Here is a 144,179-nt window from a genome sequence, read left to right as displayed (position 1 = left end):
CACTTCAAATAATGGAACTATAATATCTCCTGAGCCAACCACCAAACTACTCGGTGTACTAATAGATAATAACTTGTCTTATGAGCCTCACATTAATAACACCATAAAACAGTAAATAAGAAACTGGGTTCCCTCTACAGAATCAAACCCTTTCTAACTCATCTAGCCAGGGTCACCATTGCTCGCACCCACCTTATCTCTACCCTGCTCTACGCCTCCCCTATCTATACCAAAATATGCAGAAGTAATCTGAGCAAACTGTCATCCTCCTACAACAATATTTCCAGATTTGCAGCTGGTTCCTCCTATAGAACTCATTATTGTATCAATCTGAATCAACTTAGATGGTTAGAATTGCCAAATCTAATACTTTTCAATCAACTAATAGTAGCCCATAAGATCCTGTATCAACCTCAAAATACACCCATACTTATGTCCCTAGTCACCCCTATAACAATCTCAAAACCCTACACTGTCATCTAACAAACTACTTGTACAAATATCTAAATCCAATAATTTAGCTGGTGACACCCTGTTTTCTAATACAGTAGGTAAAACCTGGAACAGCCTCCCAAGTCAACTAACTTCACTATCCTCAGTTAACCTATTTAAAAGCAAGCTCAAACCCTACCTCAAATCACACTGGCTATGCCCCCATGATAACCCAGACTAACCACCATACCCTTTTCTAGACTCCCTTGATTCCTAGCCTCTTATGAGCATTATCCTGTGTTTACTCGCCAATAATAGTGTGCTTGACCATTCTGAGGATTATTCCTCATGTAAATATGTATATACAATTGAATGACTAACCATTTTCATATAAGAACAGAACTCTTGTGAGACTGAACATTATAATTGCATCCTTGTACTTTGCTTATGAATACTCTAACCACTTAACACTAGCGTTTGTAGTGGGGGGTTGCTGCACTCCTGAGTGTGCTGTCCATCAGATGAGATGTTAAACTCAGGTCCAATTTGCTTTAGTTGGTGGCAGCTCAGGTGGATATAAAATACCCCACATCACCTATTGAAAAAAGAGCAGGAGAAGTGCCCTGGCCAAATCTCCCTTAGTACTGTAATAGCCACCTCAGAACTCCCCTGAAAAGAGGTTAATAGCCTAGTGGGACTAACACAGTCAACAAAGGATACATAAATAAAATAGCAGAATCCAAGTGTCAAAATGCATGCTAACAATGTAAAACACAGCGGTTTACACAATATGCATGTACAATGTATTAAATTAATGGTAAGGGAGTGACCCCCATCGGGATATTAGCTTCTACAAATTCAAATTTGAAAAGAGGTGTAGCAGTGGGAATTCCTATAGCTTGCAGAAGTAGCAGTACACACTAAATGTTGACAAATACATATTTAGCTAGTATATTATTTAGATGTTGAACTTTTTAAATATACTTTGGTGTGAGCTAAACAAACATTTCCAGGTCTATGGCTTAGAATTACAAATGCTTATACTCTTCTCCATAAGCAGAATAATATGAATAGCTGCAAAATTTCATTGTGCACAACATGTAAACAAATGGCAAAAGTCAGAAATGTTGAACTTTTGTTTTGCCTGTATCCTGCATTTCTTATTTCATACATTTGCATTTCATATAGTGAGATTGTTCATCTTTTATCATTGGTGTAATCTATTTGGCTGAGTCTGACAATGTCCATATTAATCACTGCTCTACTTCAGTTAATAAAGATTAAAAAAAAAATAAAATATAAAGTTAAGTTACTTAAACTACATACTTTATATAATAACAATACATTGACTGTTATATCAATAAGATGGATATTTTATAAGAAACCTTAAGCTGCGCCAGGTCTGTATTAAATTATCAAAAGTTGAATTCACCGAATGGTATTTCCATTGAAAATTCAGAGAATTCTGAATATTGCGATCGCAGTACAGTGAAGATCAGAAAATGTGCCCTTTCCTCACTGTAGTGCGATCTCAGAGTTGATATATATAATTAGCAGGGGATGTGCACGCTCTCCACAAGAGCAAATTTGCTGAACGGTATTTTCGATGGAAATACTGTTCAGTGAATTCAACTTTAGATAATTCGATATAGACCTGCTGCTTCAATACCTTGTTGATTAGATTCTTTTGTGTGGGGTGTGAAGGAAAGATTAGCATCAAGTGTGATTCCTAAATATTTGTAGCATTACATAAGTTGTGGCCATATTAATTATATGTTTATACAGTGTAAGACAATTCCATACTTCCTGGAAGCCTGCCTACAGTGCCTTGGAGATGTACTGCAATATTTTTCCAGATTTAGTAATAACAATGTCATCTGTATAAAGAAGACAGTTTCTATTATGGATCTCTCAACGTAAGTGAAAAAAAGTAAGTATGAAAGTGGCCATAACAATGAACCCAGGGATAATTATTCCTTGTAGCCTGGTATGGTCCACTGTCCAAAAAGGCACATTTCTTATATGGACAAATAGCACTTATAAGCCCTTTGTTCATTGTATTGTAAATCTGGATGGTGAGCGAGTATATCTATTGTTAACAATTCTGTAACTCCAGTGAAGGTTATGTTGTTTATCTGTCAAGAAGGGACACTTGACACTACAATCTAAGATTAGACTCTAAATCATTATTTCCAAAATGTATCCAGTGGGCAAAGGCTTGTAGATGGGTTAAAAGTCAGCTGCAATGGAAGTGGGGAGATACTTGTTTGGACTAGTCAGTACATGCTTAAGGCTATGAGGGCTAGAGCAAGTCATGAATGAAAGCAAGCTGTATGGTAAAAATATAACAACCAGATTGTAGAAGTTTTGGGTAAAGAGTATACAATTCAAGCTTCTAGATGCAGTTAATTTTCTAAAAATGACATTGGAGTTGTGCAGGGATTTTTTTGAAGTAAAATACACACAGTATTCTATTTCCCTTTTCCAAACTTCTTCATACTTCTACAAGAGAGGGGAAGGACTCCCAGGCATTACTGATACATACAAAGAGCAGAAAGAAGCGGGTGGAGTCCCAAGCATTGCTAATACTTACAGAGAGGAAGGAGTCCCAGGCATTACTGATACATACAAAGAGCAGAAAGAAGCGGGTGGAGTCCCAAGCATTACTAATACTTACAGAGAGGAAGGAGTCCCAGGCATTACTGATACATACAAAGAGCAGAAAGAAGCGGGTAGAGTCCCAAGCATTACTAATACTTACAGAGAGCAGAGAGAAGGGGAAGGACTCCCAGGCATTACTGATACTTACAGAGAGCAGAGAGAAGGGGATGGAGTCCCAGGCATTACTAATACTTACAGAGAGCAGAGAGAAGGGGAAGGACTCCCAGGCATTACTAATACTTACAGAGAGGAAGGACTCCCAGGCATTACTGATACATACAAAGAGCAGAAAGAAGCGGGTAGAGTCCCAAGCATTACTAATACTTACAGAGAGCAGAGAGAAGGGGAAGGACTCCCAGGCATTACTGATACTTACAGAGAGCAGAGAGAAGGGGATGGAATCCCAGGCATTACTAATACTTACAGAGAGCAGAGAGAAGGGGAAGGACTCCCAGGCATTACTAATACTTACAGAGAGGAAGGACTCCCAGGCATTACTGATACTTACAGAGAGGAGAGAGAAGGGGATGGAGTCCCAAGCATTACTAATACTTACAGAGAGCAGAGAGAAGGGGAAGGACTCCCAGGCATTACTGATACATACAAAGAGCAGAAAGAAGCGGGTAGAGTCCCAAGCATTACTAAGAGAGAAGGGGAAGGACTCCCAGGCATTACTGATACTTACAGAGAGCAGAGAGAAGGGGATGGAATCCCAGGCATTACTAATACTTACAGAGAGCAGAGAGAAGGGGAAGGACTCCCAGGCATTACTGATACTTACAGAGAGCAGAGAGAAGGGGGTGGAGTCCCAGACATTACTAATACTTATGGAGGGTAGGGGAAGGACTCACAGGCATTATTGTTACTTACAGAGAGCAGAGAGAAGGGGATGGAGTCCCAGGCATTACTGATACTTATGGAGGGTAGGGGAAGGACTCACAGGCATTATTGTTACTTATAGAGGGGAGTGGAAGGACTCCCAAGCATTACTGATACTTAGAGATGGGGAAGGGCACTCCCAGGCATTACTGATACGTCTAGGGAGTGGAAAAGGGGTCGCAGGCCTTAGTGATACTTAGAGGGGAGGGGAGGGGAAGGGCTCCCAGGCATTACTGATACTTATAGAGAGGAAGGACTCCCAGACATTACTGATACTTACAGAAAGCAGAGAGCAGGGGATGGAGTCCCAGGCATTACTAATACTTCTGGAGGGTAGGGGAAGGACTCACAGGCATTATTGTTACTTATAGAGGGGAGTGGAAGGACTACCAAGCATTACTGATACTTACAGATGGGGGATGGCACTCCCAGGCATTACTGATACATCTAGGGAGTGGAAAAGGGGTCACAGGCATTAGTGATACTTATAGAGAGGAAGGACTCCCAGGCATTACTGATACTTATAGAGAGGAAGGACTCCCAGGCATTACTGATACTTATAGATAGCAGAGAGAAGGGGATGGAGTCCCAGGCATTACTAATATTTATGGAGGGTAGGGGAAGGACTCACAGACATTATTGTTACTTATAGAGGAGAGTGGAAGGACTCCCAAGCATTACTGATACTTACAGACCGGGGGGGGACTCCCAAACATTACTGATACGTCTAGAGAGTGGAGAAGGGGTCACAGGCATTAGTGATACTTATAGAGGGAAGAGGAAGGGCTCCCAGGCATTACTGATACTTATAGAGAGGAAGGACTCCCAGGCATTACTGGTACTTATAGAGAGGAAGGACTCCCAGGCATTAGTGATACTTTTACTGGGGAGTAGAAGGACTCTCAGGCATTACTGATACTTATAGAGAGGAGTGAAAGTACTCCCAGTTATTACTGATACTTTTGGGGGAAGGGGAAGAAGTTGCAGGCATTACTCATACTTATAGAGGGGAGGGGAAGGACTCCAGGCATTGCTGATACTTATGTTGAGGAGTCGAAGGACTCCCAGGCATTACTGATACTTATGGGGGGGGAGAAGGAGTGACAGGCATTATTCATACTTATAGAGAGGAGGGGAAGGACTCCTAGCCATTACTGATATTTATAGAGGTGAGAAAAAGGTATCCTAGACCTTACTAATGCTTAAAGAGGGGATGACAAGTACTCCCAGGCTTTACTGATACTTACAGAGAGGAGGGGAAGAAGTCACAGGCATTACTGTTACTTATAGAGGGCAGGGGAAGGACTCCCAGGTATTACTGATACTTACAGAGTAGAGTGGAATTAGTCCCAGAAAGTACTGACTCTTATAGAGGCCAGTGGAAGGAGCCTTAGGCAGTACTGATTCTTATAGTGAGCAGGTGAAGGAACCCCAGGCAGTACTGATTCTTATAGAGGGAAGTAGTAGAAGCCCTGGGTAGTATTATTACTTATAGAGGACAGTGGAAGGAGCCCCAGGCAGTATTGTTACTTACAGAGTGCAGTGGAAGGAGTCCCAGTATGTGTGCTGTTGAACTGCTGCAACGGTAGCTGTGGATGCTGCATTATCTTTAATGCTGTTTATTGGCTTGTTCTTAACCAAAGTAAACGCTGCATATCATTTTGGAAACAGCTTGGTAGTGGCTATGATTTTCAGTTTGACAGACTTTCTTTGAGGCGACTACAATTCATTACCTGCGTATCCTTAACACACAAATTGCTTTGAGTGTATTGATTTATCTCTTCATCTTCTTTATCATATTCACCATCAGTTCCCTTTTCCAAACTTCTTTGTTAGATGTGTCATGTCATCTATTGATACATTTCTCATATAAATGCTGTTCTCCTATCTGTCGCAGGTCATCTCTCACAAATCCATCCTGGCCTATATATTTTCATATCCTCTTCTCTTCTCATTATTTATCTCAAATTTTCTTTACCAGTTCTTTTTCTTCTTTCCTGCACATGTGAGCAAACCACCATAATATATTCTCCTTCACTTTTGTAGCAATTAGGTCTAGTTTGAATTCTGCTCAGATGCCTCATATCTGTCCCGCAATGTGCATCCTGCTGTCAATCTCAAGCACTTCATCTGCATCTCCTCCAGATTTCTTGGCTTAATGTTAAATGGGGCAGAGTTATTCCTGTTAATAAAATTTCTGGAGGCAGTTTCTTCACTTTAAGTGACGAGAACAGAATAATAGGATAATGACCTCTTAGACTGGAGTGTTAGAGTAACTACATAATGTGCAGACTGTCTGATACATTTGTTTGATATCTAATAGGAGTCATTTTTGGATAGTTTGTTGGGTCTAGTCTCTTTGATGACAAAATGAGTAAGATGATAAGTCAAGTTAAGCCTAGAGAGGTGTTCTTTGTTCTGTCCCTGTCAATTGATGATAATAGCACCTGGGATAACAATCTTGTGTTTCTCATATTTGGGAAGGTGTTCAAGAATGGCATTAAAGGTGTTGAGGAAGCAGGTGGTATATTTATTTATTTATTTGTATTTGTTTATCGGGATGGTCATCTGGGCTGAAATAAGCCCATTTTCAGTGGAGGCCCGAGGGGAAAAGCTCCACAATAATGAACAAAAACACCAAATCAAATACATAGATACACATATGATTGCAGTACACTTATAAATCAGTAGAAATATGAAATACATAAATCATGTGACTACAGATGTAGAAACATCAATTTAAACTATGTACAAGAAGTAGTTTTCCTAAGGAGTATGGGAGTATAAGAGTTGTAATCAGGGACATTGTGAGGTTACTATGTAGCAGTTGAATGAGCTGGGTTATAATCGGGGCAGTGTGAGTTTACTATGTAGAGCAAGGATGTTAGTAGGAGTTGATACAGATTGGTATGTGGCACTGCTTGGTATAGTTGGGTATATCTTTGATGACTGACTCTCAGAGCATGTTGCACATTTTTGCCTAGGAGAAATTATAAGCTTGCATGAAGCAGAGCTGAAAAGAAAATCAGTTGAACTTATAGGCTAAAGCTAGGAAAGGCAAAATGATAGGGGACTTGAGAGAGATTATACAGAGAATTATTTCATGAGGCTGTCAGGTATTGTCACGTGTTGGGAAGTGTAGGTTTGGCACAAGTGCAGGGCCATAGAGAGCGGGTATTGTTTTAGGGATTGTTTAAAGAGGGCTGGGTTATGGGTAGTCCTAACTGCATGTAAATATTTTGGTAAGATCCTAGGACTACTTATAGCAACTACTTGTTAGGTTCTTTGCCAGACGCAGTGCTGGACATGGCAATGAGGTATGTACTTAGGTCTGCTTCTTTGTCAAGAAAGACAGCTAGTCATTTTAATAGCCTTTAAATCATCCCCCTCATCATCAACCCCCATTTCTTATTTTCTACATGAGGTTGAGGTGTCTCGGCAACTGATGCTATCTCTCTCGATTCAGTGCTACTCTCCTACATTCTTTGACAGTCATGCCTGACTGTCACAGGTCTTTTCTCACAGACTAATACCACCAAAGGATGAGCAAGCCTGGAACACAGTGTCACAAGAACTCCACCAGGATAATTGAAAACCTTTTTTTGAGCTCTTTCATCAGGTTGTAACCAAAGACTTCATCAGAATATAACAAAACGTAATACACTCTCGTTAAGTATACTAAAACCTGTGAGAACACATGACATAATAAGCCAATGAAACTTCTTGCTACATTAATTATGAACAGACTTTCTCTATCTAACACATCACACTTAAATTCATGGACAAATTTTAAAATAAAACAGCAAAAAACACTATTACCTAAAAAGTAACAGAAATATTATAATAACATTTCAACAAACAAGCCATAATATACAGCTCAAACATATAAAAACTAATAGAAACTATATAAAATAAGAATGCAGCTTTAATAGGCTGCCTATACCAATGTTGTCATTAAGACCTGGGGGTCACAGGCATTCAACTTAATTCGTCAACATAATTCCCTGAATTCTAAATAATCTTCCCAGGGACCACCTTTAGGATCTATTTTGACCCCTTCAACAACAGCAAATAAAAAAACGTGTTAAGTATTTTTCTATATGCTTATACAAGGTATCGTTTTTGTTACCATTTTTATGTCCCTATAATGCTCATAAATTCTGTCCCTTAACTTTCTTTTAGTTTTCCCAATATAGAACATATTACCGTGCTGACACAGTGCAGCATAAACAACCCCTTTGGAGTTGCAGGAAAATTTGCCATTAGGTTTTATGGTTGTGTGGTTCAACTTAATCTGGTCACAATTCATGACCAAATAACAATGAGAACAACAGCCACACTTTTTAGTCCCAATAATAGTGCTGCTACTTTCAAAAACATTTACCCTCTCAAGTAACTGTTTGATGCTTGAACCTTTCCTAAACACTATTTGTGGCATTTCTCCCACCTGGTCTAAATCACCAGGATGATTCCAGAATAACTGCCAGTTTTTCTTTAAAATAGTAGTAATACTTCGATGGTCAGTGGAAAACTTAATAAAAACGGGACAGAAATATTTGGTGGAATCAGCAGTATTAATAGTCCTGAGAGTACCTGTAACATTACCCATCATGTTAACCCCCAAAATAGGTAGAATGTTGTGATTATTTCTTCTACTTCTGTACTGTGGAGATCAAACTAGTGGGGTACCCTCTCACCAAAAACAACTTAGTCAGTATTTCACACTGCAAAAGCAAATCCTGGTCAGTACTGACCATTAGGGCAATCCTCGCAAATTGTCCCTTTACTATACCGTGCTTCAGAAATTCAGGATGGTTAATCTCAAAATGTAATAACCAAACAGAAGGAGATACCAGTGCCAAAACAGTTAGACGCCTGGTGACTGTTTCGCCTCCTTCAGTGCTGTTGTTACAGTATCAAAATGTAATAAACTATTACAATAGGTAGGTTTCCTATACAGGTTGCTTACAAAGCATTTCCTGTCACAATCTTTTCTAATGTCTACATCTAAGTAGTTGATACCATCTTTTTTGCGTGTATAAGTGAAATTTAAAAAATCAGTGGTGTTGTTTAAATAATCAATGAAGGTAGTGATGACTTCCCCTGTATCGTTCCACAAGAAAAACAAATCATCAGTGTAATGTAAATAAACTGTCCATTTGTTGGCAAACTCTGAACTAAGCAAGTATTTCCTGTACCACATAAGCGTAATGATGTTTGTAAACACTGGGGCACAAATGGCCCCCATGGCAATGCCTGCTTTCTTTAGGAAATACTGCCCTTCAAAGTAAACAAAATTGTTTTTCAATAATAATTCCATAAGGGTCACTAAAGTTGCCACTTCACTATTAGTTTTAGCATACTTAACAAGAGTGCATTAAGTTTTGTTGTATTCTGATGAAATCTTTGGTTACAATCTGATGAAAGCACTCAATAAAAGGTTTTTGATTATCCTGGTGGAGTTCTTGTGACACTTTGTTCCAGGCTTGCTCATCCTTTGATGGTATTTGTCTTTTTCATTCTGGTTCCTGGTCTTTTCTCAAAGAATCCATTCATCTCTTTGCTAGATGCCCTCATTTCATCATACCTGTGATGAAATTAGACACTGTTATTTGTGCTAACATGTCTGGCTGAGTTTTGTACATAGTTTCAGATTGTCCTGTGTATAATATGCCAGCATGAAAACTATGATGCTGTAAATAACTTCTTACATGTTGATTTATGATCTGTTTAACATAATGTTTTAAAGATTTGAACAGTGTTCTTTTGCATTTCTAACTGTGCATGTTTCTGAAGAGAAATTCTAAAGGCAAACTGTCTCATATTCAACTGATCAGCAGATTATGTCATCGAAATGTTGACAGTTGCTGTGTGGGACTGTCAGAAGATGAAAGACAGGAAGGAACTTTTAAAAAACAGCTGTTGGTTGATTTTCAAAATATGAAATAAAAATTAGAACTGGAATAATTGACGGTTAGGCTAGTCTATAAAAGAGCCTGCTGAAGACAGTTATAGTCAGTTGGCAGAAGTCAGTTACAGTAGTGAAAGTTACAAAAGTACTATGCAGTGGATACCCAAAAAAACTCTCCAAGAACAGTAAGCCTGCCTTTGCTCCGTTGTAGTAATTTAGTTTAGATCAAGGATAGTGTTCTTTAGTCAGGTAGGAAAAATATAACTAATCAGTTAGATTTTCTGTCCTACAGCACTGATTTCATTTTCCTGGTGATTGAACTCTGTTTATTGGAAATTACTGTTTTATATTTTTAATCATTTTGTTCAATATTAAATATTTTTGTTAAGGTACATTGTGACTGGTCAATCGTTTTTCTTTAGTGATATGAGAGTGCTAATACTTGCATTGATAATTCTCAGGGCCACTCTGAAGGTCTGGCTGTTTAGGTCATTTGCTACTATTTGCTTTAATATTTGATTTTCATAACTGGACACCCCTTTAGAAGGGCATGAAGACACTCTGTTTGGTGGCAGCATTACTGTATTAGTTTGGTGAAGGGACACAGCTGGAAATCTGTGTCAGGCTTTCCCAGAAGTGTTTGGATGTGTGAGATTTAATTTATTTAAGTGTGAGTATATCAGAAGTCTTAAACTGGGACACATTGCTCTGAAGTGTGTATTAAGGAGTTACATTAGGGGTGGACAAAAGTATACAGTCTCAGGCTATAGACTATGTTCCCATTGTGCTCTTAAGGGAAAATTGTGAAATATTACTCCTGTTTAATTGACAGTCTCACATTAGACTCAGTAGTGAGGATTGAAGCTCCTTACCTACTGACCCAGGATAGTGGGAGATGTCACATTATTTGGTGGCAGTTCAGTGGGGTATTCTTTGAACATCACATTAATTGGTGGTAGAGGTGTGAGATTTTTAATTGGACTTTGGTAACCTGTGTGTAGTTGTCATTAGGGTGTGCAGTCTCGGCAGCCACAAAGTAAACATACAGAATCTCAGTTCACCACAATTTTATTTATTTTTAGTTAGTCAAGGACAGCAGGCAAAGATGTCAGCAGAAAACTATAGAGCTGACAAAGAACCAACTGGCTAAGGAGTCTAAAGCCAGAGGACAGGTGCATGCTAACCTGCCTAAGGAAGCAATGATTTCAGCATTAGTTGCAGCTTCAGCTCATACCAGCCATTCAGCAGATACCCAGTTTGGTATTGGGGATATGCAGCCTGCCAAGACAGGACAGTCCACATTTTCTTCAGAGGACCTTACAATTCATCTGGAGTTAGAGATACTGCACCTGAAGACCAAATGACTGGATGTCGAGGAGAGAATGCATCGTCTGGAGGCTGAGTAGAAGCAAAGTCAATATGAACAGCGTTAATATGAAATGGAAGCTAAATGACTGGAGACTGAAAAGAAAATGCACCTAGAAGCCCAACAATGGGAAGCCAATCATCTTGAACTGGAATCAACAGAGAGACTGTACCTGGAAGCCCAAAGACTGGAGGCTGAAGAGAGAATGCAATGTTTAGAAGCCGAGGAAAACAAGAGACATTGTTGGCATGAAGTGGAGCTTCTTACGCTTCGACAGGGTCATGGAAGTAATGGGGAAGAGAATAGCTAGACCCTCAAAGCTGTAAAGGTCAGTAACCTTTTTCCTCAGTACAGGGGTGGGGATGACTTTGATAGTTTTATTCATATATATGAGAGAGTATGTAGACAGTGTGATGTTGACTGTGAGCTCTGGGTTCAGTTCCTGACTCCCTTACTCCATGGTAAAGGTGTTTAGGGCTTGTCAAAATTGTCTGATGTCGATTGTTTGAATTATGTTGAAGTTAATAACTGTCTTTTAGATTGTTTTAAACTAACACCTGACACTTATAGAAAAAAGTTTCATGAACACAGACGCAAGGCAGATGGAATTGTATGGGATTATATTGCTGATTTAAGTACTTAATTTAACAGATGGAGAGTGGGTGTCAGGTCACCACTTTTGAGGGACTAGCAGACATTTTGGTGAGGGAACAAGCCCTCAGTACTTTGCTTGATGACAGGAGAATCTGGTTAGCAGACAGAGAGTGTAACTCTGCGGAGGAGTTGGGGAGCAAAGGGGATCTCTATTTAGCAAGCAGAGCACCAATGCATAAGAAAGGGATAGCCAGTGCTGTACATGTACATAAGGGAACCCATGAGGGCAGTATAAACCACTCCAACAGAGTACACCAGTAACAGGGAAACTACTAGTCCAAGTACACTGTTAGGGATTAGATGTTTCAAGTGTAACCAGAAGGGCCACACAGTAGTCAAATGTCCATTGAGGTAAGTTGAGAAACAGAAGGTGAAGGAGCCAGCGAGTGGTGATGATAAACTGCCTGTGGTAAGTTGTTTGGAAACAACAGGGGTGCTAATCTATCACCAAATTTTATATCCTATCTTTGTAGATGGTAAACAGGTTACTGCTAAAAGAGACACAGCTTCTGGTATAACCATTGTGAGGTTTGCAGTGGTTATGGAACAGCAGTACTTGCTTGGGCAGCAGTCAGAGCTTTGGGAGGAACCCCATTCCAAATACCTTTGGCTACAGTTCACCTTGACTGGGAGGGTGAAAGAGGAAGCAAGCAAGTAGGTGTGTTTGAGGATATTCCTGCAGATGTCCTGACAGGGAATGACTTTGATGATGCAGTACCTTGTGAAAATGCAATGACATGCAGTCAAACTTGGAGACAGGCATGTAGGTCCGATAGCCTGGTGGAGACCCAGACAGAACTTATAACTGAAGCCAGGACTGGTGTGGTGGCTGTTTCAGAGAAGGAGCTATCCTGTAGCAGTACATCTGAAAGTGAGCCATAGCTGCTGGTGGGTACTGATGTACCCTTGGACATGGTGACTGCAAGTACAGAGGTGAGTGATAGTACCCAGACTGACAGTGAGGCACCACTGTCAGAAGTTATTAGGCTTCCTGTGGAAGGGGAGCATGTGTTTGATAATATTCTTGCAGATGTCCTGAATGGGAATGACTGTGATGATGCAGTGCCTTGTGTGCATGCAGTGACAAGTAGTCAAGCTTGGTGACAGGCATGTAGGTCCGGAGCCTGGGGGAGACCCAACAGATATCATACCTGAAACAGGGACTTGTGTGATTGATGTTTCACAGAAAGAGCTATCATGTAGCAGTAAGTCTGAAGGTGAGCCACAGCTGCTAGTAGAAACTGATGTTCCCTTGGACACGGTGATCGCAAGGATGGAGGTGAGTGATAGTACTCAGAGTGACAGTGAGGTGCAGCTGCTGGAAGTTACTAAACTTCCTGTGGAAGGGGAGCTTAGGAGGGTCACAAATGTACAGTTGAGCAGGCTCAACTTACAGATCCTACATTACAAAGCTTGAGGGAAATGGCTAAGGAAGCACCTGAGGCTCAAGGAAGAGGGGATTCTATATAAGGGAACAAGATTTGCTGTATAAAGGGTGGACTCCTAAGGGAAGGCTGGAAGATGAGGTAGTACTGCAGTTGGTAGAGCCTAGATCCAACTGTCTGCCACTTCTAGGTATAGTCCATAATATTCTTTTTGCAGGTGATATGGATGTAGCGAAGATAGCAAATGTTTTCTAGAAATTTTCAGCAGGGCATGTTTTCCAAGGGAGATACTGACTGACCAAGGTACCAACTTCATGTCAGAAGTGCTGGCTTGTTTATAGAAGCATTGTGGGCTGAAATATTTAGAGACTACTTAATATCCCCAGATTAATGGTCTTGTGGACAGGTTAAAATCTACATTAAAAACTTTGCTAAGGGCATTTGCAGACCAGTTTAAAAGGGAGGGACTAACCATTAAATCCAGTAAAAGTCAGATGAGTATGGCAGAGGTCACTTACTTAGGACACAGAGTGGGGAGAGGTAATATTAAACACAGGATAGACCAGCACTCAAAGTGAGATAACCAATGTTTATTAATGCAGCAGCCCAATAAACATAAAAATAGTGCAGTAATCACACTGAAAGGTATCCACTGTGGCCTTCATCAGTGTAATAAATCCAAAGCACAACATCATAATATATATACTGATGGTAATTTGGTCCACCCATACCTATTCTAATTAGCCAATTAAGAAATTAATAGTGATCATTCAGACCCAGGGGAAATACCCCCCCCCCCAGTCTGGTGATCCAAGTTTTTTCTTTTTTATTCAATATATCATGCCAAACAGCTTTACATGTCCTGTTACCTACAATTTGATCAATAATCAAAAACCTGAATATAGCTGTCGAATGTTTAATAGTATGCTTGTAAAGTGCACTAGAAATACGTTCATTTCTAATATCACTTAAGTGCTCTGAAATTCACAATGTCAGTGCGTGTGATTTTTGTTCCATATAAAAGGCAGAGCATGTACGTGTAACTAAATGGATAACCCAGTCCATTCAGCAATTCCCAAAAATGTCAATATCAAAAACTTTAGAAGTGTTTTTGCTGGTAAATGCTTTGCTCTTCAAAACATATGTACAAAAAGTGCAATGGCCACAAGGAACACAACCCACTAACCTACCCCCATCCACTGTTGTCTGATTTATATATCTACTTCAGTTTTTGTTCTTATAATGATTAAAAAAGCCTCCCAATGTGCTGCCCCTCCTGAAGGAAAAAAGACATCTAGATGTTAAAATATCTTTCAATTTATCATCTGCTAATAAGATATCTCAATGTTTTTGTATTAAATCCATGAAGCCTGAAGTATTATGTCCATAACTGGTGGTTAACCTAATGAAATATTCATCATTATGATCCCTGCTTTGATATTTTAATAGTTGTGACTGATCACAGGTTTGGACGAACTTACTAGCTTGAATAATATGTCATCTCTGATATCCTCTATCACAAAATCTATTGATTAACTCATTATGTTGTAATAAGAAAGTTTTATTGGAAGAACAAATTCTATGAATTCATAAAAAGTGAGATTTAGGAATATTGAATGTGTTTATGGTGAAATCTGGAGGCATGCAACAGTGTATTGAAATGTGGGTGTTTCCGAAAAACAATACTTTCTAAGGTACCATCTTCCTTATGACCCACATTGACATCCAAAAAAGAAATCCATTTAGTATCATAGTGTACAGTAAATTGGATGCCCCACTTATTATCATTAAGATATTGAAAGAATTCCATAAGATAGTCAGCATCCGCCCTCCAAACCATCCAGCAATCATCAAGGAACCTACGCCAAATATCAATCTCATCCAAAATTAGATTATGATTCCTGTCATATATATAATCTATTGTTCAAGATAGCCCACGACTAAATTTGCATATATAGGTGCAAAAGAAGCACCCATAGCTGTCCTTTTTAATTGAAGATAACACTCACCCTTAAAAATAAAATATGTTCTTATTAAGAACATGTTCAGTTAAATATATAAGAACTGGATTAAAACCAGGACTGCATAATGGAATATGGTCAAGCCAATACTGTAGAGCCATCAGGCCTGCCCAATGTCGTATGTTTGTATAAAGTGCTGTTATATCTAAAGTACACATACTCCAGCCTGGATCTAATTGCATATCAGAAATAATATTCAAGAACTTAGTGGTATCTTGAACTCTGGCTCTAACTCCCTGCAGCAGTAGTTTAAGATATATGGTGAGAAAAGCTGATAGCGGTTCAGTCAGGGAACCATTACCTGAAACAACCAGCCTGCCCTATGGTTGATAAAGATCTTTATGTATTTTGGGAAATAGGTATAGTTGTTGTGGTAAGGGGTCCTGTACAGTTAGATGAGTCACAACTTCTTTGGTAACAGTGCCCTCGCTTAGGGCAAGTTGTAAAAAATTATCAATATCCATTTTAAATTTCTTAGTGGGGTCAATAGCCATCTTCGCATAAAAACTACCATCAGACAATTGTCTCTGAGCTTCTGCCAGGTACATAGAGTGGTAAGATTAGGCCAGAACTTGTCAAAGTGGAAGCTATTCAAGCGTGGCCAGCTCCTGTTGCTAAAAAGCAAGTGAGAGCATTTCTAGGCATGGCAGGTTACCATGGAAAACTTAAGCCCAGCTGTGGTGCAGTGACTGCACCCCTTATTGACCTAACTAGGAAAAATAAACTGGATGAGGTAGTGTGGGTCACAGATTGTGAACAGGCATGTCAAAAACTTAGGGAGATTTTGGAAAGACCCCCAGTGTTGGCCAACCTAGATTATAATGAAGCATTTGCTGTGCAAGTATATGCATCAAATTGTGGGGTGGAGCTGTGCTCAGCCAAATTTCCTCAGAATGAGAAGAACAATGCAGTGGAGGTTAATAATGCCAATGCAACTGGATTGCCCAGGAGAGGAATGGGTTGATATTCCCACACAGACACATTTTTTCTCAAGCATTGTTTTTCAAGGGGCAAGGAATGTGAAGAAATGAATGCTATTTGTGCTAGCATTTCTGGTGAGTTTTGTATATAATTTCAGATTGTCCTGTGTATTATATGCCAGCATGACTAGCTATGATATTGTAAATAAGTTCTTACATGTTGATTTATGATCTGTTTGAACAGAATGTTTTAAAGACTTGAAAAGTATTTGTTTGCATTTCTAGCTGTGCATGTTTGTTCATAGGTTCATAGGTTCATAGATTAGTACTAGGCTAACTGCCCTTGTGGGCCATTTTAAGCCTAACCAATTACCCCATGTGAGTGAAGAGAGATTCCAAAGGAAACTGTATCAGATTCAGCTGATCAGCGTATAATGTCATCAGAATGTTGACAGTTGTTATGTATTACTGTCAGAAGCTGAAAGACAGGAAGGAACTTTTAGAAAACAGCTGTTGGTTAATTTTTAAAATATGAAATGAAAATTAGAACTGGAACAGTTGACAGTTAGGCTAGTCTATAAAAGAGCCTACTGGAGACAGTTGTAGTCAGTTGCCATAAGACAGTTATAGCAGTGACAGTTACAGATGTACTATGCAATGGATACCCAAAAAGACTCACCAAGAACTATAAGCCTGCCTTTGCTCTATTGTAGTAATTTAGTTTAGATCAGGGACAGTGCTCTTTAGTCAGATAGGAAAATTATAAGTAATCAGTAAGATCAGTTAGAGTTTTTCTGAATGTTGGATTCCCTGTCCTACAGTATTGATTTCATTTTCCTGATGATTGAGCTTTTTTGTTTATTGGAAATTACTGTTTCATATGTTTAATCATTTTGGTCAACATTAAATATTGTTAATAACTTACATTGTGGCTGGTCAGTCATTGTTTTTCTTTAATGATTTGAGAATGCTTATACTTGCTTTGATAATTCCCATTGCCACTCCAAAAGTCTTGCTGCTTAAGTCATTTGCTACTGTTTTTGTTTTAATATTTAATTTTCATAATTGGACAACCCTTTAGAAAAGCATGAAGGCACTCTGATTGGTGGTAGCACTACTGTATTATTTTGGGGAAAGGACACAGCTAGAAATCTGTGTCAGGCTTTCCCAGAAGTGTATGGATATAGGAGATTTAATTTATTTAAGTGTGAGTGTATTAGATGTCTTTAACTGGGACACATTGCTTTGAAGTGTGTAATAAGGGGTTACATTAGGGGTGTACAGAAGTATACATTCTAGTCCCAGGCTATAGAGCATGTTCCTGTTGAGCTCTTAAGGGAAAATTGTGAAATATTACTCCTGTTTAAGTGACAGTCTCACATTGATTGAAGCTCCTTAGTTACTGTCCCAGGATAGTGAGATACGTCACATTATTTGGTGACAGTTCAGTGGGATATTGTCCGGATGTCACAATACCTTCTTCCTGTTTGTTCCAAATCTTCTTCATTAGATTGTCTTCTGCTTTTCTTTACATGTACCCAAACCACCAAAATCTGTTCTCTTTGATCTTCTCTGCAATTGAAGCAACTTTGGCTTCTATTCTGATGTCCTCATTTCTTTGTCTATCCACAGTATGCATCCTACCACCTGTCTAAGTCACTTCATCTCCATCACCTCTAGCATCATTAGCTGCCTTGCATTTACTGCCCAGGTTTCTTTACCATGCTGTAACATTGGACTCACTACTGTTTTGTACTCCTTACATTTCAGCTTCTTTGGCATTCTTCTGACATACCCTACCCTTGACACACTCTGCTAGTTAACTGCAGTCCCCTTATACTAGCTTTGACCTCCTCATTCAGACTTCCCTTCTCCTCAACAACAGCCAAATCATAGTCAAATGGGCCTATAGGCAGAGTAATGAATCATCCCCCCTGGCAACACCCCCTCCCCACTCCATTATCCCATTACTTGGCTATTTCTACCCAGTTGCCATAAACACTTTTTAAACCTGTCAGTATGCATATTATGTTCTTCTTTACTTCTGCAATGATTAGAGAATTTCAGATTTTATCACAGAAACACTGACAGCCATTTGCTAAACAAAGAAATATAGTCTCACAAAAAACAGACTTAGCATGAATATTAAGCTTCTCTGCTCTTGAAACTCACATTCATATAAATGGTATTGAAACTCACATTCAAAAAAATGCATCTGGCCAGTGGTAGATTAAGTTTACCTTGGGGCTGTTGTCAAACTACAGGCCCGTTGCAGACATTTTTTGGACCATGCATGTGTTCTTTGATGCACCATCCTGATTGTACTAAATTAAGTTCCTTGTATAATATAGCACAGCCTGTTACAGTATGTTTTAAATTTGTAGTTTTTAACATTTTTACAGTAAGCAAAGAAAAAAAACCATATGAACCAATAGTGACAAAACTACCCATAACAGAAAAATTCAACCATAAAAGGTCACTCAGACTCTGTAATTTTAATACACCAATATCAGTCAATATACACAATCTCTGCAGAAGTAAATGGCTTCTGAATAATTCCATATTAAAAAGATCTATAACCAATGAAGAGGTTGCTGCTGGCAAACAATTTTTCATTTCAGTGATCCATGTACAAATTCAGTGCCTGCTGCCCTTGAAGAGTAAATTGCCCATGTTACATACACAAACTTTGGTAAGCTGGTAATATATCAATAGGGAATGTCTGTCAAACTGACAACAGGTACAGGCATCTCATCTCAGGAGGACATACTCAGGAGTGCAGTGCCCCCATCCCCCAGTAAAAGGCACTGCAATATCAGCACTCTATTTACTGGTGTGAAAGTGAAACCAACAGCTTTCTGCACCAAAAGCAAATATGCTATCTGTTGTTTTACTAACACTGCTTTCAAAACTTATAGCACAAATACTGAGAATATCCATTTACTAAATAAAACAGATGCACATTGAAAACCAACTTAGCATGAGCAACAGAAAACTTTTTCCTAGAAATGTAATATTCCTTGAAAATGCACTGCAACTCAACTTGAAAATGCACAATACTCTGAAACTGACCATTCCTTGAAAATGCCCTGAATTCAAATATTCATAGATTCAAAGATTGTAATGACCTAGGGAGCCTTTCAAAGCCTAGACACATTTTCCCGAAAGAATAATGATGTCCTGTAGCCAAATAGGACATTGCGGGCCAGGCATTTGTAAGCTAACTCTGCCATAAGAGACATGGGGTACCAGGCCCGGTGTAAATTTTCTATTCCCCATTCACTGGTCTAGGTTGCAGACAAACTCAGCTTCACATGGATGGGAAGCTTTTTCCATTGAAGGGAAAGTCCCTGGGACACATATCTGTCTCTCTAGCATGTTCCTTTTAAGTCACAGAAAAAAATCAGGTCCCTAGACCTTGTATTTCTTGTACTCTTTAACTTATGAATATGTAGGGCATTCATAAGTGTGGGGTTTGAGGATGCCTTGTAAATCAGGCATAGATCACCCTTCAACAATCTATAGGAGCCTGAGTAGAGGGAAAGGGCTTTAAGGTGCTTTGCTTAAGACAGGTTTGTTACGGCTTGTATTCTTTTTGTGAGGAACTTCTGAGGTCATTCTAGCTGCTGCATATGTCTGGTCAGATACATACCAAAGGGAACATTATACTCTATGAATGGTCTGATAAGGGAGGAGTACAGTCAGATAATGACTTCTTTGGACCTAGATGCTAAGTCCTTATTTATACGTTTGACAACATAAAAGGATTTCCTCACCACTGTGGTCATGTGGTGGTTGAAGGTAAGGCTACTGTCTACGTGTATACCCAGATCCTGACCACAGGGTCAACTCTTAGGAGTGTATTGCCAACATGGTAATTATCAGGGATAGTTGAATTTCCAAAGGGTACAATTATGCATTTCTTAGCATTGAGTTTAATACCATGGCTTTCACTCCATTTGTTAATCAGAGCTAGACCTTCTTGAAGAATGCTAGTGTCTGCAGGGGAGTCGATGACAATCCCCAGCTTGCAATCATCTGCAAAGTCAGTCAGCCATAAACCTTCAGCATTTGCTTCCATTTCAGAGAAATAGATGCCAAAAAGGATTGGGCCCAGTATGTAGCCCTGCAGGACTCCGCTAGTAACTGGCCCCTTAGCGGAGGTGGCATCACATATTTTGACCTCCTTGGTACTATCAGTGAACCAGTTTGTTACTCAGCAGGTGATAAAAGGGTGTATACCTAAATTAGTGAGCATATTTAGAATCCCTGAAAGGGATATTGTATCAAAAGCCTTGGCCAGGTTGAGGTAAGCTGTGTGCACAGTCTTACCTTCAACCAGAGCTTTGGTGACCCTCTTAAAAAGTCCACTAGATTTAATAGGCATGACCTTTCTTTAACAAACTAAAACCAAAACTGGCAACAAATCCCAAAAAAAGACAACTGACAAACAAATAAAATAAAAACACTTGTGCGCACTCTGGAAAAACAGGCTGCAAAAATGAGTAGACTTTAGCGTACTAAATTTTAATGACCACCTTCGTCAAATAAAGTGATTTAATCAAAAATACATACAGAATTAAAATCCATCATTTAAATACAAATTTAAATACAAAATCAACTGATCGGTGGAAAAATTCAGCTAACAATAAACATACCATGTTAACCCTTTATTGAATAGCTAGCCTACTATCAGTAAGAAAACATTTTAAATTGATGCTCTCATTCAGTCCAGACAATTGACCAGCTTGCAAATTAATTTGCCATTATGTTTCCTTTTTTCCTACTGCATTTTTGGAATTACCACAACTCATAGCCATCAAAACCTGTTCTAGAATGGGATTTTTTTTTTATTTTTTTTTTATAATGAGTACACTTGACTGAATGCCTATATAAGGCATTGCTACTATCGTTGGTTCTAATAGCATAAATGGCTCTTTTATTTTTTCCAAGATTCCTAGAAGTCATACCAATGTAGAAACTAGGGCACCCAGAGGACATTGCAAAATAAACAATACCTTTTCAACAAGAATTAAATCTACCTGAGACCTCAATAGTGCATTGGGGGTGTGCTAATATAATGTATGTCTCTTCATATATAAACCTGCAGGCAAATATATGTTACATCTGAAAGTACCTAGACTTTTTGTTGTATATGGGGGTAGAATTCTTGTACTATCATTCTGTAATAACTGCTTAATAGTAAAATTGTTCTTGAATACAAAAGAAGGACAGTCTCCTAATACATGGGTCAAGTCACTGTTTCCCTCAGTAATTTACCAATTATTGTTAATAATGTCCTTGATGTCATAACTATCAATAGGCATAGCTATAAAGCATCATGGTTGATTTTTTTCAATCTTAAATCCTTATATTAATTTAGGTACAAAGAGGTCCCATTTCTTAGAACTAATTTCTTTTTTTTTTCAATAAACATCTTTATTAAATTATCAATTGAGACACAGGCAATCTTACATTTATATCAATGGAAAACAAAAAACATTGACAACACTTTAGTTGCAAACATTATACATCACAGACACCATTGAATCGACTGTAGTTGAAAACATTATGCATCACTTATAATCTAGTAGACAGAAAACGAAGACCAAACTAGTGAATCCAAAAAAATTTGCACACAAAGCTGGAACCAGAGTAAATACGTCAGCAAACAGTTTTTATTTAACACAAGGTTAGCACTTTTATCTGGTATCAATCACCAGACTTCATCAGACAATGTTAAAAGTCACAACCATTCTTAAAATACTCTTCCCAATTAAAACATCTACCAGTAGAATAACTGATATATTTAAGCACTTCACTGCATCACTAAAAAAACGTTTTTATATTTTATTTTTTATGCTTAATTTAAGGTTATGAATTTTAACAAAGTAAAAGTGGAAAGTATTGCTTTAAAAGTTTTTTTAGTGATGCAATGAAGTGCTTAAATATATCAGATATTCTATTAGTAGATGTTTTAATTGGGAAGAGTATTTTAAGAAGGGTTGTGACTTTTAACATTGATTGATGAAGTCTGGTGATTGATACCAGATGAAAGCGCTAACCTTGTGTTAAAAACTGTTTGCTGATGTATTTACTCTGGTTCCAGCTTTGTGTGCGTTTTTTTTTTTTTTTTTTTTGGATTCATCACTTATAATCTAGCCAGTCATTGTCAGTTAGGTGTTATATGGCTCATTCAAATCCTGCCTCTTAAACCTTGTTCCCTCTTTGCATATATTGTTCAAACAATTCATAGGTTCATAGGTTCATACTAGGCTATCTGCCCTGGGGCATTTATAAGCCTAGCCCGATTGTGTTTGGCTTATGCCACCCCTTGATTTGAGTATACTGTGCCCTTTTTAAAGTTTAGTTTACTGTGCCTCTGTCTAATAGTGACACGGAAGTAATCCCCAGGACAAACCTATGATCCCCCATCCACTCATCAAGATTCTTCTTGAAGAGAGTCAGTGAGGTGCTCTGCCTAACATGAATTGAAATTCTATTCCAGAGCGAAGTGAGCCTCTGGGTTATGAATGTGTCCCTCCAGCATGTTCTATTTATTTCTGTGCTGAGGTTCAAGTCCCTCGAGCGTGTGGCTCTAAGGGATTTAGATTTACTGAGGTGGAGCATGTCCATTAATTCTGGGTTGGACATAGCTTTATATGTCAGGCTTAGATCGCCTCGAAGTAGGCGGTATGCAACTGAGTAGAGCTGGAGTTTTTTTAACCGAGCAGCATATGGCATCTGTTTGAGTCCCTTGATCCTCCTGGTGAGGTACTTTTGGGGTCTTTCTAATTGTTGCAGTTGTCGGGTAAGGTACATCCCAAAGGGGGCATTGTATTCTATGATGGGCCTGATGAGGGATGAATAAAGGGGCACGATTACCTCTCTTGATCTAGATGTGAATCCTTTCATGATGAGGTGGGCTATGTAGAAGGTCTTTCTAACCACTTTGGCAATGTGGTTGTCAAAGGAGAGATTGCCATCAACTTGGGTCCCCAGATCCCTAATTACTTTCTCTGTACTTAATGGGTTACCACCTATGTGGTAATTTGTGGGCACATTGTTTTGCCAAAGGGTATGACTATACACTTTTGGCATTTAGCTTCAGACCATGGCTCTGGCACCAGTTATCCATCTCTGAGACCTTTTTGAAGGATGTTTGTGTCAGCTGGAGAGTTGATTATGGCGCCCAGTTTGCAGTCATCTGCGAACTTGGTGAGCCATAGTCCTCCCACATTGGCCTGTACCTCAGAAAAGTCAATACCGAACAAGAGAGGTCCCAGGACAGAACCTTGTGGGATGCCACTTGTGACCGGTTTCGAGTCTGACATGGCTCCAGCAACTCTGACTCTGTAGGTTCTGTCTTTGAGCCAGTTTGCGACCCATCTTGTGACATAGGGGTTTATATTTAGGCTGGATAGCTTATCTATGATGCCCGAGTGGGGTATTGTGTCAAATGCCTTTGCGAGGTCCAGATAGGCTGTGTGGACTACCTTCCCTTCATCTATGGCCTTGGTGACTGTTTCGAAGAAGTCGACCAGGTTCAAAAGGCAGGATCTGCCCTTGACGAAGCCAAATTTGGTAGGATCTAGTGTCTGTAGGTCCCCAATGTCTTTGTTTATGAGTTCCATGATGATCCTCTCCATAGCCTTGCAGACTAGGCTAGTCAGGCTTATGGGGCGATAGTTTCCAGGGTCAGCAGAGGTGCCACCTTTGTGGAGTGGGACCACTGTTGCTGTACGCCATTCTTTGGGCACATATCCTGTAGTGAGGCTGAGGTTGTACAGCAGTTTTACTTGAGGGATTAGTTCTTCTTGGAGTTCATGTAGGACGCAACCCGGGATGCCATCTGGTCCCATGGAAGCAGTGTTTTTTTGCTTTGGAGAGGGCGACCTTCACCTGAGCATCAGAGATGTTTGGGAGGCTGCACTCTGCTGGGATAGATACTTGCTCTTTTGGGGGGGGGGGTGGAGAAGTTTGCACTGAACCTGTCTGCCAGGATACTGGCGATGTCTGTGGGTTCAGTGTATTTTTTGTCGTTTAGAATCAACTCAGAACAAGTCTGGGAGTTGCATCCCAGGTCCCTAACATAACTGAAAAAAGCCTTATAATTGTCTTTAGTGTCCTGTGCAATTTTTCTCTCGAAGCTGACCTTGGAGGATTTTATGAGGGATCGTAATTTTTTGCTAGTACTGATCAGAGATGCCTTCCCTTTTAGGGATTTTGATGTATCATGTAGTAGCTTCCTCCTTCTGTTGTACAGTTTATTTATGGCTGGGGTCCACCAGGCTGAACGCCTGCCTTTGGATGATTGGGTCTTGATTTTGTTTGGGATAGCATGATCCATGCATTCCTGGAGATGTCCATAGAATGCGTTTATATAGGATTCTGCTGTTTGGGCCATAGTTTCCACTGGCTCTGGGGCCTTGAAGGATTCCACTTCGGTTTTGAGAAGTGTGAAGTTCACTTTTGAGAAGTTTTTCACTGTGGTTTTCTGGGCTGGGGGTGGGGTCAGGATGTGGATATCCAGTGAAATGAATTTATGGTCTGATCTTACCAATGAGGGATATACTTCTGGTATGGAGCATAGAGTCCCCATGTTGGTAATGATCAGGTCTAGTATGTTTTCCTCTCTTGTGGGAGTGGTGACTAGTTGTTCCATAGCATTTGAGTTTATAAATTCCAGGAACCTTTGGGCTAAGGTGCTGGGGCTTGAGTAATGCTCCCAGTCTATGTTTGGGTAGTTGAAGTCACCCAATATAATGGTGTTCGGAGAGATCTTCATGTTCTCCAATGTTTTCAGGAACTCCGAGTGGGATTCCTGACTTTGAGAGGGTGGTCTGTAGGATGCTATAAACTGAAAAGCAGTCTTGCCCACTGTCAGTTGCACATGGATGGTCTCCGATACTTCGTGCAATGCCACTAACCTGGAGGTGTGGATATCCTTGATAAATATGGAAACTCCCCCTCCTTTTGTTGTTTGGTCTGGGTTTTGGGGCCGAAAAGCATGATATGAGGTATAACCTGGTAGTGCTGGGGTGCTCTCTGGAGCCTTGAACCAGGTTTCTGTCACTGCACAGATATCGATGTTCTCCACACTGAGGAGAGCTTCGAGGGCATGCATCTTGAGGTTAAGACTTCTGGCGTTTAGCAGCATTGCCCTTAGTTTCCTTGTTCCTTGTGCTGTCTATGGAGGTGGGTTTGACTTTTGAGCCTTTCCTAAAAAAGGCACTATGGGGGTGTCAAGATCCTTTGCCAATATCCGAAAGCCCAGGGGTGACAGGTGCAAGCCGTCCCTAGCGAAGCAACGTGGCTTGTCGAGCATGTCATCCCAGGCTGACAGACACTGGATCCCCTTTGAATGACACCAAAATTTTAGCCAATTGTTAAAACCGATCATTTTGTCTTTATACTGTGGCATCATTCTAGGTGAGGGTAAGATGCTGCTCAGGTTCAGGGTCATACCGGCCTGGGCTTCATGATCAGAGAGCTCCTCTATGTCTCTTTTCATGTAGTCGAGGGAGGTACATCTCAGGTCATTCACGCCAGCATGTACAATGACTGAGTCATATTTGTATTTGCTTTGGAGTGACCTGAGTGCTTGCATTATGTGGTGGATCCTAGCGCCCGAAAGGCAGCTCACTGTGACCTTCTCTTTATTCAGCCTGGTGAGCGGGACGTCAGTGTGTCTGACAATAGAGTCACCCATTACAAGAGTATCAGGTGTGTTATTCAGCCTTAAGGGCTGTGACTGCTTGGCACACTGACTTTGTGTGCTATGTGTTGTACATGTTTTGTTTTGGGGTAGCATTTGCTTGGATGTCTGCTTTGGAGGTCTCTGTTGCTTAGGTAGATTTTTATTTAGAGCCTCCGAGTATGTTTTGTGTATTTATGTGTTTGGTTCGCTGTTGTGATGGGACTATGTGATACTGGAATTGTGTTGTGTGAGGTTACCTTCTCCTCCTGACTGGTTACACCAGTTTTGAGATGAGAGAGCTCAGCCTCCAGTTTGGCTATATGGTTGCATCTCTCACATATATTTGAACCTGTTTGGAGGAGGAGAGGGTTGTCCGTGTACATGAGACAGTTGTAGCATTGCCTCAAAATTCCCAGATTCACCAGCTGGACTGAAGAGGAAACCATTGACTGACCTTTGGACATGCTAGAGTAATATAGGGAACTGAATTAAAATGGACCAATAGGGGACAAGGTAATCATAGAGAGTATAAGAGTAAGTAGTGCTTATGGTTTATTAGTGCTAACTTGTAAAATTACTTATTTGGACCAGTGAGGGGCCTTAGAATGAGAATATGGTGTTTAATTTGAGAGATAGAGCAGTTCTAAGGGAAAAAGTGAAGAGCAGACTTCGTGGAGCCAGGAATAGTATAAACCCAATTAGGCGGCGCTGCCCGATTTTGCGCTATGGGCAAAAACGTGCAAAACTGCGCAAAAGAGGGTTTTAAGAGAGGGAGATCAAGGAGTTAGGAATTGACCCAAAATGGCCAATAAAACTACAGTTTCAAGGCAGTAACCACTCCCACAGGGGCAGGCAGGCTGCTCAATGTTTATCACTGCCACTGATGAACACAGAGACTTCACTTTAGCCCAAGCAAACAATGGCCACCAAGAAACTTACAAACAGTTCAGAACAGCAAATCTGTAAATGAACTTTTTTAAATCTCAGAAAAGTGGGAAAAAAGCAAGATTTTTTTGGTTTTTTTTTTTTAAGGAAAGCAGAGGTTCACAAGTATCAACAAGTTAGAACAGTGCAGTAAATGACCCCACACTTGAGTGCTAGGTCAGAGACAGATAAAATGCAAGTTTTAAGAAAAAAATGATTTTAAAAATAAGTGCAGGCAGGAAATTCAGTAATCAGCTCTAGGCTGTGTTCTAAATACAGTTACCAACACAGAAATCAAGTTTAACAAGCCAGAAAATGCTCAAAAGTAAGCGGCAATGCAGAAAAACTTAACAAATAATCTGAAGCAAAATACTTAAAATCTCAAAAGTGGCTCTTCTCTCAGTATTTTCTTCTCTTGGTGGGTGCTTCACCAACAGCCTACAAGTCTGAAAAGACACCAAAACCACGAGGCAATTGGGTTTTAAGAGAGGGAGATCAAGGAGTTAGGAATTGACCCAAAATGGCCAATAAAACTACAGTTTCAAGGCAGTAACCACTCCCACAGGGGCAGGCAGGCTGCTCAATGTTTATCACTGCCACTGATGAACACAGAGACTTCCTTTTAGCCCAAGCAAAAAATGGCCTCCAAGAAACTTACAAACAGTTCAGAACAGCAAATCTGTAACTGAACTTTTTTAAATCTCATTTCCCCTTTTTTCTGTGTATTTTGCTCTGTCCATTTTCTAAAGATCCCAATTCCAGTTGTTTGATCTTTGTTACTATATTCACTCCTTCTAGTAAAGTTGCTGTAGACTTTGATTTCCATTTTTTGGTAATTACTTTTCTGGCAGTCACCATAATTAGACTTAGCAAGGCTTTACTATGTCTAGGCAATTCTGATTCTTTATCATAGCTCAAAAATCATCTCCCCAGTCAATCCAATCTGCTCAGCCAGCATCTCTGACAGAACGGTTCACAGGGAATTGCTAAAGTCTGCTAGCTCATTGCACTCCCAAAAAATATGTTCCCAGCCACCTCTTTCTTGCCTATCACACCTCCAACATTTGCTATCCACCTGAGGAAAAATTCTTAGGAGTCTATTGGGATATAACAATACCTAAGTAAACACTTCCAGGCAAAGATCCTAAATCTTCTAGACTTTGTTGCATATTTGGGAGATATTCATATTATCCCCATTGTCTCTTTGAGAATTGCTTATCCAATCTCTCTTCCCAATCCTTTCTAAGTTCCTTTGATTGACTCTTATAATTATCATGAAATATTTTATATGCTCTTCTAATTATTCCTTTTTAATGGCAGTTTCTTTTCTAGATTATATTAAAAGCTCTACCAGTGCTGGTCTTTCATTTAGGACCTGTCTACTTCTTTCTCTTTGCCTATACTCTGATATCATTCCTTGATATGGAAGGCAATCTCTAACCTCCAGTCCAAATAAATTATTGGCCTCTTCCCATTCTATTACCTTTCTCTTAAAACTATTTTTTTGAGCAATTTTTTCTAAGTTGTTTAAGTTATAACCCCTACCTGTAAAAAGGGATGAAAAAAGGTTTAACATTTCTTCCATTTAAAGACTTTTGTATATCTTTTTCACAAAAATGCTCAAATATTTTTAGAATATGATATAAGGCTGGATTAAAAGTAGAAAGTTTACTTAAACTCTTATAAATGTGCACATTTTTAACAAATACTTTAAATTAACTTTCTAGTAAAAAATTCAGTTCTAAGATGGTTCTAGTTACATTTGATCTACGGCTCAAAATAAAGTTCAACCCTAATTCCAAAACCTTGAGATGTAAGTTATTTAGTTTATAGTCAGACAGATTGAAATGTTTGATGTTAGGACTCACAGTTTGTGTAGAAGTTGTTAACACTTTCCCCCTGTGTTTCTTCCCTTGCTGTGCCCTGAATTATTCCGTCCTCTTCCTCAACTGATGTTTTTTGTGATGCTGTCTGTATTATTGGGGTTAAATGATGAACTCGTTTCAAGGGGATATAAAGGGAACTAGGAGAAGTCAATAGATGTATTGTAAATAGCAAAAGCAGTATTTCCCACACCATCAGCCTTCCTTGTCACTTCCACTTTCTTTAAGAGGTGAACTGTGATGGGTCCAACGTTTGCAAGTTACCTATGTCCTCATTTATCATATCCATGATGATTCTTTCCCTGGCCTTATATATGAGAATGCTAAGACTTATGGGCCTGTAGTTACCAGGATCAGTGATTAGACTACCTTTGTGCAGGGGAATGACTGTAACCATTTTCCATTCCTTGATCACAAATCCTGACTGAAGGCTGCAGTTGAAAAGTGATTCAAGTGTACCAGAGAGGTAATGTTTCATGCTATTTATTAAACATCCCAGGATGTTATAATGGCCCATCAATGCAGTGCTTTTGGTCTTGGAAAGTGCATTGATGACCTATTTCTTAGTAATGGCTGGGGGGATTGTGGTATGCTGTAATTCCTTTGGACTATCGAGGGGGGGGGGGGGTTTGAGCTGAACCTGTCAGCCAAAAGGTTGGTAATGGCTTCCGGTTCAGTGTAGGTGATGCCATTTTCAGTAAGTTCTTTGCATTGTGCATTTCCCCTGATGATCCAAACATAGCTGCAGAAAGCTTTGTGGTTGTCCTTTGCTTGAGAAGCTATTGTTTTCTTCAAATTTAGCCTTTGAAGTATTAATTAACCCTCTTACCTGCCTGTTTATATTGTTCAGGGGGCTTTTAGTATGTATGGTTGTGTTCCTCCTTTGCTTGGCCAAGATTTTTTCTTTTGTTGTATAACAGATTGATATTGTGATTCCACCAGGGTGGCTTGTCTTTTGAGTTTGTCTTATTCATAATAAGAGTAGGCACAGCTCAGTCTGTATAGCTATAAATATAACTGTACAGAGTTTTTGTAAATTGCTCAGCATATACTATGGTGTTTACTGGGTTTGGGGGTGCTTGGAATTAAGCCAACATGTTGCTTAATAGAGAGAGGTTAGCCTTTGAATAGTTCCTAAAGGTTTTTAGTTTCACTGGATCCCCAAATTTAAATTTTATTTCAAGTAATACTGTCTTAAGACATTACATTGGGTAAAGAGCATCACCCCCCCCCCGTGTTCATGAGTACAAGATCAAGGATGTCTGTACCCCTGGTAGGAGAATGGACCAACTGTTTTAGGATGTTGACAAAGTTTAGGAATCACTGGGTTGTGCATTAGAAGTGGTGTAGGATTCCCAGTCTATAGAGGGGTAGTTGAGATCTTCCATGAATATCATATTGGGTTGAATGTTGAGGGACTCCAGTACATTGAGATAAGAAGTATGGGTTTCCTGGGACATGGAGGGGACTTGTAGGTTGCAAGGATATGGTACAACACCCTGTTTGTGGTGAGTTGCACATGTATAAATTTCAGTGGATTATACACTTTAACTTGTCTGGATGTGAGGTTGTTTTTAATATAAACTGATATTCCTCCACCTTTAGTTCCCTCCTGTGCAGTAGCTGGTCTTAATGTGTGAAAAGCATCATAACCTTTCATTGCTGCAGTACTCCCATGACAATAAACCATGTCTCTGTTACTACACACATGTGTATACTCTCCAGGGAGATGAAGGCTTGCATGGAGCATAGTTTCTTGTTATGATTTGTAACCCTGAGCAGTACCAACTTCAAGCTTTCCTGCGTAGGTTGAGTTAAGTCATTAGGTTTATCAATTTGGCATTGCCTAAAAAACACACTATGGGAGTGGAAAGAGTCTTTGCCAACATCTAAAAGCCTATAGGGGATAAGTGCAGGCTATTCCTGACAAAGCAGCGTGGTCTGTCAGCCATGTACTTCCAAGCCATCAAATATTGTATTAAACCCCATGACTGACACCAGAACCTAAGTCAGTTGTTAAAATCAATATTTTTTGTTGGTACCTTGGCGAAGGTAGTATGCATCTCAGTGCTTGGGTCATACCTGCCTGAGACACATGATCAGTGAACTCAATCATATCTCGCTTCATATAGTCAAGGGAGATACATCTTAGGTCATTAACACCCACATGGAATATGACAGAGTTATACTGACATCTGTGGTTCAGTGATATAAGTGATCCTAGCCTCGGAAAGGTAGCTCCTTAATCAATCTGGTGAGGGAGACATTGGTGCATCTCACTATAGAATGACCAATGGTCAGGAAATTTGGTTGTGCACCGGTTTGCCTTAAGGGCTGAGCAGTAGAGGCATTGGTTACATTGTTACTATGTATAGTTAAGGGTGGTGATTTCACAGAGTATTTGAGTACCCTTTTTTCGGCTGTACTATGCAGGATGTCTTTGTGTTTTAGGAAGGTTACCTTTAAGTACCTCAGCATAAAGACAAAATTCAACAACTGCTCAAAATAGCAATATCAAGACCACTGGCTCAGACACAAATAACTTTATTTTTTCTCTTTGTCTCTCTAGCACCTCTGTACAAGACCTTCAAGGAGTTGCAAACTTTACACACAAATATGTTACATTTTATACAAAATTACAAATGTCATCATTCAATTATATAATCAAATAATTAAACAATTAAATAAAACACTTCCAATTAATCTCTGCATTCAGTCCCATATGAACCTTAATGTCATACCTGAAAATAAAAATAGATTCCTTGTATAACAATTTCTCTTTCAAAAGAACTTCATCCTCACTCTGAACACATATTTGTTCTAAAATACAGTTGTGAATCATACAAACATCACTGTCATGCACATCTTTAAAATGACAAGCTAAAACTTGGTCTTCCTTTTGAATTTTTTATGTCCCTAATGTGTTCCATTAGCCTCACCTTAAAAATTCTTTTTGTCTCCCCAATGTAGAAAAAACCACAGGGGCATCTAAAAGCATAAATAACCCCTTTACTATTACAAGAAAAATGTCCCCTTGTTATATATTTCATCTTGTTAATAAATTGCAAAGAACATCCTACATATTTGCAAATAGCACAATTATTGCACTTAAAGGTGCCCACACCTATTGAATAAGAATTTAAATTTATTTTTCGTAAAACAAAATTACCATGAACAAGCATGTCCTTTAAGCTTCTCCCTCATTTGTATGAGATCATAGGATATTTATTCAAAATTCTATTTAAATTTCTATCTCTGTAAAGAAAATTCCAATAGTACCTAACAATATTAGTGATTTCCTCACTTTTAATATTATATGTACTAACAAAATATGTCTGTTTTTTCTCATTCCCACTACTATCTTTGCCTACCACATTATTCCAACACTTTCTAACATTATCACTATCCACTTGTAGGGACAAAGGTTTTTTTTAGCTTCTTCTAGTTCTACCATACTATAACCTCTGTTGTAAAAACATAATTGCATTTTTCTTTATTTCCTCCTGTAAATCCATTTCAACATTACATATTCTTGACAACCTCAGAAATTGTCCATAAGGTAAAGATGATATATATATATATATATATATATATATATATATATATATATATATATATATATATATATATATATATATTGGCTTCCATCTAAAAATTTACTATGTACCCCTCCCCAGTACAAATTTTACTATTATCTCAACCCTTTAGAATTAGATGTAGATAAGATACATGAGATCCATATTGCAACCCATCAAACGACAGATTAAATGCATTCTGATGTAAATTACAAACAAATTGCATGATCCCATTTCTACCCCCTTCACAAATAAACATTAAATCATCTCTAAAATGAAAATAGTGTTTAAGATACTTCTTCACAAAATTACATTTATACAAACATTCTAACTCAAAATAAGCCATAAATAAATTTGCAGACATGGGGGATGCTGTCTCCATGGCTGTTCCTTGTTTTTGCCTATAAATCTCATTATTAAATATAAAAAATATATTAGTTAAATAAAAATGTGTCAAATCAACTACATAATTTGTCAATCGACTGTCCCCCAAGAAATGTATTATAGACTGAAGCCCATCTCTATGCTGGATGGATGTATATAGGCTTCTAACATCCAGTGTTAACCAATACATATTTATATTCCACTTGAAAAAAGAAATCTTCTCTAAAAAATCAAAACTGTCCTTAATATAAGACAGAATTTTCAAAACATGTAGAAGAAAAATATTATGCAACAAAAGTCCAGTCCCATCTAAAAAACATTTACAGGCTGAAATGATGGGACTTCCTGGTGGATTATTCATAGCCTTATGTAATTTTGGCAAACAACAAATGTAGCTAAAACATTACATTCACTATTGAACTTCCTACATACTTTGTCTTTCCAAAAATAACCTAACCTGTACAACAGCTTATCACACATTTCATTCATAGCAAATTTCAACATAGAATTAAAGTGAATATTTTTTTCATTAGAATAGGGAGGTATAAATATACTCTTAGTAGGCACAGAAGTGGTATCAATACAGCAATAAGCATTATTATGCATATATTCTACAGATTCATTTAAATCCGAAACACAAGAATGAAAACTTTCTTCCATGGAATCATCAATACAAGGTACATTGCGTTCACAATTAGCATAAAACACTTTTAAATGCAGTTTACAAACAAAACAGAAGACTTCCTGATTTAAAGCACACTTTCTTGGTAACACAGTAGGGACATATTTCAATCCTAACCTCAAAACAGTAAATTGTTCATCTGACAAAATGCAACCAGAAAGATTAACAACCATATTATATTTCACACCAACAAAGTCATTGCCACCTGCCTTTTTTGGTATTAAACTGCCGTGGTGATGGTGTTGTCTGTTGTCCAAAACCATTCATATTGATATAAAAGTCATTGTGGTTTCTTTTTCTGTTAAACTGTTGCTTTGCCTGGTTGCTTGTCTTCTGAAACTGACTTTCATGCTCCTCTGGTTGTTTAGCTGTAAGCAAAGTTGGATATTCATACATCACTTTCTAAGCTGCCATTATAGTCTGTTCCTTCAGAAGAAATAAAGGAAACAGAAAGAGTTTTTTATAGCCTCTCCTGTTACATTTCCCTTTCCTACACCTCTGATTGGTTGAAGGCACAAACGTCCACCCATTTTCATAGTCTCTGATATCTCTAAACAGTTTTGTTTTTTATACTCCACCAAATCTTTTTCAAGTGAATTGAGCTTTACATTGACACTTTCCATTAAGTTATTCATATGGGTGGAATTTAGGGAGCTAAAAATCTCAGCAGACATGGACTGTAATTCATGCTTAAGTTTTTCTGTTTGAGTTGATCACATTCAAGCAGATTAGAAACCCAGTCCATTACACACTTGTGAGCTACTTTAGCCCAACTTTCTTGAAATATTTTATCAGACTCACAACTTAAACCAAAAGGTTCACTAGGGCTTTTTGTAAACCAGAGACTTCTTGGTGTAATGTTTAACTCTATATATCTCCTTAAGCTGAAAGAATTAAAGTGCACCTCTGCTTCTTTCTGTAGTAGCATCTCAATGTTTTCACGCAGTTCTCTACTGCCCACAGGGACAGAATTAGAAACCTGTCCCACCATTGAAAAGTGATTATTGACATGTCCCTGTTTCTCCTCGACACACCGGTCAAACAACTGAACAGAACTGGAAGTACCATGACCATTATCACCCAGTGAAGTTTGTGTAGCCTGGATATATTGTTCCATCATTCTCTGGGTTCCAGAAACACCAGCTGCTCCCAAAATGGGCAATGAATCTTCTCTAAAGAGTCATGGAATGTCTCTATTAGGGTCTGAAGCCATAAAAAATGACCAAGTCCAACTGCTCAAAATAGCAATATCAAGACCACTGGCTCAGACACAAAGAACCTCAGCATAATAGTTTTATATGTAAGGTCTTTGCCCTGTGCAGTAGGCATGATGCAAGTGTCACTGACAACCTCTATATGATTACGTTTAGTTGTATGAGACAGTTTTGCCTCCAGCATTAAAGTGTATTTACACCTCTTGCATACTTTATCTGTTTTATTAAGAATAAGTGGGCTCTCAGTGTACAGAAGGCAATTGCTAGAATGCCTCTGAATACCCATCTCAAGCAGAATGGCCACAGAGATAGTCGGGAAGTGCATATCCATGGCTACTAGGGAGGAGTGATGGAATTTTAAATATTAAATAGGCCAATAAGACAAGGAACTTGATGAGCAATGCTCAGCTATCTGCAACCTAGATGCTCTCTAACAGTTAAAAAATCTGTCTACGCAGTACAGTTACAAGAGTATAGACCACAAACCTTCCTAATGTAAAATAACTGATTTGGAGCCCAAGTACTTAAACCAGAACTAAGATTCAATTAGAATAACAGGCACAATAAGCCTTCTATTGGCAATTCCCAGCTCAAAAGGGTGTAGGCCATCCTCTCTTGCCACAACAGTGTATACCACAAACCTCCCTAATGTAAAATAAATGGTTTGGAACCCAAGAGCTTAAATCAGAACAAGGATACTTAGAATAACAAGCGCAATAAGCTTTCACCAACAATTCCCAGCTCAGAAGGGCGGAGACTACCCTCTTCTCCCACAAGAGTGTAGACACCAAACCTTAATGTAAAATAACTGACTTGAAGCCCAAGAGCTTAAACCAGAACTAAGACACTTTACAATAACAGACACAATAAAACTCCAACCAGCAATTCCCAACTCAGAAGGGTGGAAGCTACTTCTCCTGCCACAAGAGTGTAGACTGCAAACCTTCCTTATGTAAGATAACTACTCTGAAGACCAAGTGCTTAAGTCAAACCTAACAAGCTTAAAATAATAGTTACAATGTAATCAGGCAACTAACAAGCAGTAATAAATACAGCAGATTAAATGCAACTAAACACTTTAATGACATGCAAAAACATAAATAAAGTAGGAAACTCAACAGTCCTTGAAAATGTACCTGTTGATGACAGTTTGTTAGTTCATGTAGAGGATTCAGGCTCTAGTATCCTGTAATCAAAGTATGAGGTTTGAGCCTGAATGAGTTAACCAACCTGCCACCCCTAACTGGGGCATTTCACACACATACACACACACACACACACACACACACACACACACACACACACACACACACACACACACACACACACACACACACACACACACACACACACACACACACACACACACACACACACACACACACACACACACACACACACACACACACACACACCCTTAACCCATTCCTGTAGTTGTCAAGTTATAACATTTAAATGTGTGTGCATCTTTAGTATGATGCACAGATACTACTAAAGACACACGCAGAGTGCATCCTTAAAGATTTGTGGCAGCACCCTCCCCATCCAGTGGTCCCTAGATTACTGTCTAGGTGGCCAAGTGCTAGATCTGGCTCTGTCCTCAACCAGTCCTCCTAGATACTTGAAGCTGTTAACCTGTTTCACTATTTTCTTTCTATTTCAATTCTCACTTTCTTCTAATTTTCCCCATTTGCTGCCCTTGCAACTACCTTATTTGTACTCAATTTTATTCCATGTATGTTCTTTAAATATTGTGCATTTTTGAAAGCTAGAGGGGAATACTACTTCATCCTTGAACCACGTCTGAGTGACAATTATTATTTTGGAATGATGGGAACTAGTTCAGAGTTCATATGTGCCCATTTAATAATAAGGCTGCAGGCAATTAAACACAACATTAATAGTCCTTTAACATCTAGAGAAGATGGCAATCAAGTGGTTTGGGAAGATGGTATTTAATTGTATGTCATAGAATAATGGTTATTAAAACATGGACTATAAGTAATTAGAAGGCCTTCGCGTATATGGTTAGTGGTGCTTTGATTGACAGAAATCTAGTAATGTACTTGGGCATTCTATCCCTACACTAGGTGCTTGGATTCATGCTTCAGTGCTGATTGTACAGTACAGTACAGCACTCGGGTGCTGCTTCTGTTATGAGGTACCCCCTGTGATGATTGGGCAGAGATGGGCGAAGGCTGACAACCTAGTCAAATAGAATTTGATACATAATTCTATCAACTGTATAAATAAATGTAAAATACAGGCATGTGTTTTTAAATGTAAGAAAACACTGTAAAATGTGAAATTCAAGATTGTTGCAACATTGCCATCTGCTGTAAGGAAAACCAAGCCAAGTCTTTCAAATGTGTCTTCTTAAGTTGAAAAGATCTTATGACACTCTTTAATGTTTTACAATTCGGCTCCAGTGCGGCTGGATGAAGGTTTCAGGCCCATTGTTTTAAGGCTAATATTTATGACCAGAATTTAGATGTGGAAGGTGATTTATTGCTCTAGTTTCTGCTAGAATGTATATGTGAAATGCCTTGTATTGTTGTAAGTTTCTGAGTAGGTGTTAGATTGCTAAATAATGCAGTTTGTGGCCAGAGAACTCAGACCAGGTGTTAAGATGATGCAATATGAATACTAGGAAAACCTAAGTGTCAAAAATTATGTAATTTTGGGAGAATCTTAGAGACATGTTTGTTAGTAATTTTTAAATACTATTTCTCACAAGAGACCAGATAGCATTTTGATCTAAATATCCAGCTTACCAACATTCTGCCGTATGCTCACATGTAAGTTTTAGCACTGTGATTTCTTGAAGGAATACTTAAAGCTAGTAAAGATTAATTAGGTATTTTTCATTTAAATCAGACCTGTCCTACTGTATTATTTTAAGCTTCTGTGTGATCTCAGAACTCTTAGATATCTCTGTGGTGTAATAGCTTTGTCTTGTATTTTAGTTATTTATTATGAAATATTTTTAAAACCTTCTACCTGTGGCTGCTTTGTGTAGAGATAAGCTCTAGAGTACATTGCATATTTATAGAGGTTATTGTAACAGGCCACTCTAAAGTAAGCCTTGACTGTTAGTCATACTACCATTGGATATTAATATTGCACAGTAATAATTGGACATCCTTTTAAGGGCCTTTTAGTAGCTGATATTATTAACTGGGTGGTGGCAGTAATTACTACCATATAGTCTGGGTAAAGGGGCACAGTTAGAGAATCTGTGTCAGCCTTTCCCAGGTGTGTCTGTGAAGTTGTATAAATACTTATCTCAAAGTGTGTGTGTGTGTGTGTGTGTGTGTGTGTGTGTGTGTGTGTGTGTGTGTGTGTGTGTGTGTGTGTGTGTGTTGTGTCAGCTACTTGTCAGGGACATGAAGCACTGGTTGGACAGAGAGGGTACTGGAGGTTTTACTTGCCCAGTTAGGCTGAGACCTGGACCCTATAGCTGTGCCACTGGGGAGTCTTATTGGGGACCTGGTGAGCAAGGGAGCAACCAGCCCCAGACTGACTGTGATCTCTGTGTGCACTTAAGGAAAATTGTACTTTACTGTGTGTATTAGTTATCCTTTTCTCTTCTATGAGATGACCTCCCTGGTGTTGGTGGTGAGGATTGAGGCTCCTTGATTGCTGAGGCAGGGCACGGTTGTCACACCCCCTTATACATAAGATGTTCAAACAAGGTCTCACATGCTGATGGTACCTTGGATGTATGTTAATGACCCCATGACACTTATCAAAAAGAGTGAAGCTTGTTTTTATTAAATTCAAATTAAATAAGAGCATTATTTACTTTACATGTAAAATCTCATAAGAAAAGCAAAACACTCCGACATTTCAAATTAAGATAATTTCTTACAGACATAGATCATATTCTCCAAATTCATAGTGGCATTTCTTCAGTCTTCATGATATAAAATATCCCCACACCTGTGCGGCCAACTGTTACAAAACTTTAACATAAAACAGTATCTTATTGAGCATATGGACCCCAGTGTCCTTCATGTCAGCAAAATGGCATTACATCAATAGGCAGACTCAAAGCATACCTCAAAACCTTTATTCTTTAGTTTCTCTTCAAATCATAGCCAATAGTCCCTAATCATTCTAAAAGAAAGAAAAAGCAAATCATATAATTCCAGGTTTTCTCCCTACCACACACTAACCATTGTCTTTCATGTACTGTCTTCTATAAAATTTGCCACTTCAGCAACTGTCTCTGGGCTTTTCACCTCAAAGAGCCATGCCATTTTTTTCTTATGCTTAATTCAGACTAAACTTTAACTAATGCCATTTTGAATATTTCTCCTAAGGTTTCTCACCATGACTAAAAATGCATATTAGGCACTAAAACCTTCCAGGTCCCACCTTAAGATATTATTTATACTACTAGGGGATCTTTGGCCAGGGTTTCGGGGAAATTCCCATACTCATCATTGTTGCAGGTGGGACCCATTTTGCAGCACTTCTTGTTTCCATTCCAGGTGCACAGGCACCCCTGAGAAACAAGGCGACAGATGGAGAGAAAGAGATAATGGAGTGGTGAGAGAAATGTAGAAGAAAGCAAATATCTAGACCAAAGAATGGGTGCAAGATTCTGGGAAGCATACCTAGTTCAGATTTTCTCAGAATGTCCAGATTTTTTTCCTCATACTCTTGGTCTGTTCTTCATAAAATTTGTGATTTTCTGACAAATCATTGAAGACTGACGTCATTAAATAAAACTAAATAATGACAAGCATTTGAGTTTCAGATTTTATATCCTTCAGCAAATACATAATAATGCAAACACTGTTATTCTATCAACTTTCTAAGTTTATAGGAGCAATATTTAAATTATGTTCCTATTTTTAGGCCTCCCCCACCATTCTTTCTGGCTTTGCTCAGATTTCTTTCACTGAGAGGTTGAGAGATGTGCTGATGAGATGTTCCAAAGAAATCTGTTTGATGGAGATGAGTCAGTAAATGATGGATGCATAATTACAACCCTCCAGTTGGGAGGCTTGTGGGATGATTTACTTAACGAAATGGTGATGCAGAGTGAGACATAAAATGAAGGCAATGTTTCCTAGGGGGATATTATAGAGCAAATCCAAAAGGAGGATGTAGAGACAATCCTGAAGAATAGTGGTGAGATGGAAAAGAAAACATATGCAGAGAAAGTAAAAGAAGGTAAAAGTGGAGTAACAGAAAAGAAGAAAAACAGAAGTAAGTAGTAAGGATTCAAAGTAAAGAAGACAATGAAATGGACAGGTATAAAGTGTGGAACAATTTAATAACTCCTTTGGTTGTAAAAGCACACAAGGCGAGAGCATTTATTCTAATAATTTTTTTTTTGCTTTTTGTGGCATTATATTGGAGACAGTTTTTTTCAATGAATAATTTTTTTGGAGAATATGAAAAAAAGAAAGACTGTAACCCATGGAATCTTTATGTGATAAAAGCATTTACTATGAAAACCAAAAAGACAATCCATGTACATTTTCAAACAGAGATGTAAAGTGAAGCTTTGAGAAGACATTTGAAAACTTTATATAAAGAAGTACTGGACATTGTAAAAGTTTATGGCAAAAGGGGTTTATAGACTGGGGATGGGATTGTAATATTGTGTTAAAATAGAAAGAGAAAAAATTATACCAAGCATAATAAATGTGGAGGAGAATAGGGATGTCATAAAATACTGGGGACAATCCAAAACAACATATGTGTGTGTGTGTGTGTGTGTGTGTGTGTGTGTGTGTGTGTGTGTGTGTGTGTGTGTGTGTGTGTGTGTGTGTATGTGTGCGTGTCTCTGTGTGTGTAAAAGAATAACATTTAATAAGTAAATGACAAAAGAAAATGTTCCCCTGGATTCAGCAAGCAGCTGTGCAGGAATAAGTTATTCCTGCATGGCAAGGATGGTTCCTGTGCAGCACGGCAGTGTGCCATGCATATGTATGAAGGCACGCTGCCATGCTGTAAAATGAACATAGCTCTGTGTACAAGCAAAGGGGGTGTGACTGAGAGTAGAGCTCTCACAATACACATGCCCCCTGCACTCCAGAATTGCCATTCGTCAATTTAAAATGAGTGTGAATGCTCCTAATACCCCCAACCCATCAAGGTAAGAAATCTGGACAAAGCCATAAGGGACAATCATCCCTACCAAGCTATAAAGTTGATAGAATAACAGGTTTAGCATAAGCACATAGTGCACACCTCCCTACCCGTCAGAGTAAGGAATCTGGATAAAGCCATAAGGGACAATTGTCCCTACAAAGCCAGAAAGTTGATAGAATAATAGGTTCAGCATTAGCATGAATATACTGAAGGGTACAAATTAAAAAAACACAATAAATAAATAATTTTTTATATATATGCAATAAAGTTTAAGCATAGCTGCGTGGGTGTGCCCGTTGCTTAGCTATGCTTAGCCCAGCTAAAACAGCAGGATAAGTTAAAAAGCAATAGACATCCAGTCTGTGCATAAGTGCAATAGTGTAGGGATTAGAGTGTATGCCTCACATGTAATCATTCATGGTTTGAGTCTCACCAAAGCCATTTCCATTTTGTTTGTGTAAACATTAGAATTTTAATTTTTTTTGTATATTTATGTAAGAAGTAACTTATTTTTCTCAACCAGATTAGTGTATTAGGCCCAGATGTGAGGTGTCAGGGTAATAAAGTAGTGAAACCCCATATAAACACAAGTGCCCCATACAGTATAGTCACATAAGAATAAATTAATTACAGCACATTAGGGGATGTCAGGGAAGATAAATAAATCTATATTGTGTAATGAATGATGAATCAATCCCATACAGGTGGTAGACCAATATAATAAAACATAAGCAATGCTAAGCATTGCACAGCTATGCTGACCGGGTGTAAGCATTGTGTACATATGAATACTAAGCAATAAATAGCCCAGCTAAGTGGATTTGCCCATTGGTAAGCAATGTTGAACCTGCCCCTTTAAGCACTGCCAACATTAGCTAAGCAGGTTTGCCCATAGCTTAGCTTAGCTCAGCATTTTCAAAACCATCCAATCATGGCAAAGGGTGGGAAATTGGCCATATTTAAACCCTGCAGGTGGGAATACAGCTCATAACTGGTTGTAGCTCTCCACTGTAGGCAGTATGGCAGGTGTTGGAGACGGCATGCACTTTTGGGTGCAGCGCTGGGGCATACAGAAGTCCAAGGTCATGGTAGGACTCCTGGTAAGAAAACATGACATGAGACTGCTGCAGGACCAGTACCAGGGCTCGCAATATAAAGCGGAAGCTTGGGAAAGTCTTGCCCATGATCTCACCAGTGTCACTGGTATCCCTCAGACTGGTGAGCAGGTTCAGCACCACTATGCCAACTTGAAATGGAGGAAGTGGGAGCTCTTGGAACAGTAGGTCCAAGAAGCAAGACAGAGGGGAGATGCACCAGCAGTGTTTAAGTATCCATAGCAATAACTGTGTCCAAAGTCCAGTCTGTGTATGTGATGGATAGGTATGCATAAATGTTTCTCTATTTTCATTACAGCTGCAGCTGAGTGGGCTGTGAACCAGGAAGCCCATGCCAGCAGGTTGCAAAGGCTGCATTGTGAGGCTGGTGAGTAACAATCCTGCTTGTAGTAGTCATTTCAAATAAATATAAAGGAGTAAAATGTCACCTGGCAATATAAAAATGTGTATGGTTTCTACTGAATAAACCAAACAATATGACAGTAATAGTCCCATATAGGTCATATTTAAATAAAAGTGCAACTCCCTGGCAATAAAGTTCTAAATCCTGGACTGGTTGTGTTTACTCTGATATTGTATGGTCTCACATGTGGCATTCACCAAGATCTGATATTCGAATAATACTGTTGTGTCAACCACTGTTTTTCACACTGTGCTGCATAAAAAATATGTCTAGGAATGTCTGTATAAGAATGTTGTAATTACAAGGTCAAATTGTACAACCAAGAGAGACCTAGACAGAAACAATAAAAAAAGACAGCAGTTTCAAAATAGCTCACTCTGATGAGATACAACTTATTGTATTTTTAGCAGACACAGCTATGGTTCGAATCCTGGGAGTGGTACTAAGCTGTATGCATAATCATACCTCTCAACTGTACAGATTTTTGGCTCATATTTTTGGCCTGTTCCTTTTTTCTTTCTTGGCAAATCACTGGGATAATCTCAGGATTATAGTCAGTCACTAAATAATGACATATATTTGAGTTTCAGACTTCAAATCCTTCAGAAAATATATACTAAAATAAATCCTGTTACTCTAGCAACTTTCTAAAAGTTTATAAGAGCAATGTTTAAAATATGCCCCTATTTATACCCCCATTTTGTCAAGCTTTGACCAGATTTTTTGCATTAAGATGTTGAGAGGTATGTGCATATTTTTAACTAGGAAGCTGGGAGTATGTGTAGAAACAGTCAGGTAGTGTTAATAAACATCCCCCCACAGGACTACCAGGTAAGAGAAGTAGAATGTAGCCATAAGATGGTTGAAGTATACACTGTGTACAAACATACCACTGTCCAAACCAAGGCCATAGGGTATTGTTATAATATCTGTAGAGTAATGATTAGAGCAATGATCATTAAAGTTGTGAGTCTCGTGCAAGGATATACAAGTTGTTAATTGACATCCCCCAACACCATATCTGCAACAATAATCTAAGCACACAAATCAAAGGGTATGTTTTACACCAAACTTACTGTTGGGACGTACGTCCTGTTGTTCAACAAATATTGAAATGTGTCAATATTAATGTTCCATGTTGAAATACTATCATTGGTGGCCTGTTGCTATCAATGTAACCTGCATGCCATTGTAATGGCCAATGTGGTTCCATATATGCATGTGTTCTGTTTGCTATGCAACTGTTCCAAATCTGTTGTTTTGGGTTAATGGGAATATCTATGCATGCTGTTATAAATAATCCTGGATTGTGTTGACTATTAATAACCCACATATGTTCTAAAACTGCAACACCATAGCACGTTTGGGAAGGCCGGTCCCAGTGGACCCACTTCTCCCACCTCATCTGGCCATGGCACCAGGCCAAAGCACGTCTGGGACCCACCCCGAACCTCCTCGTCCACTGGTCCTGCATCATCTTCGGGTGGAACCACGTCAGGGGATGAGGCTTGTCCCCCGCTGGGAGCGGGCATGGACAGGATAGCATCACCCAAAGCCAGGTCCAGGGATTGGTGTGTAGCGAGCTCCAAAAGGAGTTTGGAGATCTGCTACACCATCTTGAGGGAAGTGTGATGTAATTAGAGGGTCAACCTGCCCCTCTTGCTCAGCCTCCAGTGCAGCCACCTTCGGGGCCGTGAAGGTGCAGTGGTGACTGCCCATGGGTGGCAACCTCAGTCTCACTGTTTCCATTTGGGGTCTCATGGGCTTCTGATTTCCAAACACCCCTCCCCGTCCAAGGTGTTTACCCCCCCACATGTGTCATATACCACCTCTGTATGCTGTCTTGTCTGTCTTGTCTGTCTTCCTACCCAATCTACCTCCCAAATATACCTACTATCCTTCCCCACCATCCCACTCTCACCTTAAAAAAAAGGCAATCAGTTTCCAAAAAACAATTTCACCCAATACATAGCTGTCGATTTCACATGTGTCCACTGCACACATGTAATCTGGTCTAATTGGCTTCACAACACATTATTGTTGTCCTCACCCCTCTCTCAGGGCTTTGAGTGTCCAAATATACCTCCAACTTCAGTATATATGCACAGCTGTTGCTGTAGAAGAAATGGATAGTTGTGGACCTTCCCTGCACCCGTCCAGCACATTCCTAGCTACTTTCCCTATTGTCTTTACCTTTGCTTGCCCCCCTTTTTCACCACTTTCCTATCACCCCTTTTTTCTTTTCTTTTAAAGAAATTAGCATGGGGATAAGTGGGAGTAAGCTTGTTTAAGCAGTAATAAGTGGGATTAAGCCTGTTTGCATGGTGCTAAGCAATGCCTACACAGATTAAGCACTTTTAAGGCTAACTGTCTGTAAGCATATTTAACCGAATTATAGCATTGATTACCACTGCACAAACCAGCACAAACCCGGTTACAACTGCTTAAAAGTCCCTTAATCACTCTGTATCCAGCAGCCCTTGTTCTGCCCAGCAACAAAATAATCAATCCATGCAACTCTTGAACCCAAGACCCTGGTCACCATAGCCATAGCAATTTATCACTAAGCCACCTGAGCTGTAGATATGTCTGATGTTTTCTCACACATACCATGCAGCACAGTCATTCAACAGTAGTGAAATTGTATTTATATATATATATATATATATATATATATATATATATATATATATATATATATATATATATATATATATATATATATATATATATATATATATATATATATATATATATATATATATATATATATATATATATATATATATATATATACAAACACACACACACACACACACACACACACACACACACACACACACACACATGTAAACTATGATCAAAGCAATGTACCAGTGCACCATCTGAGAACTACAAAATAGTGATGACATCCCAAACATATCAGTTAGTACAGTCATCCAACAGCAGAGAAAGGAGTCTGTAGAATCAGTCAGGTAGTCTATATATACATGTATATATGTATAGAGATGCATATATGTGGACAAATATATACTTGATACATATATAGATAGAGAAATATACATCCACATTCATATCCACATATATGCATACATACATATATAGAAAGGTTAATAAATACATATATATATATATATATATATATATATATATATATATATATATATATATATATATATATATATATATATAAATATATGTATACAGAAATATACAGAAATGTATGACAGCTACAAAGACATGGCAATCAGAGGGTCATGCTGCTGAACACTGGAATTCTACATCTGGAAACTCACTCACTGGAAGTATTCCTTAAAATGGGGAACAATGACATCTGTGCTGTAACAGACCAGGATATAGGCAGCAGGAAGCATCCCTGTAGTACCAGCCTATATGTAATTCCACAACATTTGGCTACAGAACGTGGACCAAAGCTGCAAAGGTGGTGGTATTATCATATTCATTAAGGATGCATACACCTCCAGAGTGGTAGACCAACATTATGCATTACAGATCCTGTAGGAGTAGCTGACATTGGGTAAGACAGTGGTTCAGGTTGTAGCCTGTGATAGGTTCCCATACATTTCCCAAGATTCACACTCCATGTCCATAAACACCCTAGAGAATATTAGTGTCCAGCCTAATACTTTCATACTAGTTGACGTCAATTACCCTACCATTAAGTGGGAAAGCTACTCATGTACCGATTACATAGCCATCAAATCGACCTTGTCCTTCCTAACATGGGTGACTGTTGCTCTACACCAATACTCAACACCTCACTTGTTATATCTGAACACAAAGTAATCACCTTTGGAAATCTATAGCCATCCTACCCCCACTGCACAGGTAACCACCATGAAATGCCTTTCCAAAGCTAACTATTCCCACCCACCCTCAGTGGTCCTAGACTTATACTTCAAAAAACCCTCCCCTAATCTTTCATAGCCTATCACTAACCTTCTCATCACTACGCCACTCCCCTAGTTCTATCTTTCCTAATTAGCCTTAATTACCTCTCACAATAACCACTCCCTTACACTCACTTTCTAGCTAACCACACCTCACATTTTACTCACTACCATGACCCCAACACACAAAACTATGTTTGCACACACACTACTCTTAACTACAGTAATAGCCTCTCTTACTATACCTTATTCACTCACCTTCTTTGAAAATCTTACTCTATCTAAACAAAACCATCATTTCCAACAAACTTCTCCATCTTCATTCATCTATACCCCTAACCACAGCAACATAACCAGTACCTCTAATTATATTCTACCAAAATATCACAGAACTACCCACATGACTTATTTCACTATTAGAAAGAATTTTAATAATTTCCACAAAATCTTTAAATTTCTATACTATAACCAACATCGCCTCCTCCTAGATGGTGATATTCATCCAAACCCTGGCCTCAATAATGACAAAAGCAATAACCTTGATAATGCAACTTTACTCAACACTCCTACAATAGCTAAAGGACTTAACTCCCTCCTAATAGCTCACCTGAATATTAGAAGTGTTAACAATAAAATTTCCCACCTACATGCACTCCTTGATTTGCACACATTTGATATTCTATGTCTCTCAGAAACCTGGCTAAAACCATCTACTCTAAACCATGAAATTACCCCCCCCCCCAGGATATAATATCCTTAGATGTGACCGTATAAACAAAAAAGGTGGAGGTATAGCCATTGTCTACAAATCTAATCTCCAAGTTTCCCCCTGTAATGTGCTTCCATCATTAGACAGCAAATCTGAAGCACTGTCTATCAAACTCCAAATCTATCTACCTAATTTGTATGTATCTACCCCCTGGTAACAATACTAATACTCTTGAAAACATACTTAGTTACCTATCTAACCAACTACCCCAGGAGACCATTGTACTGGATTACTTCAACATAGACTGGTTCACCTGCAGTACCCAGAACCCTACTAACCACATTTATCTCCTTGGATTCTCTCAATTAATAACTACTCCCACTAGAATCCACAAACCTAGCAGGAAAGAAACTACTCTTGACTGGATCCTTATCAACTACCACCCTAATACTTATACTCCAGGTACCCTCCCTGATAACATTAGTGACCATATGCTTACCTATATTACTAGACAAAACTTCATATTTCAACAACTCATAATCTCAAAACTTCCTGCTCAAAAAAAAACTTTAACCCAGATAGCTTCCTAAATGAATTGCTAGCACGTAACTGGTCACCTCTAACCCATCTTGAACTTGATGAGGCTGTTACCTACTTCAACAGTAACTTTCTTTAAATTCTGGATTACCATGCCCCTTATCGCACTATGAGAATAAGAACAGTAACTGCTCCATGGCTAACTAAACAAACAAAGCAAACAAAGCAAAAAATGCTCCTCAGAAATAAAATCTGGGCCAAATGGAGAGCTACCAAATGTCCATCTGATCACCTCCTCTTTAAAAAGTTAATAAATGCTACCAAAAAAAGACATTCTTAAGTACAAAAAAGACTACTACCTTCACCTCCAACAATCCAGTGAACATGTCCCAAAAAAATTTTGGTCAAGGATAAACAAGCTTCTTCAGCCAGGACACCCTACTACTCCTGTCCCATCAGGTTTCAACTATAATAATTCCAGCCAACTCCCTGATGCCTTTAACAACTACTTTACAGAAGCCATACAAACCCTAGCCAAGTGTTTACCTCCCTCTTCTACTTTCCTACCAAATACTTCCAATTCTTCAACTCCTACCTTTCACCTACAACCTGTTAGTACATCTCTTATCTACAAGCTACTTAAACAACTGAAACCTTGTACCCCATCAGAATACCTACAAATTGCTGCAAAAGCTATATGCCACCCCATATCTATCCTTATTAATAGAACTATTTCTGAAGGTAAAATTCCTACCATCTGGAAAGTATCCCATATCATCCCTCTTCATAAAGGTGGATCCTCTACTGAGCTCTCTAACTTTCGACCTATTGCCTTACTCTCCCCATTATCTAAAATAATGGAAAAATGTATTCACAAACAACTACTTAATGACCTACTACAAAATAACCTGCTAGCAAACTGCCAACATGGCTTTAGATCATTCCACAGTACTACGATTGCCCTTCTATCCTTCACTGACTCTATAAATAAAAATCGGAGCAATAACTCCTTTGCCTCTGCACTATTTATTGACTTGTCAAAAGCCTTTGACATAGTCAACTATAACTTACTTCTAAACAAACTAAAATCCTATTCACTTAATCCACAAGCATTACAATGGTTTAGGAGTTACCTTCAAAATAGACAACAAGCAGTACTTTGGAATAACAATCTATCATCATTACTTCCCGTAAATATTGCAGTCCCACAAGGCTCTATCTTAGGTCCCCTTCTTTTTCCTTATTTATCAATGACCTACACTTGAACACACCCCAAGCCACCTGCATTCAATATGCAGATGACTCAACCTTAATCTGTACTGCTAAAAATCTAGCCTCCCTCCAGTCACTTACCCAAGCTGTATTCCAAAATGTTGAAAACTGGTTTATGCAACACTGCCTCCTCCTTAATCCCAAAAAAACAAAACTACTACTTTTTACTCCAACTCATAAATCGCCCAATCCATTCTTTACCATTACCTCTAACAATGCCACCAGCATAACCCCAGATACTACCACCCGGCTACTAGGAGTTACAATTGACAATCGGCTTAACTATGATGACCATATTAACTCCACCATAAAGTCTGTTAACAAAAAACTAGGTACTCTCTATAGAATTAAACCATTCCTTACCCGTTTAGCCAGGAAAACTATTGCCCAAACCCACCTCATTTCTACCCTCTTCTATGCCTCTGCCATATATACTAACTTATCAAAAAACAACCTCTCCAAACTTTCTCACTGTTATAATAACATAGCTAGATTCATCACATGCTCTCCCTTTAAAACTCATCACTGCCTTAACCTCAGACAATTAGGATGGCTAGAAATACAGAACCATATACTCAGTAAACAGTTACTTATTACACATAAGATCCTGCACTACCCCAATAATACCCCTATCCTCACTGATCTGATTTCACCATATAAAAATCTAGCTACACTGCGTTTTGCTAATAAACTTCTGGTATCCTCAATCAAATCTAACAACAAAGCTGGTGACTCTTCTCTAATACTACAGGTAAAAACTGGAATCTGCTCCCTACTGAACTATCTACCCTAGCTTCTACTTCTCTATTCAAAAAACATATCAAAGAACATCTTAAAACCCAGTGGCTCTGTCCTTGTGCTAACCCGGACTGAAATCCTCTGCCCCTCCTGCTCAAATCCCTTTCCCCTCACACTAACCTAAGCCTTCAAACAAACTTTTTTCCTCATTATTTATATTAAAAGTAAAATTACAATGATCTTAATCTGTTTTGTGTTTTGAACAAGTGTTTATTATTTTATATTTAGTTAACTTTTAGTACAATGGCTATAGTCCATAATTGTATTACTATATTTTTCATTTAACCAATGCTACCTCTGTACTGTATTTTTATATACATGTCCTTTTATATATTGTTAACTTTGTTACTGTTCATGTGTTCATGTTTGGAGCTTTTCTCCCTGGGCCTACTGAAAATGGACATATATCCAGTTAGACTAGCCCAGTCAAGGAATGTAAAATAAAATAAAAAATAAAATAAACTATGGCTTCATAAAAGCAGAGGTGGCTAACCTCATGGCAGCCATGCAAATGGAGACTAGTTACATGACAGCTGAATCAAACAACAATGCACTATGAACACGTACACAAATGCATGGATACTGCCTTACCCAATACAACCAAGTTCCCTCACCTCCAATAAAAGGAAGCTGATCTAGTGGTCCCCTGCCATAAAGAAACTGTACAATAGAAGGAGGAAACCGATGTGGAATAGGCTGAACTCCCAAGACAGGAAATAAACCCTTATCGGCCTCAGTAAATAGTTGAGATCTCTCATGAAATACTACAAAGTTAGCTGTGAGAACAGACTTGGCGCACATAGTAAAGACAACCACAACGCCTTATACAGTTTTGTAAAGAATCCCCATGGCAATACCGAGAATTGTTCTGAGCAACTAGAGAATGGTACCTCCCAGACTGAGCCAACAAATAATGCCAATATACTGGCTGGTATCATGATTGCAAACAGTACCCCTCCCAAAAGACCAATCACAATACCAGTACATCACCAGACACCCAGTATTACTGCAGTACAGGTTACAACACCACTGTCCAAGGCCAAGAATACAGCCTCTATGAGACCTGAGAATATCCCTGGCTGTGTTCTACATGAACTACAGAGTGACCTGACAACTTACCTGTGTGCCCTGTTAAAGCACAGCCTCACCTCAGGCTTTGTCCCTACTGAATTATGCACTGCTACAGTCACCCCTCCCCATAAAAGAGGTGTAACTACAGACCCTGGGAAATACGGCCCCAACTGCCTCACAAGTCAGTTATGTGAAGCTATGAAATACATCATCATGCACCTAATAAACATGGATATGGGAATCTGCAGACTCAGGATCCCACACAGTTTACATTTGTGAAGAGTAGGTCATACCTGCTCATTCAACCTGGTCAACCTCTTGCCGTCAGTCACCTGAGCTGTGGATGAGGGCAAGGAGACACATAGAGCCTACATTGATCTTGCCAAAGCCTTTCATAACATTCCCCACTCACTAAGCTTGGCATCAACCCCTATATTACTAGGTGGGAATAGAGGCACAAACACAGGGGTAGATTAGACATACTGCTGTCATACATTGAGACAGTTACAGATGTCACTGGGTTTGTTGTAACATCCTTGATGAGGAATATGATGTTGGTAATACCGATATATGTGAGTAATTACTGACTGCATTCCCCAGAGTCCACAACTAATAAACCAAGGACACCAACTGTGTGGTGGACAGACAAAACATGACAGGCAGACATGTGGTCAGTTTGTGGATAGTGTGCCAGTGGAGAGGTATGTCAGAGACATCACTAGGAGTCATGACATAACACAGTAAATGCATGTCCACACAAACCCTGTCAAGCTATCAATCCACCATGTGTATAACAGCACTGATGACATAGAATATGTTCACAAATCTGGGGATATGTCCCCCATGTTGGTTTGCTGTCTCCACATGTCCTGTCCTGTGATGTATTGCCACCTACTGTATGTGAATCTGTAGGCTACCACCTTTGTAATGTCCCTCACAAAGGCAAGGAAATGTGGCAAGGCACACATTAAGAAATGTCCCATATGTCAGAACTAGCAGCAGTGTCCAGGTCCACAGCACAATACAATGTGAGCACCTACATAGTGGTATGGCCGTAGCAATACCTGACATCTGCACATCTGTACAGAGGACAGACAGAAAGTAGATAGGCAACAGGTTATGCATTAGTATGAATATATTGAAAGATACACATTTGAAATTGAAAGGTATGCCATTACTACATGACAGCAGTCCCCAATGACATCTCCAAAGAACATAGCAGTCTACAGTTAATATCAACATATCAGATCACTATCCAATAGGAGATACATATAAACATACAGCTCAAACACATAGAACAAGATACTCAGTACTCAGAGTCCAGCTTTGCATGCAGGGGTGCATAGTTCCAGTACTACAATCTGTGATCTACTCTTAACTGAAAAAGTACTGTTGAAAGTACTAATGTAATGATTCCATGTGTTAAACTATTTCTGTCAACCAGTGCACTGTAGCTGGCACAACGTCCAAGTGTGAATGCATACAACTTGGGATACTACCCATGTATGAAAAAAATCCAAAGAGAGCAGATTGTGGTACTACCCATGTATAGCCAGGTGTCCCATACAGTATATTCACACCCCTTGCTACTGTAATGACAGCACATAGAAGCATTTTATGTAGAGGGAATTCAATTTAATTTTATCAGTCTGGAATGTGATCAGTGGTTACCAAGGCTAGGCTATGCTTAGCAGGTGTAACCATTTCTTAAATGCAAATGCTAAGCAGATTTGTGCACTGGTAAGCGAACCCTACACTGTGTAAGGCCCTATTCATTTAACTGTACATTAGCACCGCTTACTGTCGGGCAAACCCTCGCAAACCTGCTTAAAGCTGCTCAAAACTGCCTTAACCACTCTGTATCCAACAGTCCTTGTTCTACCTAGCAACAAAATAAACAGCTCTTGAACCCAGGACCCTCTAGACTATAGTCACAGCACTTAACCACTAAGCCATCTGAGCTATAAAAATATCTCTTACTTTTTCAAATATATCATTCAGTACACATACTGAATAGTAGATAACAACTGCTTTGACTACTACAATTGTGTACTACTTGCTAGTGAAAATAATGTTGAATCAGTCATGTTTTTATATCTAAATATACCCATATCAGATAAATATGGTGGGATACATCTGAGAAGGTATATACAGCATTCATGTTTACACATAACAAGGATATGTATATATATATATATATATATATATATATATATATATATATATATATATATATGTATATATATATACACACACATATGTATATATATATATATATATATATATATATATACATACACACACACACACACACACACACACACACACACACACACACACACATATATATATATATATATATATATATATATATATATATATATCAAAACATATGCCAGTAACATGTAGTGGAGTCATACCTCAGCACCATAACTCTCAACCTCTTAGTGCAAGGGAACATAATGTAAGTATTGCAGTTATAAATGAAGAATGTTGCTACAGTAATAGTGGTTGTATCAACATACATGTTGTGAAGGAAGGCTCTTCTGAAACTGACATATATGCCATCAGTTACTGACAGACATCATAAAATCGTCATAGTGAAATATCACACAAATCACAGTAATGATCCTGTGGAATACAGCAGAAATATGAGCAATAAACGTGGACAGTCTGAAACAATCTGGTCAGTCAATAGGTATGCACAGAACTCCTTAGTGCAAGAAATGTGCACCAAGCCTGACAAAGGGGATGTTTCAAGCCACGAAAATGGGGATACATCACAAATACTGGAGTACATAAGCTCACACAGTTGATGCATTCACACCCTCTTGTCTGTCCTAACACATATTAACTGGAGGAGCAGAGGTCCCAAGCCCACAAACTTCCCACTATTTAGTGACATACATCTTCACACCATCACACTGCTTTGTCAGAAATACACAACACATATGGCGGCCAGGCAACAGTACATCTGACAAATATCTGGACATAACATCACAATAGGGTGAATACACTGAGCTGCTAGGCATGTCACCAAGCACTGTTTAAACTACAGGAAGACTGCCACAGCACTAACCCAATTTACCTATGGGAGAATACACATGTAATTGCAAATAAAGCAAGCACTACAGGCATGTAACAGCATGGAGTAACAGACACCAGTGTGAAAGTGCATACCTACAACCAATCTCAACACAGTCACAGTCACATTGTGATAAGTCTAATAGTACAGTATATGGACTGTGTGAACAAAACCCATCATCATATTTTCCAGTCAAAGACTAGCCTTACCTATACTGGCCCAATTCACAGTGTAGTCTGATGCCTGACTGTGGTATGGGACATGTCTCAGTCTGGCCCTACAAAGATATAAGCTGATAGGGTACCAGAACCTGGAGCAGCATGCAACATCAGATAGAACAGGACCAAGAATACTGACATCTACCTCAGTCTGTACACAGGCCAAATAACATATTCACAATACACTGCTACACAATACTGATACTCTATCAGCAATCACCATAATTACACAGACCTCACTACTGTACAGGTTACAAGAGAATATCCAGGTTTTGTCCTCAACTATTAGGCCTCCTATACATTACATGTCTGGCAGTCTGATATATCACTGGCTTGATATTAGGAATTATGTCAGTAAATTACAATATACTGTACATATCCACCTCTTACTGCATGACATATGGACAAAGGGTAATAGACTAGGGAGACCGAGGCACAAACACAGGGCCAATATTGAGATATTGTTGTGATAAACTGAGAAAAGTTCTGGTATAACAGGATTTGTTGTGACATATCTCTTCTGAGGGATATGAAGTCAGTTACACACATGGATGTTACCATTTACTGACTGCAATCATCAGAGTATGCTATTGCATTTATAAAGACAGAAAATGTGTGAGTAACACACCACAAGTAAGACTCCAAACTCTGCCTGGTCTGCAGATAGCCCTACAGGTGAGAGTTTTCTCAACCACATAACACTGTCATGCCAGACTTTAAATCATGCAGAACAGCCATATCCACACAAACCCTGTTAGACCAACATTACTTCAAATATAGAACAGCAATACTTACATTCTGCCCCCTCCAGTTTGTTAGCCTGTCTCCACAGTGTTTGATATAAGAGGTATTTCCACCTACCCTCTGCAATGCTGTCAGACACCCACATGAAGTTCTGGTCACAGTAAAGGAAAAGGGCCAACACTCACATTAAGTGCTTAGTTATAGGAGTGTGTTTCCATACAATTGGCTATAGGAGTGATACCACAGCTGCTCCACATGCAATTAGCAAGTAGGGGACCCCAATTCATGCACAGGCCATCAGCTGATCATAAGCATTACCTACAAAAGTCAAGCGGCTGCCTATGCAAAACAGATGTATTTTTCCACATCTACTAGAGAGGGAGAGAGAGAGAGAGAGACAGAGAAAAAGAAAGGAAGAGAGGAAGAGCCAAGCGTGTTTGTGTATGATCCGTGGGTGGAGAGTGGTCTCTGGGTATTATAATGGTTGCCTATATTGTTCACTAATCCATACTGTCACATAGTCATTCCACATGGCAGTAGACATTTATGGCTGTGGATTGTCTACAACAACTGCTACAGTGTTTGACAACTGTTGGCCTTGTAATGTGGACATTGGGACATATAGGTCCTCAATATAATAATGTAGCAAAGCCTGCACCACAATGGATCTTGTTATTACACAATCACCCCAACACCCACACAGGATACTGATGACATACACACACACAAACACTTGCCAGTACTGGGTTTTGAACCCCTCCCTAGATATGTATTACTACTACAGTATTACACATTTATTGTGAGCACCATGGAGCGTATATGTTGGAAAGGTGTCCAAAGGTATCTTTGAAGATGAGTGACATCAGCAGCAGTGCTAAAGGAGGTGTAAGGGAAGTATAGTAAGTGTGAATGTCCACAAAGTCAGGTGTCAGCAAAGACACACACACATTTTCACACAAACACACACATTATCACTGCTGCCAAGACCAGGATTAGAACCCCTACCTAACTAGTTTGTTACACTACGAGATTACGCAGTTATCAGAAGCACCATAGAGCTTATATGTTGGAAAGGTGTCCAAATGTGTCTTTGAATGTGAGTGACATCAGCAGCAGTGCTAAAGGAGGGGGAAGGGAAGTGCAGTAAGTGTGAATGTCCACACTATCAGGTGTCAACAAAGACACACAACACATTGTCTCACACAAATGCACACATTATCACTGTTGCCAGGACCAGGATTAGAACTCCTACCTAACTAGTTTACTACATTATGGCATTGCACAGTTATTGCAAGTGCCACGTAGCTTAATGGGCTGAGTTTTGGCCAAAGGGTTACTTCAAGGTGACTGACATTATCAAGCATGCTAAAGTAGGGCAATGGGAGGTGTAGTGAGTGTGAATGGCCTCAAAATCATTCATCTCCACATGGTTTAACAGTTGCCATGTCTGGGAATAGAACTCCTACCTAACTAGTTTACTATACTACAGTATTACACATGTATCAAGAGCACCATGTAGCTTATAGGGTCAAGACTTGGCCAAAGGGTTATTTCAAGATGACTGACATCAGCAGGCATGTTAAAGTAGGGCAATGGGAGGTGTAGTGAGTGTGAATGGCCTCAAAATCATTCACCTCCTCAAACACAGACACACACACACACACACACACACACACACACACACACACACACACACAAACACACACACACACACAGTTTAACAGTTGCCATGTCTGGAGCTAGAACTCCTACCTAACAAGTTTGTTACACTACAGTATTACACACAAATCACGAGTGCCACATAGCTTATAGGGCCAAGACTTGGCCAAAGGGTTATTTCAAGGTGACTGACATCAGCAGGGGTGCTAACATGGGCAATGGGAAGTGCAGTGTGTGTGAATGGGCCATAAATAATTCCTCTAGAAACACACACACACACACTCAGTCACACACAACTTTACATTTGACAGGACTGAGTATACAAATGCTAAATGAATACTGATTTGTACTATTGTGTTACACAGTTATCACAAGCACCCACAGACACTATAGGGCCGTGGGCTACCAAAAGGAATGTCTACAGTGATTGACATCAGCACATCATGTGATATTGGCCAATTGGATGTGTAGTGGGCGGGACAGGCCTCATAATGGAATTCTCTCTGTCACTGTCTCTCTCTCTATCTCTTCCCCACATCTCCATGTGTGTATGTTTGACATGTTATAGTGTGCTGGCCTTGGATATGTGTGAGTATTCCTATCCAATGTGTGTGTGAAGCATGAATGGTGTACAATTTGGTCTGTGTGCACAGACATCTGCAAATGACAGATATGTGTACTCCACTGTGTTGTCAGACATGGGCTTCATTTCTCTAAGTATAGGAGCATGCCCAGTATGACCTGTATTGAGTGTGTGAATCCATTCCAGGTAGGGTTGTACTCCAGTCCAGGATTTGGTGTTCTACACCTACAACTAGCAACCTGTTTCTGCAGGATATCTGTAGATAGGTTGACAATATGGAGTCACAATGGATGACAGGGAGATACTGTAACTATTGTTCTCTGTGCTGCCTGTGTTACATGATTGGTGTTAGCAGAGATATTCAGACATATGTACTGTTTTACACTGTAATGTATTATGTCATCAATTACTGAGAGATATAATTATTTGCTCAGTTATTTCCTGGGAAATACAAGATGAATGAAGCTGAGTCCAGTATTGTGGTCTGCAGCCTACACATTCTTACACACACATGCCATTCTGGAGGGGTAGCTGCAGACACTTGCTGATAGGTCTGTCTAAATGGTCCAGCACCTTGGTACTATGGTGGCTGAGGATCCCCTTCTTGCTGTGGCCATACCTCTCAGCTGTACAGATTCACCCAAGTTACCCAGAAGCAGGGCTCATATATCTGGTCAGTTCCCCTTCACATTGTGGTTTACGAGCAGATTTGTAGCCACCCATTACTGGGTTTGCAGGCAGGGGTAGTATGGGCACAGATAAGAGCTTCAGACTTCACACACTCTATGACGCCCATGCTTCTACACCCACCCACTCTGTTATTCTAGCCTCTTCCCAAATTATGCAAATGATATCTGAGAAGTATCCCTATAGATGGCCCTTCATCCCAGTGGTATTTATGGATTGGTCCACAGTTCATGCAGTAGGACATGGGGGGCATGCTGCTGGGATTTGTCAACATGGCCTTGCATTTGTGTTCTGTTGACTGTGTTAGGTTGTTAGTTGGGACCCCGTGAGATATCATCCATTGGCACTGCAGTTGAGGCACAGGCCTTTGACAGAGGACTGTAGGCCATTTGGTAGTGATGCAGGCCATCTGTAGCAGGCCAGTGCATTCTGTCACTCCTACGTTCCCAGGCTGCGAGCCAGTGGATTCCCCTGGGGTGACATGGTAAGTGTGCAAGTTGTTAATGGCAATAGTGCCTGTCCATATTGATGCATTGGTCTGGATGCAGGCAGGGTGCTGCTGACAGCTACGGATACACCTGCATAGGACACCTCTTCAGCATGCTGCATTCTATGGGTATTCCCATACAGAAGTGGAGTCATACTGTACACATTCCCTACAGCAAGGATACGGCCTGTGATAAACCTATGGCTGATGGTGGGGTGAGCTAAGTGCATGTGTGACATGGAAGCTACTTACAGCTGACTTACAGATATACCTAGGACATTCCGCTTATGCTGCTTTGTGCGGGGACATAGGCAGTCTCTCATTACTTCATAACTGTGCCTTTTGTGGTCTGCCAGTGATTGGCCAGACTACATCAGTATTCCATACTACATGGACAACTAATGTGCTGCTAACCTGTATGTACAATTCCAAAGTTGTGTGCAGTTGGCAGTTACATTTTATGCACTCTGTCTAGGGTACTTCCACCTGTGTACTGTATGTATGTATGGGCCCACATTCATGGCACGTCCATCTTTCAGATGGTGACAAATATTGACATCTGGATAGTGAGTATGAATGACTGCTGACATGGATGTTGCTGAGAAGCATTGTGGTTGGCACTATAGTTGTCGGAACCTGGCCCTGTTAACCACACTGCTGCCCATAGGCCACCAAGACACAACCCTCCATGCCTACATGCTGACACTTCCAGACAGTATTAAACACACAACAACCTAACTCACAGACCCCTGCATATTGAACTCATGCAACAATCTATCCTGTATACTGGGCCAGCTCAGGTAATCTGTGCTCCGCTGATATTATTCCTAACACTTACATGTTACTGCATTTCGACATTGGATTGTGGGGGGGTGGCACACCTGATGACTTTAATGACTGTACTGGTATTTCAGGTACTCTGTTGGTTTCCATTTCATATTGTATTCTGACCTATCATGCAGACTGGAGGCATATCAGTAGAGTACAGATCTTAGGTTTTATTGACCTACATTTCAGTTTCAGATTTCTTACCCTTCAGAACTAGCATACAACTGCCAGACCTGTTGTAGTCTGTCTGTGTAGGTCTGAATTGGAGGCCTTAGCCCAGTCTTTTTTTATGGTCATCTACACCTGTTCTGCTGGCTAAGGCTCATGGTGGGTATGTGAGCCTCACTAACATGCATGTGTGTGTCCTATGGACACACATTTGGGCCACCACATATACTGCAGTGGGATTTCTCACCTTGTCTAGTACTGCCTAGTATGCTGACACCAGTATTTGCTATGGATTTCATGCTGCCCATATAGGTGTCCACTATCTGCTGCCATCATATTCAGCCACCCGATTCCCTTGCATGCTCGTGTCCATACCATAGCTAGAACTATCAGAACATACTACTCCATTCAGTAATTGATAGGAAGAGTGAGTTACCTTGTGGCTGGACCAGTATTGAGGATGGTGCTGGAGGGTTGACTAAGTTGGATGCACATAGTACACTCCGTATACATGGTAAAGCACAGGTAGTGTCATGTTTGGTATCCTTTTTACTGTATGTGCGAGTCAGAGAGAGGTGTCAATCTCTGGGTCCCTACAGTGTCAGTGTGTGTGCTATGCATTGTCTCTTTACCAAGGCATGGGCATACTGGGCATTCCTCCTTCTGCCTACAGGGACAGGCTCAGGATGTTCCTCTTCTGAGTCCCTCTGTGCCTGTGCTGACCTTAGCAATGGTGGAGGGCTGTGTGGCCCTGCCCTGTGCTGTTTCTGCTGCAGCTGTTTCCACAGGATCATATTGTGTAGCATGGCACATACTATGAACATTTGTGTACATGTAGCTGAAGAGTACCGCAAGGCTCCACGGATATGTCAAGGCAGCAGAACCGTGATTTGAGCATCCCAAACACATGCTATACAATGATCCTGGTTTGTGTATGTGCCTCATTATGGAGTTCATGTTCAGGTGTGTGTGCATTTCTGATGGGTGTCATCAGCCATGATTCCAGTGCATAGTCAGCATCCCCCACTAGATGGTCATATGAAATGTCCCCCCTCGGCAAATGCCTGATACAGCTGTGAGCAATGCCAGATGTGGGAGTCGTGATAGCTTCCAGGGTTGCCAGTACACACATTCATGATAACACCCTGGGCATCGCACATGACCTGGCAGCTGATGGAGCGGAAGCCCATGTGTTTATGTAGACCCTACCCCACTCACCGGGTGGTGCTTTGATGTGGATGTGCGTGCAGTTTATAGCACCAACTACCTCAGGGTATTCTGCTATATGGTGGAAGAAATGCATACGTCTAGTCAAAGCCTCACAGGCAGTGAGGAAATATATGTGCTCATTGGCATGTTGTGTCATGGCATCCAGGAACTGGTGGAGTACCCTGGATGCTGATGCTTGTGAGACCCCCATGATATCCCCAGTTGGTCTTTGGAAGGTACCTGTGGCTAGTATTCTTAAGCCTACACATACCTTGGTATCCACTGGGATGGGTTCCCCTATATTAGTTCTGTGTGTGAGGCATGGCCGGCACAACTCAACGATTTGCTGTAGAATGTCCCTGTCCACCGTATAGTGCTCTACTATCTCCAGCTCATATAGGCCTTGGTAGATTACCCTGGGTCTGTACACTCTTCTCCTCCTCCTCACTGTGGTTTGGTTGTCAGCATTCTCCTTCTCACCACCCTCAGTCTCTAACACATATTGATGGAGTAAAGCAGCAGCAGCCTCTAACATTTTTAGTTAGTTTTGCCAGTTAAAAATCCCCCATCTGTGTACACCGGCGGTGTAGAGTTTGTGGGAAAAAAACAGTCTGTAGGGTGTTTGCATAGTTTATAGTAGTGTGCTGGGCTGCTGCATGTGTAATTGGCTGATTCTGGTACATTCCACCTTCCAGCTATGCTAGTTCTCCTTGATTTCCTTCCTACTGCTGTTTCCCCAAAAAACAGTTTAAAAGGTGGGTGCATAGTTTATAGTGGTGTGCTGGGCTGCTGCATGTGTATTTGGCTGATTCTGATACATTCCACCTGCCAGCTATGCTAGTTCTCCTTGATTGCCTTCCTACTGCTGTTTCCCCTTCCCATTTCCTCCCTATTTAAGCCCCGAGGCACACCACACATACCCAGTGCTCAAATGTAAACAGTGCTGCCATTTCCTCTTTTTTTTTTTTTTTTTTTTTTTTTTTTTAGTTTAAATCCTGGTGCACAGCGTGCACACCCATTTAGGCTATGTACACAGTGCTCAAGCACATCTGGCACATCCCCTTGCTTGCTGTGCTTAGCTAAGGGCAAGCACAGACCACAGAGCTCCAATGAGCTTACAGCAAGCATGACACACACCCTTATGAAGTCATTCAGCTCTTACACTTGCACTGTTGTATTGCTGCACCTACATGGTTAGGTACAAGCTGACACTTTGAAGAAATCTGTGATTCAGTATAACTCCCCTCATTTGCATACCCTAGTGTGTAGGTCATTAGTTACTGCACTAACACGGACACTTTCCCCTTGACAACCAGTGCTCCCTGGTATTGTTTACATTCTGCATGCCATTAACTATAATGGCAAAATGCAGATTTTACTTAAAATTAAATTTTCCCATTTTTTTTTTTTTTTTCGCCACGGTCCCATTTGCACGCTGCTGCCCTATGCTTAAACGTTTGAGATTGGCCAAAAAAAGTTTAATTTTCATAATAATTGATCACCTTTCAATGCCAATAGTCTTATATTTGATCATTGGCATGTCTAATATACATAATACATGCTTTTCCACGAGCTGTCATGCCTCTGTTTTGTCAGTTACAGAAATGTACTGTTATTTTCAGAATACATTTCTGCAATGACAATGTCCTAGCATGGAGACCTGGCAGCTTGGTGGATCTCAAAATTCAAAACAAAAGCACCCAGCACTCCATATAGCCACTAGTGAAAAATTATTTAATAAGACAAAGTTCCATTAACCGAAAAACACAAAATAAACTTCAAACAGCATACCATTTTCATCTTATAGCCTTCATCAGTGCTAACTTAAATGTCCATATTACTACTTTTATACAAAAGCAAATCCAATCTAATTGGTTCTTTATAGCAATTCATTTAAACCAAGGGTAAACAAGGCTCCTAATTTCACTATCCACATACGTTCCTTAAAATTTAAAAGTGGATGTAAACTCTCATGTGGTCTTGTATTCTTATAAATTCTATCTATAATGGTAATTGTGTATCTAGCCATAGGGTGTATAATACTGTGTTTATATAAAGCATTACTACTTCTGTTACACTTAATATCACTAAAATATTCTGATATTCTTAGTTTGAGTGGGCGTGAGGTCTGTCCTACATAAAAACCTGGACAGGTGCACTTAGCTAAATATATCACCCAATCACTGTTACAGTTGCCAAAAATCAATATATCAAATACTCTGGAACAATTTGATGAGGTAAAAACATTCTGTTTTGGGACCAGCTTACAAAAGCTACAATTCCCACAAGGATGGCTGCCTATTAACAGACTACCATCCAATCTCCTCTGTATATCCAACCTACCCCATTTATGCCCTTTCTTGTAGTGATTGAACCACCCACTCAAACTCTTACCTTTCCTGTAAGAAAACCTGCACCTCTCTGGTAACAACCCTGATATCCTGTCATCCATTTGTAGGAACTCCCAATGTCGATATATAATACTTTTCAAAAAACTTTTATTGTAACCAAAGTCCATAATAAATCTAATAGGCGTATTTTGTGTATGGGTTTTGTCCCGGTATTTTAAAGCCTGTTGTCTATCAATACATTGCACAGATGTTGCTGCTTTCTGTATAACTTGATTAAAATAACCCTGCATTTGAAACCTATGTGTCATATACTTAGCAAGTGTATCATAATCAACCACCCTAGAACAAATTCTCTTAAGTCTTAAGAATTGTGATTTGGGAATATTATTTATTACGTGTTGTGGATGGCTGCTGGTGGCATGGAGAAAATTGTTAAACTGTGGGTATTTTCTATATACAGTGCTACTTAATGTTCCATCATCCAGCACATCAACCTGCACATCCAAAAAAGTAATGGTCTGAGGATGGTAATTGACCATAAACCTAATCCTCCACTTATTTTCATTTAAATACTCCACAAACTCTTGTTAACAATTTGCTCCATGCCTCCAGCTGCCATCCACATCACATAATAAATAATATTCCCATATGGAGTGCTGACTGTTTTTGTTTGGGACTTGACTTTTTTGAGCGATGCACCATACCGTACTTGCATAGGGTTTTGTACACTACTGGATCACAAAATCACCTCATCTGCATGGTTTTCACCAGCAAATTAGGTGATTTTCATATTTGCCGGTTTTCTGTGCTAGAACAATGTAGGGCTGCTTGTGCACGTGAAAACTTTCCTGGCTCACTCGATGGCCATTTTCCATGCAGGAGCTCCTACACTGTTCCTGCACAGAAAATATGGCTTGCTGAATCCCGGGGATTAAATGTAACTTTAGCAAAAATGGGAAAAATAACCATTGTAGATTTAAAATGGAAAGACCATCGTCTGTATTCAATAAACTCCATGCAAGAATAGCACTATTCTTGCACGGAGTGGTTCATGTCTGTATGGCACAGCAGCGTGCCTTGCATATTCATGAAGGCACACTGCTGTTCTACCTATACGGGCACAAGCCATGAACGAGTGCAGGGGTGTGTCCCAGCAGGGCTCACACAGTTAACATGCCCCCTGTATTCAGAAAGTCCCATTACAGCACTTTGAAAACTAACAACAGTGTCTGCGGACACAAATGGAAATAGTAACAATGTCCAGGGACTCTGAAATGCAGGAAACAGACAGGCACACCCCTTCACAGTATAGACCAGCACAGGACGTCCAGATCAGTATGCCAGTGTACACTCTGGCATATCAAATAACTCAACACCATCATGTTCCCAAGATGAAGCAATTAAAAATTGTCCCCAGTTGTGGCCAGAGTCCCCCAATGTATGATGTATTTGTCCGGATGTCCTGCCCAAGAGGCTGAGAGGTATGTGCATACCCCTATATTGAGAAAAAAAAATTAAAATTCATTTTATTTTTTTTCCATCCCAAGTAACGTTTAAGTGTAGCTGAGTTGGTGTGCGTGTTGCCCAGCTGTGCTTAGCATAGCTTAAATATAACAAGGAGCTAAATAGAAATATACAGCTAAAGCTATCAAGGTGAGATAGCATAGTGGTTAAAGCTTCCACATTGCATGCTGGCATTCACAGTTTAAAACCCAATGAAGTCTATTTACTTTTACATGGCAAAGCAGTGTTAAAATTCTTTTGTTTTATTAAATGAGGAAGTAAATAATATTTGTCAACAAGGGTAGTGTAGCAGGTCCAAAACTGAGGTGTCAGTCTAGAAAAGAAGTGAAAACCCCATATAAACACAACTGCCCCTTACAGTATAGTCAAACAAGAATATAATGTAATGAAAGCACATAGGGGGATGTCATGGAAGGTAAATATAAAATTATAATATGTCAGTAAGGATGAATCAATCCCACAATCCTGATACTCTATAAAATGAAATCTGAGCAATGCTAAGTAGTGCTCAGCTATGGTAAGCTGGTATAAGCATTTCTTAAAAGTAAATGCTAAGCAATAAGTAGACCAGCTAAGCAGATTTGCGCATTGGTAAGCAGTGCTCAACATCAAACCCTTTAAGCACTGCTAGCCTTAGCTAAGTGGGCTTGCATGTCACTTAGCTTATCTCAGCATATTTAAAATGGTTCAATGATGACAAAGGTGGGAATTTGGCCCTATTTAAACCTTGCAGGTGGGAATATAGCCATAACCAGTTGTAGCTCATCTTTGCAGGCACTATGGTTGGTATAGGAGAGGGAATGTGCTTTTGGGCACAGCGCTGGGGTATTCAGAAGTCCAGGGTCTTGGTTGGACTCCTAGCAAAAGATCATGAAGGGAGACTGCTGCAGGACCAGTACCAGGACTCCCAATACAAAGTGGAAGCCTGTGACTGTCTTGCACATTATCTCACCAGTGCTACTGGCATCCATTGAACTGATGAGCAAGTCCAGCACCATTTTGCCGACCTCAAGCATAGGAAGAGGGGAACTCTTGGACCAGTGGACCCAAGACACATGGGCACAGAATGTCCCAGAAGTGTGTATCAGTATCAATTAGTGTTTACCAAAGTCCAGACTGCATATGTGATCGATAGTTATGCATAAATGTTTCTTTATCTCCTGTATAGCTGCAGAAGAGAGGGCTGCGAACATAGATGCCCATGCCAGCAGGTTCCTAAGGCTGCACCGGGAGGCTGGTGAGCACAATTCTAGATTGTAGCATTCAGGGCAAATAAATAGAAAGGAGTAAAATGTCAACTGCCAGTAGGTTAAAATGTGTACTGTGTGTAATGAATAAACAATGTTAGCAGAATAATAATAATGATGTATAGGATATCTATCAATAAAAGTGTCAGTATCCTTCAATACAACTAAAAACCACAGACTGTTGTGTTTACTTTTGTATGGGGTGGTATGAATCTAAATGTGTACAGGTTCTGCACAGCAACTATGGATCTGACAGCATGAATTAATAGAGGCTCATCTGACAAAGATTGTGGAGCTGCAAAACAAGAAATCAACTACATGAAATGTCCCATGCACCACAATCTGATCCCTGAATAGTAATGTGTAAAGTATTATAATGTATCTCCTACAGCAGTGTTTTGTGTTAACCATTGCTTTCCAGATTGTAATATGTCGAAGTATTACTACACAGTGCCAGAACCATCTGCCATGCATGAATGTCAGAATTAAAAGGTCAGATTGTCCAACCAAGAGAGTGTTAGGCAGGAAACAGTCATGTAAATGAGAGCAGTTCTTCAATAGCTTAATGTGAGGAAACACAACATTGTTTTACCTTTTTGCACAAACAGGCATGGTTCAAATCCCGGGAGTGGTAGTAAGCTGTATGCATAATTTCACCCAATAATATGTGAATATGTGTAGAAGCAGTCAGGTAGTGTTAAAAGAAATTTCCTCCACAGGTCTGCCAGGTAAGGAAATGTTTCTATTAGCTGTAAGAAGGCTGTACTAATTCACTGTGCACAACACTTCCACTGTCCAACAACAAGGCTGCAAATGACAGCAAGATAAGTACATACACCAAGCAGTTTCTTCTGATAAATGTCCCTCAATTGTCACACTATCACAGCTAGTGGCCACCACTGCCAATACCCAGGGTGACACAAATCCAGGCAGAGTATGGCAGTAGCACACACACACACACACACACACACACACACACACACACACACACACACACACACACACACACAGCATGAATGCAGGGCACCCCTGTCAGTGTTACATATATAACCTTGAATATGTGTAGAAACAGTGAGGTAGTACTAACAGATATTTCCTCCACAGGTCTGCCAGATAAGAAAATGTATATATTAGCTGTAAGAAGGCATTATTAATACACTGTGTACAAACATTCCACTGCCCAACCCCAGGCCATAGGTAGATGTAGAGTGAGGTCATACCTGGAGAGTAATGAGTAGAGTAATGATCAGTACAAGTGAGGTGATACCTGGAGAGTAATGAGTAGAGTAATGATCAGTATATGTGAGGTGATACCTGGAGAGTAATGAGTACAGTAATGATCAGTACAAGTGAGGTCATACCTGGAGAGTAATGAGTAGAGTACTGATCAGTATAAGTGAGGTCATACCTGGAGAGTAATGAGTAGAGTAATGATCAGTACAAGTGAGGTCATACCTGGAGAGTAATGAGTAGAGTAATGATCAGTACAAGTGAGGTCATACCTGGAGAGTAATGAGTAGAGTACTGATCAGTATAAGTGAGGTCATACCTGGAGAGTAATGAGTAGAGTAATGATCAGTACAAGTGAGGTCATACCTGGAGAGTAATGAGTAGAGTAATGATCAGTACAAGTGAGGTCATACCTGGAGAGTAATGAGTAGAGTAATGATCAGTACAAGTGAGGTCATACCTGGAGAGTAATGAGTAGAGTAATGATCAGTACAAGTGAGGGCATACCTGGAGAGTAATGAGTAGAGTAATGATCAGTACAGCTATGAGCAATTGAAGCTTAAACAGTTGTTAATTGACATCCCCCCACCCTATCTGCAACAATAATTCATACACATAATCAACAGGTATGTTTTTCTCCAAACCTACTCTTGAGATATCTGTCCTATTGTCCTACAAATATTGAATTGTTTGATTATTAATGTTCCCCATTCAAATACTATAATTGCTGGCCTGTTGCTATCAGTGTAACTGGCATACTGTTATAATGCCTACTGTAGTTCCATATATGCATGTGTTCTGTTTGCTATACAACTGTTTCAAATCTGTATTATGAGGTCAAGTGGAACACCCATGTGTGCTGTTATAACTAATCTTGAAATGTGTTTTTTATAATTAACCAGCATATTTTGTAAAACCTCAATACCATAGCACATCTGGGAAACCAGATCCCGGCAGATCTTCCTGACCCACCTCATTTGGCCGTGGCACTGGGCCCCAGCACATCTGGGACTCAACCTGGGACCTCCTTGTCCTCTGGTCCTGCACCACATTCAGGTGGAACTGCTTCAGGAGACGGGGCCTGTCACCCCTAAGAATGGGCATGGACAGGAAATCATCACCCATAACTAGGTCCGGGGTTTATTGTATAGTGCCATCCAAAAGGAGTTTGGCAGACAGCCGCACCATATTGCAGGCCTCCTGGTGCATCTTGAGGGTCAGCCTGCCTCTTTTATTAAGTTCCTAGCACAGCCATCTTTGGAGCAGTGAAGGTGAAGTGGTGATTGCCTATGGGTGGGGACATCACTCCCACTGGATCCATTTGGGGGCTCATGGGTATCCGATTCCCAGCCACCCTCCCTGTCGAAGGTGTTTACCCTCCACATGTGACATATATAGCCCCTGTCTGCTGTCTTGTGTCTTCCTACCCAACTTACCTCCCCAAATATACCTACTATCCTTCCCCAACATCCCACTCTCACCTTTAAAAAAAAAGGGCATCTGTTCCCAAAAAAAAAATTATGCCCCATACATAGCTGTACATTTCTCACACGTGTCTACTGGACACATGTAATCTGGTCCAATTGGCTTGACAACACAGTACTGTTGCCCTCACCCCTCTCTCAGTGGTTTGAGTGTCGAAATTCATATCCAAAGTCTGTAGAAATTCATAGTTGTTGCTGTAGAAGAAATGGACAGCTATGGACCTTTCCTACACCTGTTATGCACATCCCTAGCTACCTTTCATACTGTACTTCCCTCTGTATGCCCCTTTTTTCACCACTTTTCTATCACCCCTTTTCTTTTCACAGGAGTAAGTGGGAATAAGTGGTGTTAAGTGAAGCTAAATCTGATTAACCACAGCTTGGCATCACTTAGCATCACACAAACCCACGCAGACCCACTTACAACTGCTTAAAAGTGTCTTGATCACTCTATATCCATCAGACCTTGTTCTGCTCAGCAACAAAAGTAGTCAGCACTGCCAAGTCTTGAATACAGAATGTTGTGCTCTACAGTTGTAGCAGCATACCACTATACCATCTGAGCTGTGAAAACCTGTAATGCTTTAACAAACATATCATGCATCCTGGTCATTTAGCATTAATGAAAAAAAAACCAGCAGTCCCAAACCCATGACTCTGTACACTATCGTCAGTATAATGTACAACTACACTATCAAAGCTGTAGGAACTAATATTGCTTTTTCAAACATATCATTCAATAGAGGCATACAACATTAGGGAGAAAGCTCTGTGGAATCATTCATGTGTTGTATATATACCCCATACAGTATAGGATTCCCAGTACACTGCGATTTTGGCCAGTATATGTCAGTGTAGTGTGTGACTGGCAATCAAGATATGTTTGTTCAGACAGTCGTTCTACTCTAGAATTTATTTTGGGTACTGGTATGTTGCTGTGACTGTGGTGCAAATGTTTCTGAGTGGACATTTTTGCACCACTATCTGCTTTTCACTACAGTTCCATCCCTGTAGTGCATGCTATATTTGAATATACTTGGGTAATTACCCAGAGCTGATGTGGGGTAGTGTTGTGTTGGTCTTACTGTGCTTCATAAGGTGCTGGGTGACATGTTTGGCATCTGTCAGGGAATTTCCATTCTGTTACATCACTGCGGTCATACCTCTACACTGTCCAGAGGCCTAGACACTGTCCAGATGCATGGCTCATATGTTTGGTCTGTTCTCTAGACAGTTGTTGTCCTTGGCTAATCAGTAGGATATCTGGGGAATGCAGTCAGTAAATACTAACATACATTGGTGTTACTGACTTCATATCTCTCAGAAAAAATACGTTACAACAAACCTGGTAACACCAGCAACTGTCTACATTTATAATAACAATATGTCCAATATACCCCTGTGTTTAGGCCTCTGTCCCCCAATTATGTCAGACTTTGTCCAGATGACATGCATTAAGAGGTTCAGAGGTATATAGTATCATTATTTATTGCCTTCATTCATGCGACCATCCCAGTGATGTCATAAACCCCCAGACATGTAACAAGGAAGTGGCCATAGATATGAGTCCTGTACCTATACATTCTGTGGGAAACTGTACATTTGAGAATTCTGTGTATGTCTGGCCATTGTTAACAGACTGTCACGATTGTGTAGCAGTGTAGTGTGCACATTATTTGGGCTGTGTAGGGAGAGGGGTACATGTGAGCATCATGGGCCCTTTCTATTTGACTGTACATGCTGATCAGGTTTCTGGATCCCTATCTCTTGTATATGTTTGTACTGGCAGACCGTGATATGTCCCTTAATACCTCAAGATTCCCATTACACTGTGACTTAGGGCAGTATATGCAGGGGTAAAGTGTGAGTGGCAAATGGGATATTGTTGCTCACACAGTCATTATACTGTAGTGTTCGGTTTACTTACTGATATGTCCCTGTGACTGTGGTGCAATTGGTAATGGGTATGCACTTTCACACCAGTGTCTGTTTTCCACTAGTGTTACATCCCTGTAGTGCCTGTTATATTTGCAAATGCATGTGTACAGTTCCCAAGCTGGATATGGGTAGTGTTATGTCAGTGATTGTAGTTTGAATGTTGCTTGGTAGCTCAGTGCAGTTTCCCTAATGTTGTGTTATGTTCACATATTTGTAGGATGTCCAGTTGTCTGGCTGATACCTTTGGTCTGGTCCCCATAACTGTTGTGTATTCCTAACACATCAGTGGGATGATGTGGGGATTGAGGTCACCAACTAATGAGAAGCTATTGACTCCCGGACATGTGATATTTCAGTCTATATATGTTAGGACATACAGTGTTACTACATCAACTTTCTCAGCTTATCTACTCATGTATTTTGGATATGTCTCTATTTTCATGCCTTTGTCCCCCCACTTTGTCAGGCTTGGTCCAGATTCATTGCACTAAGGGGTTCTGAGCATACCTCTCCACTGCGAAGATTATCATAGAATGTCCAGATGTTTGGCCCATACTTTTGTTCTGTTCCACAATTTATTTGTATTTGTCTGGTAAATCACTGTGATGATCCCAGGATTTATGTCAGTAAATAATGACATAATATTTCAGTTTCCATCCTCATATTCTTCAGTAATTGTCTGCTGAAATACAGCCTGTTGCTGTAGCAAATGTCTTTGTTTCGAACAGCAATATTTGGAATATGTCCTTATATGTGGACCCCCCCCCCCGTTTTGCAGCCTTTGTACAGGTTTCTTGCACTAAGAAGTTGAGAGGGATGGCTCTGAGGTATGACTGCACTGCATGTGTTTTTTATATATATATATATATATATATATATATATATATATATATTTTTTTTTTTCCCTTCCTTTACATATTTACATATGTATATCTATAGTATGTATCTGTTTTTCATATATATGGTTCAACAGATATATATATATATATATATATATATATATATATATATATATATATATATATATATATATATTCTTCTATAATATTCAAAATATGAAAGCCCGAATTTCAGTATCTCGAAACTATAAAGTCAAACAGCCCACAATCCCAAAACACACAAACACAAAAAAAAAAAATCCCGAACATTCATAAACCATACATGACACAACACGCACACCATTCAACACACAAACTACACAGTCCTACACTACATCTACACAGGGGGGCAAGCCCCCCTGCACCCCAGCCACCCACACCCCCCTCCTTATGTATATATATATATATATATATATATATATATATATATATATATATATATATATATATATACCAACTCCGAGATTACACTAACAGTAAAGACATGCATTACTCACATGCAGATATTCCACACTCCCACGCACACACACACATCACACAAACACATCCAACACTCGCACTCATACTTTCACCTCCCTACCCTAACCCACATGCACAACTTACAATAGCATTCACATACACTCACTTATCTTCACTTCCATAAAACATCCCGGCCAAACACTTCCTGTCCCATTGCTACACTGCATAAGCATGGATTCGAGATAGTCAAATCCATGCTTGTGCACTTTCGAGATTTTTCATTTTCGCCTTTACAGTCCCGAGATACTGAAATTCATGTTTTCTGTATTTCAGGATTGTAAAGGGGAAGCCAATTCCAGAGGCATATCTGCTCTGTAGTGGTGGTTAATAACACCACATACACATAGGCCATAGATATAGGCAACCGGCTGCAAACAGGGGAACTGTAAACATCACCCCCTGTCCCCCCATAGGTACACATGTACATTTACAGCACTTGCCCCATCCCCTCATGATCAGGATGCATAGAGGTCTCCATAGGCCTGATACCATTCCTGGCTGCATCCTACATGAACACAAGCATGGGCTCTCAGACCCATTCTGCAGTGTAGCCAAACACAGGCTGAGCAGCAGTGTCATCCCATCTGCACAGAGGACAGACATATAGTTGATAGAAAGCAGGTTATGCATTAGCATGCATGTTCTGAAATATACAAGTTTGAAACTGAAATGTATGCCATTATGTCATGATAGCAGCCTTCAATGACATGGCCAAAAACCTCAATACTCTCCATTTAATGTAATAATGTAATATTAATATCCAGTAGGAGATAACTTAAAATATACAGCTCAAATCCCCAAGCCAAGATAGTGTAGTGGTCACAGTCCCAGCTTTGCATGCAGGTATACATGGTTCGAGTACTACAACAGGTAATCCAATTTTACATGGGAAAGCAGTGTTAAAAGTACTATTTTCATATTAAAATATGTGGTGAGTTATTTTTGTCATCCAGGGTAGTGTAGGTGGTGCAAAATTGAAGTGTGAGTGCATAAAACATGTGAAACCACCCATGTATACATGTGCCCCATACAGTATAGTTACAACCCTTGCTACTGTAATGAAAGCACATAGAGCCATGTCATGTAATGGAAATTATATACACTTACTAAATATAGTCATTAGTGTAATATTTCAAAAGAATGAACTGTGAGCAATGGTCAGCAATGCTTAGCAATGCTTAGCAAATCTAAGCATTGCTCAACCGTGAATGCTAAGCAGCAGGTAGCTCAGCTAAGTGGATTTGCACACTGGTAAGCATCACTAAGCAAAACCTACACAGTTTAAGTGCCTAATAGTTTAACCGTTTGTTGACATTGCTTAGCATCAGGCAAACCCATGCAAACCCACTTACAAGTGCTTAAAACTGTCTTAATCACTCTGTCTGCATCAGCCTATATTCTGCGCAACAACAAAATAAACAGCCCTTGCAGGTCTTGAACTCAGGACCCTGCACACCATAATGGCAACAATTTACCACTAAGCCATCTGAGCTGTAGAATTTGTTGTTGTTTTTCAAACATATCAATAGGGAAGAAACATTGTAGAATCATGAATGATTGCTATTTACAAATATCTATCTATCTATCTATCTATATATATATATATATATATATACACACACACACAAACACACACACACATATATATATATATATATATAATAAAACATACACATAGATAGATATGTATGGAGATACATATATATGTATGACAATATATAGATAAATCACCAATAAAGACTGAGGTGTATTATATATATATATATATATATATATATATATATATATATATATATATATATATATATATATATATATATATATATATATATATATATATATATATATATGTATATACATATATGAAAATATATGCACACATATATATATACATGCATGTATGGGGATACAGATATATGCAAGGGAGCGTATGAAAAAGAACAACACAAATACACACACACACATATATATATATATATATATATATATATATATACATATATATATATATATATATATATATATATATATATATATATATATATATATATCTTCATTTTCCATAACATGCAGCACTGTCATACCTCAGAACACCTTAGTACAAGGGGTCTGGACCAAGCCAAAGTGGGGGTCAAGGGTATGGGAATAGGGACACATTGAAAATAATTGGGTAGAAAAACTGAAGACATTGCTGCAGTAACACTGTCTGTCCTAATATATGTTGAATGCAATATCAGATGTCTGAGAAATCAATTGCCTGGCATTATGTAGTGAGTCCATTCTACACATCATCCCACTGAATTGTCAGAAATACACACCTGTCATGGGGACCAGACTGAATATATGAGGCAAACAACTTTATATCCTATGAACACCTGGACAGTTGAAAGCTATGAGTGCAGCTATGTAACATTAAAGAAACTACACTAAGCTGACATGCATGTCACCAAGCACTGTCCAAAATACAGACAGGACAACACCACACTACCCCATAGCAGCTCTGTGGAAATACACATGCATTAGTGAATACAGCATGCACTTCAGGGATGTAACTGTACTGAAAAAAGATACCAGTGTGAAAGTGCATGCACACACCTAATTGCACCACAGCACAGCAACATACTGGTAAGTTTACCAAACACCACAGTATCATGACTGTGTGGACAGATATACCTTGAATGACACTCACACAATACCCCTACATATACTGTCACAGGTCACAATGTAGCCGAACTTGTGTGGTGGTATGGGACATTTCTCAGAATGCCCATACAAATATGTACTGATGAAATACCACCAGTAACTGGAACAGCATGCACAGTTTAATACAAAAGGATGCATGCCTCTCACATCTAACCCCCCACACCCTACACAGGCTAACTAATAAGGAAAGAGTATGCTGCTACAAATTCTTGATAGGCCATACACAATGGCCAGACATACACTGACCTCCTGACTGTACACAGGTTCTCCAGCCTTTGCCCTCATGTTTATGGCCCCTATCCCAGGACATGTGTGAGATTCCATAACATCACTGGGATGATATCAGGAATGACAGCACTAAATAATGATAGACCTTACCTATCCACCTCATACTGCATGACATATGGACAAAGCCTGACACAATAGGGGTAAAGCAGCCCAGAAACAGGGGCATATGTGCAATCATACTGTTATAAACTGCAAAAGTCATTTGCAATGAGGGGGTATGGCAGTGTGGTAACATATCGAGTGTGTCATAGCCAAGGTACAGCTGTACACAACTACTAGGTCTGTATAACAGTTATTGCATGTGCCATAGTGTTTATAGGGCCGAGGGGTGTATACAGGTAAATGTATGGTAGTAGACATCAGCAGCTCTTGTAAAGTGGACAATGGGAAGTGTATTGGGTGTAACACACCTCTGATTGTTGGAATCCACACCCCAGAGGATATTGTGTCAACCAGGCACACAGAGAATAGTGCTCACACACACACACATGCACATGATCACAATTGCCAGTGTTGGTTTTGGAAGCCCTACCCATCTAGTTAGTGGTACTACAGTGTTAGGCAGTTATCACAGGTGGTACAGAGCTTATAGTGTGGAGAGTGTTTCATAGTACATGTAAAGTGAATTACATCATGTGCCCTTGTAAAGTATGGCACTGGGGGATATACTGGCTGTGAATGGATTCATAATACTGTCACACACATGTCTACACAATCCCAAACACTGCTATACACACCAACTGACACACACAAATCTGCTATTACTGTGATTAGTAGCCCTGTTTCCCTAGCTATTCATTCCATACTGTTACATAGCTGTTGCACACAGCATGGGGCTTATAGGTCTGCAGAGTGTCTATAGATACCTCTACGGTTGATGTAAAAAGCAGCCCTTGTAGAGTGAACTGTAGGACATGTGCTGGGAGTACCATGGCCTAAAATTGTAAACCATGGCTACCCCATGGATATAGTTCTCTCTCAAACACACTCAGAATACTGGTCTTACACACTCACACACACACACACACACACACACACACACACACACACACACACACACACACACACACACACACACACACACACACTCGCCAGGACTGAGATTAGAACCCCAACCTATCTTTTTATTGCTACTAAACTGTTATGCATTTATTGCATGCAACACAGAGCTTGTAGAGTGAAGCGCATTCCATGCTTCCTCTAAGGTGAACAACATCACCAGGCCTTGTAAAGTATGGCAATGGGAGATGTACTGGGTGAGAATGGACTCAAAATACTCTAACCTTCAGAAATATACACAGTGACAAACACGGATACAGTCATGCACACATTTGCCAGAACTGAGGTTAGCAGCCCTGCCTATCTTGTCAGTCAGTCTATACTGATAAATAGTTCCTACACACAGCATGTCCCTTATTGGGCTGAATAGTGTCATCAGATACCTCTATGTTTGATGGAGACAGCGGGCTTTGTACAGTGGACCTTGGGACATGCACTGGGAGTACCATGGTCTAAAAATGTAAAGCCCACCCCCATTGATATAGTACTCACTCAAACACATGACACTGTTGTCACACACACAGTCACACATTTGCTAGGACTGAGATTAGAGCCTCTACCTAGTTAGTTATTGGTACTACAGTGATATACATTTATCATACACACCATGGACCTTGTAGGGTGAAGACTGTTTCATGGCTCTTCTAAGGTGAGCAACATCACCAGCCCTTGTAAAGTATGGCAATGTGCAGTGTACTGGGAGAGTGAAGCCTAAAAATTCTGTCTCCTACAAATATACACACATACAAACACTTGCACACACATACACACACACATACTCACATTTGCCCGGACTCAGATTGGAACCCCTACCTATGTAGTTATTGTTACTGTAGTGTTATGCAGTTACCACAAGCACAAGGGAGCCTATAGGGTGAACAGTGTCACAAGGTACCTTTAAAGTGTATAACATCACCAGCCCTTGCAATGTATGGCAATGGGGGTTTTAGTGGGTGAGAAGGGCATCAAAGTACTTTCACCTACAACTTTACATGCTCACAAACACTTTTATACACAGTCATGCACACACACACATTTGCCAGTACTGAGATTCATATGTTCATGCATTCATAGGTGTGTACCAGGCTAATGGCCATGGAGCCATTACAAGCCTAGCCCATGGGAGTACCCTGGCATCATGTCATCTGACAATTGTTCACAGTGCGTCTATCAACTATTGCTACTTGAATGATTCCCATGGTGGCAGTTAAATTCCCCATCCACTCATCCATATTTCTCTTGAAGAGGGCCAGTGAGGTACTCTGATTGACATGTATGTAACATATATTCCATAACTTGGCTAGTCTCTGGGTTACGGACCTGTCCCCCAGTATGTTCTGTTGATTGTGATAATGAGGTTGTGGTCTCCATGGCATGTGGTGCAGATGGATTGGGATTTCACTAGATGTGGCATTCCTAACAGGGCTGAGCAGACATGGCTTTGTCAGTCAAGTAGAGATCACATGTAAGTAGCCAAGATGTGACCAGGAATACTTGGTGGTATTGGACTCTGTCTATAGAGTACAGTTGTTTAAGGCTTACGGTCCTATTTGCGAGGTACATTTGCAGCCACCCAAGTTGTTGCAGGTGTCCAGTGAGGTACATGGCAAATAGGCCATTGTACTTGATGTTTGATCTAATGAGGGGAAAGTAGAGGGAGACATTGACCTCTTCCTTCCTGGCTGCAGCACCCTTAGTTATGAGATGTGCCACACAGAAGGACTTTCTGTCCACAGTGGCAATGTGGTGGTCATAACAGAGGTTGCTGTCAAACTGTATTCTCAGACCTCTTATAATGACTTCTGTATCAAGTGGATTACCAGCGATGTGGTAATTCATGGAAAACATGTTGATCCCAAAGGGGATGGCAAAACATTTCTTGCCATTGACCCTAAGGCCAGTGTTCAGACAACAGTCATAGGTCTCAGTGGGGAGTTTATAAAGGATGTCAACATAATTTGGGGATGTAAACATACCACCCACCTTGCAGTTGTCTCCAAACATCCAAACATTGTCAGCCAGAGTCCTTTTGTGTTGGGCTGGATGTCACAGGCTTACATACAGTACATGGGGGACCCAGGATCAGGCCCTCTGGTTCTCCACTTGTGACTGGTTAGCAGTCTGACATAGAGTCCACTGCCTTCACACTGTGGGTTCCATCCATGAGCCAATTTCAACCCACCTAGTGACATAGGGGATGATGCCTAGCTGAGTGTGCTTGTCTATGATTCCTGAGTGGGGAATGGTATCAAAGGATTAGAAGCCCCACCTATCTTGTTTTTGATACCGTACTGTTACATAGTTATTTCACATAGCACACAGCTTATAGGGCTGCAGAGTGTCTACAGCTATCTCTACAGTGGTTGACAACAGTGGGCCCTGTACAATGGAGATTGGGGCATGTACTGGGTGGACCACACTAAAAGATTGCAAAATCCACCCCCAATGGAGATGGTTCACATACACACACACACACACACACACACACACACACACCTTTGCCAGGACTGAGATTCAAACCCCTTCCTATCTAGTTATTGCGACTACAGTGTTATGCATTTATCGCACATGCCATGGAGCTTATAAGGTGAAGAGAGTCCCAAGTTACTTCTAAGGTGAGGGGCATCAGCATCCCTTGTAAAATATGGCAATTGGAGATGAACTGGTAGTGGATGGCCACAAAATACTATAACCTACAGATATACCAACATGCAAACACAAATACACTCACACACATTTGCCAGGACTGTGATTAGAAACCCTACCTAACTAACTTGTTCCACTACAGTAGTATGCAGATATCGCAAGCACCACAGAGCTCATAGGACTGGTGGCTGCCCAAAGATATCTGTAAAGGTGAAGTAATGCACAAAAAACCAAAGACAAGCAAAGAATAATCCACGACCTTGAAGAAAGGAACCGGAACTCTGCTAAAGTCCACAAGGCTGTATTTTTATTTCTGAAGTATTCCAAAAGTCACAGATAAAATCACACTCCAAAAGTCACAGATAAAATCACATTAGCACAGCTCAGGCAATCCTGAGCTTTATCAAGTGAAAACAAATTGCAGTGTGCAGTAACCTCCATTAAATAGCCTGGCAATTATACAATTAATTAACTAGTACTAAGGTGTGGTGCTTTAGAGTTGGTTAGTCATTATATCAACTCAAAAAATGAAATGTTTGCAATAACATATGCACTTAAATAAAATGACTAACCATAAAAACATTTTAAAATGCCAGTTTCCTAGGTTTCAGAACATAAAAGTCTGAAATCTGTAAATTGTTAAAGAATATGCTTAAAGATGTGTTTAGATTGTCAGTGAATTGTTAAAATTTTTTTTTTTTGCACTGATAAAACATGCAATAAAATATGCGTGAGATATTTTAATGCCCATCCATATAACATTTCATATAGAATTTGATTTATTAGTGATGTTCAATAATTTAATATGCTGTGTGGGGATGCTGTGGTATGAAGGGGTCAAGTGTGAGAGTTATAACGGACCCGGTTTAATGCTGATCATCCCATTCAGACCCGGTGGCTTCTGCATTCAGTCTCAACTGCCATAATAGTTGCATCTGGCTCAACCTGTTCCAGAACTAGAAACTGGATTTTGGGTTCTGGGCAGGAGATGGTGTTGTAGAAAGGCGTTGGTTTCCTTCTTCCTGGTCATGTCATAAAGATGCTCGAGATACGTTTCTTAATTCGAAACTTTGACAGTTGTCTAGAGGCACAGGTGTAAAATCCAGTGGGGTGTATCTTGTAGTTCCTAGACGGGAGGTATGGTGCTGTTTCTTTGGATATGGCATGACATTGGGCACAGGCACCACATTTGAATGTGCCCAGCCTTGGTTGTTTTACCTTCATCTTTTTTCTTTGATTTCTTTCAAATAATTCCTTTAAATTAGCCTGGTATGTAGTCCTTTAGTTCTTCAAAGAGGGTTAAAACTGGCCAGTGATGTAAGATTGTTTCTTCCAATTCATAGGAATTTGATGAGTATGTGTGTGCAAAGTGTGAACAGTATCCTTGTTTTGTGTATTGTTGGTCACTGGTACAACCCCCTAGTATTGGTTTAGATTTTACCTCTGCTGCTAGAGTTAGAAATAGTTCCAGAGGGTAACCTCTCTCCAAGAAAAGGTTTTCAAAATTCCACCTCAGAATCAAAATCTTTCTCCATTACTGCATATTCTACTTGCTCTGATGAGCTGCCCTTAATGATCCCGATATGGTGGGTGGGCAGCAAGGAGTTAGAAAATGTTCTTGCGATGTAGTTTGGATAATGTCCAGATAATGTGATCCACTGTGTGTAATTTGTTGTTGAATTGATGTGTGACCATAAAATACAGATGTCATCCAAATACGTCTGTACGCCTGTAGAACAGAATGTGATCTCTCCATGGCAATACTACATTTATGTAGGAGAAGGATGCACAAGATGCCCCCCCAAACCCCCTTCATGTGCCCGGTATAATTCACCATTAAAAAGATGAAGTTGTTGGACAAAACCATCTCCATCATTTCGTAAGCAAGTTGGACATCTTGTTACTAAGGGTTGTCTTTTTGATGAGGGATGCTGGAAAACAGATCTTTGATGTCCACTGTGACCATTAAGGTGTCTGGGGAGTAGCAAGAGGTGGGAATGTCTTGCAGATGTGGGACAATAAATTCTTTGGTCATGTAATCAATAAATTTTCCCCTGCTGTAGTGGATTTATTCCTTTGTGGGTTTTAGGTATCCCAAAGATGACTGGTATTCGGGCTTTTCCACATGTAAGTAGTTGTAGACCTTTTCATTGATGGCCTGTTGTAATAGAAGGTCACTAAGATAGTACTTAATCTCAGCAAAGGCTATATTGTGCTCGTTCTGTGAAACCGTCTCGTATTGTTCGTCATTCTGCAATAGTCCTCTAAGAACATAAGGACAATTCCCCTCCTTTATCAGGTTTCATGACCCTGATTTTTTCATGCAAGTGTTCAATAAAATTCATTTCTTGTTCAGAAAAGTTTGGATGAAGTAGAATTTCTTGATTATTATATACTTTCCTGAAGTCATTCTCCACTAACTTTTCAAAAAAATCAAATTTAAGTTTAAAGCTCTGGTAAACATTTTTAAATCTATCAAAGCTTGTGTTAAATTCATGGGTTTAGTTGGGACAAAATGTAGCCCTCGGATGAAAATATCTGCAATTTGTTTTGATTTTATCTGTGACTTTTGGAGTGTGATTTTATCTGTGACTTTAATAAAAATACAGCCTTGTGGACTTTAGCAGAGTTCCGGTTCCTTTCTTCAAGGTCGTGGATTATTCTTTGCATATCTGTAAAGGTGACTGACATCAGCAGGACTGCTAAAGTAGGGCATTGGGAAGTGCACTGGATGTGAATGGCCTCAAAATCATTAACCTACAAACATACACACACAAACACACGCACACACACACACACACACACACACACACACACACACACACACACACATGCACACATGCACACACACACACACACACACACACACACACACACACACACACACACACACACACACACACACACACACACACACACACACACAAACACTGTCACTGTTTGCCCAGGGTGTTATCATTAATGTGTGTGCTGGCAGCCATGGAAGCTATCACAACTCCCACATCTGGCATTCCTCACAGCTGTACCAGGGATTTGCTGGGGGGGGCATCCCATATGGCCATCTGTTGGGGGATGCTGGCTATGCACTGGAACCGTGAATGATGACACCCATCAGAAATGCACACACACACACTCAAGAATGTCATAATGAGGCACACACACAAATCAGGACCATTATAGAGCATGTGTTTGGGATGCTCAAGTCACAGTTCCACTGCCTTCACATATCTGGTGGAGCCCTGCAGTACTCTCTAGCCACATGTGCACACATGTTCATAGTATGTGCTATGCTACACAATATGATCCTGCAGAAACAGCTGTGGCAGGAATATCACGGGGAAGGGCCATACAGCCCCCCAGCATTGCCAAGGTCCCCACAGGTAGACATGAACTCGGAACAGGAACCCCCTGAGCCAGTTCCTGTAGGCAGATGGAGGTGTGCCCAGTATGCCCTGGCCTTGGCAAAGAAGCAATGCATATCACACACACTGACACTGTAGGGACCCAGGAACTGACACCTCTCTCCAATTCACACATGCAGTAAAATGGATGCCACACACATTACACTACCTCTACCTTACAATGTATAGGCGGTGTACTGCATGCATCCAACATAGGCAGCCCTCATGCACCATCTTCACAACTGCTGCAGGCACAAGGTAAGTCAGTCTTCTTAACAATATATGAATACAGTAGTATGTTCTGGTAGCATATCTATGGTATAGCTGCATGCATGCAAGGGAATGGGGTCACCTACTGGGATAGCAGCAGACAAGTGGCAGCTATGTGGGACACCAGGAAATGTTTGCCCAATACTGGCTTCCCCACACTATTCAGTAGTACCCAAGGTGAAAAATTCCACTGCAGTATATGTGAGAGCCAACTAACTGGGGGGTCATAGATCACAGGCATGGATGTCAGTGTGGGGGTCCCATACTCAGGCCTCAGCCTCACCCAGCAAGTCAGCCATAGAAAACTATAAAGAAATTTCTGGCAAAGGCCCACAAATGGTGACAATGATGAAATGCCTCCCTACAGACTTATACAGTGAGATTACAGCAGGTCTTGCAGGTGCAGTAAGGCTCTGAAGGGTAAGAAGTCTGAAACTCAAATGCATGCCATTACAATCTGACCTGTGGTCTTTAGTGATATGCCTCTAGTCTCCAAGACAGGGCACAATACTATGCTAAATGGAACCAAAATGTAAAGCAAATATCAGCACAGTCTGTGCAAATGTATACAGTTGACAGGTGTGCCCCCCACACCCATATTCCCATAGAGATGCAGTAACATGTATGTTTGTAGGTAAATAGCAGCAGAGCACACATTGCCAGGCCTGTCCCAATCTACATAAGAACTTGTTGCATGTCCACAATATGGAGGGGTCAATGATGTGTGGTTAATACTGTCAGGGTGTGGCCAGCACTTACCCCTGGCTGTTGTCATAATAGCCTAGGTACAATACTGTGGTTGACAGGGCCATGTGCCAAGAACTGTGGTGCCAACTATTCTGCATGTCAACTACACCTGCAGTAGGAGTTGTACGCACTATCCAGACATCAATATCTGTTATTGCAGGAAAACTGGACAGGTCATGGACAGAGGGCGACACATATGGACAGTACACAGCTTGGAGTAGCCTCCACATTGCCTACCATGTATCTCAACTGTACAGACCTATTGTAGAATGTCCAGAGGTCTGCATCATATTTGTGGTCTGTATATCATGAAATAGTGGTTGTCTGGCAATTCATTGGCAAATCAAGTAAGACTAAGGTCAGAAAATAATGACAGATTGTAGTGTCAGACCTCATATCCTATAGAAAAATGCACGCTAATGCAAAACCTGTTATTGAATCACCTTTCTAGGTTTGTAAGGCCAATACTTAAAAATGGTCCCTATATTTAGGTCTTTGTCCCCCAATTACTTATGGCTTTGTCCAGATGTCTGCCTCTCAGAAGCTGAGAGGTATGGTACCTAATAGGACAGCAGGTACATGAAGGTCAGTAAACTGCTTGTTTATAAAAGGCTGCCACCGTTCTGTGTCAGCACTGATAACATGTCACTGACCAACAGTCGTACCCCTGGAATGTCACAGGTTGTCACAGAAGGAGCACTAGTATGCCTTTAATATCTGTTCTGCTTGTCCTAACATTGCATTTACCTGTCAACTATTTGCAAAACAAGAAAGGGTCATGTCAAAACAGCAATGGCAGACAGTGGGGAAGCAGACATCATATCCATAAGAGCAAACAAGCAATTACCAAACTGGTCTCCCAACTGTCTATGTTTGGCAGAACATTATTAACAGCCTGTCCCCATGTATGGACCTTTGTCTGACTGTCATATTTGGGCCTGTCCAGATGTCAGTCTGTGATGGTATGACAGCTAGGCCACATGTAGCCTCACAATAACATATAGCAATACAAACCATCTAAGGACCACAGCAAATGGAGTGGTGCAATGATGGACAACCTGCTAAATAGGTACAATCAGAGGTGTGAAGTTCACAACCATGTATGTAATGTTACGGCATTTACCCCACTCACATCCAAATTACAAATACATAACAGCAGCCACTGTGGTCAAAGGCTGTGACTGGACTATAGAAGGACAAACAGACAAACATAAGGGGAAGGGGAGCCACTGGCCAGATAAATGGAGAATGTGCACACCATAACAAATTGTACAGTAACACATGTGCCATGCAGTGTATGGAGTCAGTAAACATCACCTGCAAATACACAACACACACCCATGTAAGTGAAGGTCCCAACAAAACAAAAACCCAAACAATGGACACCTCAGAGGCAAACTCACATGACAACTCCACACACCTACACACCACAGACCATGCAGAATCCACACATCAGGGTCTTGCAAACACTAAGGCCTTAACCCAAACCCTAAACACCTACCCTACACAGATAGACTAACAGCACTGTCCTTGTACCCCGTTCCATACAGAATCTGCTGAAGTGACCCCTGTCTGGCATACAAGGCAATCCAGACCTTGCCTTGATGGGACTGTTAAACATCTGGAACTCAAGGCCCACTCCATCAACCTGTAGGTGCAGCATCAACCTGGGCTGTGATATCAGTATGGCTTGTCGGTGTGACAGATATGTGTCCCACACACTACCCCATCTGTGGAATACACTCCCTATCCACAGCAAGCCAAGTGCCTCAATACCCCTAGTGATGTGGTCCCTGTATAAGTGCACAGGAAACACAAAATACAGTCCTATGATTCCACCTGTGTCCCTGCTGGACAGGGGCTCTGTGTGCTGACATGTCTTAACATGGGCTACACTCTTATCTGTGTGGGTCATAAGGGTTTCAGGGCCAATACCCTACTAATGTCATAGCAACCTATCAACCTATACACAACTGTCAGTGGTTCACCACATTACTCTGTACTGCTCTGCCACTGACTTATCTGGAAGTCACAAGCTATGTGGAATGTACTACACATATAATGGACATTTCAGCACAGTAGAATGCACTCTGTACCAAAACCCATACCTCTCAACCTCTGACAGCAACACATCTGGACAAGGTCATAAATAAAAGTGGGACAAAGGCCCAATGATAGGCACGTGTTTTAAATATTGCCCTTACATACTGAGAAAGTTGATAGAATAATGGGTTTTGCATTAGCAGGAATTGTCTGAAGGTTATGAAGTCTGAAACACTAATGTCTGTCATTATTTTGTAACATCAGTCTTCAATTATATGCAACTAACTTGCCATACAAACACAAATTTATATAGACTGGACAAAACTTCAAGGTAAACACCTGGACAATCTGCCAAAAACTGTACAGTTGAGAGGTATGGCCTCACCAGGATATGCCTTTCTACATAAGAAGAATACCACACAAGCAGGAGATCACCAGCCAGTATATCACCAAGTTGCTGGACTGTTTACACAGCTGCATCAGTCAACCGGCTGTAGCCACACCTCTCAATTGGCCTTTTTGGGCAAAAATGTCTATAGTTGGGCTCATAATATTGGTCTGTGCATCGCACATCTTGTATTCCTCTGGTAAAGCACTTGATGATCTGAGGATGTCTGTCACCAGGTAATGAAACAATACATTCCAGTGTTAGACTTCATATATGTCAGAAAATGTCTGCTAAAACAAACCCTGTACCTCTAGCAAATTCCTGTTTACTTCTGGAAGGTATGGCTGTTGCATACAAAACCCCAACAACTATCTCTGGAATGGAGTCCCAGTCTCCCTATAGAAGGTCATATTGGGCATGCTCCTACACTTAGAGAATCACAGGCCATGTTCAAACCCACATTGGACTATATAACTGCATTGTGCATATATGTCTTTGCATACAGACAGCTATGTACACCTTAACTGTCCCTACACACACCCATCAGACAGGATTACCTTCAGTAGCTGTAGGTGGTCCATATGTGATATATCTGCACTTGCTGTGTGTGATACACAGGCATATATATGGGCAATATATAACAATATGTCAAGCATACACACACATAGACGTGGGGAAGAGAGAGACAGACAGTGATAGAGAGAGAGACACACACAGAGTGAGTCATGCACAGGGATAGCCTGAATGGCATAGAGTGATGTCCTGCTGCAGACAGTTGCATACCAGTTGTAACCAGTTGCACATGCCACACGGTGAGATCCATTGTGTGATAGTGCTGAGGTGGGGGTTGCAATATCACATCATCTGCCTTTGTGTGTGTGTGTGTGTCTCTCTGTAGGTTTAAGTATTAAAAGGCCTTTCCCACCCAGTACACTTCCCATTGCCCTACTTTACAAGATCTGCTGATGTCATTCACCTTAGAAGTACCTTTGGACTGACTTTAGCCATATAAGCTCTGTGGCACTTGTAATAATTGTGTAACACTATAGTGCAAATAATTAGATAGGTAGGAGTTCTAACCTCAATCCTTGTGTGTGTGTGTGTGTGTGTGTGTGTGTGTGTGTGTGTGTGTGTGTGTGTGTAGGAATAAGAGTTTTAGTCCTTTCCCACCCACTACACTTCCTATTGCCCTACTTTACAAGATCTGCTGATGTCATTCATCTTAGAAGTATCTTTGGACTGTCCTTAGCCATATAAGCTCTGTGGCGCATGTGATCATTGCATAACACTATAGTATAAATAACTAGATGGGTAGGGCTTCTAACCTCAGTCTAGGCATATGCAAGTGTGTGTGTGTGTGTGTGTGTGTGTGTGTGTGTGTGTGTGTGTGTGTGTGTGTGTGTGTGTGTGTGTGTAGGCATGAGAGTTTTAGGCCTTTGCCACGAGGTACACTTTCCATTACCCTACTTTACAAGATTTGCTGATGTCATTCACCTTAGAAGTACCTTTGGACTGGCTTCAGCCATGTGGCACATGCAATAATCGCATAACACTATACTACAAATAACTTGATAGGTAAGGGTTCTAACCGCAGTGCTGTCATATGTAAGTGTGGATGGGTGTGTGTGTAGGAATAAGAGTTTTAGCCATTTCCCACCCAGTACACTTTCCATTGCCCTACTTTACAAGATCTGCTGATGTCATTCACCTTAGAAGTACGTGTGTGTGTGTGTGTGTGTGTGTGTGTGTGTGTGTGTGTGTGTGTGTGTGTGTGTGTGTGTGTGTGTAGAAATAAGAGTTTTAGGCCTTTCCCACACAGTACATTTCCCATTCCCTACTTTACAAGATCTGCTGATGTCATTCACCTTAAAAGTACATTTGGACTGGCATCAGTCATGTAAGCTCTGTAGTGCATGCAATAACTGTGTAACATTATAATTCAAATGACTCGATAGGTAGGGGTTCTACTCTTGGTACTGGTGAAAGTGTGTGTATAAGTGTGTATGTTTGTAAGATAAAGTGTTTTGCGGACCTATATAATAGGGTGACAAAGGACACATAATAGAGACACCTGTCAAATATTGCTCGTACAAACATATAACGGTGATAGCATAACAGGGTTTGCATTAGCATAAATGGTATGAATGGTATGAAGTGTGCAACTCATAATGTCTGCCATTATGTTATGACTGCAGCCCACAATGGTTTGGCAACAATTTGCCAGACAGACACAGGCGCATGAGAAAATGGGCTACTGATATGTGGCATGCATCAGGACAGTCTGCGTAAACTGTATAGTTTTGAGGTATGTCTGAACCACCCTACAGGTTGCAGTCCATGTTTGGCAAGGTGTAGCCTGTGCTGACAACTGAAACAGTTAAAAGAGGTCCCAGAACTGTGGGACAAGAAACATGTCATACAGTCCTGTACTGATTGCATACAGAAGTGGTTGCACATCAGAAGCACCTTAACATCATAAGAAATACTGTAAGCGAAGGTAATGTCAGACAAAGAAGGTGGTATACTAGCATAACAGAGGACATCCTGTGTGTTGCACTTGCTGTACGCATGCTATGTGCTGCCAACTGTCACATTACTATGACTTGTGTCCCGCACTCCACAATTGATAATGTCACATACACATTGCGTGTTGCCTAAGTGTGTGCAATATGTAGATATGAGAAGGCCCTGTGACTACTGTGTGCCCACTAGATAGGTGAATCCATTGGGGTTAAGGTCATGGCTAGGCTTGTGAGGGACCTAGTGCCATACTCCAGTAACCTCCGCTGTATGTATGAGCCTGTGGTACTACAGAACACAGAGGTGACATGTATAATGCTAGCTGTTTGTGACAAGTGGGTATATATGCAAAGTCACACTGTCTGCCAACAGTGTCCCTCACACACTGTTGCATGCATACACACCTGGTAAACATGTACATATACAGCTGTATCTTGGCTATGAAACAGTCAATGTGTTTCCACTCTGCCATACTCCACATAGGTAACATCTGCAGTGCCACATTCTGCAGACACACAGACATCTGGAACACAAACAGAATACAGCATGTCAGACTACATTCAGTCAGTGTTACTAACACCAATAATGCATCATGGCTAATAAGGTACATACACTTTGATGTGTACCCATAACAAATGCAAGCAGACTGCACCTTACACAGCATTGCATAGCTACACTGTACTATATTCACCTTATGCATCAGACTCATACTAGCATATCCCTGCATTGATGGTATGGATGATAGGGATGTGGCACAGCTATCATCATATGCACAGGGTGTGGGGTGGGTTTGTCAGAGGCCTAGGTTGGGCCGTACGGTTGACATCATGTGTGTGTGTTTGAAGGGGTGTTCTATAAATGAGCTGGGCAGAGGTGCTGTTTGTGTCTGGAGGTGACCTGTCTGTGATAGAGATGTGTGTGTGTGTGTGTGTGTGTGTGTGTGTGTGTGTGTGTGTGTGTGTGTGTGTGTGTGTGTGTGTTTGTATGCATGCAGTCATGCCATTTGGCTGCCCGACAAAGGGGTATGTTGGACAGCTGTGGACCATACATGGCAGGGTGTACAGTTCATCATCTCTGGCCATGGACATGGGAACTGGTCCTGCCAGGGGTCTCATTGGCACCACCAGGCCCAAGATCAGATGCTGTACTACTCCCTAATGGTGATGGCTGTCTGCTGGATCCTTGCCCCTGATGGGACTGGCCAGGACCACATGTCCATGGTCTGCTGTGTTGTGGTGTGGACAGCACCCTGCCTTTGGTAATGTTGGTGGTACTGCCACTACAGGAGTGTGAAGGTGCACAGCCCCATAGACACTCAGCTGATCTTGGTGCTGACCTACGTCCATTTGGCTGACTCCCATCTCCCACCACATGCTCCAGCATAGACATTCCATGGTCGAAGATTGCCAAGGTCTCACCCCACCGTCTATTAATTTCTTCAGTATTGTGACATGTGGCCTCAACAAGATCATGTAGGTCATCATGGATGCCAGGAAGAGTTGCATCCAAGACCCTTAGTATTTGTCTGGTGTTGCATTCAGTACATGTGTCTGGTGACACCTGCTGTGGCACTGGCAACAGGGGCTTGATGGGCAGCACTCCTCCTTCGAGCAGCCCTGTTGACCCACCTGTGTGGGACCTTGCCTGCATTCTGGTTATGGCTAGTGTCTATACACACACTTGCCATAGTCACCACACTAGCCTGTTCCATGCCACCACCCACCAACTGCCCATTATCTGTGGCTTCTTGGGACGGGGGTATGTGTGGGCATTGTGACTGTGTACAGAGGCATTGTGGATGACAGTGGGATGCCAACCAATTGGAACACAGATTCAGCACCTGACAACCCCACATGTGCTTCACTATGACCACCATCATAGTCAGAGTCTGCAGAGACACTGACATCAGGTTCTGAGCAGGAGGGACCACAATCCCCATGTCCACCTGTGAGGGGAAGACAACATATGTAAGTTAATGCCTACAGTATAAGGTTTGCTGGTACACATACACACACACACACACACACACACACACACACACACACACACACACACACACACACACACACACACACACGCACACATGTGCACCTGGACACACACACACACACACACACACACACACACACACACACACACACACACACACACACACACACACACACACACACACACACACACACACACACACACACACACACACACACACACACACAGATACATACAGGTGAGGTGGCACAAAGGCATTACACAGATCTCACAATATCCAAATGGTGAAATGCACGACACAGTCAGACTACAACATACAAACTCTGGACAGGCCCTTAACATCATGCAGTGCAGCCATTTCCACTTAATGTTACTACTTATATACACCTCTGGGATACATGAGTAGTGTTAGTAGGTGATGGGCCTTCACCTATAATATACTGAACCCCATGCACACATTATTTCTGTTCACCTGTATAGCACAGAAGCAACTCCTACAGAACATACCTCTCAACTGTACAGATTTTTGCAGAATGTCTAGATATCTGGCTCATATTTTTCCTCATAAATCCTGTGTTTGTCTGATACATTACTGGGCTGATCTGAGGATTGACGTCACTAATTAATGACATACATTTGAGTTTCAGACTTCAAAACCTTCAGTAAATGTATGTTAAAACAAATCCGGTTATTCTAACAACTTTCTAAGCTTACAGTGGCTATAATAAGTGTACACACCCCTGCTAACATGCCAGGTTTTTGTGATATATAAAATGATACCACAATAAATAATTTCAAAACATTTCTCACCTTTAATGTGACCTATAACCTGTGCAATCCAATTGAAAAACCAATAAATCTGTTAGGGATACATATAGAAAATGAAATACGTACAATAGGCTGGTTGCATAAGTGTGCACACCCTTAAACTAATACTTTGTTGAAGCACCTTTTGATGTAATTACAGCATTCAGTCTTCTTGGGAAGGAATCTATTAGCATGGCACATCTTGACTTGGCAATATTTGCCCACTCTTCCTTACAAAAGCCCTCCAACTGTCAGATTGCAAGGGCATCTCTTGTGCACAGCCCTCTTCAGGTCACCCCACAAATTTTCTATTGGATTTAGGTTTGGCCTCTGGCTGGGCCATTCCAAAACATCGATTGTCTTCTGGTGAAGCCATTCTTTTGTTGACTTGGATGTATGCTTTGAGTCATTGTCGTGCTGAAAGGTGAAATTCCTCTTCATCTTCAGCTTTCTAGCAGACTCCTGAAGGTATTGGGTCAAAAGTGACTGGTATTTGGAACTTTTCATAATTCCTTCCACCTTGACTAAAGCCCCAGTACCAGCTCATGAACAGCAACCCAAAAGCAGGATACTGACACCACCATGCTTCATCATGGGGATGGTGTTATTTCGGTGATGCAAAGTGTTGCTTTTGTGCCAAATATACCTTTTGGAATTGTGGCCAAAAAGTTCAACCTTGGTCTCATTAGACCATAACACATTTTCCCACATGCCTTTGGGAGATGATGTATTGTTTTTCAAATTTTAGCCAGGCCTGGATGTTGTTCTGTGTTTAAAAAGGCTTCCATCTTCCAACTCTACCCCATAGGCCAGACATATGGAGAATACGGGATATTGTTGTCACATGTGGTACACAACCAGTACTTGCCAGAGATTCCTGCAACTCCTTCAGTGTTGCTGTAGGTCTTCTCGCAACCTCCCTGATCAGTTTTTGTGTTGTCTTTTCTTCAAATTTGGAGGGCCATCCAGTTATTTGCAATGTCACTGTTGTCCCATATTTTCTCCACTTTTTGATGACTGTCTTCACTGTGTTCCATTGTATATGCAATGCTGTGGTAATGTTTTTCTACCCTTCTCCTGGCTGATACCTTTCAACAATGAGATCCATTTGATGCTTTGTAAGCTTTCTGTTAACCATGGCTTTTGCTGTAGCAGGCAACTGAGTAAATGTCAGGAAAATCCTACTAGGACAGCTGACCATTATTTGGTGTTAATCAGAGTCTCTTTAGTTAATGGCAGGTGTGTACCCAAGAAGACTGAATTCTGTAATTAAATCAAAAGGTACTTCAACAAAGTATTATTTTAAGGCTGTGCATATTTATGCATCCAGCTTATTGTACATTTTTTTTTATTTTTCATATTTGTTCCCCTAACAGATTTATTTGTTTTCCAATTGAATTGTACAGGTTATAGGTCACATTAAAGGTGGGAAGAGTTTTGAAATGATTTATTGTGATCTCATTTTTGTATATCACAAAAACCTGGCATTTTAACAGGGGTGTGTACACTTTTTATATCCACTGTATGAGTAATATTTAAAATATGTCCCTAGTTTTGGGCTTTGTCCCCCCATTTTGTCAGTCTTTGTCCAGATTTCTTGCACTGACAGGTTGTGAGGTATGCTACAGATATGTTACATCTCCTGCAAAGAGGCCCCTGTGATGACCAATGTGATGCAATGCAGTTAACCCCACCACAAGTGAACATGCATATATTGCAATATGGCTAAGAGTAACAGTTGTGTGCATGGTGAAATGCATGACCTTAACATGCCTGGGATACTCGCGAGCCATAACAGGATAATCCCATACTCACTGGCTTCAGGCTGCTATCCCACATCCAGAACAGAGGTGCTGTTTGTGTCTGGAGTTGTGGGAGAGAGGTATTTTCAGCAGACTCGCATGTGGCATTGGTACAAGATGAGTGTTCCTTTTCTGCACTTGTACAGTACAAGTTCCGATACTACACAATTTTCTGTCCTTCACCATAGATGTGCACTTCTGTGCATTACAAAAACCAACCCACAACTGCATTTTGACCTGACATATGAGTCTAGATACTCTATGGATGCCAGTATGGCTGCTACAGTAGCCAATTGATGTCCACTGGGACTTTACCTGGATGGTCCTCGTCTGTTGTCTGGGTGCCACCCACCTCCACAATGTGGGTGTCTTGACTTTGCTGTTGGTGTGTAATGGCTGCCCCAAGGTTGGCAAGGAGCTCCTCCATAGGGGTAAGTGAGGCCTGCATAGCAGGACCCCCACCTGTGGCTGTACAGTCCCTGTCCACAGCAGCAGCCCTTCACAGGGCATGGTGGATGAGGTCAGTCGCACGATGCCTGACCTGCTCATATGTTCATGCATGCTGGCCCATGTTGTTTACCCTATGGAGGAGGTCATCCCACAGGGTGGTCTGCTCCCACAGATGCTGTTGGCTATGGCCAGACATCACCCCATGGTGCTGGATTATGCAGCCAATAATTGCGTGTGTGGTGGCTGTCTGGCACACTGCATTTCACCTGGAAGACATAAACAGATAAACACATCACAGGACCTCATACATTGGTCAACATTATTTACAGAACATATACATCAACACTGACTAGCACTAGCCACCACTTATGACCACATTATACCCCTGTTATCTATCAGCACAGTATGAGCTTGCATTGCACTCCTGGTCCTGATGTGTCATGTTCCCCTCAATGAGGGCCAGTATATTGCATAATCCTCCATTCATCATTCACTTTTGTGTAGAGGGATGACAGTGGCCATCTTCCATGCAGATAGGATGTCGATGGTGCTCAGGCTTTGTCTGACTACAGTGTATAATAGAGCTGGGAGCACATGTTTGAGTTCATGTAGGATGCAGATAGGGATGTTATCAGGTCTCATGGAAACTTAATTTTGTTGCCTTTAAATACTTAAAAGGTTCATAGGCTAACTGCCCTTGCAAGCCATTTTAAGCCTAGCCAATTATCCCTTGTGAGACTCAAACCCTGCACCTTGAGTTTGTAAGGCAAATACCTTAGCCATTAGGCCACTCTCCCAACCCCTTTGAATAGGCATTGTGGACCTGCTCCCTGATGATGAGGGGAGAGGTGTGGGTGCTGTGCATATCCACCTATACTGATAGGGGGACAGGGGGTGATGTTTTCACTTAACCTGTCTGCAGCAGGGTGGCTATAGCTATGGCATCTGTGTATGTGGTGTGATTGACCACCAGTACAGGGTGGTTTGGGTTGTTGCCTCTGAGATTGAAGACATATGTAAAGACAGCCTTGTGATTGGCCTTGGTGGATATGTCCAATTTGTACTCATAGTTAGCCTTACAGTGATTCACCTGTAACCTTATATGCTTATTCAGACAAAGCTGGACTTGCTTTCAAGTTGTTGCCTGCTCCTACTTGGCCCTGTACAGCCAATATAGCAACCTATTATGTGGTTTGTGTATTGCTGCTGTCCACCAAAGGGGATTACTCTACCTTGGTGTAGGCGGGTTTTACGAGTCAGGTATTGCTGAGTTCATACAGCTATGTAGGTGCTCATATAGCTGTTTGCAGTAGGCATGAATACGAGGTCATAACACAGTTGGACACTTTTCCACCTTCAACCTGATAATCGTGCTTATTCTAGTACCCATTTATGTCTCAGGGCAATGCAACAACCAGTAGCTGTAGACATGTATGTCTGTTGGATGCACTAAAACTAAGATTACACACATGTACAATATGTACAGCTTATTTTCCTGACATTTTGCATCTCATGTCTGTTGTTTTGAGGCTTCCAGCTACACCTACTCAAACATACATGTACACAGGTAATACCTGATATGCATTTCTGTTCCATGTCAGTATGGCACACTGTATTTACACTCTTGGCTGCTAAGTCATACCTCTCGACCTTTTAGAGCAGGAGATCTGGACAATGGCACACATAAATGGAGGGGCAATGGCCCAAAATTAGTGACACTTTATTAGTATTGCTGTAACACACTTAAGTCATTTGATTGCGCAGTAGGCTTTGCATTCACAGAAATACCCTGGAGGATGGCCAACATTCATATGTATGCTATTATGTTTTGATGTCAGTCTTCACAGATTTGCCAGTGATTTGCCAGACATAACACAACTCTATGAGTAAATGCCTACAAATATGAGGCACACATGTGGTCAGTGTGCAGAACACTGGACAGTTGAATGATATGAGCTCAGTATATCACATGCAGTTCAACACACACTTCTGTGACAGTAGTTTACTATGCACATACATTGTATAGGTCCCTTAGATTTATAAGACAAACATGTGTATCATAGTTGTATTCACAAGAAACATATGGATATTTATGACATCCCAGTAGCTGGTCTAGCAGTGTCACATTCAGTATTGTTCAACAGACACTTCAATAGTTTTGCATGGGCAGCAGCTTGCCTTTTGTAGGTAATGCTCATGAGCAGGTGATGGCATGTGCACCAATTGGTGTCCCCCACTTGCTAATTGCATGCAGAACAGCTGTGCTGTTATTCCAATAGCCAATGGCATGACAACACACTCCTATAACTGAGTACTTCATGTGGGTGTTGCCCCTTTTCATTGCCTGTGAGGAAGATGTCATGGAGGCGTGTGAACTACAGCATCACAGAGAGTAGGTGAAAATACCTCTTACAACAAGACAGGGGAGACAGCCCAACAAAACAAGGGAGAAGATTCCAAACTTAGGAATGGAATGTAAGTATTGGTGTTATACAGCTGGAATAATGCTACTTTAACAAGGTTTGTCTGGACATGCATTTTCTGTGTGATTTCAAGCCTAACAGTGTTATGTGGATGACATAACTTTCAACTGTAGGCTATCCGCAGAATGGCCAGAGGTTTGACTCTCATGTTTGGTCTGCTCCTCAGACAGCTTTTGTCCTTGGCAAATCAGTAGGATACTCTGGGGATTGTAGTCAGTAAATGTTAACATCCATTTGTGTTTCTGACTTCATCTCCCTCAGAAAAGATATGTTACAGCAAAACCTGTAACACCAGCAACTTTCTCAGTTTATAACAGCAATATTTCAAATATGCCCCTGTTTTTGGGTCTCTGTCCCCATTTATGCCAGATTTTGTCCAGATGTCATACACTAAGAGGTTGATAGGTATGGTGTATCATTATTTAGTGCCTTCATTCCTGATATCGTCCCAGTGATGTAGCAGAATCCTAGACATGTTATGAGGAAGAGGCCACATATATGAGGCCAAAGCCTGGACATTCTGTGGGAGTCTGAACAGTTGAAAGGTCTGTGAATGTCTGGCCATTCTTAACATCCTGTCAGGATTGTGTAGCAGTGTACTGTATATGTTAGTTGGGCTGTGAAGGGAGGTGGTAGATGTGACTGTCATGGGTCCTTTTCTATCTGACTGTGCATGCTGATCCAGTTTCTAGTGGTCTATTGGCTGTATATGTTTGTAGGAGCAGACTGAGACATGTCCAGTACAACCTCAGGATTTTTACTACACTGTGACTTGGGGCAGTATATGTAGGGGTAGTGTGTGAGTGGCAAACAGGACATTTTTGTTCACACAGTTGTTATACTCTAGTGTTCAGTTGGCTTACCGGTATGTCACTGTGACTGTGATACAATTGGTTGTGGATATGCACTTCACACCAGTGTCTGTTTTTCACTACTGTTACATCCCTGTAGTCCTGATATATTTACAAATGTATGTGTAATTCCCCATAGCTGATTTTGGGTAGTGTTGTGTCATCTGGCTGTAGTTTGGATGGTGCTTAGTGACATGCTTGGAAGCTCAATGTAGTTTCCCTAATGTTATGTTATGTCCAGATATTCATAGGATGTCCAGTTGTCTGGCTCATATCTTTGGTCTGGTCCCCATAACTGTTGTATATTTTTGATAAATCAGTGGGATGATGTGAGGACTGAAGTCACTAACTAATGAGAAGCAATTGAGTCTTAGACTTGTGCTATTTAAGTCAATATATGTTAGAACAGTCAGTGTTACTGCAGCAACTGTCTCAGCTTATCTACTCAAGTATTTCAGATATGCCCCTATTTTCATGCCTTTGTCCCCCGCTTTATCAGGCTTGGTCCAGATTCATTGCAGAATGTCCTGGTTTTTGGCTCATATTTTTGGTGTGTTCCACAAATTATTTGTATTTTTTTAGTAAAACACTATGATGATCTGAGGATTTATGTCAGTACATAATGACATACATTTCAGTTTCAGACCTCGTATCCTTCAGAAAATGTATGCTGAAGCAAGCCCTGTTACTCTAGCAACTTTCAAAGTTTATAAAAGCGATATTTAAAATACGTCCCTATTTTTTGCCAATCGTCCCCCATTTTAACAGCCTTTGTCCAGATTTCTTGCACTAAGAGGTTGTGAGATATGGCTCTGAGGTATGACTGTATTACCTATGTATATATATATATATATATATATATATATATATATATTAATGTATATATGTATATATATATATAGATATATATATATATATATATATATATATATATATATATATATATATATATATATATATTAATGTATATATGTATATATACAAAATCTGACTGATTCCACAGAGTTTTCTCCCTACTGTTCAATGACTCTACTGAATGATATGTTTGAAAAAGCACCAAAAATTGTTATAGCTCAAATGGTGCAGTGGTGCATTAATCTAACTATAGTGTACAGGGTCCTGGGTTAGAGACTTATGAGGGTTGCTGGGCAGAACAAGGACTGATGGAGATAAAATGATTAAAGCACTTTTAAGCGTGTTTGCATAGTTTTGTGATAAGCTAAGTGATGCTAACAGTTAAGTTCTCTTAGCTTCACTTAGCACCGGTTAGTCCTGCTTAAACCTGTGCTAATTTTATTTAAAGAAAAGAAAAAAGGGTGATAGGAAAGTGGTGAAATGGGGGCAGGCAGGGGGTAAAACATTAGGAAAACCAGCTAGGGATGTGCAGGACAGTTGTAGGAAAGGACAATAGGTTCATAAGTTCATAGGTTCATACTAGGCTATCTGCCCTAGAGCATTTATAAGCCTAGCCAGAATGTGTTTGGCTTTCGCCACCCATTTTAAATTTATTTTGTTATGCCCTTTTTCGAGGCAAGTATACTGTGCCTCTGTCTAACAGTGACACAGAAGTGATATCCGTGGTAAACCTATGATCTCCCATCCACTCATCAAGATTCCTCTTGAAGAGAGTCAGTGAGGGACTCTGCCTAACCTGGACTGGGATTTTATTCCAGAGTGAAGGGAGCCTCTGGGTTATGAATCTGTCCCTCCAGCATGTCCTATTTATTTCAGTGCTGAGGTTCAAGTCTCTCGAGCACGTAGCTTGATGGGATTTGGATTTTCTGAGGTGCAGCATGTCCATTAATTCCGGGTTGGACATGGCTTTATACTTTATACTTTAATAGCTCTATATTTTGTCTGCAGCAACAGCTGTGAATAATGTGTAGAATTTGGAATTTACAGCCTAACACCCCATGGGGAGGGCTGTTGGTGACAGACATTTGTAGAATAATATTTGGGTAGATTGATTAGTTATACTGTACATGGCGGCAAAATGTAGAGCTATGTATGGGGCAATGATTTTTTTGTGGAACAGATCAGGTGAGAGTGGGATGTTGGGGAAGGGCTGTATGTATGTTAGAGGAGGTAGGTTGGGTAGGATAGGTTGCATTATATGACACATGAGGGGTAAACACCATTGACAGGTGACTGAGGTCTCCCCACCCACCCCCACCATCACCACCACCCACTCTTCCACACGGCCCAGAAGGGCTGTGTGCTGGGGACTGTTTCTGGGTTGATCCCAGATGTGCTGGGGGCTGGTGCCCAGCTCATCAGGGCAGCCAGTGAATGGAGCTCACCGCATGTATTTCCGGCCAGTTGTGAGGGAGGATTCAACCGTTATGTTAGATGTACACAAGTGGGAAGATTTAAGCGTTATGTCGGTCTCACTTCAAGGACTGTAGTTAGTAGGGTCTTGCTGCAACCGAGAGGGTGGTGGATATCCTGAATCAGTGTGTGTGTGTGTATGTGTGTGTGTGTGTGTGTGTGTGTGTGTGTGTGTGTGTGTGTGTGTGTGTGTGTGTGTGTGTGTGTGTGTGTGTGTGTGTGTGTGTGTGTGTGTGTGTGTGAAAATGCCCCGATTACTCATGGTGGTGTGGTAGGGAATACCTCAGGCTTGAACCCTGTACACAGGTTTTAAAGACCTGAATTCCCTACCCACCACCATTTGTAAAAAAATTGCAGATTTTTGCCTCATATTTGATCTGATCAATATCTGTATGGTATCTATGGTTTTTAAATACTGCAATGCTTGAAATTTGGTGGTGCAGTGGAAGCAATGTAGCATTGATGCCTCACAGCTGTAGGTTCTTGGGTTTGGTTCTTGGCTGGGGTGCCTTCTTTGTGTGTGTGGGGGGGTCTGTATCTTCTCCGTGGGTTTGCTTTTGTGTCCTCCCCATGTTACAAAGACATGTCAGCATTATTTTTTCCTGGGCCTCTGCTGAGAATTGTTTTTTTTTTGTTCCAAGTCAGACTGTCCTGATTAACAAATTGACAGGCATTTAAATTTCAGACTTCAGGTTTCTGAATGTTTACTTCCTTATATATTTGATGGTGCAGTGGCAGTATTGTTGCCTCACAGCTATAGGTTTTCAGGTTTGATTCTTGGCTGGGGTGCCTTCTGTGTGGAGTCTGCATCTTATCCCTGTGTTTGTGACATAGTAAAACAACTTTTATTCTAGCAATAAATATATAACACAACCTTTTTTATAGCAATTTTTTTAAGTTTATGACTATTTGAAATTTGTCCTTATTTTTGGAACAGTAATACCCTGTTATTGGCTTTGTCCAGGTTTTTTGTGCTAAGGTTGACACCTATGGCAAGAACTGAATTCACTGAATATGTTTGAGGGCTGTATTCCCTCATTACTGGTTTGTCCAGGTGTTTTGTGCTAAGAGGTTGACAGCTATGGTGAGAACTGAATTCATTAAATGATAGCCATTTAAGTTTCAGTCTTCCTCTCTTTCACAAAGCAGGTGCTTTAGCATAGTGGTATGTTGTTCTGACTATTTTGCACAGTGACCTTGGCAGTAAAATGTATGGCCGGTAACACAGCATTTTATTCTAGCAGCTTTCAAGATTATACAAGCAATGTTTAATGTGTTCCTGTTTTTGCCCTTTTGACCCACCCCAATAAATTTGGCTTTTTCCAGACTTCTTGTGCTGCGAAGTTGAGATGTAGTTAGTACTGCATAGATTTTACAAGGAGCTGAGAGCTGCAGGGGAAGAGAAGTTTAGTGCTGATTATGCCAAGTCAGCTCATATTGCTAGTAGCACAAAATGTTGTGTACTTGCTTTTAATGCAGAAGGTTGTTGGTTCTACTCCCATAAGGGGTGAATGCTGCTGTACTGAAAGTTAAGACACTAACTATGAGCCTGTTATCAGTTTGCCATCCATTTCCTATTGCAATATTACTAGCTTATTATTAATGTAATTTAGGCAATTTATTCCTCAGGAGCATCAGGCACTTTATTTTTTGGTGAAGTCATGAAATATAAAGGTGATTGCTAGCAGCAACCTCTTCATTAGTTATATTTATTTAACGTGGAATTATTTAGATGACTTTTTACTACTTCAGACATTGTGCATATTATTTACTGATAATGGTGGACTGTAAAAAGTTTGACTAGACTTTTATGATGGAAATGTTCTGAATTGGGCAGTTTTGTTTCATTGTTTACTGGAAAAATGTTCAAAGCAATAGGAAGGTGTATCAAAGAGCACATGTATGTTTCATATGCAAGGGGCCTATGATTTAAAAGCAGCCCAGAATTAATTTTTATCTGCCATGGGTAAAATGTATCTGTCTTTGAATGTGGGTTTTAATGTTGTTTCAATGAATGTGAGTTTCAAGGGCAGAGAAGTTTTAATGCCAAGTTTGTTTAGCAGATGTCTTAGTGTTTGTGCTGTAAAATGCAAAATAAAACTTTCAAATGAAGTTCAAATCATCATAGAAGTAAATCAGTATGCACATTAGTGTTTATGGTAAATGGAGTGAAATAGCAAAGTAATGGATCATTGGAATGGCTGCAGGGCAAGGCTCCATTCGACCATGGTTTTGTGAGGGGGAAGGGCGGCAAACTTAGACAGCCCCAGCTGAACTATACCTCCCAACTGTCCAGATTTTCAAAGAATGAATATATTTTTTGCTTCTTATTTTTGGTTTGTTCCTCAATTTGTGGTTTTCTGGCAAATGATTTAGGAATGAAGTCACTAAATAATGACACTAGTTTCAGACTTTATAACCTTCAGAAAAATGCATGCTAAAATAAGACCTGTTCTATCAACTGTCCCAGTTTATACAAGAGCAATTTTTAGTACTGTTTATATGTTCCCTCAATATATTTGGCCTTGTCCAGATTTATTGCATTAACAGGTACATGCAAATAAATTGCTTTATAGAATTAGGCATAGCCAAACCTCAACTGTCCCTGATTTTGGCTCAAAATGTTACTCTTCTCCTAATGATCCCTCCACAAAATAGCAATTTTGGAAGAAAACATAGAGGGTTTACTTTACTTTTATAAATAACTGTAATGATCAGAGTTATACATTACTTTTATTTCAGAAATGCATGTAGATTCTCTAATTTTTTCAGCTGCTCTAAGTTAACTGTGCTCATATTAAAATGGTGTCCCTCCTTTGACAGGTTCCCAGCTGTATTGTCTGGCAATTTTATATTTTTGCATCACATTTTTGGTCCGTTTTTCATAAAATTGCAGTTTTCTGGCAAATTAGTGGCAAATTGTTAAAGACTGAAGTTAGAAAATATTGCAGACATTTCAGTTTTAGATTTCATACCTTTCAGAAAAATTAAATGCACGGATGCAAGACCTACTACTATTCTATTATCTTTCTAAGTTTATAAGAGCAATATTTAAAAAAAATGTCCTTATTTTTGTGCCTTTGCCTCAGTTTTATTTATGAGTTTGTTGCTGTGAGAGGTTGAGAGGTTTGTGTGTGTGTGTGTGTGTGTGTGTGTGTGTGTGTGTGTGTGTGTGGTAGGTAGCATGCCTCTCAACTGTCCACATTTTGCAGAATGTCCAGGTTTTTGCCCCATATTTTTTGTCTGTTCCTCATAAATTTTGTGATTTTCTAGAAAATCATTGAAGGCTGAAGATGCTAAATAATGACAGACATTTCAGCTTCAGACTTCATGTCCTTTAGAAAAATTCATACTAGCACAAATCCTGTTATTCTAGCAACTTTCTAAGTTCACGAGAACATTATTTAATATCTGTCCCTGTTTATTTTAGGCTTTGTCCATATTTCTTGCACTAAGAGGTAGGTAGGGGTGTGTGTGTGAATGAAACATCCTAGTTAGTGGTAGCAGGTGGTTAGTAATTTACTCAAGCTCAAAACCTGTACCTTAGTTACAGAAAACAAAAGCATAAAGTCTCTACCCCAACTACCATGCTGCATTTTTCAAAGAACTGACATTTCAGGTTAATTTTCAATTCAAGGAACCGAGTTTGAGTGAATTTATATTATATTACTGAAGAAGAGGCATTACGAATGCCTCTTCATCGACTTAAAAAGAGCGAACCGTGAATTACGAGAATGGCCGTAGCTTGGCTGGGGAGGGGGATAGCAGTTTGAGAGCTGTCAGTACAAATTTGAAAATCCTAGCTACACCCCTGGAACAGATGCTATTTTTTTAATTAAGGTGAGAGTGGGATGTTGGGGAAAGGCTGTATGTATGTTTGAGGAGGTAGGTTGGGTAGGATAGGTTGCATTCGCAGACAGACAAGACAGCAGACAAGGGTGGTATATGACACATGAGGGGGGTAAACACCGTTGACAGGGAGGGTGGTTGGGAATCCAAAGCCTATGAGCCCCCAAATGAATACAGTGGGACTGAGGTCCCCACCCATGGGCAGTCACCACTGCACCTTCACGGCCCAGAAGGTGGCTGTGCTGGGGACTGGACAGGAGGAGCAGTCTGCCCCCCGAGGTGCACCAGGCAGCCCTCCATCTGGTGCAGCTGCCCATCCAACTCCGTGTGGATGACATTGTGCACCATACCTCAGAACTGGCTGCGGGTGATGGACTCCTCTCCATGCCTGCACCCAGGTTCCACCCACATTTTTTGCAGGACCAGCGGAGGAGGCATTTCTGGGTTGGATCCCAGATGTGCTGGGGCCTGGTGCCATGGACAGATGAGGCAGAACAGGTGGATCTGCTAGGATCTGCCTTCCCAAACATGCTATAGTGTTGAGGTTTTACAAAATATATTGGTTAATCATGAACAAAACAATTCAAAATTAGTTATAACAGAATGCATGGGTATTCCAATTAACCCCATGCAACAGATATGAAACAGTTGCATAGCAAATAGAACACATGCATAAATGGAACAATATGCATTGTAAAAGCATGCCAGAAACACTGATGTCAACAGGCCACTAACAATGGTATTTGAACAAGGTATGTTAACATGCACCCAATCAAATATATGAACAATAATAGAACAAAAACACAGGGAGGACATGCAGACTCCACACAGAAGGCACCCCAGCCAAGAATCAAAACGGGGAACCTCTTGATGTGAGGCAACGCTACCTCTGCACTACTGTGCTGTAAAATAAATATATAAATAAATAAAATTCAAGAAAGAAAGAACACAAGTCCCAGCATTAGGTTTTGAGAACAATATACACGTAGTATATGGATGATAATTATTGATGCAGATAAGGGGTGGAGAGAGAGACAGAAAGTCCATTAACAACTGTTTAAGCTTCTATTTTTCACAGCAGTACTGCTCAATATTATACTGGCCTGCCCTCACTTTACATTTACCTATAGACCATAGTTACTGTAGCACAAACATATGTGTTAAACTATGTCACAAAACATCCAACAGACAAAACAATGTTGTAGGAAGTCACGACTTTAGTACTGTTTAAAAGCTGGAATATTTTTTATTCATGAGGTAAGCGTATGGTGTAACCACCACTTCTTCAGACCATAACAGAGAACAGTATTTCACAAGACATGTATATATATATATATATATATATATATATATATATATATATATATATACTATCCAATTAATTCAAATAGACCAATAACAAGCTTCAATGCATCTGACTTTCTTAAAGACATACAAACCCTAAATTGCCATATTACAATATTCTATAAGTAAAAGCACTTGAATGTTATTTCATTCATCACTACACAAGTTAAAAACAAGAAAATTTCATTTCATAAAAGCTAAAAAATACATAAAAATACATCTAATAAAAAAATGTATGAAGAATATACCTAGCAGAAAAATATATATAGTGTTATATTAAAAGACCATTCATTTATCTCACTGCTTTACTGAAGCATAAAATAAAACTACTTAAAAATTCCCTTTTCTTCAGAATCTAACAAAAAATACATGGAGAATGTACCTAACAGAGAAATATGTGGTGTTATCTCAAAAAAAACATTAATTTCTCACACACTTACTGAAGCATGAAATAGAGCTATTTAAAAAGTTTCCTAATCTTCAGAATAGGTCTTATAGGGATTCTGTCATTGAGTCCTTTTCCTCTGTCTGCTTTTAGCCTAATTATCCACCTAATTTCTAAGGTTTCAGTATCGTTGGATATATCTCCCCCTTTTTCATTTTGCTTTATTTCTTCTATTGCTAAGAATCTGAATGTGTGCTGTTGTCCCTCCTGACTAACATGTTTCGCCAGCGCATTAGTAAGGGTCCCTTTCCTAATGTTATTTATATGTTCCCTTATTCTATACTTAAATTTTCTATTCATTTTTCCCACATAATATGCTGAGCAGACATTGCATACTGCCAAATAGACTATATTCATTGAGTTGCAATCAGCTGACACTTGAAAGGACAATGTTCGTCCTGTGTCAAGATGATGAAAATTGTTAGTAGTATCTATATAACAACACTAATTACATGCTTTACAGGTACTGGTACCTCTTCTACTATTGTTCCTCATTGTTGTTCCCCTTGAATAACATAGCATCCTCTTTAAAGTTTTTCTGTTTTTGAAAAGAAAATTCGGTTTATCACCTACTATATTCCTGAGTTCATGGTCTGATGTTAAAATAGGCCAATGTTTCCTTATTACATCAGTTATTATGTGTGTATTTCTAGTATAGTATGTTGGTACCCTTACCCCTGTGTTCACCTTACTTTTCAATTAAACTGTTCTATCTAAAGTCGTTCTAGATGAAAAATAGGGTTTACCTATATTCTTTCTCCATTCACCAGCCCCTTCTAATATTCCTTCCATATGTGAGTCATTATAGCCCCTCCATGACAACCTTTCCTTAATTTCACTGAGTTCACATTTAAAATCATCATCCTTGGCAGTTAACCTTGATGTCCTTAAGGTTTTCTCCTTAACTACATTTCTAAAGATATACTAGGGGTGCATACTTCCCTTGTGCAAAATTGCATTTGTATGGCAATCTTTTCTATGTACTCTAGTTGAGAATTCACCCTCTGCATTGCACATTATTTTGGCATCTAAAAAATCCAACTCATCATAAGAACTTTTGATGGAGAATTTTAAAAAGTGAGTGCTTTGATTAATATATGTATGGAAGGTGGTTAACATATTTCTATCACCTTGCCATAACATAAAAAGGTCATCTACAAAGCGCCTATAAAATCTCAATTGTGGCCAGTTGTCATTATTCAAAACATATGTATTCTCCCAATTGGCCATCACTATGTTGGCATAACTATTCGCTGATGGTGTACCCATCGCCACCCCATCTTTCTGCAAGTATAACTGATGTTATAAATAAATTAATAAATTAATAATTTGGTTTCGATTTTGAGATCTATGTTACCTGAGTGTATAATATGGGCTAATGTCTGAGACTGTTGGGCATTCAGTTGGTGTTGTCTAATGTATTCTGGATTGTTTCAAGTTACGATTTTGTTAAGGTATGGTGGGGATGTAACCAAACTGTTGTAGTGCTTTGCAATGTGCATTTTACTGGGGAAGTTAAAGGCAGATTTATCAGTTTTGTTATAGCACTATTCTAATATGCTAAGGAAAGTATACAGAAAATTAGTGAAAATGGAAAATGCTTATAGTAAAATTAGAAGTAGTAGAGATTATGCTCATAAAAGCTTTATTTGAGCGGTTAAATATTTATTGATTTGTATGATATTTCAAGTAAGCTCATAGTTTTATTTATTTATTTATTTATTTTATTTTACATTTGTTAACCAGGGGTGTCTGACTGAGCCAAAAAGGCCCTTTTTCAGCAGAGGCCTGGGGAGAAAAGCTCCACATAGAAAAATTACAGATATATTTAGACATGATCAGTTGTCACCTAGTTAATATAGTCGTCAAACATAAACAAGTTCAGTTTCAAAGTTATCACAAGTTAAAGTGTAGTTTTACAAAAATAAAAATATAGTCACTACTTTGTGAGTACCTCTCCCTATAGTAACTAAAACGATATATAATAAAACAAATGTCGGGAGGGTACAATGGCAGATAGCAGTATCTTGTATAAATTGTCCAAACGCTAAAAGTTTTCAAAGTTCTTATATCACCAGCCAAAAATATTTAAGGCGTTGCTCTGTTTTCAAAAGCCTTTCGGCACGATAACAGCAATAGTCCACACAATCAAATGTGATTAGTTGCAATGGCCTGAGGAAGCCTATGGGTGAAAGCGCTAGCCGATTTTATTTCATGTACTATCTAATAAAGTTCTTTAAAGAACGAATTAAGAGTTTTATCTGAATCATCCCTAGTGAAGTGAAAACTGCTTGTGGATTGTGTGGACTATTGCTGTTATCGTGCCAAAAGGCTTTTGAAAACAGAGCAATGCCTTAAATATTTTTGGCTGGTGATATAAGAACTTTGAAAACTTTTAGCGTTTGGGCAATTTATGCAAGATACTGCTATCTGCCGTTGTAACCTCCCGACATTTGTTTTATTATATAAAGTGTAGTTTTGTTTATTAATGTTAGCTATGTCTCATGTTTTCTTTACATGTGAGTTAATGGTAAAAAATCAGTATTTTAGTTTTCTTAGCATGTAATAAATTACGTTATAACCCCTTTTTAGTTTTGTGAATTATAGTTGTATTTGTAGTTGAAGTTATGAAAGTGCATTACTTTACACATATCATTGATGAATATATTAAATAAGAATGGATAAAGGATACAGCCTTGAGGCACTCCTGCATGAATTATAATGAGAGTAGAGTATGTGTCACTCTATATAACTGTTTGATGCCTCCTTGCAAGGCAAATTTTAAATATACTTAATTATGTAAATAGTATGTCATGTGATACTGTGTCAAAAGCTTTTGACAGATGAAGAACTATCATGATATAATAATTGGTTTGTTTTTGGTTTTACATAGCGAGAGGGATTGATTTATAAAAGTACTTAACTTATAACCACAGTGCTGCTTGTCCTTCAGCATTGTTTCCTTATGTTTGTCAATCCAGCATGCACCAGCTATGGGGTGAGTCAAGGGAGAATGAGTTCCTTACATTATTACTCTTGATTTTAAAAGTCATGAACCACCATATTAGCTGGTCTGCTGCAATTTCATTAGCTGTGACTTATATCAAAGTGTGGCTCATGCTTTGATATCTTCTCACCTAGAATAATGCAACACCTTACTTGTCAATATTTCAGACTCTGCAATTTCATATTACAACTAGTGAAAAAACTCTGCAGCTCACTTACTTTTTGGGGTTCTGAGGCATCATCATATTACCCCAGTCTAACAAATTTTACATTGGTTTACGGTAAAACATTGAATATAACTATCATTATCTTTCCATTTCACACTCTTGGTCCACCTTACCTGAAGGCTATTCTGCATGTTTACTCACCGACTTCAGTCCATTTCACAAGATTCACTTTTTATTTCATCCTACAATCTGGACTCCTCTGATTGTTGCTCCTTTAGCTAACAAGTCCCTATTTTATGGAACCTTTTCCCTGGTTGGCTTCAGGCATATCTATTTTAGCAAGCTTTAACAGTGCTCTTTAAAAAATAATTATTTGATTTAGCCTATTCTTAAAAGTTTTAAAGTATTTTTATGTTTGCTGTTTTAGTTTCAATATTTTATGTGATCTCTGTATACTGCTTGGACTCAAGTACTTAATACATTTGAGCTTGGATTTGGCTTTGTGCATATTGTACTTAGAATCTGGCTTTGTAGGGTACAAAATATGTAGCTTTAGTTACATAATTTCAATATTTAAATAAGAGTAACATTTTGATTTTGTTCTTTGTTTTTCTTGTTGTGTATTTCATATTGCTAGTCTTTTGTTGCCTACAGTATAAACATAATCGAAATTATAAAATGTCTTTAGGTGACTCAATGGCATAGAGTGATGGGAACTAGAGGAACTAACAAAGAAGGCATTGAAGTGCTACATTTCATCATCCCCTTCCAGAGGAAGATTACTTTTATTTTTATTTATGATTATGTACTTCCCAACTGCAGGAGAACTATCTTGGGGTGAGGCCAGTACTAGTCTAATGTACATAGACTTAGGGGTGTGAGCCCGGCCAAAAATCGCATGTGTTGCTGCAGAATCTGGCAGTAACAACAGCTCAGTGTAACCAGACCCTGATCAATTCCTGGATGGTCAGCTAAAATCAGGCTGGAATGTTTGGAATATGACAAAATCCAAAGTCATGTGGAATGGCAAGAATTCCCCAAAACGTTCAAGTCTCTCAACTGGCATCTTGCAAAGTAAGCATTAGAGATGAGTAAATGGAGCATTAGTTTGGTGATCTCAGGAGGATAGTGTTAAAAAAATAAAATGAAGGAAGAAAGAAGTGAATGAGAAAGAAAGAAAAAAAGAGAGAGAAAGAAAAGAAGAAAGAAAAAAAGGAAAGATAGCAATTATTTAAGTATAGATTACAGCTTTGTGCTTCATTGGGTTGAAGATTACCACATCGTCAAATTTTAGGTTAAGCAACAGTAAATAAAACATATTCACCTATTCTTGTTTAAGCTGCAGATTTCCAGGAAAGAAAGTATCATCCTAATGCAGTTTAAATGGGTTTTCAGTGTACTTAATAGTTTAACTTTATTTTACTTGAAAAACAGTATTATGTTTAATGAGTCTTTAAATAATCTTGACTATTGCAGCACAAATGAGAATGACATGCTACTTCCTGCATATGTTGACTTTCTCCAAGTATAAAATAATCACGCAGTTTGGTAGACAAGTAAAGCTCATTTAATAGTCTCCATCATTAATGAGATTTCTTTATTTTTGGTCTTGCTTTATTTTTTTTATTTGCTGAGATAAGAACTGCTAAGATGATGCATTTCTCATTATTTATTTCTTAGGTTGATAAACTACTCAATTTAATACAGGGATACTTTGTGCACCATTTAAGGGGTGTTGAATATGCACAGATCTGCTTCAACATGACTTCAAAGAACAGTGGATTAAACTTACTTATAATTTGTGCTTGGTATAGAAGAAATTGTCAAACAGGATTGCAAAATTTGACAAATTAATTATTAGTTACAAAAATGTTATGCTTGCTTTCATAGCTATGGTGATAGTTTGTCAAATCTGGCATAGCCTGCAGTCTAGAATGTGTTTAATTTTCCAAAGCATTTTGTCCAAATGTTGGTTTGGCAGACTTATGAGGTCAAACAGGAAGTTCACTGAACAATACGTTGAGCATACGTGTAAGAAAGCCATCCTCATTAACATTATAAATTCCTGAAGTAGTATTTAGTACTTTGATAAACAAACAGATGTGAGGAGAGAATTACCATTTATGAAACTTAATTTTAATGTCATGACAGTCAACTTAGTTTAAAACTTATAAAATTTCACAGATTGTCATTATGCAGTATCAGTTAGATGGCTGCTGAGTAAAGTTTCATTTTGACAAATGAGTCCATACTTGGAGCCTATATTCATGCTGAAAAATATTAGTTATGTTACTGCCAATAGCCCCAAAAAGTAATGCAGCATTTGGCATAGACTCACAATTAAAAAACACCCTTAGTGCATTCCAACATAAATGTAAATAGAAATATACAGTGATACATTGATTCAGAGCTTTCAGCTATAAAAGGTCTTCATCAGAATTAAAACCTTTTGCAACAGATCCATTCTTCTTTATCCTGAATATACAAAGTCACATGACAAATCAAAAATACAAATTTCTCCTATTTTAAATTACCTTTATGCTCTCATTTTGTGTTTCCCTAATATAGGCGATTCAATAGAATTCTACCATTTGATTTCCTAAAGTTCAAGATTCATTGTCTTTCAGGTACAGTAATCCACTACTGAAAAATGAATTTCTTAAAACCAGCTCATATTGTGGAATGTCCTGGCCAAAAGCATTGATACAACATTTTTATTTTGCCATATAATAATATTTATAAATATATTTTCTTAAAAGGTTGTATTAGATTTTTTTATACGTAAAACAAATAGTTAGATGGGAGGGTGGCCTAATAAGGCTAAGGTGTTTGCCTTTACAAATATAAGGTGCAGGGGTTTGGAGTCTCTCACAAAGGATGATTAGCTAGGCTTAAAATGGCTCGTGAAAGTAGCAGTTAGCTTAGTACTAATCTATGAATGAAAAAACATATCACACCCTGACGCACTGAGCAAAATACACTATAAAAAATGAACCATACATGAAATGCCCTGGAGCTGCATAAGTTCTTTGCACAAAAGCAGGATAAAAATTGGGTGCTTCTGCTATATCTACAAATAGAGTACTGAAAACATTTAAAGCGTTGCTTCTTCCTTTTCATTGTTTTCTTTTCTTTCTTTTGACTTCCAAACATGTTCGTAATATTTTACCCCTTTTACTTATAAAGCTAGATTTATCACCTCCCATTTGACCTTACTCATCACTTTCAGCTAGTAGACAGCAATTATTTTGTATAATACTTTAAATTTGACTGCTGTCAATAGAAAATACTAAATGTAAAACGTAGATCTATGAACATCATTGTTCCCTCTTCCTTTTCTTGTAAATCACAACTGTATCCTTCTATTTTTTTATTTATGTCCTGTGTACCCAGTTATGTTCTGCACAACACACTCTGGATAATCCCTTAAAAACGTTCATGTAAAACTTCAAAAATAATCCCAATTCTTCATTTTCTTTATAGTAATATGTTTAATTCTAACACATCGCCCTTTGACCAAAATTATTTTTCGGTAAAATAGGTAGGATGTATACTACACATAAAGCAAAATAGCTTTGCTTACAGTGTTCAACCAAACTTAACCACAGTATTTAACATTGTGGCTGTCTCCTTTTTATAAGCTTCATGATATGATGGAAATCATATATCCTTAACAAAGAACAGACAAAGTTAAAATCATAGCATACTATTTGATTGGTGATGTCTTTTTTTGTCTGGGTGGGTAAAGAAGAAGAGTTAAATGATTTTTATTACGTTTAATCATTGAGTACTTCTTTTTAACTTCTTTCTTTACTTTTAATAAGACGAGGACTGGGGACTGAGTTCTTTTCTTTTAAGATGTTGAAGATTTTTTATTTTTACATAGGTTCATAGAATTGTATATTGAGGTTAACAACTACTAGGGCTTTTTATAAAGTAAGCAGTGAAGCTTAAGTGAAGTGCAGGGAAACTGTGTACTGGACAAAAATCTAGAAATTAATGGACTTGTGGTAAAGAGCAAATATTTTTAAATAAATTTCAGCAAAAGACAAATGCAAATGAAGATAAATAAAAAATAAATACTATTGTATATAAAGTAAATTTATTAAATTTGAATAACACTTCTTTCTCATTCGATAGGTAAGCAGTATGATTACAACTTTTAATGTGTCACAAGGCAGGTGTACAAATGCATAGGGACAAAAGTGATAACTTCGCCTACATTAGTAAACCATTCATTTCCAGACAATAACATGACTGCTCCTTTCTGAGGAAGAATACTTTCGATAGCCTTCTGACTCTTAAATGTTACTTTACTGGTTCAGCTGACCTTACTAATTTTACACAGAGGAATGAGCCAGATGCAAGACAGTAATGCATGTAGCCCTTAATGATATGCACTTAGGTAGGGGATACTTAAGTATCATCATGGGCACATTAAACACACCCTAGCACTGCTCTGATTTTTTGGAAAATTATCCTGACACTTATGAAGCTTATACACTGTGCGATATATATATATATATATATATATATATATATATATATATATATATATATATATAAATATATATATATATATTTGGTTTTTATTTTATTTTTACATTTTACATTTATCAGGATAGTCTGACTGGGCATAAAATCCTTTTTCAGCTGAGCTTGCAGGAAAAGTTCTATTGTTAGTAAACTATTTTGTCAGTAGAAAGAAAATTGTATAATACAATAAAGGAAATAAAGGTAACAGTGACATTCATAATGGTAAAAAAATACTAGAACAGAATAAATTGGTCAAGTGGAGGACAAGACCAATAATCTTGTATAAACAATGCTTCTAGAAGACAGTTCTCACAGTATTGTAGCAAGTAGTGACATTGTAGCCTAATTGAGGAAGTGCGCAATTACATAATACTTAGTCTTATATACAGGTAGTATAAAGCACACTTCGAAGACTTAAAATCTGATAGATATTAACATGAGAAAGAAAAAAACAAAATAAGGTAGTCACATGACTTAAATTCAATGTCTCATTACATATGCAATTAAAATTTTAAAATCAGCTAGTTCCATGGTTTGGAGCTACCCATGCCCAGTACATGTACAAGTCCAGGAACTGGAAGAGGTGGGCTTTAATGTGAGTGCTTGAAGTTTTGCTAAGCCCAGTTATAGTTCAAATTTCATGCAGTAAGGCATTCCACAGTTTAGCTTAAGTGTAGTAGGAGTATAGAGAGACATCTGAGCCATGTTTTTAGTCACTGGTTACTTCTCCAATTAGAGCTTTTATTGAGTGGATCTTAGTGGATGGGTACTTACATATTACGGGGGATCATTGAGGGAGGGCCTTGTAGAGCTGTTGTTTTATCGAGTTTATAGTACAGCTATAGAGAGTTGTGTGAGAATGAGTTTATGGGGTATATCTTGCTAGTGCATACATGAGCCTTGGAATACCGTAAAAGTCAATATTAATATTAATAACTTAATGACTAAAATACAAAAAAAATTGCAGTCTATGTATTTGAAGTTTTGTTAAATCTTGCTGTTATTGACATGCAGCCTTTTGCAGAGTACATGGCCTTTCTTGCTTCTAAACAAACGGATCAACAAAAGCAAAGTAGCAAAAATATCTCTTCCTTTACAGCATCTCATAAATAATGTCTCCGGCTTGAACACATCTGCTTCACGCATTAATTACAACAATATAACAATGTGCCAACCCCATGTAACAAAGCTGATGTCTGAATAACATGTAACTCATTATCAATCTGCGTTGTCATTTTCTTTCATATAGAAAAATGCAACTCCGAAAAAGGTCCAAGATTAAGACCAAATATCATGCCAAAGTAACTTGTTTTCAGTCTTTTATTCTTTTTTATCATTATAAGGAAACTTTAGATGATTTGATTTTATGGAAAAGAAACAAATAATACAAATGTTTAACGTGGTTACTGAATCCTTAAGAAATATGTAGGTAATGAACGTAAAAATAAAAGGACATTTGCATAGCTCCTGAATAACTGCAGTAGCAAATATTATCAGCTAACGAGTACCCACTTTTAACCTTATGCATTCTTTATACTTATTCCTTACCTCTGAACTCATTCTTAGACTGCTTTTTCTGCAGCAAAAAACAGTGTTTTTGTGACTTACATTAACAAAGCTAAAAGGAATAAGTTTTTTCTAATCATCATTTCCAGAAAATATGTTTCTCCAGAAGATATATAAAGAGGCTCAAGAAGAAAAAATGTAGCTTTTCAGAGCAGTGGAAATGTAATGACTCACACACAGAGAAATGTAAAAAGATGAAGTCAGGTGGTACAAAGTGATAGAGCAGCAAGTTTCATTTTGACAAATGAGTCCATACTTGGAGCCTATATTCATGCTGAAAAATATTAGTTATGTTACTGCCAATAGCCCCAAAAAGTAATGCAGCATTTGGCATAGACTCACAATTAAAAAACACCCTTAGTGCATTCCAACATAAATGTAAATAGAAATATACAGTGATACATTGATTCAGAGCTTTCAGCTATAAAAGGTCTTCATCAGAATTAAAACCTTTTGCAACAGATCCATTCTTATCCTGAATATACAAAGTCACATGACAAATCAAAATACAAATTTCTCCCTATTTTAAATTACTTTATATCTCATTTGTGTTCCTAACATGGGCATTCAATAGAATTTACCATTTGATTTCCTAAAGTTCAAGTTCATTGTCTTTCAGGTACATAATCCACTACTGAAAAATGAATTTCTTAAAACCAGCTCATATTGTGGAATGTCTGGCCAAAGCATTGATAACATTTTTATTTTGCCATATAATAATATTTATAAATATATTTTCTTAAGGTGCTGTTAGTTTTTCATATGTAAAAAAAAAAGTTAGATGGGAGGGTGGCCTAATGGTTAAGGTGTTTGCCTTACAAATATAAGGTGCAGGGTTTGAGTCTCACAAGGGATGATTGGCTAGGCTTAAAATGGCTCACAAGGGCAGTTAGCTTAGTACTAATCTATGAATGAAAAACATATCACACCTGACGCACTGAGCAAAATACACTATAAAAAAATAACCATACATGAAATGCCCTGGAGCTGCATAAGTTCTTTGCACAAAAGCAGGATAAAAATTGGGTGCTTCTGCTATATATCTACAAATAGAGTACTGAAACATTTAAAGGTTGCTTCTTCCTTTCATTGTTTTCTTTCTTTCTTTTGACTTCCAAATATGTTCGTAATATTTTACCCCCTTTTACTTATAAAGCTAGATTTATCACCTCCCATTTGACCTTACTCATCACTTTCAGCTAGTAGACAGCAATTATTTTGTATAATACTTTAAATTTGACTGCTGTCAATAGAAAATACTGATGTAAAAACGTAGATCTATGAACATCATTGTTCTCTTACTTTTCTTGTAAATCACAACTGTATCCTTCATTTTTATTTATGTCTGTGTACCCAGTTATGTTCTGCACAACACACTCTGGATAATCCCTTAAAAAACGTTCATGTAAAACTTCAAAAATAATCTAATTCTTCATTTTCTTTATAGTAATATGTTTAATTCTAACACATCGCCCTTTGACCAAATTATTTTTCAAATAGGTAGGATGTATACTACTATAAAGCAAAATAGCTTTGCTTGCAGTGTTCTTAAACTTAACCACAGTATTTAACATTGTGGCTGTCTCTTTTTTATAAGCTTCATATATGATGGAAATCATATATCCTTAACAAGAACAGACAAAGTTAAATCATATTACTATTTGATTGGTGATGTCTTTTTTGTCTGGGTGGGTAAAGAAGAAGAGTTAAATGATTTTATTACGACAATCAGAGTACTTCTTTTTTAACTTTTACTTTTAATAAGACGAGGACTGGGGGACTGAGTTATTTTTTCTTTTAGATGTTGAAGATTTTTATTTTACATAGGTTCATAGGTGTATATTAGGTTAACAACTACTAGGGCTTTTATAAAGTAAGCAGTGAAGCTTATGAAGTGCAGAAACTGTGTACTGGACAAAAATCTAGAAATTAATGGACTTGTGGTAAAAAGAGCAACATTTTTAGCTAAATTTCAGCAAAGACAAATGCAAATGAAGATAAATAAAAAAAATAAATACTATTGTATATAAAGTAAATTTATTAAATTTGAATAACACTTCTTTCTATTCGATAGGTAAGCAGTATGATTACAACTTTTAATGTGTCACAAGGCAGGTGTACAAATGCATAGGGACAAAAGTGATAACTGCCTACATTAGTAAACCATTCATTTCCAGACAATAACATGACTGCTCCTTTCTGAGGAAGAATACTTTCGATAGCCTTCTGACTCTTAAATGTTACTTTAGTTCAGCGACCTTGCTAATACAGAGAATGAGCCAGATGCAAGACAGTAATGCATGTAGTCCTTAATGATATGCACTTAGGTAGGGGATTTAAGCATCATCGCTGGGCACATTAAACACCCCTAGCTGCTCTGATTTTTGGAAAATTATCCTGACACTTATGAAGCTTATACACTGTGCGATATATATATATATATATATATATATATATATATATATATATATATATATTGTTTTTATTTTACTTTACATTTGTTTACCGGGATAGTCTGACTGGGCATAAAATCCTTTTTCAGCTGAGGCCTGGGGAGAAAAGTTCTATTGTTAGTAAACTATTTTGTCAGTAGAAAGAAAATTGTATAATACAATAAAGAAATAAAGGTAACAGACATTCATAATGGTAAAAATACTAGAACAGAATAAATTGGTCAAGTGGGAGACAAGACCAATAATCTTGTATAACAATGCTTCTAGAAGACAGTTCTTACAGTATTTGCAGGTAGTGACATTGTATACAATGAGAGTGCAATTACAATACTTAGTCTTACATACAGGTAGCATAGCACACTGAAGACTTAAAATCTGATAGATATTAACAGTGAGAAAGAAAAAAAAAACAAAATAAGGTAGTCACATGACTTAAATTCAATGCTCATTACATATGCAATTAAAATTTTAAAATCAGCTAGTTCCATGGTTTGCGCTACCCATGCCCAGTACATGTACAAGTCCAGGAATTGGTGAGGTGGGCTTTAATGTGGTGCTTGAAGTGTTTTAATCTAGTTATAGTTCTAATTTCAAGTGGTAAGGCATTCCACAGTTTAGCAGTGTAGTAGGAGTATAGAGAGTCACCTGAGTTATTTTTTAGTCCTGGTTACTTCAATTAGAGCTTTATTAGTGGATCTTAGTGGATGGGTACTTACATGGGGATTGAGGAGGCCTTGTAGAGCTGTTGTTTTATCGGGTTTATAGTACAGCTGGTGGGCAGTAGAGAGTTGTGTGAGAATGAGTTTATGGGGTATATCTTGCTAGTGCATACATGAGCCTTGGAATACCGTAAAAGTCAATATTAATATTAATAACAATGACTAAAATACAAAAAAAACTGCAGTCTATGTATTTGAAGTTTTGTTAAATCTTGCTGTTATTGCTGCAGCCTTTTGCAACATATTGTTTCTTACTTCTAAACAAATCTATCAACAAAGCAAAGTAGCAAAATATCTCTTCCTTTACAGCATCATAAATAATGTCTCAGCTTGAACACATCTGCTTCACGTAGTGCAACAATATAACAATGTGCCAACCCCATGTGTAAAGCTGATGTCCACTAACATAACTCATTATCAATCTGCATTGTCATTTTCTTGCTATATAGAGAAAAATGCAACTCCGAAAAAGGTCAAGACAGACAAATATCATGCCAAAGTAACTTGTTTTCAGTCTTTTATTCTTTTTATCATTATAAGGAAACACAGATGATTTGATTTTATGAAGAAACAAATAATACAAATGTTTGCGTGGTTACTGAACCTTAAGAAATATGTAGGCAATGAATGTAAAAATAAAAGGACATTTGTGCATAGCTCCTGAATAGCTGCAGTGCAACATTATCAGCTAACAGTACCCACTTTGGCTTATGCATTTTATGTATTCCTTACCCTGAACTCCATTCTTAGACTGCTTTTTCTGCAGCAAAAACAGTGTTTTTGTGACTTACATTAACAAAGCAAAGGAATAAGTTTTTTCTAATCATCATTTCAGAAAATATGTTTCTCAGAAGATATATAAAGAGGCTCAAGAAGAAAAATGTAGCTTTCAGAGCAGTGGAATGTAATGACTCACACACAGAAATGTAAAAGATGAAGTCAGGTGGTACAAAGTGATAGAGCAGCAAGTGTTCAAACAGAGAACACACCTGTTAGCTTGTTTAGGAACAGAACAGTTCGGTAGGTCTATTGGCAAGTGCCACGTTGTATATTTTCTCAAGGGCTGAGAATAAAATATTTCCATCTGGATTACTGTTCTACGAAGTTAACACATTTAAGTAAACAGATAGATAAATAAATATATAATTTATATGTATGAAAATAATCAAAGAAGCACTAATAGTGAAGTTACACAGTGTATACTTACTATAGATTAGCAGTAAAGTAGAATACACAAGAAAATAGAATAAAGCCATACAAAAATGCAGAATGTAAAAAGAAAAGAAAAAGCAAACAAAAAAAATCCCAGCATGCATTTGTGTTCATTTGTGCATATACATATGTACACACAAGCACACATAACCAGATACAAACACACGCACACGTGTGCGCGAGCACGCGCGAGCACGCACACGACCTGTTGAAGCTACCCTCTAAAATGTCTGACGAGCAGCTAGCAGAAATAAATGAGTGCATTATAAATGTGCATGTATGCTACATTAATAGTAACAGGATCATTAGTTGGGCTCGTCAGTGAAAAGTGAATATCCCAATGGATAGTTATTGAATTTTTTTATACAAGTAAGTTAGGTTACCATTTCAGGTCCAGTGTTTTCAAGCAGATTAAGCAATATGTCTGGACTGTATAAGAAAAAAATCTGGTAGTTAAAACAGTCTAAATGACAGAACTAGAACTCATGCAGTGTTCACTATCTGCAAAACAAAAAGTATCTAAAGGGGCAGAAAAAAGCTTTTGTAGGCAAGGGATGGGTTATCAACATCTGCCTGCTAGGAAAAGAAAAGGCCTTTAATATGCTTCCAAAACTAACAGTACATAAAATTATAGAACCTAACGAGTTTTGTTTAAATTGCTCAATGATATATGAAAGACTAAAGACTAAAGTTCAAAAGCCATGAGATAATGATGTGTACAGAAGAACAGGTGATTGAAAGGTAGTGAATATAATTTACCTAATCAAACTTGTGAACAATACAAAAACAGGAAACATTGTGTGATTGTGTGATTAGTGGTATGAGAAAATGACAGAATTTATTTTGAAGGCATCTCTGAATTTCCTGATACTGGAGGCACCAGTGGGTTAACAAACTGATTTACTTTGGAAATGTGATAACAGAAAACTTAATCATTCATTTTTGATCAAATAACCAAACATACCTATCAATAAAAAAATAGGCCTGTACTGCCACAAACTTTCAAGGAGTTAATTAAAGTCCCATATATGAATTATCCCATGAGTTACAGCAGAGCACAGGTCTGGGTTAAGCAGCAATCTGAATAAAATCTGTCTGTAAATCAAGGTGTACCCAAAGAGTAGCGTACAGCAACACTGATTCCTCTTCACAAAGGTGGTGCCTCAACGGATCCTGGAAACTATTGCCCTATAAGCCTGACTAGCTTGGTCTGCAAAGCTATGGAAAGGATCATCATGGACCTAATAAATAAAGATATTGGGGACCTACAGATACTGGATCCTACCCAGTTCAGCTTTGTTAAGGGCAGATCCTGCCTCTTAAACCTGGTCTATTTCTTTGAAACAGTCACCAAGGCTATTGATGAGGGGAAGGTGGGCCACACAGCCTACCTGGACCTCGCAAAAGCCTTCGATACAATACCCCACTTGGGCATTATAGATAAGCTCACCAGCTTAAATATAAACCCCTATGTCACTAGATGAGTTGCAAACTGGCTGAAGGACAGAACCCACATGGCTAGAATTGCTGGAGCTATGTCAGACTCCAAACCAGTTACAAGTGGCATCCCACAAGGCTCAGTCCTGGGACCTCTCTTGTTCGGTATATATTTCTCGGAGGTACAGGCCAACATGGAAGGACTGTGGCTGACCAAGTTCGCAGATGACTGCAAACTAGGCGCCATAATTGACTCTCCAGCCGACACAAGCATCCTACAAAAGGGCCTCATAGAAACAGACAACTGGTGCCAGAGCCATGGCCTCAAGCTAAACGCCAAAAAGTATATAGTCATCCCCTTTGGCAAAAACAAAGTGCCCACAAATTACCACATAGGTGGTAATCCATTAAGTATGGAAGAACTAATTAGGGATCTGAGGACCCAAGTTGATAGCAATCTCTCATTTGAAAAGTACGTGGCCAAAGTGGTTAGAAAAACATTTTATATAGCCCACCTAATCATGAAGGGATTCCCATCTAGATCAGGGGAGGTCTTCGTGCCTCTTTACTCATCCCTCATCAGGCCCATAATTGAGTACAATGCCCCTTTTGGGATGTACCTTACCAGACACCTGCAGCAACTGGAAAGACCCCAAAAGTACCTCACCAAGAGGATCAAAGGGCTCAAACAGATGCCATATGCTGCACGGTTAAAGAAACATCAGCTCTACTTAGTGGCATACCGCCTGATCAGAGGCGATCTGTGCCTGACATATAAAGCCATGTCCAACCCGGAATTAATGGACATACTGCACCTCAGAAAATCCAAATCCCATCGAGCTACGTGCTCGAGAGACTTGAACCTCAGCACTGAAATAAATAGGACATGCTGGAAGGACAGATTCATTACCCAGAGGCTCCCTTCACTCTGGAATGAAATCCCAGTCCAGGTTAGGCAGAGTCCCTCATTGACTCTCTTCAAGAGGAATCTTGATGAGTGGATGGGAGATTGTAGGTTTACCTCGGGTATCACTTCTGTGTCACTGTTAGACAGAGGCACAGTATATTCACCTTGAAAAAGGGCATAGCAAAATTCATTTAATAATGGGTTGTGAAAGCCAAACACATTCTGGCTAGGCTTATAAATGCCCTAGGGCAGATAGCCTAGTATGAATCTATGAACCTATGAACCTATGATAATAACAGCCAAAACACAATTTTCTGTGATGTTGTACTGGTATGTCTTGGGTACTGAACCAATTCTCTGCAATGGCTGTTGGTGTATGCTTGTGAAAATATTGGAAAAAAATCTTTGTCAAAGACACAGCAACCCAGAACAGGGTCTACGTGCACTGGTGGGGAAAGTGACCATATGTAGAGAGGAAGGAAGCTGATACAACAGTGGTGCATATGAAGGAATGAATGGCCAGTGAGTAACATGCTAACTTATATTCCAACACTTTCAAAGAATGTTATCATAGTTCCACTATTTAAGGGCTGGTTTATGTGCAAGGATGTTCCATCATCTCTGATATACCAGGTTGTCATACAGGTCAGCAATTTTGTAGAGCTTCAGATAAATAACTTACTTTGCATTGACTGGACACAGGTATGTGCTATCCAGTCAACAAATCTTTAGAGTTACTGTGCCCAAAATAAGGAACTCTTCCTCTTGAATTTTGTTATCTTGCATCATCTTCCTCATTGTGCCTGCCTTTGGTAACATGGCTGCCTGCCCTAGGTGTTGAAGGAGCCCTTCTTCTTAGATCACATTAATTCCCCTTTCTTGTATCTCCTTTTATCTAGCAGTATTTCCCTGCTCTACCTGTCACTAACTGCCCAGCGGTGGTGGCCCTACCCTTACATTATGTCACCACTTTGCCTTCATCCTCCTTCCCACTATCATTTGTCCTTCTAGTTCTGCATTTTTCCTTCATACACGTGCAACCTTCTCAGGCTGGGCCTATATTGCACCTCATTTTAGCTCCATACTGCCACCGCTCTGTCCTTCATAGGGAGAACCTACAGATGTTACTTATATAACATTTAACACATTTTTAACTACCTTGGTATACCCATATTCTGGTTTCACATTACAACCCCCAGTCTGTCTTCAGTCAGAACTCCCCAAATGCCTAAAGAAAATTCACAAATTACTTCTTGTAAAGACAATGGTTAGTATAAACAAATTCCCCTCAGTAATCTCTCCACATGAATCTACACATTTACCTCCAAGCTTGTTCAAATAAGAAACTTTCCTAATTATAGTTAAACTGCCTCCCTTAGCACTCTCTGTCTGGCATCCTCATTTTACATCCTCCCTCAGCACTCTATGAAATCCTCATTTTACAACCTCATTGAACTCTCTCCATCTAACATCCCTATGTTATAGCCTCCCTCAGCACTCTTTAATTTAGCACACATTTTTTACAGCCTCCCTCAGAACTGCCTATCTAACATCCTCATTTTTAAACCTCCCTTAACACTCTCTATCATCTCCATTTTACAGTCTGCCCCAGCACTGCACGTCTAACATCAGCATTTTACAACCCCCCCTTAACAGTCTCTATGTAACATCCCATTTTACAGTCTTTCTCAGCACTCTCCATCTGACATCCCCATTTTCCAACCTCCCTCAACACTCTCTAGCTAACACACCCATTTTACAGCCTCCCTAAGCACTTTCTATCTGACATCCACATTTTAAATCCTCCCTCTGCATTCTCTATCTAACATCCCCATTTTACTGCCTTCCTCAGCACTCTCTAACATCTACATTTTACAGCCTCTGTCAGCACTCTCTATCCAGCATCCCCATTTTACAGCCTCCCTCAGCACTTTCTATCCAGCATCCCAATTTTACAGCCTCCTTCTGCACTCTCTGTCTAACCTCCCCATTTACCCTCTACATACCACCACACTGCTTCAACACCACCCCTACATCTTTGTCCCAGCCCAAAAACTTTGTATCACACTTTATGCCTGCACTTTACTAAATTCTGTGATGAACAAAGCTACAATTGCCTTCTAGACTGCTTCAAAATGATATCTGAACTGCACTTAGTTGCACTGATTATAGCCACTCTAAAGTGACCTCTCATTATTAATTAATTGTGAAGTTAACCCAGCTAGTTGTTCTTCTTTAGCGCATTACTATTGTGTATATTACATATTGTACAGCCAATGTTGTGTCTTTTGGCTTATCCCGGTTAGGGGTCGCCACAGCAGAACTCCGGTCCTCTAATGTTTGGTAGTGGATTTTTACGTGCTGAGTTACCAGCCCTGATGCACAACCTTCAACGAAGACACGCCCATTCACGTATGCCTCCACACAGAAGACGCTCTAGCTGAGAATCAAATGGGACAATGTCTTGCTGTGAGACAACAATGCTACTGCAGCACCACTACCGCAGGTTCACATACATATGTTCCATAATGCTTTCTAGTTGTCTCACTGTCTAAACTTGGCATGCATTTCACTATTGTGATACTGTATGTGTTGGTAAGAACTGTGCATTTTTTAATATTTGTGTTGTACACACCAGGGATGTAGCTGAAAAGGGACTAAAGACCAGTTTACCCAGCTGGTTAAAAACACAATCAATCAATCAATCAATCAATCAGTGGAACAGTCAGTAAACAAATAACCCCTGTTTTTCTCCCGTACATATCTCCCCTTCCCTCCACAACTTCTCAGTATGGAATGTTATGGTAATTCCACTATTAAGGATCCATTTCCTTTGTATATAATCCCTTTACACTGTTCATTAATGTCTTATCTGCATTAATATGGTGAAATATATTATTAACTAAGAGCCTTTTTTATCCAACCTCTGGTCTCTCTTCAACTGTTGTCATTACTATGTGGAATGTGTTTTTTTTTTTTTTTTTTTTTTTTTTTTTTTCACTTTGTTTATGTACTGCATGTTTTAAACCAATGGTGCTCATTAATGTCGTGGTTTGCCTGCCCTCTATTTCAGTCATTGCCCCATTGAACTTAAGGTTCATAGGTTCATAGGTTGGTACTAGGCTATCGGCCCTAGGGCCTATACAAGCCTAGCCATAACAATTCCCTGGCTATTTCTTCCCACAGTATTTACTTTCTATATTGTGCTATAAATCCCTGTGATCACAACTCACTGCAATCACACTTTTGTTGAACATGCTTTATTTGGTGTATTGGGGCTGCGGTCTAAATGCTGTGTGGTTGTAATACTCTTTTTGGGATATCTCAGCAGTAGTACAGTGTGATGCTTTACTCACTGCTACACTTGCTAATACAATTGTGCTTGTAACTAGAGTCTTGTCATGCTTAACCTGAACCGGTTTCATTATTTATACTTGTGGACTGCCCCCTCACTCAGTGGTTGTTACTGAATTATTTATGAGATGATTCCTTGGTGGGTGCCTTCCTTTCCTAGAATATCAATTTTTTTTTAAGTTAGGGGGCTGAGTAGGCCAGGTGTGAGCTACAGACAGCTTGCAAATGCTCTTTTTCTTTTTTGGTTTTAAAGCTAGCAGCTTGGAAAATCCTTAATATTCACCTTGGTTCCTCAAGGATGAAAATCTGCCACATTGTGTATTGCAGGGGTCCTGTTTTCCAATAGCATCTGTCCCTGCAAACAGTTCTCTGACATGTTCTCTGCCTACTGATCAACTTATTAAATTTCTCCATCTTAACCTGTCCCATCCATTCAGCCCTAGTGCTTATCTTAGCTTTTTATCTATTTCCTTACTAGGTTTGGTTCATTAGCAAAGGCATTCCCCTTCCCCAAAGTGTAAGATACACGGTTATTATATAGTCTGAGGTCAATAACTTGCTTTGCACTGGTAGCAATGGACACAAGTCACTAATAACAAGTCCACAAATCCTCACACTTACTGTTCCTAAGCAAAGATTCCTCCATCATGAATTTTAATGGTATCTTATATCTAGCAATATCATTATGTCTGCCTTTAATAACATTGATATATGCCCTGGATTTTGGAAGACCTTCCTTGTAGGTCATAATAGTTTTCACTTTATATTTCCCCCTTTTTAATTTCTCCAAGACTTTTGGGTTTCTTATACCATGATGGGAATGGACCTCATTCCTAAGTCAAAGTATGATTAAAGTTCATGAAATTAGTATTGTTTCAATCTTTGATGTTAAGCCAGATATACTTTTCACAGCACCAGCGAAGTGCCCAGAACTGCCTTCTTCTGCAAATCATATGGAGTTACATGCAGTGGTAACATATTTAAATATGACTGTAAATTCTTTTCTATGAGACTCATTGCTCCTGCTACTATTAGAACAGTCTGGGTATCCTTCTTCCACATTGCCATTATTTCTGCCAGTCTCTCTGTATGCAAGACACTGTAATCACCGGGTGTTGCAATTGCTATGATATTCTTTTCCTGAACTATTATATCTGTTTATTTGCATCTATTTTTTGAACTTTTGGTAATGGGTGACACCTTTTAATATAAACTTCATCATTTTCTCTAATGCTTTGTGGCTCATGTTTTCAATGCTTCTCAGGTACTTCAATATTATAATGTTTGCATAATCTCCAATGCAAATACAGTCATTGAAAAAAATCAATGGATTTTCTAAACCAAAGTATATGTAGTCCACTATCCTGCACTGCCAATATTAACCTTTCATTTTTTGTTTTAAATCACCTTTCCTTAAGCATTCTTGCATTAAGTCTTGATTGACATGAGGTTGTCCCAGGAGTTTTCTGAACTTCCAACTATATTTACGCATTTTCCTCATTTGTTGCCTTCTCATCTGATTCCTCAACTGTTATTCTTTCTTTTGTGTTTTCCTTTTTTTGGCACATTCAGTTGCTGCCTGATTTTTATCTAATTCTGGTTTGATTTCCATTCCTGACTGACACCGATATGCTTCTGCTATACTAAGCAGAAAAGTCATCTTAGACTGGCTCTCCTCATGTTTTAAAGCTTTCTCTATGTTTGGATCTTGTGAGGTCAGCAGATATGTATGCAGTCCTACAACTGCAGATCTACACATGGAATCAGTTTCTAGGCGATTAATTCCTCTTTCCAAATGAGGAATATATCATCTTGGCATACAGTGATTTTTAAAAATCATTTGATAAGAATGAAGCATTTTTCTTGTTTTCATATCCAACTGATCCAATACCTTTTGCGGCCAGCCAGTCACCCCAAAACTGTAAATTAGAACCGGTAAAGCAAACTGGATTATAGCTTGGACTTTGTTCCTAGATGTCAGACCTGCTTTCATTAATAATTTTAGTCTTATAAAATATTCCTTACTAAGTTTTATTCACATTAGTTCATGTTTTATTGTTGATCTTCCATTAATTCCCATATATTTATACACTACCTTTTGCTCAAGTTCTTTTATATCACATTTCTGTCCCAAACTGATGTTTTCATGGTGCTGTAGCTTTCATGCTTTAAAGGTTACTTTTGCACATTTATCAAGATCAAATGGCATTCGTATATCATCTGAGAAAGCTTTGACTACTTACAGTTGTGTTCCAGTTCCTCATTTCATTAACTATATGGTTTTAAATCATCCACAAAGAAAAGATACGTTTTTACACGTTGTTGCTTTCTGGGAGCCAAATTGTAGCCATGACCTAATCTATTAAACAGACAGCTTAATGGGTTAAGAACAAGACAAAAGAACAGTGGTGACAAAGAGTCACCCTTGAATACCCCCCCCCTTGAATTTTTATCCCTGGGATATTAATTTTTCCTTTATCATGGCTTAGCTACAAAGTGGTCCGCCACTGTTTCATGATGACTATAATGTAATCAATCAATGTAGGATGCATCTTATACATTTCTAAGCACTCTTTTATCAATGGATGTGAGATGCTGTCAAATGCTTTTCTGTAATCTGTCTATAACATACTTAGATTCTTCCTCTGTTACAATTCTCCATTATGACATTATTTAACAACAAATGGTCCTTTGTTCCATATGACTTTTGTTCTCTTGCCATGATTGAGTTTACTTTTACATTCCCTCCTTCTTTTTCGTATTGTGAAATTGTCCATATCTGTGTGCCTTTACCTATATTTCCTTTTGAATATCTTTGGAGCTGCTTTTTTGCATTAATTAATTTGCCTTTCTCATTTGCATAAACATTGCACCATATCAGATCTCTCTTTCTTTCCCATGACTATATTTTTTATACCTTTCAAAAATCCCTAGATTTTGTTCTTTATATTTTTGCACTACCTCACTCACTTCCTTTTCCAAATGGCCTAAGATTTCTTGGTCTATATAGTATTTTTCAAAAATCTGTGGTATTAATGATCACGAATTTTCATTTGAAGCCTTTGACAGTTTTTCTTCTGCAATTATTTTTCTTTTATCTCTTAATGCTTTTGTATATTTTCTGTCTGGAAATTCTGGGCTTCTTGCATAAGAGTAACAATACATACTTTCTTTCTTATCCTCAGTAGTCCACTCCATCACCTTTAAAGATTCTTTTTTGGCCTGTTAGGTTTTGTGATTTTTGAGGACTATTACTTCTTTATACAATGGGGGGAGGGGCATTCTCCCCCTGAGCCTGGCCTAACCCCACTGTAGGAATGTTTCCATGTCATGAGGATTCTACACCATCATCTCTTCCAGTCCTGGCACCAGTGAGCCTACAGGATCGCTCACTTTTCATTTTATCCTGGGACTTGTGCACCAAGCTATCTTTTTTAACCTATTTCTGTCCATGATATATACAATATAAAATGCAGTCTATATGTCAGTATCGTCTGATTGAGATTTTTGTAAAATCAGGTTCTAACTCATGAAGGTACTCACCGAGACTTATCAATCAGTTCAGTTCCAGCATACTACTCTCCTTTGCTTGCTACTTTTATCATCTCTCCATTTGGACCCCAGTATAACTTTTCATCTTAATGTAGTACCCTACTCTAACAAATCACTAACTGTTCTTGGCAGTCCTTTACTTATGTTGTGTCTTCACTTCTCTTCTGCTTTTTTTCCTCTCTTGTTTATCCTCCTAATTTCACATTTTTCCACAATATATTTAATACTTTTATGGTCTGACTTGTAACAAACCTCACACTTCCACTGCTCTGTTCTTCGCAGATAGTTATTTTGATGAACTTGTGCAAGCCTGCTCCGCTCTACCTTGCTACATACCGCTCTAATTTTCTGCACTGCAATATCCCCAAATATCCTCAAAACTAATCTCTCCACATCTGTCTCCTTAGTCTCCTTATAACCTTTCCTGTATTAATTATTGTAATGCTCTCCCACATGCCTTTCCCCCTCTCCCTCTCTGATACTTACCTCTCAATTCCTGTCCCCCTTTCACCAATCCTCTGCAGTTACACTGCTCTGGACCTATTTCTTTAGACCCCCTTTCACATACAGACAGCCATTTACAACAACTTAACAATCACTCTCACATGTAGGCACTGTATATCATTGCAGTTAATATAAACGTTTTCCTAAACTCACTTTCTCCCTCCTTCTTTCATTATTTTAACAAAAGTATTCACTTTATTACAAGAAAAAGTAGAGGTGTAACACATTTCTCATCTCTCTATCAATCTTCTCTGTTTCTTTATAACCCTCAGCAATAGTCTGAATCCCATTAATCCTGTGTGCAGCCCTTTATTCCACCTTTTCTGCTGACAGTTTTTCAAAATCCAACCTCTTCCTTTCAACTTCAAGACTGCATCCAAAAAGTGCATACATCGTTCACAAATACCTGCATATTCAAACATACATCATTCAGAATTTCCTTGATCCCCATTCCACTCTTAAGAACAATTGAACCAGACTCTACCTTCCTGTCCTAAAACTAATCAGAACAGGCAATATTCACCAAACTTTGAGCCATACAGGCATTTACATTTGCCTCTCAAATGCAACTCCTATGGAAGTAAAATATAATGTCTTTAGATTGTTATTTACATTTTACTGACTTGGTTATTCTCAATGGCATCTTTTTGGGGGAGGGCCAAGGTGGCATTTATACTTACTAGGAGACATTTGGTCATGACACAAGGGAACTTTCCCAACTCATTTTAAGAAATGCATGGGATCTTTTATATTGACCTAAGCTGCCACTAACTCAGGCAAATGTGGACTTAATTTAATATCTTATTAAAAGGATTGGCTACTCAGGAATGTCAATATTGGAAGATAATTCAGCTGCCTGGCATGGGTATAGAACCCACAATTTTCTGCACCAAAGGTGATTGTGCTACCTGTTGAGCTTTTGAGACTGCTGATAAAGAGACTGAACAACAACTGAGATCAGAAAGAAGCCAAACTGCTTACAGAGAAACTTGATATCACCACCTTGACTAAGTCCTCACTTAAAGATTTATTCTTCCTTCCTAACTATATTCTGGACCAGTCCTATATAAGTTATGAGAAAAGGCCTTCAACTAGTATGGGTGGAGAAGCCCTAGTTTAAAGGATAAGCAACTACTCTTGAGACAAAACAGCTACCAAGTGTCCTGTTTTCCTATGTCACTGAGTTTTCTTAAAACTAGTCAGCTTCTCTGTTCCATTACTCATAGCTGAATGCATGTGCACATAGCTCAAAATTCTATAAAAAAAGATGGGCTATTTTTAAAACAACTTTGTATTTATGTGAACAACACCACAAAAATGAAGTGATTAACAAGTATGGTAATATCATATTATCTTAAATAATATTCTATAATGTTATATATATATATATATATATATATATATATATATATATATATATATATACATATATATATAATGAATCTGTAAAATGGCTCTCTGCCTAGTCTCCTTTTCTCCTGATTAAAATGGGTGCCCCACAAGGCTCAATCTCAGGTCCTCTTCTTTTTAATATCTTTGCTAATCAACTATACACATCCTGTCCTCATTTTTCTCTCATACAGTACGCTGATGACTCTACAATCATTACAATTGCTGATAATCCCTCAAACCTCCTAACTATAACTCAGTCCTCATTTACCCTCACTTAAACCTGGCTAACTAACCACAAACTCATACTTAACCCTAAGAAGACAAAACTTTTAATCTTCCTCCCAAAACCCCTTACTCATCTAAAAACTTCCTTTACCACCTCCTCCCTCAACACCACCATCAAACCTGAAACCCAGACTAAGCTCTTCAGAGCTATAATAGATTATCAGTTTAAATTCGACCTTCATGTCCTTCACTGTATCAAAAACAAACACTAAAAGCTTTGTTTACTCTATCACAATAAAAGGTTCCCCACTCCCAACTCTAGGATCTCTCTAGCACAAGCATATCTTCTCCCAAACCTCTTCTACAGCTCTCAAATACTAACCAACCTACAGTCCTCACCTATCGCCAAACTACATACAACAAAGTTGCTAGATGTGTAGCTAATCAGCCTTCTAGATCACATCACTGTCTTGCTCTCCATCACAAATCACAAAACATCAAACACACATACACGAAAGTGCTTAACATCGACAAGCGCTTCCGTGTATGTGTGCCTGTTTTGTAAATTGAGCTACAGTGCGGGTAAGGAAAAATTCCCTTTTCCCCACTGTAGTGTGATCTCGGAGTGAGAATAATAAAGTGGGGGGGGTGTATGGGGTGCAGGGGGTGAAGCCCCCCCTGCAGAAATGTAGATTTTTTTTTGAACTACACATACACGGAAGTGCTTTTCAATGTTAAGTGCTTTTATGTAAGTGTGTTCAATGTTTTGTGATTTGGACATATACTAGTCGAGCATGTGTCCTAGATCCATATATATATATATATATATATATATATATATATATATATATATATATATATAATTGTTTTTTTTTTTTTTTTTTTTTTTTTTTTTTTTTTCTTTTTACTGTATCTCATCCTAACTTTTGTAATTATTCGTGATTATTACGCTGTGGAGCTTTTCTCCCCAGGCCTCCACTGAAAAAGGGCTTTTGATCAGTCAGACTATCCCAGTCAACAAATGTCAAATAAATGAATAAATAAATAAGTCCTTTTGACATTTTTCATGGGTAAAAATAACATTTAGGTGGGATTGTTTGAGCTGCTACATGAAGAACCAAGCAGCTCTCCTTTTTTGGTCTGGGAGCATCAGGTGTCTGGTACCTGAGGTAGCCTGAATTAAAAATAAAAACACCACTGGGCAGGAGATGGGACTCTACAAGCAATCAAGAGCAAGTACTTCTGTAATTAAATAAATGTTTTAATTTAAACAGTATTTTAACTTTATTTTTAAAGGTGCTACTGCCAGTCAACCTGTAGGACAGTATGGTATGCATTTTTATATAATGTGTGTGTGTGTGTGTGTGTGTGTGTGTGTGTGTGTGTGTGTGTGTGTGTGTGTGTGTGTGTGTCTCTGTGTGTTAGCAGAAACAAGCAAACATCAACAGCATCATCCCCATGGCTTTTGTGCAGAGCTATAAAAGACTTGACAGGTGCTATAACTTATTTTTCCAATATTTCTTGCTATCTTTCTATCTGCTTAAGTCATAATAACTAAAAAAGTCCACAAAATATTCCAAACTACGAAAAGAAAATAGAAGGAGTGCACCAGGAGCCACCAAAAGTTGTTTATTGAGCGATTTCATTTTTTCAAGTAAAAAACTTCATCAGAATATACAAGCATATGCTTGTTTTTACTTGAAAAAATGAAAGCGCTCAATAATCAACTTTTGGTTGCTCCTGGTAAACTCATAATAACTCTAAACATTTTCTGCTTTGAAAAAAACATCTCTACCAACTTAAACTGAAACAACAGTATAGGAAACACATCACACAGTAACTTTAATAATCAATTTGACTATATATAAACATATTACTTTAAAAATATCTCTTGCAGATTAATACTCAAAAGTCTTTAACAACTAAACAAATAAACATCCTCAAAATTCAACAAACTACAGCCTAACTTCCTAAAATAGCTGGCTTACTTACAGTCATGCCATTTACTCACATTTTTAACCAGTGTCTCTCTATAGGTACTCATTCTAGTCAACTCAAATGTTCTAGTACAATTCCCTTAGCTAAATTTCAAAACCCCAAAGAATGTCATGATTTCAGATCAATATTAAACCTCCTCCCACTATGTAAAATCTTAGAAAAAAATAGTTTATGACCAATTAATCAAAAGTATTAATAAATATGGGGTACTAGCTGACAATCAGTATGGTTTCAGGACAGAATTCAGCACTTTGATAGTGGAATTTTATACTATAATTGATTCTGTACATGACAATGTGAGTGATGGACTTTTCACCAGCGGTATTTTCATAGACATGATCAGGCCTTTGATACACTAAATCACAACACACTTATTAAAAAATTGAAGCAGCAAATTTTGACCTAATGTAATACAATAGTTTATAAACTACCTACACCACAGAAACATCCAGATTATCATAGCTCAAACCTCTGTAATAAAGGATCGCTCACATCTGGAATCTCCTAGGTGTCAATCCCATTCTTTTCTGTCTTTATCTTATTCACCTCCATCTGGCTCTGCCTGCTATAATTATCACAAGGTATGTAATGAATTTATTCCTTCTTAATACCTAGAAGTTCCAGACCACTTTACAGTAAAACTCAAGCCAACTTCACTTCATTATGGAACTGGATAGCACCAAACCACCTCATTATTAACACTAAACAGACTACCTGCGTGATATTTGCAACAAAGGAAGAGCTACATCAAACATGTCAGATCCCCATAACCAGCCCACTAGGAAGTCTTGCAGCATATTTCACTTAGTAGAGGTACTGTCTTGAAACTTGACCCAGCTCTCTCCTTTGACCCCATACTGAACTTATGACCATTTAAGTCCTGTCTCAGCTCAAGCTAGGCTGGCTGTTGCCATAAACGTTCTGCTTCAAAAATTAGAATATATCCATCCCATCATGAACTTGAACTCATCCTGGATCACTACTTTCAGGGATAGTCTAAGGCTAATTGGACCTATACGGCCCAGTAGAACCCTGCTCTTTCAGGGGGGCCTCAAACTAGGATATGGTAGAGTCATTATGCTTCATGTGACACAGAGATTTACCTGAGAGACATTACAGAAAATTGCTAGGTATTTTTCTCCTGGTAATCTTGCTGCATAGTAATTACAAGTCTTGTTAGTGGCCAGTCCACGACCTTAATTTGTCTCAGTGTTTGCTACTCACACTCTCATAGCGGTTAGTGGCTGTTGTTGAGTGCTGAATTGGGTTTTCAACACACAACTGATTGGACTAAGCATTTTTTTTTTTTTGTACCACTCAATTTATTATCTTCTAAGACAGTAAGACCAGGCTTAATATCAACATTGACAGAGGGGTACTGTTTGCTTTTGTTTTTCTTGCTGACATGGGGTTTCTGATTGACTGCTAATGAATACAAGCCAGTCTCAGGCAGTATGCAAATACATGCTAGTGTTAACCATAACAAAAAAAAAAAAAAGATACTGTGATGTAAGATACCTGATCACTAAAACTTGTGACAGAATGTTACCAATTCAAAAGTATGGCAAAGAAATGTTTGGTGTAGTTATATATAGGAGTAAAGTAATACCAGAGAAGTGAAATATGACATATGCATGTGTGTGTGCATGTATGCATGCGTATGTATGTGTGTTTGTGTGTGAAATGCTTGTTATATATAGGAGTAAAGTAATACCAGAGAAGTGAAACATGACATATACATGTGTGTGCGTGTATGCATGCGTGTGTATGTGTGTTTGTGGTTGAAATGCTTGTTATATTTAGGAGTAAAGTAATACCAGAGAAGTGAAACATGACGTATGTATGTTTGTGCACATGCATGCATGCTTGTATGTGTGTGTGTGTGTGTGTGTGTGTGTGTGTGTGTGTGTGTGTGTGTGTGTGTGTGTGTGTGTGTTGAGTTAAGGGAAGCAGAGGTAGACATAAAGTTATTGACTAGGCTGAATATGGGAACACAGTAGCAGAAACAGTCTAACTCATAAATGTTTCACACTTTCAAAGTTGCATACAAAATAGTGGACAAGCAGAAACTTAAAGCTAGAAAATGGTTGGACTTGATTGGAAAGGAGCATTGGAGGGGAATAAGTATATTATAGAAAACTGGGCAAACTGTTTGTGTTTTTCAGATTCTGCCTACATCCATGTGGGCCTCCTTAAGTCATTATTATTTCTTCATGCCTACCAAAACATGATGCATAGTGACTACTCTAAGGTTTCCCTGCAGGTAATCCTTACTGTTGTCCTTTTGACCTGGGATATGTCTGCAAATAACTGCATGTATTTGTCCAGGTACTCAGTTTAACAAATAATTAAATAACTACAAATAAATTACCAGAAATAGTTATAAGTAGAGTGGTAAGTGAGTAATTCCATTTCTGAAGAGCACCCTGAGATTCCTACTGTTATTCTTAGGTGTTCTGAACAAGTTCAATGGTTTTATGCAGTTTTCTGGAAATGCATTGGCACTAACAAGGCATATGAGTTAGTCCAGAAAGGAGCTCCATGCATTTTATCCAAGCATTTTGTAGTCTGCTGATGATTTTATAACAAAATGAGAGGTGGGGGACTTCCATTGAGTTCATACAGAGTACAGTCCACTATTGCAGTTTTGCTTCTATTGTAAGAGTTTGTATTATCTACACATTCCCTTCTCACCATTATATCCAGAAATCCTTCATCTACTGCCATCTTCTTCCTGATGTACATAACTCAATGTAAAATAGTTTTGCATAAGACTTATTAAAAATGTTATTTCTTTACTAGGGTTCTTAGTGTACTACAGTGCTCATTATTGTGTATAAATGCCTTTACTACTCTATGCACTCCAGCTGTAAGAAGTGCAGTGACCTATTATCAACATTTCACTGATTAATCTAACAACTGCTGTTGTATGTTTGATTGTATTCCTCTTTTATGACATAAATACTATGTAACCAACTTCTTATACTTTGTATCTTTTGTTATCAGGTTGTAAACCCCAGTATACATCTGAAAATGCTTCACTTAAATCAGTACTCTTCCTTGGTCCACAAATCAATCACTCAGTCAGTCAATCAATCAGTCAGTCAGTCAATCAATCATACATTGCTTTTAGCAACCAACTTTATATAATGCCTGAGTGCATTGCTTTCTTGGACTTTAGTATCTGAAGTATTTTCTATTGTTCTTCAGTGGTGCTAAATGTTTTGTAAGTGTTCTTTTGCAGTATATGTTTCACTGTAATAATATGATTCTGGTGTAACTGTCAGTTGCTGTTTGTAATACACCTTATCATGAAGGGATTCTCATCTAGATCAAGGGAGGTCATAGTCTCCCTATACTCATCACTCATCAGACCAATGATTGAGTACAATGCCCCATTCGGAATGTATCTGACCCGACACTTGCAGCAGCTGGAGAGGCCACAAAAGTTCCTCACCAAAAGGATAAAGGGTCTCAAACATCTGTCCTATGCTGCCCGACTGAAAGAACTCCAGCTCTATTCAGTCGCTTACCGCTTGCTCAGAGGTGACCTTTGCCTAACATACAAGGCCATGTCAAACCCAGATTTGATGAATATGCTTCACCTCAAAAAATCTAGATCCGTCAGAGCCACAAGGGCGGGAGACTTAAACTTCGACACGGCTATTAATAGGACGTGCTGGAGGGATAGATTCATCACCCAAAGACTCCCTATGCTGTGGAATAAAATCCCGGTATATGTGAGGCAGAGCACCTCGCTGGCCTTGTTCAAGAGAAATCTTGACCAATGGATGGGAGATCGCAGATATACCCCAGGGATTACCTCAGTGTCACTGCTCAACAGAGGCACAGCAAAATAATGGGTATAGTTCCCCATACTAAAGGGGTGGCGTAAGCCACAAAACTATGGGCTAGGCTTGTAAATGCCCTCGGGCAGATAGCCTAGTATGAACCTATGAACCTATGAACCTATTATGTAATGTCAGTTAACAGAGCATAAATAAATAAAAAAATAAATGTGTCCAGGGTAAATAAACAGGAGGATGGCGTAGCAGTGCAGCTGTAGTGTTGTCACCTGACCACAACAGGATCTCTGGTTCGATGCTTGGCTGAAGTGCCTTCTGTGCACAGTCGGCATGTTCTCCCTGCATTTGTGTGGGTTTCCTATCGGTGCTCTGGTTTCCTCCCACATTATAAAGACATGTGTCTGGAGCATTTCTCCCTGGGCATCTACTGAAAATTGGCTTCATTCCAAGTCAGACTTTCCTGCTTAACAAATATTAAATAAAAGTAAATAAAAAGGTGTTCAGCTAGAAGAAAAGCACTAAGAGGAAAATGTGTAAATGTTTTACATATGCTGATTAAACGTTTATGGCTAGCATCTTAAGGTCCCAGTCAACACTTGTCTAGTATGTGCCTATGATGCTATGCAGTGACACTATAAGGCTTACTAACTAAAGTAGGAATACAAATTAGAAAAAGGAAAACAGAATACAGACTGGTTTGTTAAAGGATGCAGAAAATGGGGAATATTTAATAAGAACAGTTCTTCCTCTTTTTACAGCTCAGTTGATCTAAGCCTGCTATTGTTAATATATTATAGTTGCCTTGTGCGTTCAAACATATAAAAGTTTTTTAATGTACATTTCTTCTCTTCTATCACCACTATAATGTGCTCTTTTTTTAATCTGTACCAGGATATGACTGAAAATCGAACCATGTGGCTCAGTCTATTAATGTTAAAAGAAAAGAAAAAGAAAGACAGACCTAATAAAGAGAGTAATAGAGAAACACAAATTATTTACTCCTTTCTGTTTCAGCATGTGACCACAAACCACTACATTCTCAAGTCCCTTTTCTGTACTTGATTGCTAGAGCATGAATACATTAGCATATCATTTCTGTGCTGATACAAGCAATTATACAATGACCGGCCTAAAATATTCAAAAACGAGCATGCTGATTGGCCAGCCCAACTAGTGTGCCCATTGTAAATCAGACAGTATACTAATGGGAAAAGGTCTGGTCATCCAGACCTTTTCTCATTGGTATACCTTGTATTTTTTTACCTTTACTTTTTTTTTTATTCAAAAAAGCAAGAGCCAGCAAAACTGTGACAATAAGATTTATTATAGTAATATAAGGAGAACAAGTAGACCGGTTTCGTCTGAGAAATTACAAAGCCTTCATCAGTGTATCCACTCATTTTTTGAATCATACCAAGGACTTTTGGAGCAGTGCAGCTACTATACTTGCAGGGTATTTCCATTTAATTATTTATTTATTTTTACTATAAAAAGAAAACGGAAGACTTAAACCAATGGAGGGAGACGACGCAGACAAAAAATAAAAGAATAATCAGGTAAGTTCTGCAAAACTTAAAACACTTACCTGATTATCCTTTTATTTTGTCTGTCCTGACTCTCCTCAAGGTAAAAGGTCTCCCAGTTTCCTTTTTGTATTAAAAAATAACAAAAAAGAAGAAGCATCAGAGATCTTCCTTTCTCCGTTGCAACAGTTGCACAGCACTGATGTACTGCATAAGCGTTGGGACACGAGTCTCATTCGCATGCGCAGTACACCAAAACAGCCACAGGATACATTCAAAACACAGAAGGGCAGCATGGAGGCATTATACAAAGACATTATTTAAGAAAAGTAAGTAGTAAGTATGTTTTTCTTAAATAATGTCATTATATAATAGCAATAAACCACGGCTGGGTGTGAGCAATGCTGGATTTACCCACGGTTGACTTTGTTTGGTCACTCCGGCTTCGCCCTCATAACCAAACCACACCAACCATGGGTAAATCCAGCATTACCCACACCCATCTGTGGGTTATTGCTTAAATAATGTGTTATATTTAGTGATATGCAAAATGGGCTTGCTCTGACAAAGGGCTTCTGGCTTAGTGAGACTATAAGGTTAACAGATATGATAGTTTCACACAAAAGTTCCTGAAGTCCACAACACAACTCACAACTTGTAAGCCCAACACAGCTCAACGAGTCAGGAACCACGATAGTACTGCAGTTAGTTTCTTTTATTAAAAAACCATGCACCAACGATGACACTATTACATTTGTGAATACTGATGTGTTTCCAAGTTATATTTTAACAACAGCACATTATGCAGTAAGTTTGCAATTGAGTTAAAGGATAAGATGGTTAATCAAGTTTGAGATGGATATTTTACTGCATAAGGGATGCATAGGGTTAAATGTATGTAATTGTTTTTAGAAAAAGGCGGGAAATTAAGGTATTTAAAGTGTATTCAAACAGTTTGTCTGATGTTCTGAAGAAATCTAGATTTACTAGATGAAAGCGCTCAACTAATAGTGTCATCATTGGTGCATGGTTTTTTAATAAAAGAAACTAACTGCAGTACTATCGTGGTTCCTGACTCGTTGAGCTGTGTTGGGCTTACAAGTCGTGAGATATGTTAGTTTGCAGGTAAGAAAACTGTAATCCACTTTAATTCCAGTCAGTTAGAAGTCGTCTAGAAAACCTTGTGTAATTTTTGATGAACACATTTCCAAAGGATGGCAGCAACATACATAGTCAAACAAATTACAGAAAACATTATCTGAAAAGATTATATTCAGCCTGAAAATGAAGGGAGGAAATGGGTGGTATGTGTGAAATAAACTATATTATACCTCCAACAAGTTTAAGTGAGAAAAACATATTAGATATATCTGGGGAAAAAATACATGAACAAAGTAAAATATCAAAAAAATAAGAAAGAAGTGAATCACAGTCAAAGACAAACATACATTTTTTCCTTTAAGAAGTGGAACATATGCACATTTTACTGGGAGATTTGTGAAAGCAAGAGACAGAATAAAACAGAGAAGAAGCTTGGGATGAACTCACAGTTCTAGTAGTTTTAAGAAGAAAATAATTAGCTATATATAACGTGATACTTCATCAGCATATAACAATTGGAGAAGAAAAGTGTCTTTTATGTTTTGCTAAATTACATTTTTACTCTTCATACAAGACTGTACACACCCAGATGGAGACCTATTTTCTAATGGTATATCTTAGAAATGCCGGTATAAAGTTCATTGCTGTAGAGCATTATCCATCTGTTTCAGGCTTACAAGCACCAGGAAAGCTATCACATTCTATATAGATATGCATAATTTAAGGTAGAGTCACCAAATGGGCTTGTTGAAAAATAGCATTAGTAACGAATGAAATGTCACGTGACCACCTGACTGCCAGTTAATCATAGTGCTGGCTGTCATTGTTTGATACAGAGGGAATCCTTGCTTAAAAATTTTGCTTATGCTCATATTAGATAATCAGGGAGGTCCAGGCATATTTTCCAACTTAAAGCTGTGCCATTTTATGTTGCAGCTGTGTTACTACTCAGACATGACAGATCAAACATAGCACACAATGAACAAAAAAAAATGCTGATTTATTTACTGTGCTATAAATAACAAATAAAATTAATTGATGATGTGAAGGATGATTCTACACACTTGCTACTACTTGAGCCATGGTTGGTAGCATGTTTTTCCCTGTGAATGACCTGGCATACAAAATCTGATAGGACTGTATAGCACTGAACTATGTTGTATACAGATCAAAATGTAAGTAGATATGAGATCATTGTTGTATCTTCCCAGCTGTTAACCATTAATGTTGTCACTGCTTGTTAGTTCTTTTTTTGTGCATTTTAATGATATTGCATGATAGCATTTTCTACAAGCTTGTTTAGTTCTTCAGTTGTACCTGTACCATTGTGTAAGTAATATAATAATATTTTAGTAGTACATGAACTGTGCTAAAATAAACATGATGAAAACTATAAAGAAAAAATATAAACATGTTTGACAAATTAAACCACTTTACAACATCACTGCTCTGCGCCCCCTTGTGGGTATATCTAATAGTATCAGTACTGTTAAATCCCTTGTCTCTTCATTAATAAACTACAATACATTCAGCTTTATCCTGTTACAGTTGAGCTAGTGCCTTATAACTAATTTTGAAATAAAGCATGCTTTATGACAACTGCTGATTCTAAATTGTATTTTAAGAAATGTGTCTCCTTTGCTATTGCCACAAGTAGATTAGCATTGTAAACTTAATTAATTTGAATTCTCTAGATAAAGGCATTAAAGTGTTGCTAGTGCTTCCTTTTGCATGTCAGTGAAATGTTTTCTTTCTAAATACACATATTGCTACATCAGGATATCTGGTTACGGTCTCTTCTTTATACTCCTTTAGGAAGAGATTTGATGCTATCTATCATTTGCATTCCCTGCATAGGTTTTCGGTAAAAGCTAAGCTCTGAGACAATAACGCTGACTCATTAGTAGGTAGTACCTGACCCTTTTCTTTAACACTACAGCTGTAAGTGGCCATTTCAATGCTAAAGGTCACCAGTAGAGCTGTCCCTTTGGAACCATTACATATCAACCTCCTAACCTCTGCCACAGGAAAATGATAGCCATTTGGGCAACCTGTCTCTTACAGATGGTCTATATTTTACTTTCAGCATAAGAAGTCTAATTTAGTAAGACAAAGCATTTAAAGTATAGTTCATATAACTGAAGGTTTTCTGCCAGCTTGTTGCCCTAAGCTATTTTTAATCAAGGTCTGTTTAAAAAAAGACAAGCTGAGCATGTTAAGAGCATGTCTTCATTTGAAGTTTTGAAATGTTCACCTAATACAAATGCATCTGAATACTTAAATATTCTGCAGCAATTTAATTTAAAAGCACACACACACTCGCAAAAACACATACACATATGCTGTGTACATGTATTACATATACGTGCACATGCACACACACACACACACACACACACACACACACACACACACACACACACACACACACACACACACACACACACATATAAATGTGTGTGTGTACACATATGTATGTCTATATATATATATATATATATATATATATATATATATGAATACCTTACAAACGAATGAATTACCACAACATCGAACATCAAAACAATGAGACCAGAATGCCAAATGTTCAAAATAACAAAGCTTCATATCAATGAAAGTCAGAACACTGGACAACACATCAGGCTAACACTACACTACACCAAAAACAGAAGCATTTGCAGGATGGCAAGTCACCCTACACCCCTCCATGCGTTGGGCTGTGCACCTCACACCCCCTGCTAATTATATATACCACCTCCAAAATCACACTGCAGCTGAGAATTGGCAAAAAAGGTAATTTGTTTCAACGGGTGTTAAAGAATAATTAATTCTGTTGTGTGCTACAATTATTTGTCAATGGTAAAATGCATTTGATAGGTTTGTGATTAAAATGATTCATGTCTGCTAAAGATGATATATGTTGGCAAGATGGAGTTTGATATATTGAACTTACATTGCTACTTTTAAAGCTAAGATATTTATAAACATGATTTGTTGTAAAATGGATCAGATGATCTTAATTAATAGATTTTAAAAAGATTTATTTGTTTTCACTGAATATAAACAAGTGAAACATTAGTAACAGTACTCCTTGCATGTGATTTTTTTGTGAGCTGTCCCTCAAATATCTGACCTCAAGAGTTCTTTTCACTTTCTTCATCAGGTGCTAGAGGAGTTGTATTTGTAGCTAGGAGACACTCTGTTAATCCTTTCTAATGATGAAGTGTAGGTAGCATGACACTTGAGTGACCTGCTTAAAGAAATCATCCAAGTTATGAAGTTTTGCTGCTGATTAATTCCACATAACAATATTATGAGATTCTATTGGCAATGGGTCTTTCGAAGATATAGTACAGTTGACAAAAAAACAGAGTTTTAACCACACCGCCCATCTTTTTACAAACTAATGTTCTCCCTCACACACACTCACACACACACACACACACACACACACACACACACACACACACACACACACACACACACACTCTCTGAAACACGTGTGCACTCACACATCTATAGATAGATCATACCCACATATGCATATCTACAGGTGCACATACCCAGCAGCACACACATAAATGGACATACAGGGAAGCATATTGTCCACAAAGGAAAAAATGTTTGGCATACTTTGCCAATTTTACTGCCAATGAATAAAGTACAGTTAATGTTAAGCTAGCTTTATGCTTTGTTCAGTACCACACTTGAAAAATGTGTCAATTCCATGCATTCCTAAATTTCTTCACACTTATCTTTGTTCATAACAAGAAAGTTGTGAAAAAAAGCACTCAAAGCCAAAGACAACTTCCATAAAGCAGTTCTAGTGAGGTGTAGACAGAATGATAAAAGTTTTATCATTTCAGTATGAGCATTAAAATAAGATATTCCATTTTATAATCAGACAGCAATCGTTAAAGCATGCTATAGGTATTACAGAGATAAATCATCTGGTAGATATTAGTTTAAAAGTAATCTTTTATTACTAAGGAATTATTTTTGTAACAAAACTATATGTGTCATATTCTTCATGTAGGTTTACTATTAGAATGTCGAAAGTCACAATAAAACAGGTACTAATCTGCAAACTAGGAGACCGAATGTACACTTACCCGAATGTAAATGCCGAAAATGTGGAATACGACATTTTATGGCAATTAACAACAGCACCACCCTTGCCATAACTCCCTAACTACTACAGCTACAATCCCATTTATGCAGGGGGGCAAGTCCCCCTGCACCCCCCAACTATATATTCCAACTCCAAGATCACACTACAGTGAGGAACGGGATGTATTTCCCTACCCGCACTGTACCGCGATCCCTGTATAGCCCTTCAAATGGTCATATTTGCGAATGCACAGTACATTCGCAAATATATCGTTCGATTATGTAGCTTGCACACCTATGAACTATTCGGACATCTGTAGTTCCAATAGTTCATAGGCGTACAATGCTACGTTGGGATTTTAATAGTAAACCCTTCATGTACCTATATGAAAAGTAAAACAAAGTGGACTTATTTCCTATTCTGCTCATGGAATTAAAAGTACACTTCTTGAAAATGGTCTGTGCATTTTCATTTTTAGTTTACATGTTTAGTGTCTGAGTAATCCTGCCACTTATCTGTTAAACTAAAACAACTTTACTGGCAAGCAACTTCCTGTCATTAATTGTTTCTATATTTGAGGTAGCCCTTACATTCTTCTTTATCATATTTTCAAGATTCTCTGATCTTTCATTTATTCAAGGTTAGTGTTGCTATGATAACATGTGGATTCCTCAAACTATGTTTATTGGTCAGTATTTTGCCACAGCCTTTTATATGATACTATAATTGAGAAATTCAAAACAAAATGAAGCTAACGCTTTTCTGCTGTGGAGGATTTATCTCATATCCCTCTTTTGTCTCATTCATACCTCTCTTGTAGTGGGACACTTATGAAAACCAGACATTAACACTTTAATTCCATATCACTGCATCTTGTTTAAGAAAGAACTCTCCCTAAAGTGTTGAATATGATTTGAGAATGTCAGACTCAACAAAATCCCCTTCACAGAACCCAGCTTCAATAAATCCACTGAATACACTTTGTTGCAAAGGCCAAAACTACACACCTATCTATATGAACTAGTGTCATGGGAACAGTGAGCAAATAGAACACCTACCCTGGGAGCCAACGTACATTAGGCCGATTTGTACCAGTGCAGTTTGGCATCTTCATCAAAAACATGCCTGTTTGGTGCCCTCAGTGTCTATGAGCACACCTAGAGGTAATCATTCAATGACAGTTTACAGACTGTCATACTGTTGTTTTTTTTTGTTTGTTTGTTTTTTAAGGAACAAGTTATTATGTAGCAATCTAATAAATCATTGCTCTCTTTGTAAAAAAAAAAAGTTTAACAGCTTACAAGTTGTCATTAAATTGATAATTTTATTACATTACAAATAGGCTGGAGGGCTCTGTCTATATGCAACTGCAGATGCTTAATGCTAGCCTGTGAACGATCAAACTGTTCTGACAGTAGCAACACGTTATCTGATTGGTTAAGAAACTTACATTAAGTGATCATGATCAGTTTTAGGCAGTGTGAGTGGTCATCAAATGTCTTTTTTTTTGCCAAGGGGTCAAATTATTTTACTCAACTCTAATCAGTTTCACATCCAATCAAGTATTACTGTCAATAGTATGGATGCAGTAATATCTTACACTTGTTAAAAGTAACATTTAAGGGACAGGAATAGTCACAGCTAGTGGGTTCAAAAACTACAACAGAAAAACAGGGTCGAAGTAAAATATTAAGGGCACAACAATGCAAAAAGTCAAGTGCTTGTGCTTTGAGTTTGTAATTGCAGTTCAGAATTAAAAATAAATGATTATCTTCAGAGTGAACTATTGTTTTCTATGTCATCTGAAATGATGACATAGCAGGCCTGTTTGATTTCAACAGACAGTCTCTGTTGTCGGTGACAAATATTTCACTAGTGTTACATGCAGTTCGATTTAGTTAGTGAGTTAGTTAGTCAGTTGGTTAGTTAGTTTGTTATAGGTAAGTACGCAGGTCTGAGGATCTTTTTCAGGCACAATCTGAATCAGATAATTAACCTCTTCTTTAGAAGATTAATCTTTAAAATCCTAAAGAACCCTTGTGACAGAGGTGTGCATTTAATTGTTTTACTGCATTATTTGATGCCTTTTTATCTACTTTTTCTGTCTGTGCCTGCTTTGTTATCTGCACTTGTTTTGCATTGTAATATTGCTTAGTTAGCATAGGCTAGATCCAGACTTGCTGAATCTAGCCTGCTTTTTATACCCTTTAACTCAAATCCAGCCATTTTACATTAAGTAGGGATCCCTGCACCCTTTTTGCAGAAGAGTGCTGATATAGCCCTGTCTGAGCTGGGGATTACTGAAGGAAGAATCACTGTGTAATTTCCGATTGTCACATTTCCATGTAGCTGCGCAACATACAACAGGGTTTGGCAGTGCCTTGTATACTAGCAAACTCCTAGAAACTATTTTTTCCCCTAGACATTTGTAAGTTGAACCCTCCCTGGCTTCCCTGCTGCAGTGCAGCCAACTCTGCTGAGCACTGAGCAGCATCACCACACTCTTCACCCCAGTCCTCAACAGAATAAGCCCCCTTGTTTAGTTAGTCAAATTAATCCTAGAGCAAACACTACTGCGACTTACCCACTCCCCAACTAGTTCTTATGGTTTAATCTGCTACAATATACAGCCAGTTTCCTAGCATTTCACTAGCTAGCTTGATTGACATGGGCATCTTAAGGCAATTTTGTAATTGCCTCATGTATACTGACAACCGCTTGCTCCTAAAGCAAACAAACACAGTACGCAAGAGATGTAACTATACCATCAAGCTGGAATCAATGCTCTCATTTAACAGTGAATAAGACATCAAGCATGTTATCAGCACACACAAACACAC

The sequence above is a fragment of the Protopterus annectens genome, chromosome 7.part1 (assembly GCF_019279795.1).
Source record: "Protopterus annectens isolate FY-2018-M chromosome 7.part1, PAN1.0, whole genome shotgun sequence".
Lineage (NCBI taxonomy): Eukaryota > Metazoa > Chordata > Ceratodontiformes > Protopteridae > Protopterus > Protopterus annectens.
Note: the sequence above shows the minus strand (reverse complement) of the source record.